General features: G+C 38.4%; 2 pseudogenes; both read right to left on the bottom strand.

The window, feature by feature from the left end:
* Positions 1 to 67,153: 67,153 nt before the first annotated feature.
* On the bottom strand, positions 67,154 to 67,675 carry LOC149207315 (UDP-glucuronic acid decarboxylase 2 pseudogene; annotated as a pseudogene).
* LOC149207314 (UDP-glucuronic acid decarboxylase 2 pseudogene) lies at positions 67,676 to 125,709 on the bottom strand (annotated as a pseudogene).
* Positions 125,710 to 144,179: the final 18,470 nt, after the last annotated feature.

Below are 144,179 nucleotides of genomic sequence, written 5' to 3'. Positions count from 1 at the left end.
ATGACGAGACCTCAATATATTTTAGACGTCAGATTTCACGTGCAAAAATTTTCACCAACTGTAAAATACATGCTGAAACTTAAAATACGTCTTGTAAGACGTCAATTTCCAGGCCTGATCAAAATTCAATGTCACTTTTTGTTGAAATCTTCTTTGTTTTGCAACATCAAATGTTCTATAAATGCATTTATTTGGGAATGTCGATTTTTCTTGGTGAACCATGTTGTTAGCTTTTCTTCTTAAATTTATTCATCACATCCATTAATAGTTGTTTATCATAGATGGTATGGTTACATATCTTTCTAATCTCTTTCCGTGCATTTTCTTTATTATGCTATCACTATGAATCTACTTACTTTTAATCTACTTAATTTTAGCCCATGAATTGAACTGGATCCAACATTGTAGCCACTGTGACACCATATGATCCAGATCATTGGGGGAGGCCACCAAGGTCAGAAAAATTGAAATGCTAGAAAAGGATAAGAACTAAGAAACTTTTTATTAAAATGAGTCAGAAACATTGAATTGCCAGAAAAGGATGAGAACTAACAAACTTTCTATTAAAATGGAGAATAACTGTAAAAGCTACATTATGGTGGACAATTTGTCCTTTTAAAAAATGTGACTTGTTACTTATAGCTATGTTTTAGTCATAATACGACAATTAAATTCCATGGGTGAGTAAATATCATGGGTGAATGAATACCATGAGTGAGTGTCACTTACAATACCATGTGTAAGTTCCATGGGTGGATGCCACTTACAATACCATGGATAAATACCATGGGTGAATGAACATCATGGGTGGACGCCACTTACAATACCATTGGTGCATAAATAATATGGGTGGATAAATACCATGGGTGGATGTCGCTTTCCATTTAGATCATTATTCCTTCATTAAGAAGCAATGGTCCCCATTGCGTGAAGTTCCCTCCTGAGAAGCCTTTGTTGAATATGAAGAGCCACTGAAGGGGGGCCATTGTGTTATTAACTCATAACCGTGATGAATGAAGATACGAGGATAGATATACCCTATAATGCTTATGACCAACTGTAATGCTAACAATGTGCATCCTAGCAAATAGACTTCGATGAAGCATGAGTTTGTGGATGACCCATAATCATGAAAAATGATTTTATGAAGATAGAGATACATTTTAATCCTTGTGACCAACTGTGATACTAACAGTATGAGGCCTGACAAATAGACTTCAATGACAAGGGTGTTGTGCGGTTCACTCATAACCTTGGCTTTGTGGGTGGTCCATAACCATGATGTTTGTCAATCTGCTTAGTAAAAGTATGGTGGCTTGTATAATATATTATCCTATCAAATGAGATGTTGTAAAGGCTTCTTTCACATTATTTTGTTTGTTTTTGAGTTATAAATCTCTTACTGCAACTTTGCTGATAACTTATGCTACATGTGATCAAATGAAATTATGTCAAAGTCCTATTTGAGGTATTGAAGATATATTTCCATTGATATAAGACACTTGAACTTTGATGACCTGTGGAGTGAGAGAAAGATTCCTAAAACTCATACTATGCACGTTTGTGCAACAATACAGACATATGTAACTTCAATTGCTCATATCTCTCAAGCCGGGAAACAAAATCATTTTCTAAAAAAAACCATTTAAGCTAACAGAAAATCTTTTCAAACGAGCTATTTTTTTACCTTTTGAAATTATATGTGGAGGTCGTAGGACTTGTATGAAGTTTGTTGAAGATTGTTGCTTTGTGTTTCATCCATCATTGCACTTCAAACCCTCATTCCCATGGAGCCATAACCTTCCCTAATACCATTGACTCGGATCATGGGGCCAAGCCCCCAAGTTCTAAAAAATTGAATTGCTATAAAAAGATGAGAAAAAACCACCAAGAAACTTTTTATTAAAATACAAAATAATTATAAAAACACCATTATGGTGGACAATATTTCTTTTTACAAAATGTGACTTGTTACTTATAGTTATTTTCTAGTTACAATACCACATGTAAATTCCATGGGTGGGTAAATACCATGGGTGAATGAATACCATGGGTGGATGCCACTTACAATACCACGGGTGGATGCCACTTAAAATACCATAGGTAAATTCTATAGGTGAATGAATACCATGGGTAAACTCTATAGGTGGATAAATACCATAATTTGATTACAATACCATGGGTGGATAAACACCATGGGTGGATGCCACTTTCAATTCATATCACCATGCAATATGTCAACTGACAATTTGGTGATGAGTGGAAATGTATTATTTTCCTTGGGTTTCCCACATGGGGCATTCCCTTCCTTTCCCCTTTTCTTCTTTTAATAATAGTTGGATAGTTAAAAAATCCATTTATGAACTAAAATCTCTCACACACAACCATCTCCACAGAATGTCATCGTTGACACAACCACATTCGGACCCAACAATTCCCTTCCATTAGCCATTGACATTTGAAACTAATATTATAAATGTGGGTCCCATATATCATGGACACTAAGCATTTGTTCAGAAATAAATGTTGGAAAAAATACTACCTTCGGAAAACATTTTCCATTGTGTGCAAAAGGTTCTCGAGCTTTCATTGTATGCACTTCCGCATTCCACAAAATCTATTAATAACAAAATAAGAATTCTCTTGTGCACAATATACTAATATCAAAATGCAGTACAATTAAAATATCCCTCTACACTTCCCTCATTCCACACCAATTTTGCACATGCATTTGTATTTCTTGTTAATGTAGGTTACAATTTATATTTGATATGGTTTTCCATTAGACAGGCTTGAACAAATGCAAAATTTCAATATTTTCAAGTGTCTTTGTCCAAAACTTAAACCCGTCAACTAAGTCTAGAAAACTAAAAAGAGTATTTGGATCTTGGGCTTTAGAAAATTGATACAAACAAAAATAATGCATGAAACTTAACAAAAAAAATATTGGGGAGGTAGAATGAAAATCAAAACCTTCTACTGGGATGGTATCCTTGTTGTCTATGGGAGAGAAACCTAGGTCTAAGGGGATGCCCTAAACCTAACTTTTAATTTTATTTTTTTAACATTTTAATTTTATTTCAGCTTTTTAATTTGATAATTTATTTCATATATTTTTTCTATATCTAATATTTCCACCAAATATAAGAAACTAAGCAAATAAATTACCCTAAACCAATAGTAATATTTCATATATTTTTTTTATATCTAATACTTCCTTCAAATATAAGAAACTAAAATTGTCATGCAAATAAACTCACGTAAACCAGTAGTAACAGAAACTAAAATTATATGTAAACTAGTAGTAAATGCGATGAATGGGGCAATAAAATTGCTTTCTATCTTAAAGATATCTAAAAGTAACAAATATGCGGAGAGAAAGTGAATGTGAAAATAAAAAGAAACTGTAGTTAAACAACACCACATATCACTATCTATGACCTACGTGGCGACTAAAGAGAGGTAGACTAAGCATCTCACTGGAGTGCTGACTTCTCCCGCATTGCGTGGAACTAAAGTGATCGGAGAGGAGAAACTACGGACATCAAGAAACTCCTGCTACCTAAGAAAAGCCCGGGACATGGAGAATCGTAAAAATTCATCCCAACTGTTGTTGTGCTCTACTCAGAAACAGGATTTGGTTTTGGTTTGAAGGCGCTGCAACTATGCACGCAAGAGATGATGAGATGATCACTAAATATTGTGTTCATCATTTCCATCTTCTACGACTTCAATTTTCATTGACACAGAAGATGGAAATGATGATCACATTATTTGCATCGCATATTATCCACCTGAAAATTAAAAAAACTAGTGCCAGGAATCTCAGATTTAGATATCAAGAATCGCACAATTCATCCCAAACTGTTACTGTGCTTTACTCTGAGTTAATTACCACTCACTTGGCTCCGCTAAATGATTTAACTTCAGCCGATTGATTGTGTTTTCTAAATTACAATACAACCAGATTGATTGTCTCTAAGTATATTATTAAAAATATTATTATTGTGATCATTATAATATTTCTTATTAATTGAATTTTGCTTTTTTTAACCATTAGAGCATATCGTCGAGACTATTTATTTGCGTTCTCTACGAAAAGAATTAAGGCTTTTATAGCCCGGGCAACCTCAGCACCTCCAGTTCTGGTAGGCTAATGGCCATTTTTCATTAGTTTTTATCTGAAGATCAAGATTTTGGTATTTATTTTTAATTGCTCTGTAAATCAAGATTTTTTAATTTTTTATTTCTTATGTATTTGTATATATCAAATTTATTATTTTATATATATATATATATATATATATATATATATATCCACAAGTCTGAGGACATGGTTAACGACATGGTGTTAACCGTGGCAATGGTCGTGGGAGATTCTCGCGTCTAGATGCTCGCCGCCGACCAAATTCTCCCATACACGAGAATCTCCCATACACGACCATTGCCACGGTTAACCAAAAATATTATTAAAAACCAAAAATACCTAGCAATTAATTACTTATGTTCCATTCGCATCGAAGCAATAATAAGCACAAAACATTCTATTTTCAGTATTTTCCTGTGCATGCAATGTCAATTTTTATAACTATTGAAGGTGATAAAAGTAATTAGGTCTGGAACCACTCACACAGATTGAGGGTGAATCTAACTGTGCATGCAATGCAATGCAAACTAGGTCACGCCTATTCTTTCACTAATCGAAATCTCATAGAACGAACAAAGGAAAGCCTCTGCATGTTTTTCTTTTTGCACGCACGCCATTTCCGTACGGCTGCATACATTCGCCCTCAGCGCAAATTGATTTCACATGTCTATAATAGTGAGATCGTCTTCCAGGGATACCAAGGATACCATGCTCGAACTCAACCTTCAGGGTTCCTTAAGGAAGACCTCGACAGTCCTGCAGTTGGCAGATCGCTCCACTGTGACTCCCGAAGGGATTGTGGAGGATGTCTTGGTCTCTGTTGACTCTTGGGAGTATCCTGCGGACTTCTTGGTTCTTCATCCAAAGGCAAAGCTTACCAGATACCCACTTATTTTGGGAAGACCTTGGCTAGCCACTGTGGATGCTTACATAAGCTACCGAGCAGGGAACATGACCATCAAAAATGGTCCTATGTCTAAGCAGCTAGTCCTATACCCTCCCGCCCAACCTCTATTAGAGCATGACTTACCACTTTGGTTGGAAGAAGGAGAAGAGGATGAGGTGTGCTCTGCACCCTTGTGCACCTTAGAGACCACCAGGGGATGTCCCCAAACTGAGGATGATTTGATTGAGACCTTGATTCAGAATCCGCCTCCCAGTGCATTGTCCTTGGAGAAATTGGTGGAAGATACTCAAGCTAACACCTTAGTGGACCTTTGTGTGACTGATCCACTCTCTCCTAGGGTCAAAAATGTGGATTTTGGCCCCGAGAGATCGTTAAAGATCAGCTCCTCCCTATCTCCTTCCCAGGAAAAGGAGCTATATAGTCTGTTGGCCAGTCATCTAGATGCTTTTGTTTGGAGCTATAAGGAGATGAAAGGAGTCCACCCTTCGGTCTGTACCCATCACATCTACATCAAAGAAGATTGTAAACCGGTCAGGCAACCTCAGAGGAGAATGAATCTAGCCCTTAAGGACATTGTCAAAGAAGAACTGCAAAAACTATTGGATGCAGGATTCATCTACCACATCTCGGATAGCGAGTGGGTGTCCCCTCTAGTGTTGGTACCCAAGAAAAATGGAAAGTGGAAAATTTGCGTGGACTACCGAGAACTGAACAAAGCCACCAAGAAAGACCACTTTCCTCTGCCTTTCATAGATCAAGTGTTGGATGGACTAGCAGGGAAGAAGTTTTTCTCTTTCCTAGATGGGTTCAGCGGGTATAACCAGATCCAAATCAGCCCGGAAGACCAAGATAAGACCACCTTCACTTGTCCTTGGGGTACCTTTGCTTACCGAGTCCTTCCCTTTGGGCTATGCAATGCTCCTGCTACTTTCCAAAGAGCAGTATTGAGCATCTTCTCTGAGCTGGTCCATGATTCGGTGGAAATCTATATGGATGACTTCACTCCCTATGGGTCCAACTTCAAAGAAGCATTGTCCAATCTAGGAAAAGTCCTAACCAAGTGCATTGAGATGAACCTATCCCTTAGTCCGGAAAAATGTGAATTCTTGATGACTGAAGGGACTGTGCTAGGACATACCATTTCTCGCCAGGGATTGCAGGTGGATCCTGATAAAATTTCTCTCATCAAAAAAGTTCCACCTCCTCAGAAAGTAAGAGATGTTCGGAGTTTCCTAGGCTTAGCAGGATATTATAGAAGGTTTATTAAAGATTTCAGTAAGCTAGCCTTGCCACTGTCTGGCCTCTTAGCAAAAGATGTTGAGTTCAAATGGACGGACTACTGTCAAAGGGCTCTGAATGAATTAAAGGATAAGTTGGTGTCTGCCCCGATATTAAGAGGTCCAAACTGGGCCCTACCTTTCCACATCCACACTAATGCCTCGAACGAAGCCATAGGGGCAGCCTTAGGACAGGTTGAACAAAAAATCCCATATGTCATATACTTTGTCAGTAAAAACTTATCCAAGGAAGAACTGAACTATACTGTAACTGAGAAAGAGTTCCTGGCTGTGGTCCATGCCCTGAACAAGTTTCGACACTACATCACTGGCTATCAAACATTTGTACATACTGATCATGCTGCAATTAGATATTTAATGAATAAACCAGATGTGAATGCTCATATTATTAGATGGTTACTTCTGTTGCAGCAATTTGATTTGACTATCGTTGACAAACCAGGTAAAGAAAATGTTGTTGCTGACTTCTTGTCTAGATTGGATTTACCAGCAGGTGAAGATGGAATAGTGGACGACCAGATGCCAGATGAACATCTGTTTGCTATCTCAGTACTCTCCCCATGGTTTGCTGATATAGCAAACTATCTGGTCTCAACACAATTCCCTCCGCATCTATCTTCCAAGGAGAAAAGCAAAATTGTAAGGAAGAGTGCCTCGTTCACTTGGATCGGGGGCAACCTGTTTAAACTTGGCCCCAATCAGATCTTAAGGCGTTGTGTAAGGGAGGAGGAAGTCTTTGACATCCTCCTAAACTGTCATGACGGGCCTTGTGGAGGACATTTTGCAGCCAAGAGGACTGCCTTCAAAACTCTACAGGCAGGCTACTATTGGCCCACGCTTCATCAAGATGTCAAGAGATATATCAGCCAATGTGACCGATGCCAAAGGATGGGGAAGCCAACCCCAAGGGACGAAATGCCTCTCCAACCTCAAGTGACTCTTGAACTATTCGAGAAGTGGGGCATGGATTTTGTGGGTCCTATCAATCCTCCTTGAAGGCAAAGGTCTTACATCATTATGTGCATAGACTATCTGACCAAGTGGGCAGAAACGAAGGCAATCAAAACAGTGATGGAAGAAAAGGTGGTTGAGTTTTTAAGAGAAAACATCTTCTACAAATTTGGCTACCCAAGAGAGCTAGTCACCGATCACGGAAGCCAGTTCACCTCCAACTTAATTGAAGATTTGCTTGCTCATCACAAGATCAAGCATAGGACTTCCACCCCCTATCATCCTCAAGCAAATAGGCAGGTGGAAGTCACCAATAAAGCATTAGAAGGGATTTTGACTAAGGTGGTGAGCAGTAGCAGAAAGGATTGGGCAGATTGCCTGGTTGAGGCCACTTGGGCTTACAACACCACTTGGAAGACCACAACCATTTTCAGACCTTACGAACTGGTCTATGGGAAGAGAGCTTTGTTGTCAATTGAGTTCGAATACAACACATTGAGGATGGCAGCTTAGCTGGACCTAGATCTCAGCCACGCCCAACAAGAAAGGTTATTGCAGCTGAATGGGCTAGATGAACACAGAATGCAGGCCCTTCTCCACTCAGAAGTGGTTCAACTTCAGAGGAAGATATGGCATGACCGACACCTCAATGATAAGCAATTCCAACCGGGAGATTGGGCACTGTTGTATGATTCCAAACACAAGGATTTCAAGGGGAAGCTAAGGACAAGATGGTTAGGGCCATATGCAGTGGAGAAGTGTAATGATAATGGGTCTTTTCTTATCCGTACCATCGATGAGGAAGCCATCCCCATGCTCGTCAATGGGCATCGACTAAAGATCTACATGAAACCTCTTTCGAGGCAAGAATTCATCAAAACTGTGGAAAAATTAGTACTGGTCATAGAGAAGGGTTCTGCCTCTGTTTTGGGCATACCTTGAGCATCCAAAAAAAAAAAATCATAATAAAAAGATCCTTGGGTGAAAACCTTTCTGAGGCTCCCAAGGCAGATGGTAGGGGTGAAAACCTCATTGAGGCGCCCCTGCTGTCTCTCTGAAAAATTGGAATAAAAACAAAAAAATATCCTTGGGTGAAAACCTCTCTGAGGCGCCCAAGGCAGATGGTAGGGGTGAAAACCTCATTGAGGCACCCCTGTTGTCTCCTCAAAAAAAAAAAAAAAAAGAGAGAGAAAAAAGAGGCAGTAACAGAAAACAGGCTCAAGCTTTGGAAATTAATGGAGGTTGCAGGTATTCCATGCAGAAAAGGAGGCCTCTCAACTCAAGGATAAGGGTCCCTACCAAGCTACCAGGTGACCTCACCAGCACTCCCTTCAGAAGCACTCATCTCTTCAAAGGTTTGGGCACAGTCTGGTCATAGTGTAGCCTCCTACAGGAAGCTACAGGACTTTCTACAGGAAGTTCTGTATTTCTACAGGAAAATTCCTGTAGAATCTTGGAACGGGCCAGGACCGTCTGTGTAAGAAAATTTGAAGCCTGAAGTCCAATAAGGAGGCATGCAACCAATGTTTTTCTCCAGCACCCACTGTTGTCGCCTCCTTCCACCACCATGGTTGCCATACGATTGAAATACTTGCGCAGTCAAACCAGAATGTTGGACTTTCAGAAGAAATCATTTTCAAATGAAAAAAAAATCATGCAGAGGCCACTGCGCTACCTGTCAAAGCAATTCGAAGACCCTGCAATCGTGAACATGACTCCACCGTTTTAGCATGCACCTGAGAAGGAGAAACGGCTACAGGATGTCCTACAGGAATCCTGTAGCAGTTGATCCGGCTAAAGCGCATGTTATGGAGATACCTGAAACTCGTGAGCCAGCGCATGCACTATCCACAGCCGAGCAACCGGTCTCGTAACCAGCAGCAGTCAGCAAACCGGAGCTCCCGTGCCTGTGCACGAAGCGGCAGCAAGCGGATCCGTCACCCTCGGCCTGAAGCGTGAGAAAAATAACGTCACAGCCGCACAGGTAAGTGCCTCACCCTGTTTCGTCAAATCACATGAATAATACTTTAAAATGTGTGTAAATATGAAAATGAATGGGTTGAGCAAGTCGGGTAGCCATTCAACTCGCCACCACAACCAGCTCGACGGCCTCGTCCGATCCGAAAAGCTTTGGGGGCGTCGACAAGGCAGGAAATGGACACGTGGGAAGAGTCCCGTCGGAGAGAAGCGGCGATCTAACAGGAGTGGCGGAGGTAGATATGAAGGGAATGATGCGGCGGTCAGGCAGACATTCAGTGGAATGATCACAGGTGACGTCGGCCAACGGGCCGACGGGGACAGCTCACCCCTGCGCCACGAGTTCCGCAGAGATTCAAATCTACTGGCTAGATCGCGTATGGCACACTACACTCATTTATTCCAACCACTTTGCAGCCGAGTACGCATACGCAATTTCCTGAAGGTTGATACTCCGAGTTCTCGGCCTGCTCAGCGTCCTGTTGTTGCACAGAAGGCCCAGAACCGCTGAAGCGCTCCCCAGAACCCGTGCACGACTCCTACAGGAAGTTGTGCTACAGGAAGCTCAATCTCACGGAAAAATCAAACTGTTCACGTCAAAGGTGGCAAGTCTGGAACGAGGTAAGCCTGAACATAGTCCTCTCATGCAATTGGTTAGAAAGGTGGTGAAGTCGACATACAAAAGGGGTAGAAAACCGTAAATTTCAGTCTGTGCATGAATTTACAAGTGTCTTCTTATTTCTGCATGAGAATTGTCGTCATCGTGTATATGCGGGATTTTCTACAGGGTTTGGTTCATAATTGAGCCACTGTCAAGGCTCACCTGTAGACAGTCGTAAATTTATAAACTGTGTGCATGATAGAGGCGTAACTCTGCACTCTATCTGAGGAAATCCCAAAGGTCCATCTTTGTATACGCGCCAGCCAGCTCAGGCCACCACAGCAAGCTTTTACTATGCCGGGTGGGTTCATCAGGAAAGAGCCTACAGACTCAAAGAAACTACGGGAAACCCCTGAGGTGGTAGACCTGTTTTCTCGTGCTCGGTGGATGTCATTGTGTGACAAGCTTCAAGGTCACGACGATGAGGTTGCAGAGGAATTCTTGCAATCCTTGCAACCAAAGTCCAAAACGTTGGCTGTTGTCAACTTCAGAGGTTTGACCCTCAGGCTTACCCCACAGTTCATTAGCAGGGTCACTGATCTACCGATGGGGGTACCTTGGGATAAGGAGGAGAGAAAACTAGGCCAGAAGGCTAAGAAGGAATTCTTTTTGCTGGAGGATCAATTCTCAGAAGACAAGAATGGAGTGCGAAGAACCAGCCTACAGCTGTTCTGGAGTGAGGTCAGCCTCCAAATTATGAAGTATATCACGTGCGAGGGGCGATTCAGCATCATGTATGGATACCATTTTCGCCTACTCACCAAACTTAGACACCAAATGGACCTACCCTCAGAGAAAAAGTTGAGCATCCCTTACTTCCTCCTGTAGTCCATGACCGAGTGTGCCACTAAGCTGAAAAAGGGGACGCCAGATCAGATAGCCCATCATGGGCTCATTAAGCTCCTCGTGGAAGACGGACTTCACACGCATACTGTCCCTTTCTCCTGGGAAACCTTCCGAAATTTGACTAAGGATGATGACATCCGAGTGTTGGCTGAGGAGCTCACCTCCTCCAGCAGCGAGGAGAAGGAACCAATTCAAACAGAAAAGAGGGAGAAAGGTCGAGAAAACATGGCCAGAGCACCAAAGAAAGAGAAAAAGGGAAAGCATGAGGAAAAAAAAGATCCCAAGGGAAAACAAGAGGAAAAACAAGCTGCCAAAACAGAGGGTGACAAAACCACATTAACCCCCAGGGAGAAACGGCTACATAGGTGTTACTGCAGTCCACCTAATTCTACGAATGCTTCTATACACTCCACTGATGAGCCCCAAATTTGGTAACATTTTGGGCTCATTTGGCCTAACTACCCTTGTTCAATCCTTCATTTTTCATAACTTATGCATTATTTTCTAGTATGTTTATGTCATTTGCACGAATAAGGGTAGTCACTATTCCTAGGTGGCTAACACGTGCTCATTGTAGGATTTTTTGACACATGTTGAAGCAAAACCGAGCAGACATGGGCTAGGAGACAGCCAAGCTTGGGTTGAGGATTCATAGGGGGTTTTTCTATGCCATTAAATAACCTCCCTCGGGATCTTCACCCCCAACTCCGAGCTCCAAAGGCCACCAAAATTATCGATTATCCAATGAATGAGGGTTGTACTAATTGGCCATTGATTAATAAATATTTTAATTAAGGTATTTTATTTTAGGTTTTGAAGTTATATGGACATCATTGAAATTAACCTAAAAATTTTGTGTACTTCATTATGTTTCAATAGAAAATATTCTTATAACTGAAAATTTAGAGAGCTCCGAGATGTGTTGCAAATATTTGATTTTGACCACATTACATCGTTTCAGAAAAGATGCAATAGTGTCCCTCAAGGGATGAGGGAATAAAAGTGGGAATATACTTTTATAATGATTTTATAATGTTTTAGACTAAATATCTATCTCATTTTGGGTGAGAACACTTTTTTTATCACTTATTTTTAATTCGAAATGGACTCTGGTTCTTGGAAATTGATATGCATGAAACATTACTCAAACCAATAAAATTGTGATTGTGGTTAATATTGAGAAAGGGAGGGGTGACTTTCATTTTTTCCAATTTTAATTTTCATGATAATACCATATATTTATCAAACAAATATTTGAATTTATTCCAAAATTCTCATGCTTTCTTGACTCATTTGATTATTCGTCTTATACTTCAACATATAAGCACAAGCCTCACTTGTTTTGATCACTCATTTTTATTGTGGATGGACTATTAAAGCTATATAGTTATTGGAAATTCATCTGCATGGAACAATACTCAAAACAATACTCAAGGCAAAAAAACAGAGTTGTGGCTATAATTGAGGGAGTGAGAGGTAACTATACTTTTTGCTAATTTTAATTTTCATTGTCTTACTATATATATAGATAACGAGATAACGAGATTGATAAGAGAAAGTATATTTGAATATATTCAAAAGCCTTCATTATTCCCTTACTCATCGGATTATTCATGTCATGCCTCAACTTCTAAACATGACCCTTAGTGGTTTCCACAACATTGGCCATGGTTTTCTACGCCTCATTTCGATAATACTTTTTAACTTTTTCTACACAAATTTTATATAGACAACTTATATTTTTAGATATTTTAGCCATTAATCTTACATTTTACTTATTGATATGCATAGAATTTCTTTTTGAGCTGGTAAATTTCAGGCTTTAAGCATAACTCCATGTTTTCTAGACACCCATGCTCTCACCTTGACATGGAAGGTGTGCACCGACTGCTTAAATTTTTTTAATCAAAATGGTGTATTCAAAGATGATGCCTGTGTGCAAGAAGACTAAATGTGTTTCATTATTCTGAGCACTAGATTTTCAAGCTTGAAAATGTCACATAGGATGACAGAGTTAAAGATGATTTTAAGTTGCCGGGTTGTGAACCAGGGTCTATTGGATTCCATTCAACTGGTTTTGTCTTCCTGAATGGTGAGCTGTTTTTCCTTCCCCACCATCATGTCATGCATGCTTGCTGTTTTGTATGATATGAAACTGACTTTTGATTTGACTGAGCATGAAATTAGTTTGGCTTCTGCTTCCCCGGAACTGAAAATTCTAGTTTAAAATTTGTATTATTTGATAGCCATGGTGCTTCTATCTTCTGCAAAAAAATAACAGAAGCCAGTTTACTTGAAACTACTTTCTAAAAGTACGCAATTCCTCATGTTTTCAAATCCCATATAACTTTATGTGCCTAGAGAAAAATATGCCCAATATGAAAATCCAGTCATGATATTGCATTAGTGCGCAATTGAACCTGTGAATTCTTAAATCATGTCTTTCCCATCTATTGCATGCATTCATTTTTGTTGGGAGCTTCAGGAAACATGCCTCAAAAGGTTGCACTGCAAAAAAAACTGAATTTCTTTGGAAGGCAGGTTTGAAGGTATCCATTTAGCTTAAGTCAAAAGAGCTTTACACTCGGCCTTGTCTCTTTGTAAACTCAACTCACTCCTTAAGAGTGGGGGCAGACCCAGCGGGGATGGGACCTTGGCAGCTGGCTTGTCGCTTGACTTCACAAATGAAACAATGCCCTGTTAGCAAATACAGGAATTTGAAAATAATTAATTTCAGCAGCTGGAAATTACAAATTCTATTAATCTTAAAATTTTACTGTGAGAGAATACCATTATAATCAGGGTGAGTGGTTCCGTAGATTAATTCGGTGCATTTTGAACTCTTTGCATTGCTCTAATGTGTCTCAAATACTGGGATTTTTAAATTTTTTTTTTTGCTTAAATAAGAAGGGAACTTGTGTCTTGGAAGGAAAATTTTTTTGAGATATTTTAGCCATTAATCTTACATTTTACTTATTGATATGCATAGACTTTCTTTTTGAGCTGGTAAATTTCAGGCTTTAAGCATAACTCCATGTTTTCTAGACACCCATGCTCTCACCCTGACATGGAAGGTGTGCACCGATTGCTTAAATTTTTTTAATCACAATGGTGTATTCAAAGATGATGCCTGTGTGCAAGAAGACTAAATGTGTTTTATTATTCTGAGCACTAGATTTTCAAGCTTGAAAATGTCACATAGGATGACACAGGAGTTTAGCATGCTCTTTCTTAACTGTAACTGGCAAATGCTTAAAAACAGAGTTCCCTTGCTCTAGCTTTGAACAGCTAGCATGCAGGAGTGGACTGATTTTCTTCACGGTGGTATTTTTTTATTCTCTCTGAGGTCTGATGCACTCCTCTCATTAAATGAATTCTTTTCTGGCTGGAAAATGTAAATGAATCAGATCTTTACCTGGAGGCAAATGCTCTCATCAAGGTTTTTTTCCATGATCTTGCTGGCTTGGTTTGGACCACCACTGCACAACAAGTTTCGAGCAGTGTTGTGAGACCTGGTTAAGATCCCTGAGACTTTCTATGTGTCTCCAGCTCAATCCTGAAATGGGTAATCAGAGTAAGCTGTATTTGCTTCTTACAAGGTCATTCCCATTAAGATCTGGTATGCATGGCAGTAGTTGAAACTTGAAAATCCCCAACGCAGGGACTAGCTGCGATGCAACCTCCCTTGTTATATATAGATAACGAGATTGATAAGAGAAAGTATATTTGAATATATTCAAAAGCCTTCATTATTCCCTTACTCATCGGATTATTCATGTCATGCCTCAACTTCTAAACATGACCCTTCGTGGTTTCCACAACATTGGTCATGGTTTTCTACGCCTCATTTCGATAATACTTTTTAACTTTTTCTACACAAATTTTATATAGACAACTTATATTTTTGAAAAGGAAGAAGGTTATTCCATTGTTTAAGTTCATTACATAACACTATTTATAATTACAATAATGAGAGGAGTGGAAAAAAACTCAGAAATTATGAAAATTGAATGCCCACCCACCTACTTGTGGGATCCCCTCACGTATTTACAATATTCATATTAGCCATCATAGCCATGGGTAACCTAACACCACTCACCTAAATTCAAACCTCAAACAAACTAAAACATACATATAATTACAATCTTTTAGAGATATTAGCTACATGATTTAGTTTTTTTTGGTCAATTCAATATATATATATATATATATATATATATATATATATATATATATATATAGTGAAATATATTTATAAGTAATTGTAATATTTAAAAATTGTAATATAATAAGAAATATGTACTTAGTATTTTGAAATGTAAAAATGGGTTTAATAAAAATGATTTTTTCCTTATTATTAAATGATGATAATTAACGTTCATTAAAAATTAGATTTAGTTTATTTACTGATGATTATGATGATAATTATTATCTATTACAGTTTTAGTTTATTGAATTTAAAGAAAATAAATATTCAAATTAATTAATATAAACCAATTCTAGTTTACTTAATGATGATGACAACAACGATTATCATTCATTTGGAAACCAGTGAACCAAACATTCAAATTAATCAATATGTTATGAATTCCACATTTTCAGTATCTCAAAAATGTAATAAGTTAAAAGTGGATGATTTTTTAATTTCAAATGAAGATTCTTCCCAAATCTACCATGAATTTTGTTAGAAGTTATAGTTCCAACGTACACCATGTTGATAGGAGTTTTGACCATGGAACATCTCGTTTATGGGAATCATAATTACAACAAGTGGACCTTCTCTAAATAATAATGATAATAATTTAATTTTAATATTATGTAATTTCACATATCATATCAAATTGATACATGAGAACTCCTTATTTAGAGTTATGTTTTTATATATTTTTAGTGTTCACATAAAAATTCTCTAAAAATAGTTTTAATGAAGGACCACAATCACAAGGAGTCGTAGAGATAATTTATAGTGCTGACTTTTTAATGGTTACATAGGTTATGTAATAGGGAAATTAGGGTTGTTAGGATTAATATAAATAGGATTCATATGGATTAGCTATCATGGATTCATTCCATGATAAAATATACATACATATACTAGGGATTAAGGATTTTAATGGACAAGTTATAGAGTAAAGTGATTTGAGGTTACAAGCATTAAAGGATATACACATTACATGTTTAAAAAGAAAATAATGAATAGGGTTACCTTTCAAGTCTAAGGAGTTTAAGGGGATGTATTAGTTTATCATGGAAATGAGTTATGCATTGAGTGGTTAGTGGCTATAAATTTTATAGGATAAATAAATTTGTGTCTATGTGGGCTAGGAGTTAAATGTGTCATTATGAGTTATACAAAAAGAGAGTTAAAATTATTAGGGGTTAAAGGGACTAACTAATTCATATAGGCACTAGTGGTAATAGGCATTAAGGGTTATAAGTGCATGTAGGCACAAATTTATAGGGTTTTGGGGTTAGTTGAAAAAATTTGGAGTTATAAGGATTAAGAATTGATGCTTCAAATAAAAATGTGATATAGCTATAAAACTCATAAATTTAAATGTTGGTGTTTATAATGGATTGGGTTTGGGGTACAATTTTCCCACATACAATAGTTAATTGGTATTTAATCAATGTTAAATATATTGGTAAATTGAAAACATAATTAATCATTATCAATTAATTTTTTTGGTGAAGTTAAAATTTGTATTTCTTGTTAATGTAGGTTAAAATTTATATTTGATATGGTTTTCCATTAGACGGGCTTGAACAAATGCAAAATTTCAATTTTTTCAACCGTCTTTGTCCAAAACTTAAACCGGTCAACTAAGTATAGAAAACTAAAAAGAGTATTTGGATCTTGGGCTTTAGAAAATTGATACAAACAAAAATAATGCATGAAACTTAACAAAAAAATATTCGGGAGGTAGAGTGAAAATGAAAACCTTCTACTGGAATGGTATCCTTGTTGTCTCCGGGAGAGAAACCTAGGTCTAAGGGGCTGCCCTAGACCTAACTTTTAATTTTATTTCTTTAACATTTTAATTTTATTTCAACTTTTTTACTTTGATAATTTATTTCATATATTTTTTCTATATCTAATATTTCCACCAAATATAAAAAAACTAAGCAAATCAACTAGCGTAAAAAAAAAAGTAATATTTTATATATTTTTTCTATATCTAATACTTCCTCCAAATATAAGAAACTAAAAACTCACGTAAACCAGTAGTAACAGAAACTAAAATTATTTATTATGCATATAAATTATATGTAAACTAGTAGTAAATGCGATGAATGGGGCAATAAAATTGCTTTCTATCTTAAAGATATCTAAAAGTAACAAATATGCGGAGAGGAGAGAAAGTGAAGTAACAAATATGCGGAGAGGAGAGAAAGTGAATGTGAAACTAAAAAAGAAACTGTAGTTAAACAACACCATATCACTATCTATGACCTACGTGGCGACTAAAGAGAGGTAGACTAAGCATCTCACTGGAGTGCTGACTTCTCCCGCATTGCGTGGAACTAAAGTGCTCGGAGAGGAGAACCTTCCACAACAGGAAACTGCGGACATCAAGAAACTCCTGCTACGCGGGTAAACTCTATTTAGGTAGCCCGGGACATGGAGAATCGTATAAATTCATCCCAACTCTTGTTGTGCTCTACTCAGAAACAGGATTTGGATTTGGTTTGAAGGCGCTGCAACTATGCACGCACGCAAGAGATGATCACGAAAAGCGCAGCACTAAATATTGTGTTCATCATTTCCATCTTCTACGACTTCAATTTTCATTGACACAGAAGATGGAAATGATGATCACATTATTTGCATCGCATATTATCCACCTGAAAAACTAGTGCCAGGAATCTCAGATTTAGATATCAAGAATCGCACAATATATCTCCACAAGTCTGAGGACATGGTGTTAACCGTGGCAATCGTCGTGTATGGGAGATTCTTGCGTCTAGAATCGCACAATTCATCCCAAACTGTTACTGTTTGGGATGATTTAACTTCAGATCTCTGGTAGGCTAATGGCTATTTTTCATTAGTAGTTTTTAGCGCTCCCTTTTATTAGTTTTTATTTATTTGAAAATCAAGATTTTTGTATTTATTTTTAATTGCTCTGTAAATCAAGATTTTTTAATTTCTGAGGACATGGAGTTAACCGTGGCAATGGTCGTGTATGGGAGATTCTTGCGTCTAGATGCTCGCCGCCCACCTGTTTCTTCATCTCTTTCGACAATAATTGTAGCGTTACGGTTCTGGAACCCTTTTGCAACTGTCCCGTTTTTTTAACTCTTTTTCACTTTCTTTAATTCTACTTTTTATTACCATTTCGGTAAGTCAGAAAAACAGATCGTCTAAATGGTAGAAAACAAGTGTTTTTTTTTTCCGGCTTTTGAAATATTAATGTGTTTTATACTTATTAAAAAAATTATTATATTATTTTTAAGATTTAAAATTATTAAAATTAGTATGGTACGTGATAAAAGGATTTTTAAAATAAAAAAAAAATTATAAAATATTAATTAAATATATTAAATATATATATATATATATATATATATATATATATATATATATATTTTAAATTCTAAAAGAAAGTATTAAGATTTTTTTTTTAATTAGTTTAAGTATATAAGTTAAATGATTGATAAATAACTATGTATATTAAAAATATATTTTATGTTAATAATTTTTTTTATAAAAATGAATTAAATTATAATTTTATTTTTTAGATGTAATTAATTATTTTAATCTTAATAGACAATGGTCATTCTCCTCTTCCATATCAATATTAGTTAACTTAAGCATCATATATTAAACTAATAAATTACATTTTTCAAAACATATTTAAATTTTACAATCTTAATTTCCACAACAGAATTTTAAAAATTATAATTTATGCATTAGATCTCTATATATTAATCATTGGAAAATTTCTTGTCACCTTTTCACTAGAAAATTGATTTCAACCTTTCACTAATAATGTATATAGTTATATTAATATATTAACTAGCACAACCACATTAATATTTATGTGCTTGATATAAGCTAAAAACTTCATTTGTATATACCATTAATGAATATATAAAAATAGAAATAATATTTTAAAAAAACTATTACAATAAAACTATTATTATTATTAATATAACTAATAATAAGTATTAATTATTATACAATCTTAATTTCCATAACAGAATTTTTGGTTTTTTGATTAAGCCGATGGGATGTAGCTTAATTAGTAATATCCCTGTTATAAAGTAATAGGTAAAGTATGAAATTCAAAGTTCTAATTCACATGAATTAGATCAACAACCCAAAAAAAACATCGTATTGTTTTGATTAAATATATTTAAAAAATTATAATTTATGCATTAGATCTCGTATATATTAATCATTGGAAAATTGTTTGCCACCCTTTCACTGTAAAATTTGCTTTCAACCATTCACCAATGATATATATAGTTATACAAATATATTAAGTAGCATAACCACATTAAAAATATTAATGTGGTTAATATAAGTTGAAGGCTTCATTTGTGTATATCATTAATAAATATATAATAATAGCAATAATATTTAAAAGAATTATTACAATAAAAATATTATTATTATCAATATAACTAATAATAAGTATTAATTATTATACAATCTTAATTTCCACAACAAAATTTTCCGTTCTTTTGATTAAGTTTGTGGGATGTTGCTTAATTAGTAATAGCCCCGTTATAAAGTAATAGATAAAGCATGAAATTAAAAATTCTAATTCACATAAATTAGATTAACAACCCAAAAAAATAAACATCCTATTGTTTTGATTAAAGATATTTTAAAAATTATAATTTATGCATTAGATCTTGCATACATTAATCATTGGAAAATTGCTTATCACCTTTTCCCTTGAAATTTACTTTCAATCTTTCACTAAACTATTACAATTAAAATATTATTATTATCAATATAACTACTAATAATAATAATAAGAAGTAGTAATTATTATTTAATATTAAATATTATTATTATCAATATAATTAATAATGAGTATTAATTATTATTTAATATTAAATATCATTTAATATTTATGTAATATCAATTACATAATTTTAAAAGTATCTTATATTATTAATTCAATAATAATATTTATTTGATAATAGTAGTAATATTAATACACAATAATCTTAATAAGGAGGAATGTATCAATATTCACAGGAATCTGTTAATCTCAACCATGAGAACATTAACATAATTAATCTCAGGGGGTTTCGAAGCAAGGAACTAGGTGGGTGTAGGGGCAGGAAGGCTTAGAGGTGGAGGCCATGAGGCTTGGACAAGGACATGGGCGAGTACAGGAGGCAGACTGTCACGCCCCCAATTCTTTTTTCGTTAAATTGGTCGGGTGCGGCACAGCCTAAGTTATTAAGATGTTCCATCATTAATAAACTTTACGAACTACGCCTTAACAATTCATAATACACATGAATTCATATTATTAATGTGCGGAAACCATTAACAATATACAATAATAAAATCAACTCGGCAATAATAATAATAATCAATCTTTTTATTATATATGCGAAGTTACATGACCGGGAGCCGCGCTCAACCGACGTTCCATAAACGGGAGGGCGCCCGCCCGTGCAAGAGCGCACGATGGTCTGCCAAGACTCCACCACAATACAAGTTAATTATATAACATACACCTCTCGTGTCATTGGGCGGGCAGGCACACCCGTGCACGAACCCACCGCCAACACACAACAAGATATAATAATACAAGACCACACAACTCGGCGTTGGGCGGGCGGGCGCACCCGTGCATGACCCTTGCCGACGCCACAACCCAATCCAAGTGCGATACCCGTATGTGCCACCGGTACCTCTACACGACCCTCGCCTGGCTCGGCGGGCTCATCCACCCGAGCTGCGGTAAACTGCGCCTCCTCCAAGTGCGCACTACCTTGTGCGACGAAGAGCGATGTTCGATCGGTTGATGCTCCAAATGAACCGCAGGTCGCCATGTTTATACGCAGGTCGCCATGTTTATACGCAGGTCTCCATGTTTATATTCACAAGTCTGAGGACATGGAGTTAACCAAGGCAATGGTCATGTATGGGAGATTCTTGCGTCTAGATGCTCGCCGCCCAGGGTTGGAATTTGGATGTCTCTTTACCCATCATATAATATTTTTTTGACGTTTTGGGTTCTTATGCTCCCCGTCAAGAAACGTTATGTTTAAAATTTTGCCCTTCAAGAGTAATGTTCTTACAATAAATTAACCCTTCACCAATAAATGTTTGATTATAAAATTACTTTTCAATAACATAATTATGTTAAATTTTCACATATTTATCATAAGGAAAAAAAAAATGGCCATAACACACAAATGATTTATTAAATCTCAAATCTTGGTTTGAAATTGCATGGAACCTTCACAATAAAGTCTTTGGAACTTGAAATCAATTTTCCTTGCCCCAGACATGCCATAGCATTTGTATATATGAGATATGACTAAGGATATCTTATAGGACATATAAGATGACCAACATAGTAAAACTATTGAATGTTATCAATAACTCAAAAGTAGATTAATTAATATGGTTTATGTTATTATTTAGCATTGTTTTGGATAATGAGATATACAATAATGTTAACAACAATTAATGTATAGTATTTGAACCTTTTAAAAATTAAAAGACAAAAACTATAATAAATGGACAATGTAGATCTCTTAACATCATGTTATAGGATTATGTTATGATTTCCTCCACTATTACATTTTTAGAGAACAAACACTTATAATATTAAATGTGATAAAAGCATGCTCTCATCAAATCCTTCCTTCTATTTATCATCAAATTGTAGTAAAATCAATATATATAAACAAAAGCCATTGTGTATTAAAGTAACATTAAATAAAATCATAAAAAACTCACTCTAATTAACTAGTTCGTTTATTTTTTAGACAAAATAACTTATTTGAAAATTCAAAATAATTTTCACCTTGGTGTATTATTTAGAGACTATACCCTTTAATATAACTTGTAGACATATCAACTAAAAATTAAATATATTTAAATTATAATACTTTGACAACTACAATTGTGGAGATTTCAACAAAAAAATATTGAACATTTGAAACATGTTTATTTTTCTTATTGAAAGTATATAATCAATCCTAGGTAGAGTACTTGATGGTTATCCATTGCATATATTTCAAGTGTCATTTAAAAGCAACAATTTATATTATATCACCAGAAAGTTTCGATTCCCAATAAGACTAAGTTTCATGCAAATTAGGAGATAATTTTTTACATTATCTAATATAAGATTTGATACAAAACATAAGTATATGACACCCTAAAAGGGGACAAGAACATAGCACCAACATCCAGTTTTCATATCCATCTAATAAGAGAAATTTATTTTACAACAAATTATTAGTTGTTTCAAAGTGATGTCACAACATACAAGTTTCCAAATTTCATTGCTCCAATGATAATGTAAGCAAATAAATGAGTCAAGATGCATGGAAGCTATTCATTAAATCCAAATATAGATGGAAATTGGATATATGTGCAAAAGACTTTCCTCATATTTAAATGCATCTTGAGAAACATAAAGGGAAAGATGCTATGCCATAGTAGAAAAATGCTCCAATCTAAATGTGTCACATCTTTTACTGCATTTTTAAAAATGTTGTTAAGATGTGGGAAACCTAGGTATATGAAATGCAAATAGACAAAAAATATAATAAACATCTCATTCTCCAATATGTAGTGTAGTGGGGCCTTCAATATTATAGAACTTTATTCTTTTAAGATTAATTTGACATACAAATGCAATACTTTGACCTTAATTATACTCCATAAAAATATATCATGTTGGAGTTCAATTTTGTTTTTTCTTAAACATGTTTATGCTTTGGATTCTTTATATTTTTAATTCTTATCTATGTTTAATAGGTTTGCGATTAAAATAAATATATCCAAATAATAAGTAATTATTGTTTTTATAATTAAATGATCTTCCTTTCAAATATTTTAGTAAGGGATTTTTAAGATTTGATCTTTCTGGCCACTTGGTAGATACACATTTAAGATGGATCTAAGTTGGTTTAATTATTAATTATAATTATTAACTTTGATTTTTGATTTTTAATTTTATTTATTTATTTTTCTAATTTTATTTTGACCAAGTCAAATGTTATAAAAGAGATTACAACATCTCTACCATATTGGAGAGCAGTTTGCTCACAAATATTTAAGAAAAGAAGGAAATCCTCATTGTCTTAAAATATACACTCTAACAAAAAAAATAGTATTTACATCAAAACAAATTTATTAAATGAAAAAGTCATACTCAAATATAATATTAAAAAAATATCCCAATTCATTGTTGTATGTTTTTTATTAATTATTTAATTTAGAGAAGTATATCTAAATATATTAGGATCAGTATGATTACTAGTAAGCCCCGATTCATTACAGCAGAGGAAAGATTTCTTCAAACCCGTCACTTGTACTATCGTTGGTAGTGCATTGCCTCTTGGAATTCACTTCCCATAAAGTTGAAAATGAATCCAGAGGGTGGTTACTTCTGGCTGTCTCCACAAAACAAACCAATATAATCCCTTTAAATGTGCAAGTGATCCACTAAATTAACCGACGGCAGCAAATCATTTATTTGGTTCAACTCTGAGTTTACACCCTAAAAAATGGCAGAGAATCTGCAACCAAACATCCACCAAAAGTCCGTTCAGGGATTTGGCTAACAAAATAATGTGCAGAATCAAAAATAAAAGCAAGGCCGGATTTACTTTAGGTTTTCCTGGATGCGTTTCCCAGGATTTCAAAATTACATTGTTGTGAACTTAATTTGAAGCATGGGATGGATGTAAAATTATCACTTACAACAGTAATATGACAAAAACATACCAACGTTCCTAGAGACAGGATGGCTTGCTGGAGGCCGGACAAGTGGCCATATCGAGGAGAACAAGCGCCTGGCATACTTTCCAAGTGGCCATATCGAGGAGAACAAGCACCTGGCATACTTTCGCTTCTGCTTTCTTGAATGGGTATTAATCACGTTTTCAGAAAAATATTAACCGTCAAAAATACGTTTTTGAATGGTTCCAAACACGTCTTAAGAAACGGTCTTCAAAATTTTCCAACCATCAAATACGTTCAAAAGGCCTTATGACGGGCAAAATGCCCGTCAAATTCCATCCTTGTCGCCGCCCACCTGTTTCTTCATCTCCGTCGACAATAATTGTAGCGTTACGGTTCTGGGAACGCTTTCGCAACTGTCTCGTTTTTAACTCTTTTTCACTTTCTTTTAATTCTACTTTTTATTACCATTTCAGTAGTCAGAAAAACAGATCGTCTAAATGGTACAAAACATGTTTTTTTTTTTCCGGCTTTTGAAATATTAATGTGTTTTGTATTTATTAAAAAAATTATTATATCGTTTTTAAAATTTAAAATTATTAAAATTAATATGGTATGGGATAAAAGGATTTTTAAAATAAAAAAAATTAAAAAATATTAATTAAATATATTTAAAAAAAAAAAAAATTCTAAAAGAAAGTATTAAGATTTTTTTTTAATTAGTTTAATTATATAAGTTAAATGATTGGTAAATAAATATGCATATTAAAAATATATTTTATGTTAATAATTTTTTTCCTAAAAATCAATTAAATTATAATTTTATTTTAAATTATTTTTATTTTTTAGATGTAATTAACTATTTTAATTTTAATAGACATTGGTCATTCTCCTCTTCCATATCAATATTTATTAACTTACTCATCATATATTAAACTAATAAATAACATTTTTCAAAACATATTTAAATTTTACAATCTTAATTTCCACAACAGAATTTTAAAAATTATAATTTATACATTAGATCTCTATATATTAATCATTGGAAAATTTCTTGTCACCTTTTCACTAGAAGATTGATTTCAATCTTTCACTAATAATGTATATAGTTATACTAATATATTAAATAGCACAACCACATTAATATTTATGTGATTGATATAAGCTAAAAGCTTCATTTGTATATACCATTAATGAATATATAATAATAGAAATAGTATTTTAAAAAAACTATAACAATAAAACTATTATGATTATTAATATAACTAATAATAAGTATTAATTATGATACAATCTTAATTTCCAGAACAAAATTTTTGGTTCTTTTGATTAAGTCGATGGGATGTAGCTTAATTAATAATATCCCTGTTATAAAGTAATAGGTAAAGTATGAAATTCAAAGTTCTAATTCATATGAATTAGATCAACAATCCAAAAAAAACATCGTATTGTTTTGATTAAAGATATTTTAAAAATTATAATTTATGCATTAGATCTCGTCTATATTAATCATTGGAAAATTGTTTGCCATCCTTTTACTCAAATTTTGCTTTCAACCTTTCACCAATGATATATATAGCTATATAAATATATTAAGTAGCACAACCACATTAAAAATATTAATGTGGTTAATATAAGTTGAAGGCTTCATTTGTATATATTATTAATAAATATATAATAATAGAAATAATATTTAAAAAGCTATTACAATAAAAATATTATTATTATCAATATAACTAATAATAAGTATTAATTATTATATAATCTTAGTTTCCACAATAGAATTTTCCGTTCTTTTGATTAAGTTTGTGGGATGTTGCTTAATTACTAATAGCCCTGTTATAAAGTAATAGATAAAGCATGAAATTCAAAGTTCTAATTCACTTTAATTAGATCAATAATCCAAAAAAAAACATCATATTGTTTTGATTAAAGATATTTTAAAAATTATAATTTATGCATTAGATCTTGCATACATTAATCATTGGAAAATTGCTTACCACCTTTTCCCTCGAAATTTACTTTTAATCTTTCACTAAACTATTACAAGTAAAAATATTATTATTATCAATATAACTAATAATAAGTAGTAATTATTATTTAATATTAAATATTATTATTATCAATATAATTAATAATTAATAATAAGTATTAATTATTATTTAATATTAAATGTAATTTAATATTTATGTAATATCAATTACATAATTTAAAAAAGTATCTTATATTATTAATTCAATAATAATATTTATTTGATAATAGTAGTAATATTAATAAACAATAAAAATCTTAATAAGGAGGAAAGTATCAATAGTCCCAGGGATCTGTTAATCTCAACCATGAGAACACTAACATAATTAATCTCAGGGGGTTTCGAAGCAAGGAACTAGGCGGGTGTAGGGGCAGGAAGGCCTGTAGGTGGAGGCCATGAGGATTGGACAAGGACAGGGGTGAGTTCAGGAGGTAGACGACTGGATGCTGCACGAGAAGGGACATCAGAGCAGGGCACGAGGAAGGAGACAACTGGAAAAGGACAGCGGATGAGCCCAACCCGAAACACAGAAAAAAATCCATGTGCGGCGCAAGGAAATAGACATGGGCACCAAAACGAGGTTAACCAGCAAAGTTAGCAGCGCTGCCGCTCTCAGCCTGCAGCACACAAATGGTGGAAGTTTAAACAAAGGCAAATTTTATGGCCAACAGTTACCAAGGAGTAGCCGAGAGGAGGATGGTCAACCCGAACAACACTGTTGATCTGGACCTCGAACCTCGCGACATCCTGACGGTCTGGGGTCTAGAGGTCACAGATCATAACATAGAATGGTATATTCATCCAGCTGGAAGTTTTGGGAAGGAAACGTGAGGTTCGGAGGAGGTTTGGGATTTGAAGGGAACCCTAGGGCAGCTAGAGGACAACCTAGGCCTATCATTCCTAAACAGTCGAAAGGAATTCCCTTTCATCCAAGAGGTGCAGACTCAGGAAGAATCGATCGCAGTGGCAGCAAAAAACCCGCAAGTAAGTCAAGCAAACCCCCATCCACTCAGCCTATTCTTTTCTGGAGGGATATAAGACGTCGTGATAAGCTGTGGGTTGGGAGGCATTGAAGGAAATAGATCAACCCTGAAGCCAGAAGTGGACCAGGTAATAAATGGACAGTCGACTTGGAGCCCAGATTAGGCCGCGAAACCCCAAAACACATCTAGCTGCAGGCAAACGAAAAAACAATTTCCGAGCCTGAGGTCTAGCTTTGCGGGGATCCTAAACCTAGCAGATGGGGTGAAGGAAGAGGAGAAGACAACGGAGGGGGATCTAAAGCAAGGGGAGGAAGTAACACTCGGAGGGGCAGAGGGAAGAAGTGAAAAGGGACAAGAAGAAGGCAGTAGAAAAGACGGAAGAGGGTTCACCGAGGAAGAGAGGAGAACTAGCATGCTCCAGGTAGAAGTGGCAGATGTGGAAACGATCGCTCAGGACAGGGAGGAAGGGTCATGACAAAGGCAGATAGGGGAGAAGAGGAAAAATCCCAAGCTAATTAAGAGAATAGAATCAGTTGCAAACCTGATCCTGGGAATGAATGTGTCAATAGACGAAGCCATAGAAGTTGCGGATTTGACACTGGTTGGAAGGGCAAGAGGGAAAAAGCACTCAACAAATTTCATCCAGGAGTGGGCTTCCCATCATTGGAAGGAAGCCCCGGACTTAGCCTTCCAAGTTTCAACACTCGCAAAGGGATGGTTTATGGTTAAATTTACAAAAAAAGAAGTGGTGGACTGGGTATTGGGCAGGAATTGGGCTTTCAGAAGGAACCTAATCCTATTCAAATGATGGAATCCTTTGTTTGACGCCCAGAGGGAAAGAGTCGACGAGTTACCAGTTTGGGTCCGCTTGCCAGGGCTCCTGCCATTCCTCTGCCTTGAATCAGTCTTCAGGTCCATCGGGAACCATCTATGGAAATACATGGAAATGGACATGTCCTTCTTACAAACCAGGGATCTGGGGATGGCTCGCATATTGGTAAGCCTCACCCCTCAGGCAATTTTGGCCAAAGAAATCCAGCTACATTACAAAGAGTTCAAATACCTACAACAACTCGACTATGAACACCTGCCATTTCAATGCCACGGGTGACACATCTATGGACACCTGGAAAAAGAATTCGCGATGGCTTATAGACGTAGATGAAAGAAAAAGAAGGCGGAGATAGGGGGATCAGCATTGGAAATGCACAGAACCAACCCATTGGAAGGAAACAAGGGGGAAGAGAAAATGGACATGGACACGGATGGACCCTAGAAGAATTCAAATGGGAAAAAAAAAGGGTAGCAAAAGGCCACCCAAGAGCAGCAGCCTCCCATCTAGCTCGAAGGGAATGCAACGATCCAGGACTCTCAAGCTCACATTGAAGGAAGCCACACTATCGCTAAAGAGGGTATGGGTCTAGCCTTAAACCCACCTTCTGTTTCTCCTGTAAATTATTTAAATATAGATGAATCAGTGTCTAGTCCCTCCAGGCATCAAAACATTGTTGCTCCTATTTTTCACTCAGAAAACATGCAAATTAAGAGTATAATTACCTTCATCCCCAACATAGATCTGAATCATGAATATGCTCTAACCAATGCTGATGTTCTGAGAGAAGAAACCCTCCCTACCTCCAATCCTTATAGACTTAGACCCCGAGAGAGAAAACCTCCCCTATGGGGAACTTTGGAGGTAGTAGGAGGAATTGACATGCAATCCTCCCAGCCAGAAGAAGGAAGACAAGAGGGAGAAAAACAAACCTATCCAAGGCTGAGCTAAGAGCCAAGATAGACATTGTAGATGGCAAGAAAATGTCCATTTTTGAGGCGCTTAGAGCAGCAAAACCCCTTCTAGAGGTTAACCAATGATCATTCTCTCTTGGAATTGCAGAGGTTTAGCCAGCAACCCAAAAAAGCTGGCCTTAAAAGAAGTAATCCAGAACTACAATCCAGATATACTTCTCCTTCAAGAAACCCTGGGAGCAGGCAAAGAGGTCTCCAAATCATTATCAAAAATTCTGCCAAGCTAGATTATCCAGGTCTTAGACGCTAAAGGCCATTCTAGGGGCCTAGCCATGGCATATAAGCAAGAGAAATTTAAAGCCCTAAACTCCTGGGGGATGGACCAGGTTATGGGGATGGAAGTCTACTCTCAAGAACTCTACACCACTCTGTTGATAGTAAACATTTATGGGCCCTCCCAGGGAAGATCCCTCTTCTGGAAGACCCTCCTCTCCAAATCCTCTATGAACAACCCCAACTTGGTAATCGAGGGAGACTTAAACTTCTCCAGAGGCTCCTCCGAAACCTGGGGCCCCTCAGCCAGAGAAGATCAACTATCAGACTTTTTCACCAACCTTTTCAGAGACAAAAAATTATTGGACATTAACTTGCTGAAGGTAAGACCTACCTGGAGAAATAGAAGAGCAGGGGAAGGCCGTGTAGCAAAAAGATTGGACTGTTTTTTCCTTCATGAGGAAGCAGCAGCAAAAATTCCAGCTTTTCGTCATTAGGTGGGTGAAGGCGGGAACTCGGATCATATGCCAGTCTTGATAGAACTATCCAAGCTCCCTAAAAAACCAGCAACGCCCTTCAAATTCAACCCCACCTAGCTTCAAGAGGATTCCTTCAACTCCCTCTTTGAGTCCACTTGGATACCTGCAAGGACCAGTGACGCTGATAATAAATCCTTCCTCTTTATGGAGAAGCTGAAACGCCTTAAGAAAGCCACAGTGAATTGGGCCAAGGAAAAGAAACTGAAAGAAGATGAAGACCTCATCCAAATAGGAAGGAATCTCCAATGGCTTGAAAGCCCTGAAGCCGATGGCTATGAAACCCAAGATAAAAAGGAAAAAATCATGCATCAAGAAGGCCAAAGGAATAAAATTCTCTTGGCAAGAGAAGAACAATGGCGAATGAAAATCAAAGCCATTTGGCTAAAGGCAGGGGATGAAAATACCAAATTCTTCCAAAACTATGCTAGAGGAAGGAAGAACACAAACACCATTTGGCACCTAAAAGAAGAAGGAGGCAAAGAGGCCCAATCCTTTGGGGATCTATCCCAGATGGGCATAGGACACTTTCAGAACCTGTTCTCCGACCAATGCGAAATTTCCTTGGCAGAAGTAATCCAAACAACGTAGACTTTTCCACATTATGTGGAAGAAGAGGATTCACTGGAGCTAATGGGAGAAGTCACCAGGGGGGAGGTGGAAGGAATAGTAAAAGCAATGCCAAAAGAAAAAAGCCCTGGCCCAGACGGCAGGACAGTGGAATTGTTCCAACATTTCTTCGAGCAATTAGGGCAAGATCTTACCGAAGTTGTTGAATAATATAGAAGGAAAGGGGTAATCTACCCGCCCTTCAACTCAACCTTCATAGACCTCATTACGAAAAAAGAAGACCCTTCCATTTTCAAGGACTTCTGACCAATCTCCCTCTGCAACTGTATCTATAAAATCATAGCAAAGGTGATAGACCTCCAGGTTAAACCAATTTTATCCAAGAACATGTCAAGAGAACAGTTCAGATTTCTGAATGGGAGGTAGATCCATGAAGCTATTGGAGTAGCCTAGGAATCCATTACAATATCATCCAAAAAAAATCTAAGGAGCAGTAGTGAAAATTGACTTATCTAAAGCATTTGACAGGGTCAATTAGATGTACATTCGAATGCTTCTCATGCACCTTGGGTTCCACATAGACTTCATAAACTGGGTAATGGGATGCTTAACCAGTGTAACCTTTGCAATTCTCATCAACGGAGTAGCCACCTCATTTTTCGAAAGGCGGAGAGGATTACGACAAGGATGTCCCATCTCTCCTCTCCTCCTCCTTCTGGCAGTAGAAGGCCTTAGTTAATTGATAATTGATGCCCAAAGAAAAGGAAATATCCAAGGGTTGGAAGTGGCAGTCAATCTAAAAATAACCTATCTCCTATTCGTGGATGACATCCTGCTATTCTGTAATGGAAGAAGATCCGAAACCCATGAATTAAAAAGGATACTAAATCTCTTCTTAAAGGCAACAGGCCTTCAAGTTAACAAAGATAAATCATATCTTCTACTGGAAGGATTCAACTGGCCCGAAGTAATCCAAATCAAAGAGGACTTGCCCTTCGAGGATATGAGGCTCCAAGACTACTTCATATATCTTGGGTTCTACCTAAAACCTTGCTCATACAGGAAGCAACATTGGCACTGGATAATAGCAAAAATCGAATCAAGAGTCACCCACTAGAGCTTCAAATAGCTATCTAGAGATGGCAGACTGACACTAATCAAATCAGTCCTCCTGGCTATACCGATCTACTGGGCTGCATTAAACTGGGTTTCGAAAGGGACTCTGGAGAAAATTAGAAGAGTCTACAACAAATTCTTATGGGCAGGATCACAGGAAGACTCGGTACTCCCATGGGTGGCCTTGGAAAAGGTGGCAAGGCCAAAGGATTGGGGAGGATGGGGAATTAAAGATTTAACTGCATTCAGACCATCGCTGGCAGCAAAGTTGGGATGGAGGATTATCAAAATGGAGAACCTCTAGACTACGATGGTTAAACGAAAATATATTGACCCAATGCCATTAGAAGACTAGATCAGAAGCCCAACCAAAAAAAAGGGAGTGTCTCAGTGGTGTGGAAAGAAACATTAGAAGGCTTTAAGATCATAGAACAAGGTCTATCCTAGCAGGTAGGGAATAGCAAACATGTCCGAATAGGGAAGGGTCCTTGGGTAGGATGCAACGAAGATTTCACACTATCCCTGAGCCTCATCAACCATATTAACACAAGAGGCATTAATAACCTTAGTCAGATTGAGAACCATGGCCACTCCTCCATATGGGGCCAAGCATGGGTTACAGGACCAGACCTAAATCTCAACCCTCATTGGAGAGGGGAGTGGATCACTTTCACCTCAGAGCTATCTAGATCAAATGTTCGACTAACAGATAGATTAGATCAGTTAGTATGGGCCCATGCAGACTCAAGAAAATACTCTCCAAAACAAGGTTACAAGTACCTAATGACAAAGAAAGGCTGGGGAAATCAGGACTGGTGGGTAACCTCAATCTGGAAAATGTAATGCCTGGCAAAAGCCCGAATGTTCTTCTGGTGCATCCTAAAGGAGAAGGTTCCTACCTGGGACATCCTACAAAAAATATACAAGTCAGGACTAGGGAGATGTGCCCTTTGCAAAATGGCCTCTGAGTCAATTTTTCATCTCTTCATAGATTGTTCCTTCTCCAAAGCAGTCTGGCAAGCTATCGGGGAACTAATCCACAAAAGAGTTTCATGGAATGGGCAGACGATAGAAGAAGCCTGGAAATCTTGGTGGACCCATCATCCTGAAGGAAATCTGAGGAACCTTCCCCTTATCATCTCCTGGGGGTTATGGCTCGCAAGGAATAAAAGTATTTTTCAAGATCAAATTCCCTTGGTGGAGAGCACAACTATCGGAAGTGTGTCTATCTTCACAAGCATCCCTGAACCCATCCACAAGGATTTACCTCGCCCGATCAAAGAAGAGAATATCAAGGAAGGGATTCCATGGGCATATTTCGATGGGGCATCTAGCCAAGACAACAACTGCAGTGCTGGGCTAATCATTCACCTATATCCCCAAAGATGCCTCAAAGCCTCGGTGGGCTTAGGGGTTGGAACTAAAACTCCTTTGTTGGCTCACCCAACTAGGCATATCCACGATTCAGATCTTCAGGGACTCTCTGAATATTGTCAAATGGTTCAATAGAGCAAGCATATGTCAGAACTACATTTTCTCTACATTACTAGAAGAAACCATGCATTTAAAATCTCATTTCAACATCATCTCTCTATTTCATATATACAGGGAACACAATGACTCTGCAGACTAGCTTTCTAAAGTGGGTTTGCAACAAAATATGGGCAGTTGACTAATAGAGGACACAGAGATGGACGAGATCCATGTGTCGGATCGTCCACCCTATGCACAAAATCAATCTCTCTAAAGCCACAGCTAGGGTTGTGGCATTTTCCTTCCTTTGCATTTTTTTGTCTTTTTTCTTTCAGTTTAGAACAACAACTACTGGCACTCTTTAAACTCCTCGAAAATAAAAAAAACTCAAAAATTTTCAGCTGACTCATTCCTGTTTGGGTTGTTTTCCATTCTGAGGAGACCTGGGAATGATTCATCCATAACAGTTAATTTTTACAACTGAAAACAGAGACCAGTGATGTGGTTATGATGCACAGGAAACTGATCAACAGGGGGTTCTCCTCTCTGAGGAGGCCTTGGGTTCAAAATTGATCAACGAATCAGAATCAGACATTTGAGATGGCAGAAGGGGGCATCCCTCAAGCAACATCTCAGCAACTCTATGACTAAAAATCATACAATCACCTGAATGCCTAACAACATATACAATGTAACTTTTTGTTTTATGTAATTTACATAAGAATCGTATCATTGGAAAGAAAGATGGCAATAGCATAGGTTGGTGCTCACAATGTGGTACTTGTTGTGCTTACTAAAATAGCCAAAAGGAATAATTTAAACTAACAGTTCATTGTTGCTTTTTCGTTCATTATTAAATAAATTTCCTAAAATATTAAATTTTTAAAACATTTTTATTAGAAACCATTTAAACTAGCAGTGAATTGCTGTTTCTTTTATTATTAAATAAATGTTAGATACGACTAGAAATGACTTAAACTAATTATTTGGTTTTTTTATTATTAAATAAATTTTAAATATAATTTAGATTTGTTTAATATTAATATTTTCTAAAAATATTGCCTAAAAATATTGTGATTTAAAATAATTTGAACTAACAATTAACTCTCTTACTAATTTCTTAAAAACATTTTAATTTAAAATAATTTGAACTAACAATTAACTCTCACTATTTAAATAAAAGATATTCTTTTCCTAAGAGATTTAGTTACAACAGAAAATTTCTTTAAACATAAACATCCTCTTCATTAACTGAAAATTTCTTTAACCATCAACATCCTCTTAATTGTCCACGTGATTCGAAGCTGGGGTTGCGGGCAGCTTTGAGAACCTAGCGTTGGAGTTGAAGATAGGGTTTTGGACTCATGGTTCCATGGTGGGGAGCACAGGGGAAAGTGCTACTCCCTCCTATAGTCAAGCAGTCACAGAAGGAAGTAAGGACGCAGGAAAGAAGCATTTCAAGAAACCTCTGGAGAAGATTTTAGAAGCACGAAGCCAGGGGACATCTAGAAGAAGCGAGCCTCAAGATCAGGAAGGGAACCAATAGGAAACAAGTAAAGAAAAGGAGAATGGAGGGAGTAGTTAAAGACCCGCTTCCATAAGAACAACTGGGTTCTGCAAACCCAAGTGAGGCATTATTCCCAGGGTTGTATTGAGCGGCCCAGCGATACAAGCACATAGGGATCATATGACGGAACATGCAATCATATGCAAGTTTATGGGGGTATGGCCGACGAAGAGGGCATTACACGTCTGGATAAGAAGCCATTGGAAGCCAAAGGGAGAAATACATTTACATCTAGGTTCTAAGGGCTTTTTCACAATAATGTTCACAAGCCTAGAGGACAAAGACAGAGTGTTTGAAGGGGGTCCCTATTTCTATGTTGCGGCAGGACTCTACATGCGGCCATGGATGTTGAACTTTGTCCCAGAACATGAAACATTTACATCAGTACCGGTGTGGATTGGAATATACTCCCTTCCTCTGGATTATTGGCTACCAGAAACTTTGAAAACCATAGGCAACAAGCTGGGCATTTTCTAAAGATCTCAGAGGCAACTCTAAAAGGAAGATATACCTCCTTATCCCAAATATGTGTGGAAATGGATCTATCTGGAGCCCTTCCGGAAGCGATAATTTTAGAAGTATATGATGAAGAATGGGTGCAGACTGTGGACTATGAGCACATACCATTTAGGTGCTGCAAATGCCATGAACATGGGCATCTATATAGAGACTGCCCCACAATCAATAGGGAAGGTAACCAAAAATCCACTGGGGAGAGAGATCACGAGGGTTTCACCAAGGTCGAGAGCAAAAGGAAAGGGGGAAAACGTCCACACAAGAAGGTAAATGAGGACAGACATACAATACACAATAGCTACAAGATCCTGGGGGAAGAAGAGGGGAATAAGGAGACAATCCAGGACATGGAGAACGTAACAAAGGAGCTGGATAAGATCACTGACATGGAGGAAATCACAGTAAACAACTAGCAAAAGGATGATGATACACCAAGTTTGATGGAGATCAGTAGGGACCAAGAGATGACTCTAAGTGAAGTAGGAACAGAGGACCACGAGCTACAAGAGATTCTAGATAAGGAAAATCTAGATCTAGAGAAATTTCTGGAACAAGGAAAAAAACATAGGTGTGGACTCCCTGCCAAAAGAGGATTATGACAGGGTACAACAACTCTTTCTATGGAGGTCACAAGTGAAGGAAGCTAGAGTCAAAAGAAATCATGAAAGCGAGGAGCCAAGTGGGGTCAAGATGATGGAGAATTTACAGGCACAATCTCCAAAGAACTTAGGTAGGAAAAGAGGAAGAAAGAGACAAAATGAGCTACTAAATGAATGTGGAAAAATATTAATTAACTCAGGTAAGATGAAATATCTTACGATTTATTCCTTTACTAACCTTTCTTAACGAAGCTTACAACCTGGAACATTAGAGGCATTGGGAATAGAAGGAAACAAAGAAATATTAGTAACAGAATGAAAGAAGAAAAACCAAACATGGTTTTTATTCATGAGACAAAATGTTCAATGGAAAAGATAAGGAATATTCACAATAATTGGTTAATCAAATATGTGTATTTAGAGGTTAAGGCTAATAGCTCGTCGGGGGGGATTCTCACGTTGTGGGATCCATAGAAATTTGGAATCTTGGATGTTGAAGCATCCAGGAACTACCTCTCCTTGATATTTCAACCTATAGGGGATAAGGAGATATACATGATTACAAATGTCTATGGACCTCAAAAGTAAGCAGACAAACTCAAGCTTCTCACCTCCTTGGAGGATTTAAGAGCAAGACATCCCATTCTGCCCTGAATCGTTGCAGGAGATTTCAATATGATAAGATCTCTTTCAGAAAAAAAAGGAGGCACTAGACAGCTAGGCAGAGACTCCATGGCCTTTCAGAACTTCATTATGAACATGGGACTAGTGGACACTGAAACAATTAATGGAACCTTCACTTGGAACAACAAAAGGGGAGGGGCTTCTCAAGTTGCTTCCAAACTTGATAGATTTATTATTTCAGAGGACCTCCTTCTCACTGGACCCACCATGATAGCCTCCATTCTGCCCTTTGGAGGATCGGATCATTGGCCTGTATAGTTGGAAGCCACCTTCATGGGCACACCGAGAAATAGACCTTTCAGGTTTGAAAATGCCTGGCTCTCACACCCTAAATTCACTAGTAACATTGATAAATGGTGGAGAGACGAGCTAAATATTCAGGGTACAAAAATGTTCATGCTCCAATAGAAAGTTAAACATATCAAATCTCGTCTTAAATCTTGGAACAAAAAGGAATTTGGAGATATCTTCAAAGTCAAAAGAGAAACTGAGCAGAAGCTTTAGGAGATCAATCAGATCAACATCACAGAGGGCTTCACCGAAGAGTGCCAAAAACTAACTAACTCTCTACAGGAAGAATGGGAGGATCGATGCTTACAAGAGGAAATTTTTTGGAGGCAAAAATCGAGGAAACAATGGATTAGAGAGGGAGAAAGAAATACAAAATTCTTCCACAAATCCACTATGGCTCATAGGGCACACAATAGAATCACTAAGATCAAATATTCTCAAGGTATAGAGCTTGTATCTCACAATGATATGGAATCGGTCCTGGTACAACACTTCTGCAATATTGCAAAGGAGCCACTGGAGGATATATCTAAGTTCATTGACCATTTTATTCAGTATATCCCTCGGCTGGTTACCAGAGAGCACAACCATAATCTCAACAGGCCAGTATTGGAAGAGGAGGTTAGTGAAGTGATTAATGAAATGCAGAATGGCAAAGCACTAGGCCCGGATGGATTCAATGTAGACTTCTTCAAAGCCTGCTGGGAAACTGTCAAACATGACATCCTCAAGGTTGTGGAAGACTCAAGAAGATCCCAAAAGGCACTAAAGGCTCTGAATCCATCCTTCATAGCTCTTATCCCAAAGGAGGAAAATGCCATGACTCCAGAGGCTTTTCGGCCCATAGCCTTATGTAATGTGGTGTATAAAATTATTTCCAAAGTAATAGCCAATCGATTTAAACCACTTCTACCCTTTCTCATCTCAGAGTTGCAAATAAGCTATGTGGAGGGAAGACAATCCTCAACAATATCATCCAAGCTCATGAGGTGGTACACTCTCTCAAAAGCACCAAACAAGCTGGTATGATCATTTAATTGGACCTAGCGAAAGCCTACGACAAATTAAGTTGGTCTTACATAAGAGCAATTCTAAAAGCCTATGGTTTTGACCAGAATTGCATAAGGTGGGTGATGGCATTAGTTACCACGACCAGTTTTTCCATATTTCTCAATGGAGCTCCATCTAGGACCTTCACATCCTCCAGAGGACTCAGACAAGGCGATCCACTCTCACAATTCCTATTCATCCTCATGATGGAAGGGCTAGGTAGAGCGTTCAAAATGGAAAACGCTAAAGGACAAATTTAGGGTATCAAACTTACCGCGAATGGAGAGGAAAACACTCATCAACAATTTGTGGATGATACAATGTTGCAGGGCATACCCACAGTCAGGGAAGCTAGAGCAATCAAAAACATCTTAAATGACTTTGTTATGGCAGCATGCACAAAGGTAAGCCTCAACAAGTCCAAAGTTTTTTTCTTCAACACTAATATTGCTATTCAGAGAAACATTACCAGAATTCTTGGATTTCAAAGGGAACAACTACCATCCAAATATCTTAGCTCTCCTCTTACTGAAAAACCTCTAAGAAAGAAAGTGTGGGAGCCAATACTAAATAAACGTCAGGACAAGATCAGAAAATGGACATGTAGGTCACTAAATTTGGCAGGGCGCCTTGTGCTCACACAGGTGGTCTTGCAAGCCATTCCCATTTTCATGTTTTCAGCTCTTCCTGCTCCTCAAGGTATTAAGCAACAGATAAGAAACATACAAAGGGACTTTCTGTGGGGCAGAGGGGAAGAGAAAAAGAAGTGGGCTTTAGTAGCCTGGGACAAGCTCTGCAAGCCAAGAGCCATGGTGGATTGGGGCTTCATGATCCTGAGACCCTCAGTAAAGTTTCGGGAGCCAAGCTTTGGTGGAGATGGATTAAGGAACCGAATGCCCCGTGGGCTAAGCTGTGGAAAAAAAAGTATGCCAAGTACTGGCAGGAGAAGGATCACATTAGAATGTGCTCCTTAGTTGTGCTCTACTCAGAAACAGGATTTGGATTTGGTTTGAAGGCGCTGCAACTATGCACGCAAGAGATGATGAGATGATCACTAAATATTGTGTTCATCATTTCCATCTTCTACGACTTCAATTTAAATATCAAGAATCGCACGCACGCAAGAGATGATGAGATGATCACGAAAAGCGCAGCACTAAATATTGTGTTCATCATTTCCATCTTCTACGACTTCAATTTTCATTGACACAGAAGATGGAAATGATAGATCACATTATTTGCATCGCATATTATCCACCTGAAGATTTAAATATCAAGAATCGCACAATTCATCCCAAACTGTTACTGTGCTTCACTCTGAGTTAATTACCACTCACTTGTCTTAACCTCAGCCGATTGATTGTGTTTTGTAGATTACAATACAACCAGATTACCATTTCGGTAGTCAGGAAAACAGATCGTCTCAATGGTACAAAACATGTTTTTTTTTCAGGCTTTTGAAATATTAATGTGTTTTATATTTATTAAAAAAATTATTATATCATTTTTAAAATTTAAAATTATTTAAATTAATATGGTATGTGATAAAAGGATTTTTAGAATAAAAAATTATAAAATATTAATTAAATATATTTAAAAATATATATATTTTAAATTCTAAAAAGAAGTATTAAGTTTTTTTTTTTAATTAGTTTAATTATATAAGTTAAATGATTGGTAAATATTATGTATATTAAAAATATATTTTATGTTAATAATTTTTTTTTATAAAAATAAATTAAATTATAATTTTATTTTAAACTATTTTTACTTTTTTAAAGTTGTAATTAACTATTGTAATCTTAATAGACATTGGTCATTCTCCTCTTCCATATCAATATTTATTAACTTAATCATCATATAACTAATAAATAACATTTTTCAAAACATATTTAAATTTTACAATCTTAATTTCCACAACAGAATTTTAAAAATTATAATTTATGCATTAGATCTCTATATATTAATCATTGGAAAAATTCTTGTCACCAGAAAATTGATTTCAACCTTTCACTAATAATGTATATAATTATACTAATATATTAACTAGCACAACCACATTAATATTTATCTGGTTGATATAAGCTAAAAGCTTCATTTGTATATACCATTAATGAATATATAATAATAGAAATAATCTTTTAAAAAAACTATTACAATAAAACTATTATTATTATTTTTTTTTCTGCGTAAATACTAATTTTATTAAAAAAGAGAAAAATATGTACACGGAGGTCGAAACCTCAGAGGGGGCAGAGGCGAGCCCTCAGCCAGAGATTCTGAGACATACATATCATGCTATCTGCCCTTTCAGGATTAAAAGACTTCAAAACATCATTTGTCAGACCCTGACACACAAAAAAATAATTCTGTTCTGAGTCTAACACAGCATTACTATCGCCTGCAATGGCTTTACTGGTAAACATTCTGTCATACCCGCCCTGGACAAAAATGAGGCAAAACAAAACTCGCCAAACCAAGAGGTTTTGCTGCAGATCAAGAACAGGTTGGCTCGCACCGATGCAAAACGAGAACTGAGAACAGACCCATAACCAGAGACCCAAAACATAGACACATAGCATAAAATAAAACAGAGCAAAGGCAAGAGTGCCACCCATCGACAATGAACCATCATCATTCGGCATGTTGTGGAGAGTCGGGCGCATCCTTGTCCACCTGGCTAGACGAGGCAATCCAAGTGATGAATCCATTGTCTTCATTCCCTTCGATACCACCTTTTGGAGGAATTACCAGATTTAGGATGCTGCCTGCATGATGAACCGGTCCACAAGCAAGAACCTCGCGCTGAGTCGAATCTGCCAGATGCGGAGTCGCCTAAGGAATAGTGCTATCTTCCTGCATGTTGTCTTCATTAAACACGACCCCAGCCATCTCCCCTTGAAGGACACTGTCATCCTCAGATTGAGAGGTGGTGGTGTGGGCTGAGCCGCTGGGATTATCCTCCTCCTTAGCAAGAATAACAGTGATACTAGCAGACAATACTGGCCTGTTGAGCCTGCTATGGAAGGTGAAGCGGGTTGTTTGAAAGGAATTGTGCGGGAGGGGCCCAACATGGCCAGAGGGCGGAGAGGACGGGGAGGGCGCAACAATGGGGATTATGTTCTGAGGAGCAGAATGAGAGGCTCTGCCTCTATTACCAGTATTGCCTCCTCGGCTAGAGACTCCTCGACGGCGAGGCATCCTCGAATTGACTGAACAACCAAGAAAGGGAAAATGGCAAAAACTATTATTATTATTAATATAACTAATAATAAGTATTAATTATTATACAATCTTAATTTCCACAACATAATTTTTTGTTCTTTTGATTAAGCCGATGGGATGTAGCTTAATTAGTAATATCCCTGTTATAAAGTAATAGGTAAAGTATGAAATTCAAAGTTCTAATTCACATGAATTAGATCAACAACCCAAAAAAACATCATATTGTTTTGATTAAAGATATTTTAAAAATTATAATTTATGCATTAAATCTCGTATATATTAATCGTATATATTAATCATTGGAAAATTGTTTGCCACCCTTTCACTCTAAATTTTGCTTTCAACCATTCACCAATGATATATATAGTTATACAAATATATTAAGTAGCACAACCACATTAAAAATATTAATGTGGTTAATATAAGTTGAAGGCTTCATTTGTATATATCATTAATAAATATATAATAATAACAATAATATTTAAAAATATTATTACAATAAAAATATTATTATTATCAATATAACTAATAATAAGTATTAATTATTATACAATCTTAATTTCCACAACAGAATTTTCCTTTCTTTTGATTAAGTTTGTGGGATGTTGCTTAATTAGTAATAGCCTTGTTATAAAGTAATAGATAAAGCATGAAATTAAAAATTCTAATTCACATAAATTAGATTAACAACTCAAAAAAATAAACATCCTATTGTTTTGATTAAAGATATTTTAAAAATTATAGTTTATGCATTAGATCTTGCATACATTAATCATTGGAAAATTGCTTACCACCTTTTCCCTTGAAATTTACTTTCAATCTTTCACTAAACTATTACAATTAAAATATTATTATTATCAATATAACTAATAATAAGTAGTAACTATTGTTTAATATTAAATATTATTATTATCAATATAATTAATACTTTGCAACTTTGCAAGTTGGCCATGTTCTTCCCTACACCAAAGTTCCCTACAACCATGGAGGTGTGAGCCTCTCTAATCAGTTGTAATTCCTCAACTTTTGGACCACATAACTTATCCAGCATTTAGAGTAGCCCATCCTGGAGATGGTAGTCAAGTCTGTTGTCACGATTATGCACATGTCATAAGTATTAATTATTATTTAATATTAAATATAACTAATAATAAGTATTAATTATTATTTAATATTAAATGTAATTTAGTATTTGTGTAATATCAATTACATAATTTAAAGAATATCTTACATTATTAATTCAATAATAATATTTATTTGATAATAGTAGTAATATTAATAAACAATAAAAATCTTAATAAGGAGAAAAGTATCAATAGTCACAGGGATCTGTTAATCTCAACGATGAGAACACTAGCATAATTAATCTCAGGGGGTTTCGAAGCAAGGAGCTAGGTGGGTGTAGGGGCAGGAAGGCCTGCAGGTGGAGGCCATGAGGCTTGGACAAGGATAGGGGTGAGTACGGGAGGCAGACGGCTGGATGTTGCACGAGAAGGGACATTAGAGCAGGGCACGAGGAAGGAGACAACTGGAAAAGGACAGCGGATGAGCCTAACCCAAAACAGAGAAAAAAAATCCATGCGCGGTGCAAGGAAACGGACATGGGCACCAAAACAGGGTTAACCAACCAAGCTAGCAGCGCTGCCGCTCTCAGCCCGCAGCACGCAAATGGTGGAAGTTCGAACAGAGGCAAATTTTATGGCCAGTAGTTACCAAGGTGCAACCAACAGTTACCAAGGAGCAGCCGAGAGGAGGATGGTCAACCGGAACGACACCATTGATCTGGACCCTGAACCTAGCGACATCCTGATGGTCTGGGGTTTGGAGGTCACGGATCATAACATAGAATGGTATATTCGTCGAATTGGAAGTTTTGGGAAGGAAACGTGAGGTTTGGAGGAGGTTTGGGATTTGAAAGGAACCCTAGCGCAGCTGGAGGACAACCTAGGCCTGTCATTCCTAAACAGTCGAAAGGAATTCCCTTTCATCCAAGAGGCGCAGAATCAGGAAGACTCGATCATAGTGGCAACAAAAAACCCGCAAGTAAGTCAAGCAAACCCCCATCCCCTTGGCCTATTCTTTTCCGGAGGGTTATAAGACGTCGTGATAAGCTGTGGGTTGGGAGGCATTGAAGGAAATAGCTCAGCTCTGAAGCCGGAAGTGACCCAAGTAAGAAATGGACAGTCGAGTTGGAGCCTAGATTAGGCCGCGAAACCCCAAAATACATCCAGCTGCAGGCAGACGAAATAACAAGTTCTGAGCCTGAGGTTTGGCTTTGCGGGGATCCTAAACCTAGCGGATGGGGTGTAGGAAGAGGAGAAGACAATGAAGGGGGGTCTAAAGCAAGGGGAGGAATTAACACTCGAAGGGGCATAGGGAAGAAGTGAAAAGGGACAAACAGAAGGCAGTGCAAAAGACGGAAGAGGGTTCACCCAGGAACAGAGAAGAACTAGCACGCTCCAAGTAGAAGTTGCAGATGTGGAAACGACCACTCAGGGCAGGGAGGAAGGGTCATGACAAAGGCAGATGGGGGAGAAGAGGAAAAACCCCAAGCTAATTAAGAGAAAAGAATCAGTTGCAAACCTGATCCTGGGAATGAATGTGTCAATAGACGAAGCCATAGAAGTTGTGGATCTGACACTGGTTGGAAGGGTAAGAGGGAAAAATTAGTCAACAAATTTCATCCAGAAGAGGGCTTCCCATCACTGGAAGCAAGCGACAGACTCAACCTTCCAAGTTTCGACACTCACAAAGGGATGGTTTATGGTTAAATTTGAAAAAAAAGAAGCGGTGGACTCGGTATTGGGCAGGAATTCGGCTTTTAGAAGGAACCCAATCCTATTCAAACGATGGAATCCTTTGTTTGACACCCAGAGGAAAAGAGCTGATGAGTTACTAGCTTGGGTCCACTTTCCAGGGCTCCTGCCATTCCTCTACGTTGAATCAGTCTTCAGGTCCATCGGGAACCATCTATGGAAATACATGGAAACGGACATGTCCTTACAAACCAGGGATCTGGGGTTGGCTCGCATATTGGTAAGCCTCACCGCTCGAGCAGGATTGGCCGAAGAAATCTAGCTAAATTACAAAGAGTTCAAATACCTACAACAAATCGACTATGAACACCTTCCATTTCGATGCCACGAGTGACACATCTACGGACACTTCGCAAAAGAATGCACGATGGCTTACAGATGTAGAGGAAAGAAAAAGAAGGCGGAGACATGGGGATCAGCATTGGAAATGCACCGAACCAACCCATCGGAAGGAAACAAGGGTAAGAGCCGATGGACATGGACATGGAAAAACCCCAGAAGAATTCAGATGGGAAAAAAGGAGAGCAGCAAAAGGCCACCCAGGAGTAGCAACCTCCCATCCAGATCAAAGGGAATGCAACGATCCAGGACTCTCAAGCTCACATTGAAGGAAGCCACACTATCACTAAAGAGGGTATGGGTCTAGCCTTAAACCCACCTTCTGTTTCTCCTGTAAATTATTTAAATATATATGAATCAGTGTCTAGTCCCTCCATGCATCAGAACATTGTTGCTCCTATTTTTCACTAAAAAAACATGCAAATTAAGAGTATAATTACCTCCATCCCCAACATAGATCTGAATCGTGAATATGCTCTAAACAATGCCGATGTTCTGAGAGAAGAAACCCTCCCTACCTCCAATCCTTGTAAACTTAGACCCCGAGAGAGAAAACCTCCCCTGTGGGGAACTTTGGAGGTAGTAGGAGAAATTGACATGCAATCCTCCTAGCTAGAAGATAGGAAGACAAGAGGGAGAAAAACAAACCTATCCAAGGTTGAGCTAAGAGCCAAGATAGACATTGTAGATAGCAAGCAAATGTCCATTTTTGAGGCGCTTAGAGCAGCAAAACCCCTTCCGGAGGTTAACCAATGATCATTCTCTCCTGGAATTGCAAAGGTTTAGCGAGCAACCCAAAAAGTTGGCCTTAAAAGAAGTAATCGAGAACTACAATCCAGATATACTTCTCCTTCAACAAACCCTGGGAGCAGGCAAAGAGGTCTCCAAATCATTATAAAAAATTCTACCAAGCTAGATTATCCAGGTCCTAGACGCCAAAGGCCATTCTAAGGGCCTATCCATGGCATATAAGTAAGAGAAATTTAAAGCCCTAAACTCCTAGGGGATGGACCAGGTTATGGGGATGGAAGTATACTCTCAAGAACTCTGCACCAATCTATTGACAATAAACATTTATGGGCCTTGCTAGGGAAGAGCCCTCTTCTGGAAGACCCTCCTCTCTAAATCCTCTATGAATAACCCCAACTTGGTAATCGAGGGAGACTTAAACTTCTCCATAGGCTCCTCCAAAACCTGGGGCCCCTTGGCCAGAGAAGATCAACTATCAGACTCTTTCACCAACCTTTTTAGAGACAACAAATTACTGGAGATTAACTTGCTGAAGGTAAGACCTACCTGGAGAAATAGAAGAGCAGGGGAAGGTCGTGTGGCAAAAAGATTGGATTGTTTTCTCCTTCAGGAGGAAGCATCAGCAAAAATTATAGCTTTTCGTCAGTGGGTGGGTGAAGGCGGGAAATCAGATCATATGCCAGTCTTGCTAGAACCATCCAAGCTCCCAAAAAAACCAGCAAGCCCCTTCAAATTCAACCCCGCCTGGCTTCAAGAGGATTCCTTCAACTCCCTCTTCCAGTCTGCTTGGAGCCCTGCAAGGACCAGTGACGATGATAATAAACACTTCCTTTTTATGGAGAACCTAAAACGCCTTAAAAAAGCCATAGTGAATTGGGCCAAGGAAGAGAAACTGAAAGAAGATGAAGACCTCATCCAAATAGGAAGGAATCTCCAATGGCTTGAAAGCCCTGAAGCCGATGGCTATGAAACCCAAGATAAAAAGGACAAAATCATGCAGCAGGAAGGCCAGAGGAATACAATTCTCTTGGCAAGAGAAGAACAATGTCGAACGAAAAGCAAAGCCATTTGGCTAAAGGCAGGGGATGAAAATACCAAATTATTCTAAAACTATGCTAGAGGAAGGAAGAACATAAACACCATCTGGCAGCTAAAAGAAGAAGGAGGCAAAGAGGCCCAATCCTTCGAGGATCTATCCCAGATGGGCATAGGACACTTTTAGAACCTTTTCTCTTACCAGCATGAAATTTCCTTGGCAAAAGTAATCCAAACAACCTAGAATTTTCCTCGTTATATGGAGGAAGAGGATTCACTAGAGCTAATGGGAGAAGTCACTAGGTAGGAGGTGGAAGGAATAGTAAAAGCAATGCCAAAAGACAAAAGCCCTGGCCTAGACGGCTGGACAGTGGAACTGTTCCAACATTTCTTCGAGCAATTAGGGCAAGATCTTACTGAATTTGTTGAAGAATCTAGAAGGAAAGGGGTAATCTACCCACCCTTCAACTCAACCTTCATAGACCTCATTCCGAAAAAAGAAGACCCTTCCTATTTTGAGGACTACCAATTGATCTCCCTCTGTAACTGTATCTATAAAATCATAGCAAAGGTGATAGCCCTCTGGGTTAAACCAATTTTATCTAGGAACATGTCAAGAGAATAGTTCAGCTTTCTGAATGGGAGGCAGATCCATGAAGCTATTGGAGTAGCCCAGGAATACATTCACAGTATCATCCAAAAAAAAAATTGGAGCAATAGTGAAAATTGACTTATCTAAAGCATTTGACAGTGTCAGTTGGATGTACATTCAGATGCTTCTCACGCACCTGGGGTTCCATATAGACTTCATAAACTGGGTAATGGGATTGTTAACAAGTGTAAGCTTTGCAATTCTCATCAACGGAGCAGCCACCTCATTTTTTGAAAGGTAGAGAGGATTACGACAAGGATGTCCCATCTCTCCTCTCCTCTTCCTTCTGGCAGTTGAAGGCCTCAGTCAATTGATCATTGATGCCCAAAGGAAAGGAAATATCCAAGGGTTGGAAGTGGTAGTCAATCTAAAAATAACCTATCTCGTATTCGTGGATGACATCCTGCTATTCTCTAATGGAAGAAGATCTAAAACCCATGAATTAAAAAGGATACTAAATCTCTTCTTAAAGGAAACAGGCCTTCAAGTTAACAAAGGTAAATCACAGCTTTTGCTAGAAGGATTCAACTGGCATGAGGTATTCCAAATCAAAGAGGACTTGCCCTTCGAGGATATGAGGCTCCAAGACTACTTCATATATTTTGGGTTCTACCTAATGCCTTGCTCATATAGGAAGTAGGATTAGCACTGGATAATAGAAAAAATTGAATCAAGAGTCGCCCACTAGAGCTTCAAATGGCTATCTAGAGTTGGCAGACTGACACTAATCAAATCAGTCCTCCTGGCTATACCGGTCTACTGGGTTGCATTAACCTGGGTTTCGAAAGGGACTCTAGAGAAAATTAGAAGAGTCTGCAACAAATTCTTATGGGCAGGATCATAGGAAGACTCGGTACTCCCATGGGTGGCCTAGGAAAAGGTGGCAAAGCCAAAGGATTGGGGAGGATGGGGAATTAAAGATTTAACTGCCTTCGGATCATCGCTGGCAGCAAAGTTGGGATGGAGGATTATCAAAATGGAGAACCTCTAGATTACGGTGGTTAAACGAAAATATATTGACCCAATGTCGTTAGAAGACTAGATCAAAAGCCCAACCAAAAAAAAGGGGAGTGTCTCAGTGGTGTGGAAAGCAACATTAGAAGGCTTTAAGATAAGAGAGCAAGGTCTATCCTAGCAGGTAGGGAATGGCGAACATGTCCGAATAGGGAAGGGTCCTTGGGTAGGATGCAATGAAGATTTCACACTATCCCTGAGCCTCATCAACCATCTTAACACAAGAGGCATTAATAACCTTAGTTAGATTGAGAACCATGGCCACTCCTCCATATGGGGCCAAGCATGGCTTATAGGATCAAACCTAAATCTCAGCCCTCGATGGAGAGGGGAGTGGATCACTTTCACCTCAGAGCTATCTAGATCAAATGTTCGACTAAGAGATAGACCAGATCAGGTAGTATGGGTCCATGCAGACTCAAGAAAATACTCCCCAAAACAAGGTTACAAGTACCTAATGGAAAAGAAAGGCTGGGGAAATCAGGACTGGTGGGTAACCTCAATCTGGAAAATGCAATGCTTGGAAAAAGCCTGAATCTTCTTCTGGTGCATCCTAAAGGAGAAGGTTCCTACCTGGGACATCGTACAGAAAAGATACAAGTCAGGACTAGGGAGATGCACCCTTTGCAAAATGGCCTCTGAGTCAATTTTTCATCTCTTCATAGATTGTTCCTTCTCCAAAGCAGTATGGCAAGCTGTCAGGGAACTGATCCACAAAAGAGTTTCATGGAATGGGCGGACGATAGAAGAAGCCTCGAAATCTTGGTGGACCCATCATCCTTAAGGAAATCTGAGAACCTTCCCCTTATCATCTCCTGGGGGTTATGGCTCGCAAGGAATATAAGTATTTTTCAAGATCAAATTCCCTTGGTGGAGAGCACAACTATCGGAAGTGTGTCTATCTTCACAAGCATCCCTGAGCCCATCCATGAGGATTTACCTCGCCTGATCAAAGAAGAGAATATCAAGGAAGGGATTCCATGGGCATATTTCAATGGGTCCTCCAGCCAAGACAACAAATGCGGTGCTGGGCTAATCATTCACCTAAATCCCGAAAGATGCCTCAAAGCCTCAGTGGGCTTAGGGTTTGGAACTAATAACTTCGTCAAGCTGACAGCCTTAAAACTCCTTTGCTGGCTCACCCAACTGGGCATAATTTGAACTAACAATTAATTAACTGTCTTACTAATTTCTTAAAAACATTTTGATTTAAAATAATTTGAACTAACAATTAACTCTTACTATTTAAATAAAAAATATTCTTTTCCTAAGAGATTTAGTTACAACAGAAAAGTTCTTTAAACATCCACATCCTCTTAATTAATTGAAAATTTCTTTAACCATCAACATCCTCTTAATTGTCCATGTGATTCAAAGTTGGGGTTGCGGGCAGCTCTAAGAAGGTAGGGTTGGAGTTGAAGATAGGGTTTTGGACTCAGGGTTCCATGGTGGGGAGCACAAGGGGGAGTGTTGCTCCCTCCTATAATCAAGCAGTCATAGAAGGAAGTAAGGACGTGGGAAAGAAGCATTTCAAGAAACCTTTGGAGAAGATTTCACAAGCACGAAGCCAGGGGACATCTGGAAGAAGCGAACTTCAGGATCAGAAAGGGAACCAACAGGAAACAAGTAAAGAAAAGGAGAATGGAAGGAGCAGCGAAAGACCTGCTTCCATAAGAACAACTGGATTCTGCAAACCCAAGTCAGACATTATTCCCAGGGTTGTATTGAACGACCCAACGATACAAGCACATAGGGATCATATGACGGAACATGCAATCATATGCAAGTTTATGGGGGTATGGCCGACAGAGAGGGCGTTACACGTTTAGATAAGGAGCCATTGGAAGCCGAAGGGAGAAATACATTTACATCTGGGTTCTAAAGGCTTTTTCACAGTAGTGTTCACAAGCCTAGGGGACAAAGAAAAAATGTTTGAAGGGGGGCCCTATTTCTATGCTGTGGCAGGACTCTACATGCGACCATGGATGATGAAATTTGTCCCGGAACGTGAAACATTTACATCAGTACCGGTGTGGATCAGACTATACTCCCTTCCTCTAGATTATTGGCTACCAGAATCTTTGAAAACCATAGGCAACAAGCTGGGGCATTCTCTAAAGATCTCAGTGCCAACTCTGAAAGGAAGATATACCTCCTTTGCCTGAATATTTGCGGAAATGGATCTACCTGGAGCCCTTCCGGAAGCGATAATTTTAGAACTATATGATTAAGAATGGGTGCAGACTGTGGACCATGAGCACATACCATTTAGGTGCTGCAAATGCCATGAACATGGGCATCTATATAGAGACTGCCCCACAATCAATAGGGAAAGTAACCAGAAATCCACTAGGGAGAGAGATCACGAAGGCTTCACCAAGGTCAGGAGCAAAATGAAAGGGGGAAAACGTCCACACAAGAAGGTAATTGAGGATATACATACAAGACACGACAACTTCAAGATCCTGGAGGAAGAAGAGGGGAACAAGGTGACAGTCCAAGACATGGAGAATGTAACGAAGGAGATGGATAAGGTAACTGACATGGAGGAAATCACAGTAAACAACCAGCAAAAGGAAGATGATACACCAAGTTTGATGGAGATTAGTAGGGACCAGGAGATGACTCCAAGTGAAGTGGGAACAGAGGACCACGAGCTATGGGAGATTCTGGATAAGAAAAATCTAGATCTAGAGAAATTTTCGGAACAAGGGAAAAACATAGGTGTGGACTCCCTGCCAAAAGAGGATTATGACAGGGTACAACAGCTCTTTCTATGGAGGTCACAAGTAAAGGGAGCTAGATTCAAAATAAATCATGAAGGCCAGGAGCCAACTGGGATCAAGATGATGGAGAACTTACAGGCACAATCTCCAAAGAACTTAGGTAGGAAAAGAGGAAGAAAGAGACATAATGAGCTGCTGAACGAATCTGGAAAACTATTGATTAACTCAGGTAAGATGAAAGATATTACCATTTATTCCTTTACTAACCTTTCTTAATTAACCTTACAAGCTAGAACATTAGAGGCATTGGGAATAGAAGGAAACAAAGAAATCTTAGTAACAGAATGAAAGAAGAAAAACCATACATGGCTTTTATTCAGGAGACAAAATGTTTGATGGAAAAGATAAGGAATATTCACAATAAGTGGTTAATAAAATGTGAGTATTTAGAGGTTAAGGCTAATAACTCGGCGCGGGGAATTCTCACGTTGTGGGATCCATAGAAATTTGGAATCTTGGACGCTGAAGCATCCAGGAGCTACCTCTCCTTGATATTTCAACCTATAGGGGATAAGGAGAAATACATGATTACAAATGTCTATGGACCTCAAAAGAAAGCAGAAAAACTCAAGCTTCTCACCTCCCTGGAGGATTTAAGAGCAAGACATCCCATCCTGCCCTGGATCATTGCAGGAGATTTTGATATGATAAGATCTCTTTTAGAAAAAAAAGGAGGCACTAGAAAACTAGGTAGAGACTCCATGGCCTTTCAGAACTTCATTAAGAACATGGGACTAGTGGACACTGAAACAATTAATGGAACCTTCACTTGGAACAACAAAATGCGAGGGGATTCTCAAGTTGATTCCAAACTTGATAGATTTATTATTTCAGAGGACCTCCTTCTCACAGGACCCACCATGACAACCTCCATTATGCCCTTTGGAGGATCATATCATTGGCCTGTACAGCTGGAAGCCACCTTCATGGGCACACCAAGAAACAGACCTTTCAGGTTTGAAAATGCCTGGCTCTCACACCCTAAATTCACTAGTAACATTGATAAATGGTGGAGAGAGGAGCTGAATATTCAGGGTACAAAAATGTTCATTCTCCAACAGAAACTTAAACATCTCAAATCTCGTCTTAAAGCTTGGAACAAAAAGGAATTTGGAGATATCCTCAAAGCCAAAAGAGAAACTGAGCAGAAGCTCCAGGAGATCAATCAGATCAACATCACAGAGGGCTTCATTGAAGAGCGGCAAAAACTAACTAACTCTCTTGCAAGAAGAATGGGAGGATTGATTCTTACAAGAGGAAAATTTCGAAAGGCAGAAATCAAGGATACAATGGATTAGAGAGGGAGAAAGAAATACAAAATTCTTCCACAAATCCACTATGGCTCATAGGGCACACAATAGAATCACAAAGATCAAAGATTCTCAAGGTATAGAGCTTGTATCTCACAATGATATGGAATCGATCCTGGTACAACACTTTTGCAATATTGCAAAGGAGCCACTGGAGGACAGATCTAGGTTCATTGACCATTTTATTAAGTATATCCCTCAGCTGGTTACCAGAGAGGACAACCATAATCTCAACAAGCCAATATTGGAAGAGGAGGTTAGTGAAGTGATTAATGAAATGCAGAATGCCAAAGCACCAGGCCGGGATGGATTCAATGTAGACTTCTTCAAAGCCTGCTGGGAAACTGTCAAACATGACATCCTCGAGGTTGTGGAAGACTCAAGAAGATCCCAAAAGGTATTGAAGGCTCTGAATGCATCCTTCATAGCTCTTATCCCAAAGCAAGAAAATTCCATGACTCCAAAGGGTTTTTGGCCCATAGCCTTATGTAATGTGGTGTATAAAATTATTTCTAAAGTAATAGCCAACCAATTCAAACCACTTCTACCCTTTCTCATCTAAGAGGAGCAAATAGGCAATGTGGAGGGAAGACAAATCCTCAACAATATCATCCAAGCTCATGAGGTTGTACACTCTCTCAATAGCAACAAACAAGCTGGTATGATCATTTAATTGGACCTAGCGAAAACCTACGATAAATTAAGCTGGTCTTACATAAGAGCAATTCTAAAAGCCTATGGTTTTGACCAGAATTGCAAAAGGTGGGTGATGGCATTAGTTACCACAACCAGTTTTTACATACTGCTCAATGGAGCTCCATCTAGGACCTTCACACCCTCCAGAGGACTCAGACAAGGCGATCCGCTCTCACCATTCCTCTTCATCCTCATGATGGAAGGGCTAGGTAGAGCGTTCAAAATGGAAAATGTTGAAGGACGAATTCAGGGTATCAAACTTACCGCGGATGGAGAGGTAAACACTCATCAACAATTTGTGGATAATACAATGTTGCAGGGTATACCCATAGTCAGGGAAGCCATAGCAATCAAAAACATCTTAAATGACTTTGTTATGGCAGCAGGCACAGAGGTAAGCCTCAACAAGTCCAAAGATTTTTTCTTTAACACTAATATTACTATTCAGAGAAACATTACCAGAATTCTTGTATTTCAAAGGGAACAGCTACCATCCAAATATATTGGCATTCCTCTTACTGACAAAGCTCTAAGCAAGAAAGTGTGGGAGCCAATACTAAATAAACTTGAGGACAAGGTCAGAAAATGGACATGCAGGTCACTAAATTTGGCAGGGCGCCTTGTGCTCACACAGGCAGTCTTGTAGCCCATTCCCATTTTCATGTTTTCAGCTCTTCCTGCTCCTCAAGTTATTAAGCAATAGATAAGAAACATACAAAGGGACATTTTGTGGGGCAGAGGGGAAGAGAAAATGAAGTGGGCTTTAGTAGTCTGGGACAAGCTCTGCAAGCCAAGAGCCATGGTGGATTACGGCTTCATGATCTTGAGACCCTCAGCAGAGTTTCGGGAGCCAAGCTTTGGTGGAGATGGATTAAGGAACCGAATGCCCCCTGGGCTAAGCTGTGCGAAAAAATTTATGCCAAGTACTGTAGAAGAAGGATCACATTAAAATGTCAGGGCAAATTAGGGGCTCCAATATTTGGAACCTTGCCTCGGATAATAAAACTATTGTTCAACAACATTGTTTCTAGGAAATTCGAGCAGGGGACCTTGCTCGATTTTGGGAGGACAACTTGCAACAAGAACCCAACCTTTATAGGGATAAACTTACAGCTCTCAAAATTGACACAGATAGCAAAAGTATGGCTTTGGTAAAAGACTTTTGGGAACAAGGAAGGAATAAGGGAAAATGGAGGAAGTGGAAGGATCTAGGATACAGTGATGAAAACCCATTGAAGACCAAGGCAGAAGCTCTCAACCAGGATCTAGAGGATAGAAGGATTCTGGTATCTTCCTCACCAGATCAATTAAGATGGGGAAAGAATACCGAAGAAAACTTTAACCTCAAAGAGGCTAAAGAGGAAGTCACAGGATTTAACTTTGTGAATCCTGATCAAGGCTCGAAGAAACTTTGGCAAAGTCCACATTGGATGAAAATAAAGTTATTCATCTGGCTAGTGCATCAAAGGAAGATCTTAACTTGGGAGAATCTCCTTAAGAAAGGCTTCATTTGGCCTTCCAAATGTCACCTATGTGGTGCTCATGAGGAGATGATTGAACACCTTCTCAACCTCTGTCCTTTCACTTCAAAGGTGTGGGATTGGGTGGCCTACATTTTTAGACAAACTGATAGGGATAGTCTCAGCATATCCAACACTCTGAAAAACTGGAGGAAAAACTTCTCAGGGAATGAGATTGTTAATAAAGCTTGGATTCTGGTTGCAGGCTTTGTCATCTGGAATATTTGGAAGGAGCGCAAGAGTCTGATCTTCAAAAACAAAACAAGCATGCCCCAACTCATAATTGATCAAATTCTAAGGCGGCTTAAAGGCACAATAAGAAGCTTGTTGAGGACCCCTCCTAAAGATCCCGCTCTGCCCCAAGAGGAGAGAATTATACTTCACTTGGGCCTCTAGTCTATCAGTCCTTTGGGAATAATGAAGGATGTAAGCCTAATAAATAAAGGTAGGGTTGGAGTTGAAGATAGGGTTTTGGACTCAAGGTTCCATGGTGGGGAGTGCACGGGGGAGTGCTGCTCCCTTCTACAGTCAAGCAATCACAGAAGGATGTAAGGATGTGGGAAAGAAGCATTTCAAGAGACCTCTGGAGAAGATTTCAGAAGCACAAAGCCAGGGGACATCTGGAAGAAGTGAACATCAGGATCAAGAAGAGAACCAACAGGAAGCAAGTAAAGAAAAGGAGAATGGAGGGAGTAGTGAAAGACCTGCTTCCATAAGAACAACTGGGTTCTGCAAACCCAAGTCAGGCATTATTCCCAGGGTTGTATTGAGGGACCCAGCGATACAAGCACATAGGGATCATATGATAGAACATGCAATCATATGCAAGTTTATGGGGATATGGCCGACGGAGAGGGCATTACACGTCTAGATAAGGAGCCATTGGAAGCCAAAGGGAGAAATACATTTACATCTGGGTTATAAGGGCTTTTTCACAGTAGTGTTCACAAGCCTAGAGGACAAAGACAAAGTGTTTGAAGGGGGGCCCTATTTCTATGCTGCGGCGGGACTCTACATGCGGTCGTGGATGACGAACTTTGTCCTAGAACGTGAAACATTTACATCGGTACTGCTGTGGATCAGACTATAATCCCTTCCTCTGGATTATTGGCTACCAGAATCTTTGAAAACCATAGGCAACAAGTTGGGGCATTTTCTAAAGATCTCAGAGGCAACTCTGAAAGGAAGATATACCTCCTTTGCCCGAATATGTGTGGAAATGAATCTATCTGGAGCCCTTTCGGAAGCGATAATTTTAGAAGTATATGATGAAAAATCAGTGCAGACTATGGACTATGAGCACATACCATTTAGGTGTTGCAAATTCCATGAATATGGGCATCTATATAGAGACTGCACCACAATCAATAGGGAAGGTAACCAGAAATCCACTAGAGAGAGAGATCACAAGGGTTTCACCAAGGTTGGGAGCAAAAGGAAAGGGGGAAAACGTCCACACAAGAAGGTAAATGAGGACAGAAATACAAGACATAACAGCTTCAAGATCCTGGAGGAAGAAGAGGGGAACAAGGAGAAAATCCAGGACATGGAGAATGTAACAAAGGAGGTGGATAAGGTAACTGACATGGAGGAAATCACAGTAAACAACCAGAAAAAGGATGATGATACACTAAGTTTGATGGAGATCAGTAGGGACCAGGAGATGACTCCAATTTAAGTGAGAACAGAGGACCACGAGCTACAAGAGATTCTGGATAAGGAAAATCTAGATCTAGAGAAATTTCTGGAACAAGGAAAAAACATAGGTGTGGACTCTCTGCCAAAAGAGGATTATGACAGGGTACAACAGCTCTTTCTATGGAGGTCACAAGCAAAGGGAGCTAGAGTCAAAATAAATCATGAAAGCCAGGAGCCAACTAGGGTCAAGATGATGGAGAATTTACAGGCACAATCTCCAAAGAACTTAGGTAGGAAAAGAGGAAGAAAGAGACAGAATGAGTTGCTAAACGAATGTGGAAAATTACTGATTAACTCAGGTAAGATGAAAGATCTTACCAGTTATTCCTTTACTAACCTTTCTTAATGAAGCTTACAACCTGGAACATTAGAGGCATTGGGAATAGAAGGAAACAAAGAAATCTTTGTAACAGAATGAAAGAAGAAAAACCAGACATGGTTTTTATTCAGGAGACAAAATGTTCGATGGACAAGATAAGGAATATTCACAATAAGTGGTTAATCAAATATGAGTATTTAGAGGTTAAGGCTGATAACTCGGCAGGGGGAATTCTCACGTTGTGGGATCCATAGAAATTTGGAATCTTGGATGCTGAAGCATCCAAGAACTACCTCTCCTTGATATTTCAACCTATAGGGGATAAGGAGATATACATGATTACAAATGTCTATGGACCTCAAAAGCAAGTAGAAAAACTCAAGATTCTCACCTCCCTGGAGGATTTAAGAGCAAGACATCCCATTTTTCCCTGGATCGTTGCAGGAGATTTCAATATGATAAGATCTATTTCAGAAAAAAAAGGAGGCACTAGATAGCTAGGCAGAGACTCCATGGCCTTTCAGAACTTCATTATGAACATGGGACTAGTGGACACTGAAACAATTAATGGAACCTTCACTTGGAACAACAAAAGGGGAGGGGCTTCTCAAGTTGCTTCCAAACTTGATAGATTTATTATTTCAGAGGACCTCCTTCTCACAAAACCCACCATGACAACCTCCATTCTGCCCTTTGGAGGATCGGATCATTGGCTTGTACAGCTGGAAACCACCTTCATGGGCACACTAAGAAACAGACCTTTCAGGTTTGAAAATGCCTGGCTCTCACACCCTAAATTCACTAGTAACATTGATAAATGGTGGAGAGAGGAGCTGAATATTCAGGGTACAAAAATGTTCATGCTCCAACAGAAACTTAAACATATCAAATCTCGTCTTAAAGCTTGGAACAAAAAGGAATTTGGAGATATCTTCAAAGCCAAAAGAGAAACTGAGCAGAAGCTCCAGGAGATCAATCAGATCAACATCACAGAGGGCTTCACCTAAGAGCGGCAAAAACTAACTGACTCTCTGCAGGAAGAATGGGAGGATCGATGCTTACAAGAGGAATTTTTTGGAGGCAGAAATCAAGGATACAATGGATTAGAGAGGGAGAAAGAAATACAAAATTCTTCCACAAATCCACTATGGCTCACAGGGCACACAATAGAATCACTAAGATCAAAGATTCTCAAGGTATAGAGCTTGTATCTCACAATGATATGGAATCGGTCCTGTGACAGCACTTCTGCAATATTGCAAAGGAGCCATTGGCGGATAGATCTAGGTTCATTGACCATTTTATTCAGTATATCCCTCAGCTGGTTACCAGAGAAGACAACCATAATCTCAACAAGCCAGTATTGGAAGAGGAGGATAGTGAAGTGATTAATGAAATGCAGAATGGCAAAGCACCAGGCCCGGATGGATTCAATGTAAACTTCTTCAAAGCCTGCTGGGAAACTGTCAAACATGACATCCTCGAGGTTGTGGAAGACTCAAGAAGATCCCAAAAGGTACTGAAGGCTCTGACTGCATCCTTCATAGCTCTTATCCCAAAGGAGGAAAATGCCATGAATCCAGAGGGTTTTCGGCCCATAGCCTTATGTAATGTGGTGTATAAAATTATTTCCAAAGTAATAGCCAATCGATTCAAACCACTTCTACCCTTTCTCATCCCAGAGGAGCAAAAAGGCTATGTGGAGGGAAGACAGATCCTCAACAATATCATCCAAGCTCATGAGGTGGTACACTCTCTCAAAAGTAAAAAACAAGCTGGTATGATCATTTAATTGGACCAAGCGAAAGCCTACGACAAATTAAGCTGGTCTTACATAAGAGCAATTCTAAAAGCCTATGGTTTTGACCAGAATTGCATAAGGTGGGTGATGGCATTAGTTACCACGACCAATTTTTCCATACTACTCAATGGAGCTCCATCTAGGACCTTCACACCCTCCAGAGGACTCAGACAAGGCGATCTGCTCTCACCGTTCCTCTTCGTCCTCATGATGGAAGGGCTAGGTAGAGTGTTCAAAATGGCAAATGTTGAAGGATGAATTCAAGGTATCAAACTTACCACGGATGGAGAGGCAAACACTCATCAACAATTTGTGGATGATACAATGTTGCAGGGCATACCCACAGTTAGGGAAGCTAGAGCAATCAAAAACATCTTAAATGACTTTGTTATGGCAACAGGCACAGAGGTAAGCCTCAACAAGTCCAAAGATTTTTTCTTTAACACTAATATTGCTATTCAGAGAAACATTACCAGAATTCTTGGATTTCAAAGGGAACAGCTACCATCCAAATATCTTGGCATTCCTCTTACTGACAAAGCTCTAAGCAAGAAAGTGTGGGAGCCAATACTAAATAAACTTCAGGACAAGGTCAAAAAATGGACATTCAGGTCACTGAATTTGACAGGGCACCTTGTGCTCACACAGGCGGTCTTGCAGGCCATTCCCATTTTCATGTTTTTAGCTCTTCCTGCTCCTCAAGGTATTAAGGAACAGATAAGAAACATACAAAGGGACTTTCTGTGGGGTGGAGGGGAAGAGAAAAAGAAGTGGGCTTTAGTAGCCTGGGACAAGCTCTGCAAACCAAGAGCCATGGTGGATTGGGGCTTCATGATCCTGAGACCCTCAACGAAGTTTCGGGAGCCAAGCTTTGGTGGAGATGGATTAAGGAACCAAATGCCCCCTAGGCTAAGCTGTGGAAAAAAAAGTATGCCAAGTACTGGCAGGAGAAGGATCACGTTAGAATGTCTGGGAAAATCAGGGGCTCCCATATTTGGAACCTTGCCTGGGATAATAAAAGTATTGTTCAGCAACATTGTTTTTGGGAAATTCGAGCAGGGGACCTTGCTCCATTTTGGGAGGACAACTGGCAACAAGAACCCAACCTTTATAGGGATGAACTTGCAGCTCTCAAAAGTGACACAAATAGCAAAAGTATGGCTTTGGTAAAAGACTTCTGGGACCAGGGAAGGAATAAGGGAAAATGGAGGAAGTGGAAGGATCTAGGATATAGTGATGAAAACCCACTGAAGACCAAGGCAGAAGCTCTCACCCAGGATCTAGATCATAGAAGGATTCTGATATCTTCCTCACCAGATCAATTAAGATGGGGAAAGAATACCGAAGGTAACTTTAACCTCAAAGAGGCTAAACAGGAAGTCACAGGATTTAACTTTGTGAATCCTGATCAAGGCTGGAAGAAAATTTGGCAAAGTCCACATTGGATGAAAATAAAGTTATTCATCTGGCTAGTGCATCAAAGGAAGATCTTAACTTGGGATAATCTCCTTAAGAAAGGCTTCATTGGGCCTTCCAAATGTCACCTATGTGGCGCTCATGAGGAGATGATTGAACACCTTCTCAACCTTTGTCCTTTCACTTCAACGGTGTGGGATTGGGTGGCCTACATTTTTAGACAAACTGATAGGGATAGTCTCAGCATATCCAACACTCTGAAGAACTGGAGGAAAAACTTCTCAGGGAATGAGATTGTTAATAAAGCCTGGATTTTGGTTCCAGGCTTTGTCATCCAGAATATTTGGAAGGAGCGCAACAGTTGGATCTTCAAAGAAAAAAACAAGCATGCCCCAACTCATAATTGATCAAATTCTAAGGCAGCTCAAAGACACAATAAGAAGCTTGTTGAGGACCCTTCCTAAAGATCATGCTCTGCCCAAAGAGGAGAGAATTATACTTCACTTGGGTCTCTAGTCTATCAGTCCTCTGGGAATAATAAAGAAAGTAAGCCTAATAAATAAAGGTGTTAACATCTGGAAGCCCCCTCGTTATGGTTTCTTAAAGGTTAATATTGATGGAGCAGCTAAGGGCAACCCGGGATTAGCGGGCTTTGGGATGCCATAAGAGATGATCAAGGACAAATACATAAAATCTTCCATGCCCACTTGGGGAAGGCCACTAATAACATGGCTGAGCTCATGGCATAAGAGCAATTCTTCAAAATCCTGGTGGATTCAAGTTCACACAATGTTATAATTGAAGTGGATTTGGAATTAATTATTAGAGCGGCTAAGAAAATCAGCAATGGAGCCTCTCCACATAAAGTGTCGAAGCACTGGAAGCTTCTGCGGGTTTTTTACCGCATCTACTCTCACCTCCTTAAAACTGTCAGATTTATTCATGTGAAAATGAAAGCTAATATGTTAGCGGATCGTTTGGCAAATGAAGGAGTCACCAATCGGGACAGTGGATTCTAGGTATGCTTGGGACTTGTTACCTCCAGGAAAATTATGGGAGGACTGTCTCAGTCAGGAAACCCAGGATATGGAACTATGGACTAACAGGATAGATCAAAGGGACTCAGAAGACCAGCGGGTGGATGGAGAACCCCACACGGTCTAACCCACCTTGGTTCGACTGTTGCCCATAGTCTGGAATTCTTTTGATTGAATGATGAAAGGACTGATTCGGATAGCACCACAGGATGAGGTTTCCATTTTTGTTTTGCTTAGTTGGTGTTTGACTGAGAATTTAGGTGGACGGGATTGTCTCAAGATCTGCTCACGGGACGGAATTGAAGGACAACACGTGGCAAAAGGAAGTGTTTGGTTTTTCCGCGCAACAACCATTCCAAAACCAAAAGTGGTATATCGGGTGGGGTCCGAATGGTTTATGGTATTTTTGAGATTGGATCTGATTCCACGCGTGGCAGGGTGAGGTGAGAGAAAACTGCCCTCATCGGGCAGTTAACTCTCGCGCTTCTCGACCTCCCGATATTCACGAAGACCGTTGGATCTTAGTCAGTTAATCAACGGCAGGGATTTGTTTATGCTAGTTGGTCAGACCCAAAAAAATATTAGAGTGGTATGCTTTTAATTTTCGTCGAGTCCAATTGATAGTTTTCAGCTTAGCATGTGGTGAGACCTCTTGTGGACCCACGGCGAGTCATTTGTGGCCTTTTGTGACCTCCGGTTCGATGGACTGGTTCTCCAAGGATTTCTAGTTTCATTTGTTGCACAACAGCACTACAAGATGGCCTTGTGCCTTAACTGTCTGGCGGTTCTCCTCGGTTTTCCTGTTTAGGTTTCTCTTGGTTTTGGGTAATTGGTTTGGTTCAGCCTGCCCTGCTGACTGTTGAACTCTCACAGAGCGGGTGCGGTTTCTTGTAAATTATGTATTTTAGCTAAGCTTAATAGAAGGTCCTACTCTTACCTGATAAAAAAAACATCCTCTTAATTGAATTGGGAGGGAGCTCAGGAAATTCTATTTAGGTAGCATGGAGAATTGCATAAATTCATCGCTTAACTGACTGAATGGCCAAGAAATATATATTTTCATTACCTAAATTATTGGTAATGATACTTTAACAAGAATAAAATTGTTTTGTTTAATTAAAAGAAACGGTTACCAAGAAATAGTTACCCTTTGCCTGGAAAGAAAAATATAGAGAGGGGAAGAGGAGCTACTGACTGTAACTGGATATAATCCAGTGTGAAATATAGAAAGTGCTCGAGGGAGAGTCTGGACGTGACTTTTAGACTCGTGGCTGGGATGAGAGACTTTCCGAAATATATTTTAATTGCAGGTTAACAGATAAGTAAGATAGAAAGCTTCTAAAGATTTAATACTGGACTGTAGATATTATTATTGACTTGCAGGTTAAACAAATAAGCAGGATAGAAGGCTTAATTCTGAACTAATAACCATGGAGCTTATGCTAATGCTTAATTGATAATGGATTAATTGAATGGTTACAACATAATTATTTGTTTTATAGAGTAGAAATAGGAATATGCTAATATAAATCCTAGAAAGTATCATTGCAAATATAACTTATCATTAAAATAAAGGGAATTATAAATATCCTTTCTGGAAAACTTCATATTAACCATAAATATTAGTAGAACAGAAGATTAAAGTTCATCCAAATATTAAACAATTCCCTATTCTGAGTTAAGCAAAACAGCTAACCATAACATGGCAGTGAAACCTTTGGTAGAGCTTATCATCAAAGGTTATACGTAATGAATAAACACTATATAATGAATAGTAGGTAACGCTACAAGATTTTTTGGCAATAAACTATCACAACTGATTAAGTACAGTTTACATAACATAAATGTTGCATAACTGAAGCAGGATATCGATCCACAAGGAAATTGAGAACAATGTATTTACTTCATATTAACACAGTAATAAACTGAAAGCGTGTATTCCTAAACTAGGAGCAATCGATGAAGTGGTTGATGCTATCAGAAAAGCCAAATATAGGCATTCTTGGCCTCTCCTTCAAATAATTAAGAAAGTTATTATAATCCATCCTTCAAATCAAAATGGAAACAGTTTCATAGTCCTTCTTAATCAAACTACCGACAATTGCCAAGTATAAATATTCAACTCACATAGCTTTACATTTCAAAAAAAGGAACTATTGACAGTTGGAGCTTGTCATATGACCAGACAAAGCAAAAGAAACTAGTATATATATTAATAACTTAAACCCGTTTATAAGGAGAAAACCCTCCAAAGAAACCCTTAAACAATTAAGCCCAGAACAGTAACAACAAAAGATTTAGCTCCAACGTGTAAATCAACCGGGACACTGTGAGCTATTAAGGGTTTAATGGCCATGGTCTTGAACTTCAAACCTTTCGAGAATTAGCGTACCTATAATAGAGGTCGAAAATCAGTAGATACAAATTGAGCTAGAACCTTTCATTCATATACATAAGCAGAATGATACTCTAGGAGGGTTCTTACCTGATTTAAGTACATATCCTCGGTGAATCGCCTACTTGTAGACCAACGATTGGACTCAGCTACGAATTAAAAAGCTTAGAGAAAAAAAATGGATTAGAAGAAAAACCTTATCTAAATAGAGACTGGAATGAAAACTGTTGCTATGAAATTTCGCTGCGAAAGGGTTACCTTTTTCAAATGGTTCATGGTGCTTTTTGTCTCCCATGACCTCCAGAACCTCTTGGGCCATCTATATATAATGGTGATGGACCTTTAGAACAAGTTTAAGGCAGAAACCCCAAACAAATGTCAAACCCTCAAAACTGAGCAAATGAAACTCACTATCTACCAACCTCTATGGCATACCTGCGCCAGTAGGTTCAACTGTCTCTATTGTTTCAAACCACAAATTCAACTGTCTCTATTATTTCAAACCATAGAGAACGCAGCATACTGTTGATGGCTTTTGACAGACCTGGCCATCGCAGAGCAGTGCGAGACACAGGAGCAATCGTAACAATTAAACATCCAAGGCTTGGGTGCGAAGAGTTGGTTAGAGGACCAAACCCTACCCTTACTTCGTCGTCAGATTGCCAGGGCTCTGTGAGACACAGGAGCAACCGTAACAATTAAACCTCCAAGGCTTGAGTGCGAAAAATTGGTTAGAGGACCAAACACTACCCTTACGTTGTTGTCAGATTTCCAGGTTAAGATCAACGGTGGTAGAACGAAATAGATGGCGAGATCGAACACGAGTATTGTCCCAGGGTCCAACTGCTCATTGCATGTTACCACGTACAAGAGCCAATACAACATAATATGCCCTGAATAAATGTGCACAATTAAGGAGGAGGGTCTCCATCTAGATTTCCTCACCTGTTCATTTAATTTAACATATATTGACATATAAGACTATCCAGATTCCATAAGTAAATTTAAATGATATTTATGTGTATCCGTTTGTTACCAGCGGTCATTACATAATGCCTAATAGTTGTATGTTAATGTAACTAATTTTTTTTATTGATGTATTTTGTAAATCTTTTTTATAAAATTGTCATATAATTGCTACATTTGCTCTACTCAAAGACACGATTTGGTTTGAAGGTGCTGAAACTATGCATGCAAGAAACGTTGTGATGATCATGAAAAGTGCAGCAATAGTAAATATTGTGTTCATCATTTCCATCTTCTATGACTTCAATTTTGATGGAAACAGAAGATGGAAATGATGTTCGCATTATTTGCTTTGCATATTATCCCACGGAAAATTAAAAAAAACTAGTGTCAGGACTCTCAGCTTCAAATATCAAGAATCGCATAAATATCAAGAATGGCATAATTCATCCCAACCGTTGTTGTACTCTACATTGATATTTAAGTTCAGTGGATTGATTGTATTTGTAAATTGCAATACAACTAGATTGATTGTCGCTATGCGTACATATTATTATGTGAGCTTTTATGAAAAAAAAATTATTATGTTGGTTATTTTTGTTTTTTTTCAATTAAAGTAATTTTGTTTGGAGTCGCTCTCAATTATATATAGTCTTGTTTATAGACCATAAAATTTGTAAAGGCAAAATATCCCCACTTAACTATTACACCACATCTTATTTATTCATGTTATTTACTGGAATAGTCAAATCGTTTACAGCTTAAACAACCTAAGCAACTCCAAGTTTGGTAGGCTAATGGCTCTTTTTCATTAGTAATTTTTAGGGCTCCCTTTCATTAGTTTTTATTTATCTGTAAATCAAGAATAAATTTTACATTTCTCAATATATTTATATATATCAAATTTACTTTTTGATATATAAACATAGTTTTATTATAAACATGCTATATATATATAAACACGTTTTCTTTCTTTTCTTTTTATTATATGTCCACAAGTCTGATGGACATGCTGTTACTCGTGGCAATGATTTTCCATGGGAGATTCTCGCATTTGACGGGAATTTTGCCCATCATAGGGCATTTTTTTCCGTATTTGACGTTCATAATTTTTTAATGACCGTTTCTCTCGTTTGTAGCGGTGCAAAACATATAAATGACGGTTGATATTTTTATCAAAACGTCATTTATACCCTTTCCAAAACATATTCCCCTGCATATTCCAAACATGCTTCTCCAAGATTTTGTAAGTTTTTAAAAGATTTATTGCCATCAGTTGACATGGACGATATGATCATCTCCCATGAGGATTTTTAATCCATTGGCGAGTTGGTGTTGTGGATACCATATATGAAGATCATGAAGAAACCATTGTTCATCAAACTCTTTAGGGGATGCGATGAATAACACAGGCCACAATGGCAAGAATCTGGCTTTCCCCAATGGTGGCGCCTACATTTTACTCAAAAACGACCATTATGACACTTCATATGAAGTTAGTCAAGATATTCTACGACGAAGCGTCTGGTCATGGGGTGAAACCACAGGGTTTCCAATAATTGTTATAGTGTACGATAAAGGCCACAGTTTCAAGATTCACAAGTTTATTTTCAGCTCAAAATGGATTGAATTTCAATTTCATTAAGTTGTTCTGAACACTAACTTTTTGTAATGCTGGAAACAAAATATTTTAACGTCCTTATCTTTTGTTATTGTTTTGAATGGCTAGTTTCCCTTGGTTTCAAGAAGCAATTCCTTGAAGCGGCAACTAATAGAAGGGAATGAGATTTATCTCCCACAAGCCTTCCCCAGCGGGGCGAAATTTTTTGAAAACGATAGAAGCTTACTGTTATGGTTCCTCGATCCTCATGAATCCTTTCAGCATTGCTACTCTAAGATGCGCAGCTGAGTTTTTGGATATGACAAAAGAGTATTGCAGAGGTTATCTTTGCAAACAAAGTGAGTTTTATTTCAATCAAGTAATACTAAAAAAATCCAAGAAGACGAGCTTGAAGTTCTCTGAAATTATAAAAAAATTCATCCCTTGTCTGAAGAGATGCGTACTGTAACTGCATTGAGGCAATTTCTATGAGGATACTAATGGGTCTTTTTGAAACAAGATATCAGCTAAATGAAGGCATTTTTGTGGAAAGCTGTGAGGCCTCGTGGATAAATGATCTGTGGACACTGCTGTTTGATTATTTTGGATAGATAATCGCCTTTATTCAAAGGTTGCGAATGAAGAGAAATTCATTGGTCGAGCGCTATTGTTTTACGTAGAGATAAAAATCAGACTTGAATTGAAAAAGAAGGAGTTGCAGCTCACAGGTGAGTATTGCACCTGGAGACTGCACTCAAACAAAGAGAACTCTCTCCGTACACTCTACATCCATCAAATGAGAAATTACATCATTAAGTACATTACTAGAGATCAGGAAGTTGCAACCAAACTCCTAAACTCTAGGAACAAATCCTAAATTAAGGAGATACGTTACAACTGGTGTAACCATTTCTCCATTAATACAAAATAATATTAATTATTTTCAACTCCCCCCCTTAATGGAGAAAGGATTATCCTAAACTCCTAACATCCCTCTAAACAATTCAAACTTTACACGCCCAAGAAGCTTAGTAAAAATATCAGCCATGTTATCACAACTTTTACAATATTCAACACATATCTCTTTTGACAGTAGTTTCTCTCGATGAAGCAGAGCTACAGTGCTCTGCTTTTTGCTGCTCCATGCTATGACCCTGGATCCAATGCTGAATGCATAACCTGTGATAGATCTTCGATCATCCAAGTTACCTACCTAATCGGAATCTGAAAAAACCTGCTAGAATAACATCAGAAGTGTCAGTGTACAAAATGCCATAATTACTAGTACCACTAAGATACCTCAACACACTTTTTGCTGCGACCCAGTGACTTTCGAGTGGTTTTGACATGAACTGGCTCAACACATTAACAGAATATGCCAAATCTGATCTAGTTGTAGTCAAATATATCAAACTGCCAACTAGGTGTCTGTACATGGTTGCATCCACCTCTTTAGTACCGTCGTCACTGCTCAACTTTAAGTTCTGCTGTAATGGTGTTGTTGTTTATCTGCACTGCTCCATTCCGAACCTTTCCAGCAAGCTTCTGGCATACTTCCCTTGAGTAAGAAAGGTTTGTCCAGAGTCTTTCCATACCTCCAATCCCAAGCAATAATGAAGGTTTCCGAGGTCTTTCCATCTCATACACTTGTGACATCTGATTTCTTTGATCAGAATGTTAGCATTACCTGTTATGATCATATCATCTACATACAAAGAAATCAAAATAATTTTCCTTTGTTTATTAAACTTGGTATACAGATTTGGATCATTCAAGCTCCTATAAAAGCCATGCTGTACAAAAAATGAGTCAATTTTCTCATACCACAACCTGGGTGCCTGTTTTAAACCATAAAGTACCTTTTTCAATTTACACACAAGATGTTCCTGCTCCTTTTTCACAAAAACTTCAGGCTGTACTAAATAAATTTCTTCCTTCAAGTCACCATTCAGAAATGCAGACTTAACATCTAGCTGGTGTAGCTTCCATTTGTGTTTTGTTGCTAAGGAAATTAGCATTCTAATGGTGTTTAATTTGGCTACAGGAGAAAAGGTGTCATCGAAATCTATTCCCTCTTTCTGTGAGTAACCCTTTGCTACCAGTCTAGCTTTAAGTTTCTCTATACTCCCATCTGCATTTATTTTTGGTTTATACAGCCATTTGCATCCTATGGGGGTTTTACCTTCAGGCAATTCAACCAAATCCCAAGTATGGTTTCTGTTTATTGATTATATTTCCTCATACATTGCAGCCCTCCATGCATCAGATTTACTTGCTTCCTCATAATTTGCAGGTTCTACAATGTTTAAAAACTTTGACATTAATGCTTTCAATTTAGAAGGTAACCGAGTATTCCTACTTGATCTCCTTGGTAGGGGACTTACCTCAAATCTGTCTATTTCAGCCTTTTCTGGGCTTGCATTATTGATTACATTTCCTGTTACTTCTTCTTCTTGTTTCTGCTCCTGCTCTTCATCTTCCTTACTGTTTTCTTCCATTAGCAATGGAATGTCCCAATCACTGTTAGAGTCATCCTTTCTTTCTTCAACTTGTTCTAGTTCTAACATTGTAAATTCCCCAGGATTCCCAAGATTGAAAGGACCAACATGTTCGCCCTCCATAAGTCACATAAGGCCTTCAACCAGATCAGAAACGAACTAGAAGCTTCGTGTTTGTTCCCCATTTCCATAGACTGTCAAAGGCTCCTTGCGCCAAGCATGAGCAACAAAATTACTTGCAACCCGACCATCATCACGGCACATTCGCGGACCATATGTATTGAAAATTCGAGCAATCCAAACCTCAACATTTGCCCCAACACGCTTGGCAAGTTTGGATATGTTCAAGATTCCCACATCATTAGTTTTGATATTCTTCACAGGATTGTGTTTGTAATGCACAGGGGAAGCGGGGCAAGCCAAATGGTAGATCTGGTCAACCTCCAACAATAAGGGTTCCACAACATCATGCCTTATCCATTCAAACCTCGGATTGCCAAAATGATGCAAAACATTCTCCTTCCTTCCTGTGAAGAAATTGTCAACAACAATAACACTGTCACCCCTTGCCATGAGCCTGTCATGTAGATGACTGCCAACAAAGCCAGCTCCAAGCGTCACGACAACTCGCAGGGACTTTCTCTTCAAACCTAGGGGCACTTTAGCCCCCGAATTCACCATCTAACCTGAATGATACTGTGCAAATCGAGAAACAGGCGTCTCATAAACAACCCGATGAGGTTTTTCGGGCACAAACCTTCCATTTTCATTAACATTAGAAGCCAAAAAACTAGGCTGAAGGATAAAGAAAGTCGATGCGATGGCGATTCCTATCAAAATAAACAGCATCCGCTGCTCCCTGAGCAAATAATCTACTGGCCTGATAATAGACCACGTCTTTTCTGGCTTAAGAGAGTATTCATCACTGTTATTCATATTGGACTGATAAAATTTCTGATCCTCTAATGAATAAGTCTGCAATGAGCCACCACTGGGAAAGTCTGATCTGCTACTACCAAACAGATCAGGAACTCCAATGCGCCACCACCGGGCAAATCCGATCTGCTACCACCGAACAGATTAGGAACTCCAATGCGCCACCACCGGGCAAATCCGATCTGCTACCACCAAACAGATCAGGAACTCCAATGCGCCACCACCGGGAAAATCCGATCTGCTACCACCGAAAAGATCAGGAACTCCAATGCGCCACCACCGGGTAAATCCGATCTGCTGCCACCGAGTAGATCAGGAACTCCAATGCACCACCACTGGGAAAATCCGATCTACTGCCACCGAGTAGATCAGGAACTCCAATGCGCTACCACCAGGCAAATCCGATCTGCTACCACCGAATAGATCAGGAACTCCAATGTGCCACCACTGGGCAAATCTGATCTGCTGCCACCGAACAGATCAGGAACTCCAATGCGCCACCACCAGGCAAAATCGATCTGCAAAAAAATTACAGATTTTCCAAAGAGAAAGAGGCTGGCGCTTCTCGACGGCGAAATACCTGCCCGAAAAAAAAAGCGATGCGTCTTACGAAATTGGAGCGATTAAGGCTTGATTTTCCACGCCAATAGCACTTTCTGGCGCGCTTGCGTGACTATATCTCTCAAAACCGCGCCAAATGGCACTATTGTTTCTTAATAAATTGTGCCAACCCTTCGTTCTGGTCAAAAATGGCGCGACTGTTCACGACGAAACCGCGCCAACCCTATTTTCCGCTCAGAGATGATCAGTCATCTGAGACCTGTCTTCAGGTGTTACTGCAGTCCACCTGATTCTACGAATGCTTCTATACACTCCACCGCCACTACAGTGCTGTAATCAATGATGCATCCTAAAAAAAAATTAAGGCTATCCCTACTCTGTGCTCTGATACCAAGATAAAAATCAGACTTGAATTGAAAAAGGAGTTGTAGCTCAGAGGTGAGTACTGCACCTGGAGACTGCACTCAAACAAAGAGAACTCTCTCCGTACACTGTACATCCATCAAATGAGCAATTACATCATTAAGTACATTACTAGAGATCAGGAAGTTGCAACCAAACTCCTAAACTCTAGGAACAAATCCTAAATTAAGGAGATACGTTACAACTGGTGTAACCATTTCTCCATTAATACAAAATAATATTAATTATTTTCAACTCGTAGATAGCTGGATCGTAGACATTTTGAGGGTCGGTGATTACAATAGTAATCTTCATGAAAAGTCTTTGGATTGCGGAGATCAGGTGTTTTCAAGATCTGAAAGGAAAGGCGTTATTGAGTCCATCGTCAGGGTTCAACCAGCAGACAATGATGTTCTTCCTATCAGCTTCTTATTTGTGATTATTCGTTGTGCGCTCGCTTGGACCTCCAGCTTCGGGTGCCGTGCTCAGCTGGGAAAAAGAATAGTTACACAATTGGAACAAGCTACAATCAAAAGAATAGTTACGCAATTGGAACAAGCTACAATCACTTATTTCCTGCTTCCATTAAAAACATACTAAGAATAAGTTTTTGCTTTCAGGTCCGAAATTAACAGTATGCAACATACTGTTTCTCATTATACAGCTAGTTGACAGCAATCAAATATCAAAACATGCAGCACGAATTCCTACGTTTAATAGAGAAACAATTTAGAAGATTCTTTCTTCAAAGAAGGGATCAAAGGCAGCCTCTGCAGCACGAATCCCTACGTTTCTGTCATCGCAAATATCTGGGATGAATACCTCGCCGAAATCACCTTTGATCCTATGCTTTATCCATTTATATTTTTGAACCTTATTCAGACTGTATCGTCATCAACTCGCCTTTCGCATGATCGACCTCCATTTAAAAAAAAATTCAAAATTTCACCTCCATTTAAAAAAAATCAAATTTCTTTTCACTTTACTTTCTTTATTTTGTTTTCGTGGTTAGATCTTTCACTGTCAAGATTCTTTTACTTGAAGATTTTAGAACAAGATGTTTTGTTTTTTTTTTCTTTAGCGTTTTCTTGTCTTAGTGGAAGCTCCAATATTTGAAGTTCAAAATCTTAAAATCTATATTAAAGCTAATGCCATTGACAAATAGTTTTATAGTTTCTGCAATGCTCAAAAATGTCTTTTTGCATGGGTTTATCAAGCTCACAGAAAGTGAGATTCCCTGGAAGAGTTGTGTAAGATTCTATAATATTCCTCAACTACGCAATTTTCTGCGGGTAATGAATATCAATTCCGATTTCTCTTCTCTGATCGAGCTTCATAATGGAGGTGTGAAGCTCTAATTATTTCTGGCAATCAGCACAAACAAAGAATAAACTATATAGGGATTTTCCTTTTGCAGCGCTTGTCATCCACAATCATACCACACGCTTTATTTTTCTATTTTCAACGTATATCTCAAAGTTCCTTTTATGGACTTGGCTACGAAAGCATCCGACTGGTCATATATATATATATATATATATATATATATATATATATATATATATATATATATATATATACTTGAATTTTTATACTTATTTTTTTTCTCTACTTTTGACATACATCTCAATGTTATTTTTATCCACAATAGTCCATTCAAACCAATCGCTTCTATTTCTTTTATATACAGAGTTATACGGGGAAATTATATATATATATATATATATATATATATATATATTTGAATGTTTTAACATGTTTGGCATTGTAGTGTTTCCATTAATGTTAACAAATCTATGAGTTTTATGCTTTGTATGATGTTTACAGTTTTATGGTTATGAAGATGAGCTACAAATGGAGTTAAAGAAACACTTACATGTGGTGACTCTCATGATTGGTTGAGGAAGGTTTACAGAGGATAGGGAGGTGTTATTGAGACTTTTCAAGGATTGGATAAGTTCGGTAGGATTGGATAAGTTCGGTAGGTGTTGGAGAAGGTGTGTTAGATGTTTGGAGCAGATTCACTAGGGTTTGATTGAGTTTTGGGCTGAAAAATAGGGTAACTCACAATAGAGAAACCTTTGTTATAACTCACTTTGCCAATGGACAACTTACGTTACTCCTATATTGAATTACCTCGATTCTATGCACACTCTAGTGAATTCCAAGGGCATTTACTATGGTTTTTGCCCATGTCATTTGGTAGATAAATTTGACTTGAGTTAATCTTCATTCTTGAAGGTGATCAAGTCAAATATGATGAGGAGTATTATTGAGTATTGATTTCATCTTCCATTACTGATAGAGAGTGTGCAATACAGGGGTTGGATTGAGAGAGAATGTTAGCTATAGTATTACAGAGATAATGCGCATATCAGAGCTCAAATTTGAAGCATATTTTAGAGGATGATGGAGTTATTGTATTTCTATGTGCTTAACATTTTTGTGATGTATATTATATTGCTCCCAATATTATGTTGTTGATATAGAGAGGAGGATATTGTTGTAGTTGCTTTAGTAGAGACTTTGGATCAGAGTTCAGATTACTAATATGTGTGTGTTGCACTGGTTCCATTCGAGATTTTATTATTGTATTGTCTTTGGATATGTATTGTGTTTCTGCTAGAGTATGGTAGTGATGGCTGAGTGTGAAGTTTAGATTATTATTGTATGTTTTTATGGTGTTTGAGTTCCAGAGGAGATTGACTGTGTTGAGGTGATGTATTGATTGTGGCTGAGATTGTGTTCCATAGTTTTGTATGCAGATTGGTTGTTGTATTATAGATTTCATTCGATTGTATGAGCATAGTGGTTAATGTGAGTCTAGTATGAAAATTTATGAAATGAACCTCAGAAGTGTTTGAATGAAGAAATTGTGGATCCAGTATGAAACGTTGTGAAACATGGTCAATGAAAGAGCTTGAAGGTTAGGGTCTTGAGTGAACAAGTGGTGTCTTGCATATAAAGGGTGTAGCAACATCCTTCACGTAGTATCCTAAGAACTTGGGAGTGGTGGCTTCCATTCAGTGGTGGTTGGGTAACACTTATTGGGAGTGGTGGGTTCCGATAAGTGGTTTCTTGCAAAGTTGAGGGAGTCATGGCTTACTGCTGGTGGTGGCCTGCAAAGTCCATACAGGTTGTTTCCTAGAGTGAGTAACATCTCACATGTTTGACAAGTTCTGCTTGCGCACTAGTGCTTCCCGATGACTATGTAAAAGAAGAATTTTATAATAATAGAAGAGCAAAGGAAAGCATTGGATGATGGTTTTCTCCCTTTGGGTTTCCACCTTACATCTGGTGCCCCTTATGTGTGATATTTTTTATGGTTGTTATTATGGTTACTTGCTTTGATGTTCTCATGGTTATGTGCTTAGATCTTTTGTTTATGGTTCATAGTTATGCATAGATCTTGTTATCTGTTATGCTGCTAATGAATGCATGAATCAAGGTTTGTGATAAAAAATACAAAAAAATGGTAAAATTTGTCATAAGTCACAATAATGATTCATGACCTTCCCTGCCACACTTTGCCCCCTCCCTCTCTCAATATTGTTCAAGGTTTCCAACAATACTTAGGTATGGTTTTCAAGAATTTTTATTTTATATATATATATATGAATGGTTTGGACTTAATAGTTTGTGAATATTTCTATTAGTATACACAATCTAACTTATGAAATTAAAAGTTTCCAAACACTTTTTCTATTCCAAAACTTATGTGGTGTTTGAGATCTCCACTCTCAACATTACATAAATTAAACTGTTATTGATAAATTAAATAGCACATAACCGTTTCTAATGACTATTAATATTTATTAATGAATTAATTTATATAACTATACTAGTTTTAAATATTTAAAACTATATTTAAAATTAATTATTAAATAATTTTTATATGTATTACTAAGGTACAAAATTTCTTCGCACTAATAACGAAAAGTTACCAACAATGATAATGAATACACATATATCATTTTAACTAATCCTATTTTAAAATGTAAAAAGCATTTTCAATCCTAAATAATAAATTTTACAAAAATTACAACATATCCCTTTATAATAGCTTTATTATTTACCACCTTTAATGAGGAATGAATGCTTAATTTTCGAGATTATTCTAAAAATGAATAATCCCTAACCAATACAAGTGAAATTCATTATTATGATTATCAAGCAAATATTTTATATAATCGCACACATTTTTCATTTTTCTGTAATATTTTATGTAGTTTTACCATAACAACACATCTGCAACAATGTACAGAGGACAAAATGTTTAAACATTTGTCAACCCGGAAACATTATTTTTAGCATATTTTGGTCTATAAGTATATACATTTGTCCAGCTGGAAACATTATTTTTAACTTATTCTAGTCTATACATATATTATATATGAAATTTTTCAATCTCCCCTCACTAAAATACTCGAATTCTATTTTTATTACAATTTCTAGATCCAAAAAAATAGAATGAGTTTGATTAAAATTAAAAAGAAATATTTGTTTTCCATTTTTTTAACTTAAGTAAATAAAAATAAAAATACAATTGACATTAGTTAGTTTTCAAACTAGTTTTATTATAATTTCCAGATCCAAAAAAATAAGATGCTTCACTAAAAATAGAAAACAAATATTTGGTTTTCATTTTTTAACTTAATTAAATAAAAATAAAAATACAACACAACAATTAGTTTTTAATCAATCATGAGGATTTTAGGAGAAGTCATTTATTGTTGTGCACCTCACTACCATACTCAAACAAATGTAGCATTATAGAAGTCAACAAACAAAATAAATAGATTTAACATACCATGAATTTGGATATATTACTAAGTGTTGGGCAGGCTCCTTAGTTATGAAGTTCCTTATTTAACAAGGTTGTCAACCTAAAAATCTTCTTAAAACAATTGCGAGAACATCATGCAAAAAATTGGAGAGAAACCAAAGAAAATGTTTTTAAAATTTTGATTCATAAATAAATCTAATATCTTAGAAACCTTTTATCTATTCTAATTTTGAAAATTCAAAATCTTCAACTTTCCATTCTAGAAAACTACCAAATAACATTAAACCTGTTTTGATCTATCCACTGCAATTTTGAAAATTCAAAATCCTCAACTTCCGAAAATTACCAAATAACATAAAACTACAAAACACATAATAGATTAGCTGCTCGCCAAGCTGGTTGGAAGAAATCACGCCTTAATTTACCTCAAAATTTCTTTGGGGGCTCCCTAAGCTGGTTGGAAGAAATCACGCCTTAATTTACCTCAAAAAAAAATTTTGGGCTCCCTAAGTTGGTTGGAAAAAATCACGCCTTAATTTACTTCAAAATTTCGTGAAGGGTTGTATACCATATCAAAATTTACTTATAACTTGTAAGTATTTTTCAAGTTTACAATAACTAACTACATAAGTAAATAAAGCAACCACGCCTTAACTTACTTCAAAATTTCCTGAGGGACTGTATACCATATCAAATTTGACATAACTTGTATGTATTTTTTAGGTTTTACAATAAATAAAGAGTACATACCTCATAGGTTGATACCACTAGTATCACCAATTTAGTAGTTTTGAACGAGAAATCATGTCATATTCAGAGGCTAACAAATTCAACACTGCAGTAGGGTAAAAATAAATTCAAAAGAAACCACACCTTAATTTACTTGGGGTAAAAACGAATTCAAAAGCAACCACACCTAAATTTACTTCAAAATTTCCTGAGGGGTTGTATACCATATCAAATTTTACAAAAATTGTAAGTATTTTTCAGGTTTTACAATAAACTAATGACATCAATAAATAAAGAGTACATACCACGAGTCTAGCAGTTTTGAACAAGAAAGCATGCCATATTCAGAGGCTAACAAATTCAACACTGCAGGATAAAAACAAAATCAAAACAACCACACCATAATTTACTTCAAAATTTCCCGAGGGTTGTATACCATATCAAATTTTACATAACTTGTAAGCATTTTTCAAGTTTTACAATAAACTAACGATAATTTACTTCAAAATTTCCCAGGGCTGTATAGCATATCAAATTTTACATAACTTGTAAGCATTTTTGAGGTTTTACAATAAACTAACGGCATAAGTAAATAAAGAGTACATACCTCAGGCTGATACCACCAGTCTAGCAGTTTTTAAGCATGCAATATTCAGAGGCTAAGAAATTCAACACACACTGCAATAGTGTAAAAACAAATTCAGCAGTAGTGTAAATTAAAAGATTGCAGCTTTTCCCAATTAGCAAGAAAGAGCAATCACAGAGGAAAATGTAAGACCATAAAACACATAATTCATCAAACCACATATGGTTAGATGCCAAAGGCTAAAGTGGTAACTGGACCCTCGTAAATTCTAATGGCGAAAGTGGTAACTAGACCCTGGTAAATTCAAAAATTCTTTCGCAAGAGAGTGAAATCCAATGCTAGTAAATAGGTCATTAAATTATGTCATCAACAATCAGATCTTGAAAGAATAGAGCACCCTATCCAGTTGTGCAGCGTGCCATAGCCCTGTAGTCCCCATTGCCCAATGCCCATAATTTTCCATTAATTCTCAACAACCAGATCTTCAAAGAATGCCCATAATGTTCCATTATTTCTCAACAACCAAATCTTGAAAGAATATAGCACGCTAGCCATAGCCCTGTCATAGCCCTCTAGTCCAGACTCCGTAGGTACAGAGCAATCCAATTGGATCACCCATGATTAGATTTTTGTAAACTCAACCTTAGTTATAATCAATAATTTTGGGGACTAGTAAATTCCGGTACAATAGATTTTTACGGTTTGTATTTTTAATTAAACGTCAGAATGACGAGACCTCAATATATTTTAGACGTCAGATTTCACGTGCAAAAATTTTCACCAATTGTAAAATACGTGCTGAAACTTAAAATACGTCTTGTAAGACGTCAATTTCCAGGCCTGATCAAAATTCAATGTCACTTTTTGTTGAAATCTTCTTTGTTTTGCAACATCAAATGTTCTATAAATGCATTTATTTGGGAATGTGGATTTTTCTTGGTGAACCATGTTGCTAGCTTTTCCTCTTAAATTTATTCATCACATCCATTGATAGTTGTTTATCATAGATGGTATGGTTACATATCTTTCTAATCTCTTTCCATGCATTTTCTTTATTATGCTATCACTATGAATCTACTTACTTTTAATCTACTTAATTTTAGCCCATGAATTGAACTAGGATCCAACATTGTAGCCACTGTGACACCATGTGATCCGGATCATTGGGGGAGGCCACCAAGGTCAGAAAAATTGAAATGCTAGAAAAGGATAAGAACTAAGAAACTTTTTATTAAAATGAGTTAGAAAAATTGAAATGCCAGAAAAGGATGAGAACTAACAAACTTTCTATTAAAATGGAGAATAACTGTAAAAGCTACATTATGGTGGACAATTTTTCCTTTTAAAAAATGTGACATTTTACTTATAGCTATGTTTTAGTCATAATACCACAATTAAATTCCATGGGTGAGTAAATATCATGGGTGAATGAATACCATGAGTGAGTGTCACTTACAATAACATGTGTAAATTCCATGGGTGGATGCCACTTACAATACCATGGATAAATACCATGGGTGAATGAACATCATGGGTGGACGCCACTTACAATACCATTGGTGCATAAATAATATGGGTGGATAAATACCATGGGTGGATGTCGCTTTCCATTTAGATCATTATTCCCTCATTAAGAAGCAATGGTCCCCATTGCGTGAAGTTCCCTCCTGAGAAGCCTTTGTTGAATATGAAGAGCCACTGAAGGGGGGCCATTGTGTTATTAACTCATAACCGTGATGAATGAAGATACGATGATAGAGATACCCTAAAATGCTTATGACCAACTGTAATGCTAACAATGTGCATCCTAGCAAATAGACTTCGATGAAGCATGAGTTTGTGGATGACCGATAATCGTGATAAATGATCTTATGAAAATAGAGATACATTGTAATCCTTGTGACCAACTGTGATACTAACAGTATGAGGCCTAACAAATGGACTTCAATGACAAGGGTGTTGGGTGGTTCACTCATAACCTTGGCTTTGTGGGTGGTCCATAACCATGATGTTTGTCAATCTGCTTAGTAAAAGTATGGTGGCTTGTATAATATATTATCCTATCCAATGAGATGTTGTAATGGCTTATTTCACATTATTTTGTTTGTTTTTGAGTTATAAATCTCTTACTGCAACTTTGCTGATAACTTATGCTACATGTGATCAAAAGAAATTCTGTCAAAGTCCTATTTGAGGTATTGAAGATATATTTCCATTGATATAAGACACTTGAACTTTGATGACCTGTGGAGTGAGAGAAAGATTCCTAAAACTCATACTATGCACGTTTGTGCAACAATACAGACATATGTAACTTCAATTGCTCATATCTCTCAAGCCGGGAAACAAAATCATTTTCTAAAAAAAACCATTTAAGCTAACAAAAAATCTTTTCAAACGAGCTATTTTTTTTACCTTCTGAAATTATATGTGGAGGTCGTAGGACTTGTATGAAGTTTGTTGAAGATTGTTGCTTTGTGTTTCATCCATCATTGCACTTCAAACCCTCATTCCCATGGAGCCATAACCTTCCCTAATACCATTGACTCGAATCATGGGGCCAAGCCCCCAAGTTCTAAAAAATTGAATTGCTATAAAAAGATGAGAAAAAACCACCAAGAAACTTTTTATTAAAATACAAAAGAATTATAAAAACACCATTATGGTGGACAATATTTCTTTTTACAAAATGTGACTTGTTACTTATAGTTATTTTCTAGTTACAATACCACATGTAAATTTCATGGGTGGGTAAATACCATGGGTGAATGAATACCATGGGTGGATGCCACTTACAATACCACGGGTGGATGCCACTTAAAATACCATGGGTAAATTCTATAGGTGAATGAATACCATGGGTAAACTCTATAGGTGGATAAATACCATAATTTGATTACAATACCATGGGTGGATAAACACTATGGGTGGATGCCACTTTCAATTCATATCACCATGCAATATGTCAACTGACAATTTGGTGATGAGTGGAAATGTATTATTTTCCTTGGGTTTCCCACATGGGGCATTCCCTTCCTTTCCCCTTTTCTTCTTTTAATAATAGTTGGATAGTTAAAAAATCCATTTATGAACTAAAATCTCTCACACACAACCTTCTCCACACAACATCATCATTGACACAACCACTTTCGGACCCAACAATGCCCTTCCATTAGCCATTGACATTTGAAAATAATATTAATAAATGTGGGTCCCATATATCATGGGCACTAAGCATTTGTTGAGAAATAAATGTTGGAGAAAATGCTACCTTCGGAAAACATTTTCCATTGTGTGCAAAAGGCTCTCAAGCTTTCATTGTATGCACTTCCGCATTCCACAAAATCTGTTAATAACAAAATAAGAACTTCTCTTGTGCACAATATACTAATATCAAAATGCAATACAATTAAAATATCCCTCTACACTTCCCTCATTCCACACCAATTTTGCACATACATTTATTCTCCGCACAGCTTCTGCACATAGAAAACCACCTCTACACAATTACTACCACACTTAGTAATGCCCTCAGTCATTGATATTCAAAATTGATATTAAATACGTCCCTAAATAAAAATTAAAATAAGGATTTTTGTATTTATTATTTTAAAATTAAAAAAAGGATTTGTGTATTTATTATTTTAATAACTTTGCGCGAAGCTTTTACATAACATCCACACAAGCACAACCACCTCCGCACAACTTTGTCTGCAAAAGTACTTCCACACTCAATAATTCTCTTTGATCATTCATTTACATTCAAAGCTTCACACATGCTACCTCTGAACAACTAGCTTTGCACATCCACCTTCACGCAACTACTTCTCTAGTTGCAAAAAACCTATTTTAATAAACCTTCCATAAATCCTTCCACAATTTTTCTTGAGTGAACAATGCTTTGCCTTCATAGGGATTGGAAAAAAAAATATTTAGCACCCCCTTCTATGCAAAAGAACCCCAGTTTTCCCACACATACTCCTTAATAATATCAATAGCATAATTGTTCAATGTGATGCAAAAAAACCTTCAACCGCATCAATTCTCGCATCATTGACTAGAGCACTAACATACAAGCCCCCTCTACACCCCGTCAGTTCCATAGCACCCTCGTATATGCAAAAGACCCAAATTCTACGGTGCATACTCCTTCCTCTGCATAGTAAATGTTTAACATAATGAAACCGTACCAATTACCTCATCGTTCATAGTATCACAACACAACATTATAATATTAATTCAGCATTGTTCACCTCCCCCACCCCCTGTGGCCTATGCAAACAACTTGCAAGTGCATCAATTATCGCATCATTGAACAAAGCACTACCATAAAGGTGTCCTACAACTGCATCCATCCTTGCACCATTGAATATAGTGCTAAGATAACAGTGATAATGTCAAAGCAGTCACGAACGCAATGACCACTCACAAAATTACTTTTATTTTATTTTTAAAATGAATTGTCAGGTATTGGAAAAAACAAAAATAAAAGACCCTACACTAGGGGAATTATTTCCCATTATAGCTTCCTCATCCAATCAGAAATTACAAATAACATTTACTAAAAATATGAAAATTATTTTTGAATATGAAAATTATTTTTGAATTTATGCAAAAATATAAATATTAAGCGTTTTCCCGAAGATTTGGTTAAAATTGCAAAAACGTAGCCATGAAGTGAATAGTATAGTCCATGACGACGCAAAGGCTAATAAATAAAATACTCATTCATAATGTTAAATATAAACAACTATATGATAATATGAAACACCTTCATTATAACCTTCCAATACATTATTCTATGAAATAAAACTAGAGCTTTGAAAATATTACACCCTGGAGTTGAGTATGATTTCATGGCGACTAACTTAAAATCAAGAATGCATAATTAATATATCTCATCTTAGAATCATGAATCATTTCCTATCATCAACATTTTCAAAATAAACAATAAAACCCTTGGAATAACAAGGCCAACTCTCTTTCCAATTATCGATTATCCAATGAATGAGCGTTGTACTAATTGGCCATTGATTAATAAATATTTTAATTAAGGTATTTTATTTCAGGTTTTGAAGATATATCGGACATCATTGAAATTAACCTAAAAATTTTGAGTATTTCATTATGTTTCAATAGAAAATATTCTTATAACTGAAAATTTAGAGAGCTCCGAGATGTGTTGCAAATATTTGATTTTGACCACATTACATCGTTTCCGAAAAGATGCGATAGTCTCCCTCAAGGGAGGAGGGAATAAAAGTGGGAATATACTTTTATAATGATTTTATAATGTTTTAGACTAAATATCTATCTCATTTTGGGTGAGAACACTTTTTTTTATCACTTATTAGTCCCTGCAATCTGGAAATGGCCAGGGACTATAGTAATCTGAATGGGTTGATTTAGCATTAACTTGAAGTGCTATTTTGGAGAATGCGGTGGTTAGAGCAAAGTTTTAAAATCCTCCATGCCAGGATGACCAAAGTCTTTTAGTTTGTCATCTTATTTGGCCTCTTCCCGAGGCGGGAGAGGCTGTAGCTTAGGCTATTTTCCTTTGCCCGTGTTTATTATTGCTGACCATCAGAGGATTTCGTATATTAATGTCAGCATTACTTAACATTAGTTTGGATTGTTTGCAGGTTGAATTATTTGCAGTTCTAGTTTGGGCGTATTGGCAGGCAGGTGTTCTGCATGCAGGTGCTGCAGTTGTCCGTGCATGGCGGAGCCGAATCGACTGAGACCAGGTTTTGAGCTGTCGATCTGAAAGGATGTCGGGATAAATTGCTTAATCTGGACCAGGTACCCACTTTTGCTCTCGCTTTCTGCCTGCTTCACTCAACCCGCCTATTTCCCTCCTTCGATTGCCCTACCAGCAGGCCCTTCTGATTCAAAGAGATTCGAGTGCAGCTGGTTCTGGTTCAACTGGATCTACTCGACCAAGAAACACTTGTGCTACTGTGCCTCATGGATGCAGATTCAGCACTCTTGCCGACGCCATGTTTTCAAGGAGCACAAGGGCTTCAATTCCCTTGATTCCTTGGAATTCTCTAAATCCCGTTTTCAGTGCCATGCAAATCGGAAACACGACTCTGGTTGTAGGCCTTTCCGGGCTATCTTCTTTCTCCTCATTCTTGGAACTTGCTTTAGGACTGTGTTTGTAATCCTCTATTCCCTCTGTTTGGATTCCACCTTGTTCTCATCATCATCCATTCTCCTTGTGTTGAGGTCGTCTTTAAAACACTTACTAAAGCACGCTTCTGTAATACCTTTTCCTATTCCTGAGCTATCATGAGTTTAGAATCTTAATTAAGCTTTATCCACTTCAATAAGGTATTACACTAGACTTACCAGCTACGTTGGAGGAGACGTTCTAGCCGCTTCCACCCTTGCCTATCTTCCTGCTCTGCACTGCAAGTAGACCTGCTTGCAAACCATCCTTCCCGGTTAGTAGCCCCTTTGAATACCTGGAAATCGAAGATGCAGAGAATACGCTCTTGACTATACGGAGGATAAGGAATTAGGCAGGACTTATTTCCTTTCTTATCTTATTGTTGAGACAGGAAAGCAGTCAAGCGGGTCAGTGCATCTATTTGTAGTAGGAGTAGGACGTAGCGCATAAAAGGGTCCAAGGAATTCATCTAGATGCCCGGAAGAGGATGCTATCGAGGCCATTGCTTTGCTTCAGATGAGATTGGGTATTGAACGAGAAAGGGTTTTAAAGGTTACAGAGAATATTATCACAACATATCAGGTTGGTTCGTTGAAGGATAGGATAATAGGCCGTAAATAGACGTGTCATACATGCAGGTGGGTCACACATATGGCACTGGTGCATGGTGATCATGGCGACAAGTAAAATGGGGCCCACAACAAGTGGAATGTTAATACCTTGTTCTCATCGTCATCCATTCTCCTTGTGTTGGGGTCGTCTTTAGAACACTTACTAAAGCACGCTTCTGTAATACCTTTTCCTATTCCTGAGCTATCATGAGTTTAGAATCTTAATTAAGCTTTATCCGCTTCAATAAGGTATTACACTAGCCTTACCAGCTAAATTGGAGGAGAAGTTCTAGCTGCTTCCACCCTTGCCTATCTTCCTGCTCTACACTACAAGTAGACCTCCTTGCAAACCATCCTTCCCGGTTAGTCTTCGTAAGAACAAAGCGTATGCTTTTGTAATCATGCTATTGGTTTGGGCAAGTTCCCTATCTTCATTGCTCAGGGTGAAACTATGCTTTAACAATAGACTCAGGTTGGAGGATTTCTTTCTTTCTGGCTGTGTAGCCCCTTTGAATACTAGGAAATCAAAGATGCAGAGAATACGCTCTTAACTATACGGAGGATAAGGAATTAGCTAGGACTTATTTCCTTTCTTATCTTATTGTTGAGAGAGGAAAGCATTCAAGCGGGTCGGTGCATCTATTTGCAGTAGGAGTAGGACGTAGCACATAAGAGGGTCTTAGGAATCGATCTAGATGCCCAGAAGAGGATGCTATCAAGGCCATTGCTTTGCTTCAGATGAGATTGGGTATTGAACGAGAAAGGGTTTTAAATTTTATAGAGAATATTATCACAACATATCAGGTTGGTTCGTTGAAGGATAGGATAATAGGCCGTGAATAGACGTGTCATAAATGCAGGTGGGTCACACATATAGCACTGGTGCATGGTGATCATGAAGACAAGTAAAATCGGGCCCGCGACAAGTGGAATGTTAAACTAATGATCATGGCGACAAGTAAAATGGGGCCCGCGACAAGTGGAATGGTAAACTAAATACCCCATTACAATACATATATGATTACTGCTTTTGGCGCTTTACTCGAGCGATAGTTTTATCCTTGGGAATTTTGGTGATTACTTCTATCTCTTGGGACTTTTGTGATTTGTAAATATGAAGCTGATGGTCATATCGAACATCTTCTGTATTTCCCCATATTCGACTACACTCTGTTTTTCTGTGGGAAGACGATACCTTCAAAGCCCAAATTCTCAGATCACGGAGCACACATAGCTTCTACAGGGGCAGTCTACAAGTGTAGTTGTAGAGGTTCGAACTTCTGACATGCTGAGAGCTAGGAATGTCCAACCCACTAAAACTGAAGAACAGGTCATAACATTAAGGCAATTTAACCCAGAGGTGAGAATCATGTGGTTTCAATGTTCATTTATGTCCACTTTGGTATTAATCATATGTTTTCATAGGTCTGCTTATCAATTCTGTGAAATCATAGAATATATCATACACACACTTTTGTTAAGTCAGAGTATGCAATCATTGTATATATGCTCTTTATGATTTTTGCATATATTATCTTCTTTTGTGTTGTGCAGGTGGTGGTGTTGAGAGTCTCATTGCACTGCGCTCGTTGTGCCAGAAATGTCAGTAAACACATATCAAAAATGGAAGGTGACACTTTTTCAGCCTGCTTGCTTAATATTGTATGTCTGTCTGTCAATAGATACCCCAACATCATATATGTAAGCAATTTTTGTGACGGAATACACAAATCCTGGTGTCCAACTGTGTGAGTTGTGACAACATTTGCTATAGATCTCGAGAAAAAGGAGGTCACAGTGATGGGTAACATATCACCCATTGGAGTTTTGGAAAGTGTTTGAAAAGTAAAAAATGCTGAGTTCTGGCCTAAGGAGAAGTTAAGCTAAAAGGCTGCAACAACATTTCTGTAATCTAATAGTCTCTATAACTACAATTTTGTACTAAAACTGAAGAACAGATCATAACATTAAGGAAAAACCCAGAGGTGAGAATCATGTGGTTTCAATGTTCATTTATGTCCACTTTGGCATTAATCATATGTTTTCATAGGTCTATGGTAGAACACATTTTTTCTCTTTCAGTTCTGTTGTTTCTAGCTCTCCATTTGAAACCCATGCTACAATTATATCCCAACTTGAAAGTGGATCTATGATCAAATGCAGCTTTCTCATAAACGTGTTCTTGTGTTTGTTTTGTTAATCCCCAGCTTCTTGCTAGTTGAATCCCATGCTGCAATTACATCTCCACTTGAAAGTATGCATGATTGAGCATATTTCTCTCTCTATATTTTTTAGTTACGCTATTAGTGTGTTAATCCGTAGCTCTCGAGTTGCAAGCCTTTGTCACAATTATATCCCAACTTAAAGGTGTGTATGATTGAGCTCAGTTGTCTCCCTCTCTCTCTTTCTCTCAGTTGCTTTGTTATGCTTCTAGCTTTGTTCATCTCTAGCTATCCAGTTGAAGCCCATGCCACAATTATATTCCAAATCGTTATTTTGTATGATTGAACTGTGACATTAAATATACTATCAATGACAGTACAATCTAATGATGTAGAGTTTAGTGGTTTGAGGACTGAATACTTTTTTGACCTTGTTTGAATGTTATTAGATCATTTGGTTTAGTTATAAGATCAGCGTCATAGTTGTCAATTGAAATAGTTGGAATGCACACTTTTGCACTTATTTTTGTTCTGGTATCTGTTATGTCTTTATAAACATATGATATCAGAGGGTTCATCGAGAAATCTTTGTTAGTTCTATGATATTTATTTCACTGCTTATATGAAGCTGCAATTGATGGGCTTGAGTTCTTAATATTATGTGTTTGTTGCAGACTCTTTACTTGGAGGACTTGAATAGCCTTGGCAACTTACTTAGCTGAAAAGTTGCTTTAGCCATGTTAACTAGGGAAAGAAGGTAACATTTAATTTGTTTGATTTCACCTTGTTCACATTCATTTATTTCTGCAATGACTCTTTCAGGGTTGTTTGGTTTAATTTTGAATTGCTTGATTTTATGTTTAGTTTTTTTGCATAGTTCCCAATTTCTGTCTATTTTTTGTTGTTTGTTCATACGTTGAGGCTGCCCTGCCTGTTTTGCTTCTTTTACTATTGTTTGTCTCTGTAAGTTCTATTTTGTTTACACTTTTCTTGCGCTAATTTAATTTAGCTAAAGATATCCAGGCTTTAAAAAATGTCTTATAAGACAATCTAATGATGTAGAGTTTTGCGGCTCAGATATAAATGAATGCAAAGAAAAGGTAGCTTGGCAATGCTCAGAGTGCAGTTGCAAAAATACATGGGTCAGCTATGACTATAGCTACAAAGGTGACCTTCTGTATATTAGAGACCATGATACCTGCATAAGTAAGTAGTTCAGTCATCTGCATCCTATGTTTAACAATCTATTCATATGACTACTATGTTATTCAGGGTTTTATATTGATTAGTTTGCATTTTTTTTGAAGCTGAAGGTAAAGTAGGAAATAAAGTATAGCTTTCCAGTTAACCAGGGCTGAAGTACACTGGAATAAGTTGGTCATGTATTGTTCCATCCATAGCATAGGCCTCCCTGATTTTATATCACCTATGTCTCTTGTTTTGTCAACATTGGCTATCGGTTCTTTTATTGTTACAAAAAGAATGAAAGAAGAAGTCTTGTTGTTTCTGCAAGCTCTAGTAGGGGCTGTACATCATCATCAAATCGGAAGTTGTGAATAATTATATGAAAAGAAGGCAATGACCATAATTTGGTCCTATATTTTCCTCAAGGTAATCCTCACGCTGATCTGTGTATAAGCTAAATTGAAGCAAAAATGCTTTCTGTGAACCCTCTCATTTTGTGATTTTGCACTGTGATTCTGGTAGAGTGACATGAGGGCAATCTGAATCCTATCTGGAGCCACCAACCTAATGCAACCTATCAAATAAAAATTACCTAGGCAAACATTATCCACCATGCAGACTCACCTAGTTTGGCTGCTTAGAGTTTCTAAACATCTGTAAATCTCTGCTATATTGTACTATAAAATACAACTATAATGTGCATTAGTGAATTATTGATCTAAATCTTTATCTAGCCCTATCTGAATAAAATTTTAATTTGATCTGCAGCTATTTCAACGCTGCAATGTATATCAATGTTCTAATCTTTGCTATTGGCGTGGTGGCTTGGATCGCAAATCAGCCAACTTGTTAACGGTGCCCTTCTTATATGAAAAGAAGGAAATGACCATAATTTGGTTCTATATTTGCCTGAAGGTAATCCTCATGCTAATCTGTGTATAAGCTAAATTGAAGAGGGGAGAGGGAACACCGCTATTCTATTTCAGTGGTGCCAAAAATGTTTTCTGTGAACCCTCTCATTTTGTGACTTTGCACTGTGATTCTTGTAGAGTGACATGATGGCAATCTGAATCCTATATGGAGCCCCAAACCTAATGCAACCTATCAAATAAAAGTTATCTAGGCAAACACTATCCACCCTGCAGACTCACCTAGTTTGGCTGCTTCGAGTTTCTAAACATCTATAAATCTCTGCTATACTGTACTATAAAATACAGCTATACTCTGACTTAATTACCACTCACTTGGCTCCGCTAAATGACATAACTTCAGCCGATTGATTATGTTTTCTAAATTACAATACAACCAGATTGATTGTCTCTAAGTACATTATTAAAAATATTATTATTGTGATGCACCTTCAATTCTGGTAGGCTAATGGCTATTTTTCATTAGTAGTTTTTAGCGCTCTCTTTTATTAGTTTTTATTTATCTGAAAATCAAGATTTTTGTATTTATTTTTAATTGCTCTGTAAATCAAGATTTTTTATTTTTTAATTTCTCATGTACTTGTATATATCAGATTTATTATTATTATTATATATATATATATATATATATATATATATATATATATATATATATATATATATATCCACAAGTCTGAGGACAAGGTCGTGTATGGGAGATTCTGGGAACGCTTTTGCAACTATCCCGTTTTTAACTCTTTTTCACTTTCTTTTAATTCTACTTTTTATTACCATTTCGGTAGTCAGAAAAACAGATCGTCTAAATGGCAGAAAACGTGTGTTTTTTTTTCGGCTTTTGGAATATTAATGTGTTTTATATTTATTAAAAAAATTATTATATCATTTTTAAAATTTAAAATTATCGAAATTAATATGGTATGGGATAAAAGGATTTAAAAAAAAAAAAATTATAAAATATTAATTAAATATATTTAAAAAAAAAAAAAAATTCTAAAAGAAAGTATTAAGATTTTTTTTAATTAGTTTAATTATATAAGTTATATGATTGGTAAATAACTATGTATATTAAAAATATATTTTATGATAATAAATTTTTCCATAAAAATAAATTAAATTATAATTTTACTTTAAACTATTTTTATTTTTTAGATGTAATTAACTATTTTAATCTTAATAGAGATTGATCATTCTCCTCTTCCATATCGATATTTATTAACTTAATCATCATATATTAAACTAATAAATTTATTAACTTAATCATCATGTAATTTAATATTTATGTAATATCAATTATCTTATATTATTAATTCAATAATAATACTTATTTGATAATAGTAGTAATATTAATAAACAATAAAAATCTTAATAAGGAGGAAAGTATCAACAGTCACAGGGATCTGTTAATCTCAACCATGAGAACACTAACATAATTAATCTCAGGGGGTTTTGAAGCAAGGAACTAGGTGGGTGTAGGGGCAGGAAGGCCCGCAGGTGGAGGCCATGACGCTTGGACAAGGACAGGGGTGAGTACAGGAGGCAGACGGTTGGATGCTGCACGAGAAGGGACGTCAGAGAAGGGCACGAGGAAGGAGACAGTTGGAAAATGACAGCGGATGAGCCCAACCCAAAACAAAGAAAAAAATCCATCTGCGGCGCAAGGAAACGTACATGGGCACCAAAACGAGGTTAACTAGCCAAGCTAGCAGCGCTGCTGCGCTCAGCCCACAGCATGCAAATGATGGAAGTTCGAACAGAGGTGAATTTTACAGCCAGTAGTTACCAAGGTGCAGCCAGCAGTTACCAAGGAGTAGCCGAGAGGAGGATGGTCAACCCGAACGACACCATTGATCTGGACCCCGAACATGGCGACATCCTAATGGTCTAGGGTCTAGAGGACACAGATCATAACATAGAATGGTATATGCGTCCAGCTGGAAGTTTTGGGAAGGAAGCGCGAGGTTCAGAGGAGGTCTGGGATTTGAAGGGAACGTTAGGGCGGCTGGAAGACAACCTAGGCTTGTCATTCCTAAACAGTCAAAAGGAATTCCCTGTCATCCAAGAGGCATAGAATCAGGAAGAATCGATCTTAGTGGCAGCAAAAAACCCGCAAGTAAGTCAAGCAAACACCCATCCCCTTAGCCTATTCTTTTCCGAAGGGTTAGAAGACGTCGTGATACGCTGTGGGTTGGGAGGCATTGAAGGAAATAGCTCAGCCCTGAAGTCAAAAGTGGCCCAAATAAGAAATGGACAGTCGACTTGGAGCCTAGATTAGGCCGCGAAACCCCTAAATACATCCAGCTGCAGGCGGACGAAACAATAATTTGAGAGCCTGAGGTCTGGCTTTGCAGGGATCCTAAACCTAGCGGACGGGGTGGAGGAAGAGGATAAGACAACGGAGGGGGGTCTAAAGCAAGGGGAGGAAGTAACACTCGGAGGGGCAGAGGAAAGAAGTGAAAAGGGACAAGCAGAAGGCAGCGGAAAAGATGGAAGAGGGTTCACCCAGGAAGAGAGGAGAACTAACACTGTTACACAGTAATTTGTCACCATCCCTGTTACTCCTCTTGTTGTACCTTGGAGGACTCATCCCGGGAGTTATAAGAAGTGACAAAGTCTAAAAACACTTGCATTATGTCCCCCTGAGTATGTACTCCATGTTCCCTGAAGACACCTTCCGCAGATTATCCCTGAAAAGTGCTCTTTTTCCATTGGCGCAAGTCCACAGTATCTTACCCGCGCCAATCATGGGGATCCTCAAAAGAGGGCGCGACCATTGGCGCTCTGCCTTAGAACAACAGTCGCGCCAACCAAATTTAGTCATGCTTTTTGCCTTAACGCACGTCCGACGGTTTTTTCCTTCATTACATGGAGCTTTTCTGAGGATAAAAAATCAGTCTTTTGTCGAGCTTTATCCATCTTTATGGCTTTTGAGGATAATGCTAATCCGCAAAAGGTGTCATGGTTCATCGTATCCTCCTCCCTTCTTCATCTATATAAGCTTGTCATTATGCATTGGACAAGCTAGTGTTAGAGTGTTTAGTGCTAGTGATTTAGTGATTGAGTGATAGTAGTGATGATTATTGGTCATGGAGTGTTAGATGTTGAGTTCTTGAGTTCTTGGAGGAATGCTAGTGAGTGCTAGAGAGGTTATGCTGCCGGAGAGGAGATGCATGGCAAGACACATATAGTTATTTGCCCAGCCAGGAGAAGGGTCGACGTCAGAACAATGGTTGTAACTTTTCCTGTTTATTAATTGATAAGCGACTGCTATTATAGTTCCAATCTCATTATCTATCATGGTGATGTGTTGATTTATTTCCTTTCTGACTGAAATATAGTTGTGCCTTGGTAGTTTTTATGTTGGTATCTGTCTCTTCCTTTGCATGTGCAGGTGCTCGTTTGTGATCTGTTGGAGCAAGGGAGCGAGGATATCAACTCTGCTTCAATCATAGCGTTGGACTCCAGGTTAGTCTTCTTGATTCACCTTTGATGCATAACTAGGAACTTGCGTAGTAGCGTGGTTTGTTTGTGGCTAGTTCTGTTATAGGCTAGTGGGATCGCCTCTGTCCGCAGAGGGGATTTACCTGACCAACAAATTGGCGAGTCCACTGGGGATGATTTTTGTCTTGCATGTTAATTTTCTTCTGCTTGCTTGAGTGAAAGAGCTTCCTGAGTCAGTTTTGAGATTATTCTTTACCGTTTGACCCATCTGAGCACTGTCAACCCGACCTGAGGTCGTGTCATTTATTTTTATAGTTGGCAAGCTTAATTGGCGCGGTTATTTCTCTGACAGTCGCGCCAGTTGGCGCATGTTGCTCAAAAGCGACTCGCGCCAATCCTGTAGTAGCGCAAGTTGCAGGCTGACAGTCGCGCCAGCTCTGTAAATTTTGCCTGTGTGTGGGTGGAAAGCTCTTTCAGTCTCTTTATATATCTCTCTCAGCCTCTCGAACTGTGTTGAACCTCTGCTTGACTGGTCTTAGCCTGTATCCCTCAGCTGTTTGCTCATTTCTATTGATTTTTGTCTCAGCCCTAGGATATCTAGGGGCTTTGCATGACTAGCCTTCTGTGGGAAGTTTCGATCTCTTGATTATCCAGTCAACTTGTTGGTTGTTTTCTGCACCTATCCAGTGCTTTGTTAAAGCTTGATCTTCTATACTCTGAATACTTCACTTCTAGCCTCTTTGAAGTTCACTAGTCTTTGTGTTTTTCCTTGCTTACATGGTTCATTTTAGTGTTTCAGAATTGGTTCTATTTCATTAACTGAACTTGGATTGTGCATATCTCTTAGAATTTGTTTACATCCATCATGCCATCTTAAAGGAAAGAAAAATAAAAAATCTCTTGCATCATAGTAGTTAGCATTAATTGTTATTTGTTGCTATTAAAAAGAAAAAGACAAAATTTCGTTTCTTGTTATTAGCTGCATTAGGGTCTTTGTTGTTTGTTGAAGTGATCGTTTCGTTTGTGAAAAGATCTCAACCCCCCTGTAGATAGAATTCATCGAATCAAATGATTTAACTTTGGCATATAGTTTGCATGTAAAAAGTTTTTGAGATATCACATACGGTAGGACCAAAAAACTGAAACATAATCAAAGATAAACTTTAAAATGAACTCAATAAACATAACAACGCATTGGAACATAACGCAAACACTCTAGAGGTCTAGGTTAGAGACGTGTTCCGGCGTCTTTAAACCTGGTAGTTTATCGTCGAGTGGTTGGGTGATTCCTCCACGGTGAAAAGATAGATGCCAATACGGACTGTGCTCCCGCGTACCGTCGAGTATATATTGGGAGACCCCTATAGGAATAAAGCCTTTATCCATAGGAAGCCGTGTCAACCGCCCTACGATTCGCAATGCAGTGAACACAGCATTCACGAAGATCGACCACCCGTACCCTAAAAAGTATTCTGTGGTTTTGCGAAAAGTTTGGCATACCCTCTACCTAGAATTCCAGAGTAGTCACTTTTGATCCTTTTTGGACTCCCTAAACGAAAAGGTGCCTGTGAGCGTCTTGTCACTTCGTGCTCATTAAATATTCGAAGGAGACTAGAGTCATCTTTTATCCTTTTCTCGACTCTTAAAAAATGAAAAGGTTAAGTTCAGTGTCTTAAAATTTATTGGCCACGATAACATCTACCCAATTAGATTTTTGTTTGCGTTAGCTTGAGTAGGGTTATTTCTCGTTCAATGGTAGCCTTTCCGGTGCCCACCGGCCAAGGTGTTCCTCCTGATGGGTACCCTCGCCCATTTCCTTCTGTTGGAAATGTTGGTGTTCAGTATATCGCAACATTGTCTTTGCCTGGGTTGACCATTGGTTTACCCGTATGGTTGTTTTCAAACTCGGTGGTCTCAAGTGTGATGACTTCTGTCCCACCACCACCTCCTCCACCTGAACAACACCATGTTGATTCTAAGGTGGACCCCTTTCCTTCTTCGCCTATTGCTGCGTCCTCATCTTCTACTTCGCCTGGTGAAACCTTAGATTTCACTAACCAGGTGGCTAAGAAGAAGAAGAAGAAGACCAAAAAGAAGAAGTCTCCTAAGGGAAAGGTCGTGTCTACCACGAAGCTATCAGAAGTGGAACCACCTTCTGCTCCTCCCCGGAGGCTAAGTCTCCTTGTCGGTTATGCAAGGAGGACCACTTTCTTTCTGATTGTCCTGGTATTCCCAGGATTCTCGATATATGGTCCCGTGACCCCACTCACTCCTTGTCGTCGCCAATCGACGATACCTTGTCAGTTGTTAAGGGAAAAGGGAAGATTTGAATCCCCTGTCGACTTTGTCCATTCATGGATAGAGCCTCTACTATATTGGAAAGTCTTATGGCTCCCTCAACTCAACTTCCTGCTGGTTATCGACGTTTCTCTGCAATTGCAGAACGTTCCCCTGCTGACCAAGAAATCAAGCCTGATTCCTCTTTGGTCCAGCTTTCTCTTCCCGAACCTGGCTTTGCTCAGCCTGTTCCAGACGAGTACCTAGTCGGAAAGAGTGTTGCTCAGCCTGTTCCAGACCAGTCCCTGGTCGGAAAGAGTGTTGCTTTACGGCCTGTTCCAGACCAGTCCCTGGTCAGAAAGAGTGTTAATTTTCAGCCTGTTCCAGACCAGTCCCTGGTCGGAAACGCTGTTGATTTACCCTCATCGTCTACACACCACTTTGTTCCGGGAACGTTTGTCATCAAAGATGAACCACCTGAATCCAAACCAGACGAAAGTCCAAAGGTCCAGATGACAAGTGACCCGATCTTTCAAAAGGTCCAGATGACAGTTGACCCGGTTTTGCCTTCAGAAATTCCATCCTCAGATGATATTATCACTGCAAGAAATGTCTCCACCCCCAGTCCTTCTTCCTGATGAGTGCGAGTAATTCGGAAGGATGTAACTGGAACCCAGGGGGCATGCATCCTGGTCTGCTTCGGGCAGAGAAAACTTTGGGTATAAAGTAGGTTTCCGCGAGAGAATATGACTAGTCCGTACCCCGTCCGTGATTGGAAGAGGGGTTGTTTTAGAATAAGATTCTTTTGTCAAAGTTATGTGTTTGACGGAACAGGGTCACTCACCTTTGTTTATCTCGGTAGACATCGCCAAAGAAGTGTGCTGTTTGCAACAGAACAATCTTTGGGTAACCTGTAAAAGGCAACCCTTCCTGATAAAACAAATGTTTTGTCAGCTCGAATAGAGGGAGACCTCGAAACTCTATTTTATGCCTAGGGGCATGCAAACCTTTTTGATTGCAAGCAAGGGGCGGCTATTTATTTTTTAAATTTTTAGGTCCTCCCTTTAAACCTGTAGCTCTAACCCTTTAAACTCGTAGGATTAGCCGTTTCCAAACTTGAATAAAGAAGGGATGTCGGAGCAATGCTTTGTAAGGCGCAAGCTCCATAAAAAATGGAATCTTACAGGAGACATTCTTATCATATGACTGGATAATCGAGCAGTTTTAGCACACAGTTCATGCTCGTTAAAAAATAAACGCAAGATCCGAGGACAGTTTTGATCTTGTGGTGACCTCGTTAAAAAATGAAACAAAGGTTATGAGGATAGTTCTTTTACTGTGTCAACCTCATTAAAAAATGAAACAAATCCCTTTCCAAATCGAGTCTTTTGATTAAGATCTCGTAAAATACAAGTCGAATCTTTCACAGATCTCGAGAGCGAACCTTCATTCCATCCATCTCGTTGAATGCAATGAAGCTTGGGGGGCATGTACCTCGATTTGCGTTATCATGCTGGGGGCATGCAAATTTATATCAAGCATAGTTTTTCGTTTCAAGCTTGTGTAAACATGAAACCGAATCCAAGCAAAGTTCTCCATGGTTCAAGCTTGTGTAAAAATGAACCCATACCTGATTTACATCCCGTGATTGCCTTTTAGCTGCTAAATTCTGCTAGATGAGCCTTGGTTGTTTCACTCCATCGCCACCATCTTTTTGGCCGATCATATGCTTTCACTTGGTTGTTTCTCCTTTCCTGAGGAACCGCAGCGATGAATGGTTTTATTAGCCAGCCTCTTAACCTTTACATGTTTTAAGTGAGTTCCACCATTACCGGAACCAGTTACTATCCCTTATACCACTCATTCCTTCAGGACGAGTCGCCTTTACGCTCTTTTTTGACTCGTAAAATATGAAAAGATTGCCGAGTATTTTTCCCTTTTTGACTCGTTAAAGAAAATAAAAATGGAGGTCCGCTTTCAGCTCTTTTCTGACCATTTAAAGAGGAAAAGATTGCCGAGTTGCTCCTCTTGACTCATTAAATGGTGATAAGGGGCGGTCGTTTTAAGTTCTTTTTGTCGACCGTTAAAACATAAAAAGATTACCGGGTTTTTGTCGTTTCAAACCCGTTAGTGGTTACGAAACGACGTGGTTTTGACCGCTTTTTTACTTTTTCAGGTCGAAGTCACTAATTATGAAAAGTACTCCTCGATCGTAATGATCGGGCGGTTCTTTCGGGTATTATTTTATACTTTTTCGGGCCCGAGAGACACAACTTTACGAAAAAGGACCTCCCTGGAGTTTCCTTTTCTGCTGTCTTTTCAAACTCTCTAAACATGAAAAGACGTCGAGTTCTTCCTTTGTCAGACTCGTTAAAACTTAATGACATCGGATTTTGTCACAACACAAGCATATGCTATCCCCATCAAGCTTGTTAAAAATAACTGGGGTACTCGCCAGAAATGGCGGGGGGAAAAGAAAATTTTTGAACCATAATTATTACCATAATGGCAGTATGTCGCTCTTGAACATGGCACTTTTGCTTTCGTGTCCGGGGTGGGGATATCTCATCTCATATCTTTCACTTGCTTCCATGGACTTGGGTACCCTATTTGACCTCTCATTCACTCATTGCCTCGTCATCATGACCTTTGATACATTGATGTCAAATACTGCCAATTCCGTTAATGTGCTGCCGATATGTTCAAGAGAAGTTGACCTCTGCAAAACAACCTCCCTCTGATAGTTCGCACAATCTTGATTCACAACTTCATCTCTCTGTCTCGTGTCGATGATGTGGGAAACATTATGGCCCACCTTCGATCAAGGTCACTCCCTGTCGACTTCAACTCATTATCCAGGAAGTTGATCTAGAGACTCCTTTCCGGTGCCTTGGAGCCTGCATGCCTCAATGGCAGGTTCTTCGTGTTCGACGTGAGGTTTTCATCATTGGCCTCCGATTGAATGATTCTACGGGTGTTCGACTTCAGATCATTGATTCACACGCCGTAGATTGTACCTATAGTACCTTGAGGGCCATTGTCATTATTGGTGGTACCTCTCGCGTCTGTTAACAGTTTCCATTATTGACTGGTAATCAGACGATGTTCATGCATGTTCGACTTCAGCTCATATATTCACATGCTTGGACTTGTACTCTTGTTCGGGTCGAGTTGGAGCGCAAGACCCTGGATTGTGTCTGTTGTAATCCAGGCGTGATTCTTGATACTTGACTCATTCACTGGATGGCTGCGACCATACCTAAGTCAGTTTATTGATCCTAACTAGATGGTTGCGTCCATACTATGGATCCAGATTATTTATGTACTCTCTTATGGATGGCTGCGACCATACCAAGTACATCATGTAATTGAACTATCAGTCATGTCTCTTAATACAGCTCCTCGGCGGCAGTAACTATATGTGCTCTTATGTGTTCTTGTGTGTTCTTGTAAAGCATTTCACCCCTCTCCACCTCTCGGACTTCATGCTTTAGGGGGCATCTGTTACACAATAATTTGTCACCATCCCTGTTACTCCTCTTGTCGTACCTTGGAGGACTCATCCCGGGAGTTATAAGAAGTGACAAAGTCTAAAAACACTTGCATTATGTTCCCCTGAGTATGTACTCCATGTTCCCTGAAGACACCTTCCGCAGATTATCCCTGAAAAGTGCTCTTTTTCCATTGGCGCAAGTCCACAGTACCTTACCCGCGCCAATCATGGGGATTCTCAAAAGAGGGTGTGACCATTGGCGCTCTGCCTTAGAACAACAGTTGCGCCAACCAAATTTAGTCGTGCTTTTTGCCTTAACGCACGTCCGACGGTTTTTTCCTTCATTACATGGAGCTTTTCTGAGGATAAAAAATCAGTCTTTTGTCGAGCTTTATCCATCTTTATGGCTTTTGAGGATAATGCTAATCCGCAAAAGGTGTCCCGGTTCACTGTATCCTCCTCCCTTCTTCATCTATATAAGCTTGTCATTATGCATTGGACAAGCTAGTGTTAGAGTGTTTAGTGCTAGTGATTTAGTGATTGAGTGATAGTAGTGATGATTATTGGTCATGGAGTGTTAGATGTTGAGTTCTTGAGTTCTTGGAGGAATTCTAGTGAGTGCTAGAGAGGTTATGCTGCCGGAGAGGAGATGCATGGCAAGACACATATAGTTATTCGCCCAGCCAGGAGAAGGGTCGACGTCAGAACAATGGTTGTAACTTTTCCTGTTTATTAATTGATAAGCGACTGCTATTATAGTTCCAATCTCATTATCTATCATGGTGATGTGTTGATTTATTTCCTTTCTGACTGAAATATAGTTGTGCCTTGGTAGTTTTTATGTTGGTATCTGTCTCTTCCTTTGCATGTGCAGGTGCTCGTTTGTGATCTGTTGGAGCAAGGGAGCGAGGATATCAACTTTTCTTCAATCATAGCATTGGACTCCAGGTTAGTCTTCTTGATTCACCTTTGATGCATAACTAGGAACTTGCGTAGCAGCGTGGTTTGTTTGTGGCTAGTACTGTTATAGGCTAGTGGGATCGCCTCTATCCGCAGAGGGGATTTACTTGACCAACAAGCACGCTCAAAGTAGAAGTGGCAGATGTGGAAATGACCGCTCAAGGTAGGGAGGAAGGGTCATGACAAAGGCAGACGGGGGAGAAGAGGAAAAAGCCCAAGCTAATTAAGAGAAAAGAATCAGTTGCAAACCTGATCCTGGGAATGAATGTGTCAATAGACGAAGCCATAGAAGTCATGGATCTGACACTGGTTGGAAGGGAAAGAGGGAAAAAACACTCAACAAATTTCATCCAGGAGTGGGCCTCCCATCACTGGAAGGAAGCCCCAGACTCAGCCTTCCAAGTTTCAACATTCGCAAAGGGATGGTTTATGGTTAAATTTGCAAAAAAAGAAGCGGTGGATTGGGTATTGGGCAGGAATTGGGCTTTCAGAAGGAACCCAATCCTATTCAAACGATGGAATCCTTTGTTTGACGCCCAGAGGGAAAGAGTCAACGAGTTACCAGTTTGGGTCCGCTTGCCAGGGCTCCTGCCATTCCTCTGCGTTGAATCAGTCTTCAGGTCCATCGGGAACCATCTATGGAAATACATGGAAACGGACATGTCCTTCTTACAAACCAGGGATCTGGGGATGGCTCGCATATTGGTAAGCCTCACCCCTCGGGTAGGTTTGGCCGAAGAAATCCTGCTGCATTACAAAGAGTTCAAATACCTACAACAACTCGACTATGAACACCTGCCATTTCGATGCCACGGGTGACACATCTATGCACACTTGACAAAAGAATGCATGATGGCTTACAGACGTAGAGGAAAGAAACAGAAGACAGAGCCAGGGGGATCAGCATTGGAAATGCACAGAACCAACCCACCGGAAGGAAACAAGGGGGAAGAGCTGATGGACATGGACACGGGTGGACCCCAGAAGAATTCAAATGGGAAAAAAGAAGAGCAGCAAAAGGCCACCCAGGAGTAGTAGCCTCCCATCCAACTCGAAGGGAATGCAACGATCCAGGACTCTCAAGCTCACATTGAAGGAAGCCACACTATCGCTAAAGAGTGTATGGGTCAAGCCTTAAACCCACCTTATGTTTCTCTTGTAAATTATTTAAATATAGATGAATCAGTGTCTAGTCCCTCCATGCATCAAAACATTGTTGCTCCTATTTTTCACTAAGAAAACATGCAAATTAAGAGTATAATTACCTCCATCCCCAACATAGATCTGAATCGTGAATATGCTCTAAACAATGCTGATGCTCTGAGAGAAGAAACCCTCCCTACCTCCAATCCTTGTAAACTTAGACCCCGAGAGAGAAAACCTCCCTTGTGGGGAACTTTGGAGGTAGTAGGAGAAATTGACATGCAATCCTCCCAGTTAGAAGATAGGAAGACAAGAGGGAGAAAAACAAACCTATCCAAGGTTGAGCTAAGAGCCAAGATAGACATTGCAGATAGCAAGAAAATGTCCATTTTTGAGGCGCTTAGAACAGCAAAACCCCTTCCGGAGGTTAACCAATAATCATTCTCTCCTGGAATTGGAGAGGTTTAGCCAGCAACCCAAAAAAGTTGGCCTTAAAAGAAGTAATCCAAAACTACAATCCGGATATACTTCTCCTTCAAAAAACCCTGGGAGCAGGCAAAGAGGTCTCCAAATCATTATAAAAAATTCTACCAAGCTAGATTATCCAGGTCCTAGATGCCAAAGGCCATTCTAGGGGCCTAGCCATGGCATATAAGCAAGAGAAATTTAAAGCCCTAAACTCCTAGGGGATGGACCAGGTTATGGGGATGGAAGTCTACTCTCAAGAACTCTGCACCAATCTATTGACAGTAAACATTTATGGGCCCTGCTAGGGAAGAGCCCTCTTCTGGAAGACCCTCCTCTCTAAATCCTCTATGAACAACCCCAACTTGGTAATCGAGGGAGACTTAAACTTCTCCGTAGGCTCCTCCAAAACCTGGGGCCCCTCGGCCAAAGAAGATCAACTATCAGACTCTTTCACCAACCTTTTCAGAGACAAAAAATTACTGGAGATTAACTTGCTGAAGGTAAGACCTACCTGGAGAAATAGAAGAGCAGGGGAAGGCCGTGTGGCAAAATGACTAGATTGTTTTCTCCTTCAGGAGGAAGGAGCAGCAAAGATTATAGCTTTTCGTCAGTGGGTGGGTGAAGGCGGGAACTCGGATCATATGCCAGTCTTGCTAGAACCATCCAAGCTCCCCAAAAAACCAGCAGGCCCCTTCAAATTCAACCCCGCCTGGCTTCAATAGGATTCCTTCAACTTCGTCTTTGAGTCCACTTGGAGACTTGCAAGGACCAGTGACGCTGATAATAAAGCCTTCCTCTTTATGGAGAACCTAAAACGCCTTAAAAAAGCCATAGTGAATTGGGCCAAGGAAAAGAAACCGAAAGAAGATGAAGACCTCATCCAAATAGGAAGGAATCTCCAATGGCTTGAAAGCCTTGAAGCCGATGGCTATGAAACCCAAGATAAAAAGGAAAAAATTATGCAGCAGGAAGGCCAAAGGAATAAAATTCTCTCGGCAAGAGAAGAACAATGTCGAATGAAAAGCAAAGACATTTGGCTAAAGGCAGGGAATGAAAATACCAAATTCTTCCAAAAGTATGCTAGAGGAAGGAAGAACATAAACACCATCTGGTAGCTAAAAGAAGAAGGAGGCAAAGAGGCCCAATCCTTTGAGGATCTATCCCGGATGGGCATAGGACACTTTTAGAACCTGTTCTCTTACCAGCACAAAATTTCCTTGGCAAAAGTAATCCAAACAACCTAGAATTTTCCTCGTTATGTGGAGGAAGAGGATTCACTAGAGCTAATGGGAGAAGTCACTAGGTGGGAGGTGGAAGGAATAGTAAAATCAATGCCAAAATACAAAAGCCCTGGCCCAGACGGCTGGACAGTGGAATTGTTCCAACATTTCTTCGAGCAATTAGGGCAAGATCTTACTGAAGTTGTTGAAGAATCTAGAAGGAAAGGGGTAATCTACCCACCCTTTAACTCAACCTTCATAGACCTCATTCCGAAAAAAGAAGACCCTTCCTATTTTGAGGACTTCCAATTGATCTCCCTCTGTAACTGTATCTATAAAATCATAGCAAAGGTGATAGCCCTCTGGGTTAAGCCAATTTTATCTAGGAACATGTCAAGAGAATAGTTCAGCTTTCTGAATGGGAGGCAGATCCATGAAGCTATTGGAGTAGCCCAAGAATACATTCACAGTATCATCCAAAAAAAAAATCTAAGGAGCAGTAGTGAAAATTGACTTATCTAAAGCATTTGACAGTGTCAGTTGGATGTACATTCAGATGCTTCTCATGCACCTGGGGTTCCATATAGACTTCATAAACTGGGTAATGGGATGCTAAACAAGCGTAAGCTTTGCAATTTTCATCAACGGAGCAGCCACCTCATTTTTTGAAAGGCAGAGAGGATTACGACAAGGATGTTCCATCTCTCCTCTCCTCTTCCTTCTGGCAGTAGAAGGCCTCAGTCAATTGATCATTGATGCCCAAAGGAAAGGAAATATCCAAGGGTTGTAAGTGGCAGTCAATCTAAAAATAACCTATCTCCTATTCGTGCATGACATCCTGCTATTCTCTAATGGAAGAAGATCTAAAACCCATGAATTAAAAAGGATACTAAATCTCTTCTTAAAGGAAACAGGCCTTCAAGTTAACAAAGGTGAATCACAGCTTCTGCTGTAAGGATTCAACTGGCATGAAGTATTCCAAATCAAAGAGGACTTGCCCTTTGAGGATATGAGGCTCCAAGACTACTTCATATATTTTGGGTTCTACCTAATGCCTTGCTCATACAGGAAGTAGGATTAGCACTGGATAATAGCAAAAATTGAATCAAGAGTCACCCACTGGAGCTTCAAATGGCTATCTAGAGTTGGCAGACTGACACTAATCAAATCAGTCCTCCTGGCTATATCGGTCTACTGGGTTGCATTAACCTGGGTTTCGAAAGGGACTCTAGAGAAAATCAGAAGAGTCTGCAGCAAATTCTTATGGGCAGGATCACAGGAAGACTCGGTACTCCCATGGGTGGCCTAGGAAAAGGTGGCAAAGCCAAAGGATTGGGGAGGATGGGGAATTAAAGATTTAACTGCCTTCGGATCATCGCTCGCAGCAAAGTTGGGATGGAGGATTATCAAAATGGAGAATCTCTAGACTACGGTGGTTAAACGAAAATATATTGACCCAATGTCGTTAGAAGGTTAGATCAGAAGTGCAACCAAAAAAAAGGGGAGTGTCTCAGTGGTGTGGAAAGCAACATTAGAAGGCTTTAAGATAATAGAGCAAGGTCTATCCTAGCAGGTAGGGAATGGCGAACATGTCTGAATATGGAAGGGTCCTTGGGTAGGATGCAACGAAGATTTCACACTATCCCTGAGCCTCATCAACCATCTTAACACAAGAGCCATTAATAACCTTAGTTACATTGAGAACCATGGCCACTCCTCCATATGGGGCCAAGCATGGCTTACAAGATCAAACCTAAATCTCAGCCCTCGATGGAGAGGCGAGTGGGTCACTTTCACCTTAGAGCTGTCTAGATCAAATGCTCGACTAAGAGATAGACCAGATCAGGTAGTATGGGTCCATGCAGACTCAAGAAAATACTCCCCAAAACAAGGTTACAAGTACCTAATGAAAAAGAAAGGCTGGGGAAATCAGGACTGGTGGGTAACCTCAATCTAGAAAATGCAATGCCTCGAAAAATCCTGAATGTTCTTCTGGTGCATCCTAAAGGAGAAGGTTCCTACCTGAGACATCCTACAGAAAATATACAAGTCAGGACTAGGGAGATGCACCCTTTGCAAAATGGCCTCTGAGTCAATTTTTCATCTCTTCATAGATTGTTCCTTCTCCAAAGCAGTCTGGCAAGCTGTCAGGGAACTGATCCACAAAAGAGTTTCATGGAACGGGGGGACGATAGAAGAAGCTTGGAAATCTTGGTGGACCCATCATCCTGAAGGAAATCTGAGAACCTTCCCCTTATCATCTCCTGGGGGTTATGGCTTGCAAGGAATAAAAGTATTTTTCAAGATCAAATTCCCTTGGTGGAGAGCAAAACTATCGGAAGTGTGTCTATCTTCACAAGCATCCCTGAACCCATCCATGAGGATTTGCCTCCCCCGATCAAAGAAGAGAATATCAAGGAAGGGATTCCATGGGCATATTTTGATGGGGCCTCTAGCCAAGACAACAAATGCGGTGCTGGGCTAATCATTCACCTAAATCCCCAAAGATGCCTCAAAGACTCAGTGGGCTTAGGGTTTGGAACTAATAACTTCGTCAAGCTGACAGCCTTAAAACTCCTTGTTGGCTCACCCAACTGGGCATATCCACGATTCAGATCTTCAGGGACTCTTTGAATATTATCAAATGGTTCAATGGAACAAGCAGATGTCAGAACTACATTTTCTCTACATTACCAGAAGAAACCATGCATTTAAAATCTCATTTGAACATCATCTCTCTATGTCATATATACAGGGAACACAATGACTATGTGGAACAACTTTCTAAAGCGGGTTTGCAACAAAATATGGGCAGTGAGTGAATAGAGGACACAGAGATAGACGAGATCCGTGTGTCGAATCATCCACCCTATGCACAAAATCAATCTCTCTAAAGCCACAGGTAGGGCTGTGGCATTTTCCTTCCTTTGCATTTTTTTTCTTTTTTCTTTCAATTTAGAACAACACCTACTGGCACTCTTTAAACTCCTCGAAAAAAAAAAAAAAAAAAACTCAAAAATTTTTAGCTGACTCATTCCTGTTTGGGTTGTTTTCCCTTCTGAGGAGACCTGGGAATGATTCAGCCATAACAGTTAATTTTTACGACTGAAAATAGAGACCAATGATGTGGTTATGATGCACAGGAAACTGATCAACAGCGGTTTCTCCTTTTTGAGGAGGCCTTGGGTTCAGAATTGATCAACAAATCAGAATCAGACATTTGAGATGGCAGAAGGGGGCATCTCTCAAGCAACATCTCCGCAAATCTATGACTAAAAATCATACAATCACCTGAATGCCTAACAACATATACAATGTAACTTTTTGTTTTCCAATGAAAGTTTCGATTTCTTTTCTCGGAAAAAAAGTAATAATCTTAATAAAATTAAATATTTTAAAAGGATTATAATAATATTTAATTCATTATAATAATGATTCTAATAATTTTTAAATTAATAATTTATTTATTTATTAATTATAATTTACTAATTTATTAATATTAATTATTAATTATCTTTAAATTAATAATTTATTATTTATAATTAATAATATAATAATTAATGATTTAATAAAAAATGTTATTTTTTATATTATTAATTATAAATAATAAATTTATTTTGGAATATGGTTGGCCATAAGTGATTTTCATATTGAAACAAAATTTGCCACAATGGGACAAAGGTTGATTTTCATATTGGAGAATGGTTGACCATGATTTATTTTAATGTCAAGACAATATTTGTCAAAATGTGATGTTGGACCATGGTTGACCATGGTTAATATTCATATTGAGGCTATTTGTCACAATGCCACATTGGACCATGGTTGAGCATGATTGATATAGGCCACAACCACAAGCACATTAGTAAATGTAGATTACTTATAAACCTAATTGATTAATTCTAAAACCCCAAGGTATTATAAACCAAGAGAATAATATTAAACCTATTATAAACCAAGGTATATAAACCCTAAGATAAAAAAATTTAACCCAAGGGAGAAATATTATAAACCCAAGGTGTATAAACCCTAAATAAGCATGGTTTCCCATGGTTGACAAGGGTAAAGGACCATGAACTTGCGAGGAGAATCCTAGAGTTGGAGTTGTTTCCATATTGACACTGTGAGTTGAGAGAGGGAGGAAAGAATTAGTATATGTGGATGTCTCCTTCCAAACTCTAGCTTCAAAAGTGATGGAGCTAAGAATGAGTGAGCGAGGTTTCAAGGTTCTACCAAATAATCCTAACAAAACAAGCCTAGTGCCAATTCCCTGACAAAGAGGAGGCAAGTACATATTATCCTCTAGCTACCAACCCTTAAAACCATAGTCCTAGAGTGTCTCTACTAGAATGGAAATCATAGAGTCGAGGAACCACTTCTTGGAGGGCTAATGAAATGAAAAGAACATTCTAGAGCCCCTCTAAAAACCAAGATAGAATAAAGGCTTCGAGCATTGTCACCATGCTAAATATTGTGCTGAGCCCAAAAAGGAAAATACCATTAATAAGCTGAGAAATGTGACTTGTTTCTAGGTCGAGCAGGTTGAGCAAAGGTTCATAGTGGATACAACATCGATTGAGTAAGTACATGTATCTAGCATGCATATTGAACTTTAATGGCATTGCATGGCATACCAAGTGCCTTGGTGGGATGGTGGCAATCCACCTCCACGTTGTTGCTTATCTAACATCCCATCTTAGGAATAGTTATCTATTTTTAAAGAACTAACTCTCATGTTAAAAAATATTGAAATTATATATTAATAAATTGAATATATGCATTAATAATTCATGACAAAATTATATACAAATTAGAAAATACATAGTTACATAATTGGAAAATTTAATGTATACTTGAAAAAATTTATGATACATTAAGAAAATTTAAATGTTAAAAAAAATTAAATTCTATTTTAAATATTTGGTTTATATCATAAATATTTATTTGTTAAAATTGTGTATGTTAGTGATAAAATTACATAAAAACTAAAAGAAATGTTATGCTTAGGAGTATTTATTTATTTTATAAAAGCCAATAAAGCTAGATTTCTAATTAAATCTTGCATGTAATGGTGAATCTATTGATATAAAATATCCACGGAAGATTTGTTAGAATTTAACATAAATGAACTAGGAATTTAATATAAATTAACTAATCAGCCCGAGTTGATTATATTTTCTTATAGGTAGATGTTACATTAGCATATTATCATAAAATTTTAAATGATTTTTTTTATTAGTTCAAGAATATACCCAAATACAAGTGCTTATTGTGTATTTGATATTGATGCATTATTCATTTTGTCAATTAATAATTAGATTTGATTACTAAAACTATTTTATCATTTCTTCTAACTTATGTCGATGTTATTATTCTTATCTAATTTTAAGGTCAAGACCAATCGAGACACCAAATTGGTATATGAATTATTGCTAAGTCTACGAAAGCATACTTGTAGATTTCATGTTATAAATTAATATCTCTTTAAGTATTTTTTTCAATTAAATAGTAAAAATGCATTATACTTAAAGCTTACAAATATTAATATAAATCCCAAATTATCATATTCTAATTTTTAAATATGGTTTAATATAATTTTTTAAATTCTTTATGATCAACTCATATACAACTTTTAAGATAATAAATAATATAAATGATATACATAATAAATTGATAAAAGTCAATATAATGAATAATTTACTCAAAAAAGAAAATTAATTTGTTTCCACATATCAAAGCATAAAAATTGGAAGATGAAAAACCTAGTCTAAATTACAAAATTAAAATATTGATAAATTTAGAACTAAAAATATATATATTAAAAATCAATTTTATTTATAATTAATATTAATTGATATTAACAAATTCACGTAAAGTAGAATAGATATGGGGGCAATAAAGTAGTAAATGCAATGATATGGGGGCAATAAAGTTGCAATAAAGTTGCAATAAAATATCTAAAAGTAACAAATGAGTACAAGATTTGACTACAAGTCATCAACTATCTAGGAAAATTTATCGCACTGATACAATTCTGCAACATAATTTACATAAGGAAATAAAGCTTCATAAACAGAGCATAGGATGGTGCTCACAATGTGGTACTTGATGTGCTTACTAAAATAGCCAAAAGGAATAATTTAAACTGACAGTTCATTGTTTGTTTTTCATTAATTATTAAATAAATTTCCTAAAATATTAAATTTTTAAAACATTTTTATTAGAAACCATTTAAACTAGCAGTTAATTGTTGTTTCTTTTATTATTAAATAAATGTTAGATACGACTAGAAATGACTAAACTAATTATTTGGTTTTTTATTATTAAATAAATTTTAAATATAATTTAGATTTGTTTAATATTAATATTGCCTAAAAATATTGTGATTTAAAATAATTTGAACTAACAATTAATTAACTGTTTTACTAATTTTTTAAAAACATTTTGATTTAAAATAATTTGAACTAACAATTAACTCTTACTATTTAAATAAAAAATATTCTTTTCCTAAGAGATTTAGTTACAACAGAAAAGTTCTTTAAACATCAACATCCTCTTAATTAATTGAAAATTTCTTTAATCATCAACATCCTCTTAATTGTCCATGTGATTCAAAGTTGGGGTTGCGGGCAGCTCTAAGAAGGTAGGGTTGGAGTTGAAGATAGGGTTTTGGACTCAGGGTTCCATGGTGGGGAGCACAGGGGGGAGTGGTGCTCCCTCCTACAGTCAAGCAGTCATAGAAGGAAGTAAGGACGTGGGAAAGAAGCATTTCAAGAAACCTCTGGAGAAGATTTCACAAGCACGAAGCCAGGGGGCATCTGGAAGAAGTGAACTTCAGGATCAGAAAGGGAACCAACAGGAAACAAGTAAAGAAAAGGAGAATGGAAGGAGCAGTGAAAGACCTGCTTCCATAAGAACAACTGGATTCTGCAAACCCAAGTCAGACATTATTCCCAGGGTTGTATTGAACGACCCAGCGATACAAGCACGTAGGGATCATATGATAGAACATGCAATCATATGCAAGTTTATGGGGGTATGGCCGACAGAGAGGGCATTACACGTCTATATAAGGAGCCATTGGAAGCCAAAGGGAGAAATACATTTACATCTGGGTTCTAAGGGCTTTTTGACAGTAGTGTTCACAAGCCTAGAGGACAAAGACAAAGTGTTTGAAGGGGGGCCCTATTTCTATGCTGCGGTAGGACTCTACATGTGGCCATGGATGATGAACTTTGTCCCAGAACGTGAAACATTTACATCAGTACCGGTGTGGATCAACCTATACTCCCTTCCTCTAGATTATTGGCTACCAGAATCTTTGAAAACCATAGGCAACAAGCTGGGGCATTCTCTAAAGATCTCAGTGGCAACTCTGAAAGGAAGATATACCTCCTTTGCCTGAATATTTGCGGGAATGGATCTATCTAGAGCCCTTCCGGAAGCGATAATTTCAGAACTATATGATTAAGTATGGGTGCAGACTGTGGACCATGAGCACATACCATTTAGGTGCTGCAAATGCCATGAACATGGGCATCTATATAGAGACTGCCCCACAATCAATAGGGAAGGTAGCCAGAAATCCACTAGGGAGAGAGATCACGAAGGTTTCACCAAGGTCGGGAGCAAAAGGAAAGGGGGAAAACGTCCATGCAAGAAGGTAAATGAGGATAGACATACAAGACACGACAACTTCAAGATCCTAGAGGAAGAAGAGGGGAACAAGGAGATAGTCCAAGACATGGAGAATGTAACGAAGGAGCTGGATAAGGTAACTGACATGGAGGAAATCACAGCAAACAACCAGCAAAAGGATGATGATACACCAAGTTTGATGGAGATTAGTAAGGACCAGGAGATGACTCCAAGTGAAGTGGGAACAGAGGACCACGAGCTACGGGAGATTCTGGATAAGAAAAATCTAGATCTAGAGAAATTTTCGGAACAAGGAAAAAACATAGGTGTGGACTCCCCTCGAAAAGAGGATGATGAAAGGGTACAACAGCTCTTTCTATGGAGTTCACAAGCGAAGGGAGCTAGATTCAAAAGAAATCATGAAATCCAGGAGCCAACTGGGGTCAAGATGATGGAGAATTTACAGGCACAATCTCCAAAGAACTTAAGTAGGAAAAGAGGAAGAAAGAGACAGAATGAGCTGCTGAACGAATGTGGAAAACTATTGATTAACTCAAGTAAGATGAAAGATCTTACCATTTATTCCTTTACTAACCTTTCTTAATTAAGCTTACAAGCTAGAACATTAGAGGCATTGGGAATAGAAGGAAACAAAGAAATCTTAGTAACAGAATGAAAGAAGAAAAACCAGACATGGTTTTTATTTAGGAGACAAAATGTTCGATGGACAAGATAAGTAATATTCACAATAAGTGGTTAATAAAATATGAGTATTTAGAGTTTAAGGCTAATAACTCGGCGGGGGGAATTCTCACGTTGTGGGATCCATTTAAATTTGGAATCTTGGACGCTGAAGCATCCAGGAGCTACCTCTCCTTGATATTTCAACCTATAGGGGATAAGGAGAAATACATGATTACAAATGTCTGTGGACCTCAAAAGCAAGCAGACCAACTCAGGCTTCTCACCTCCCTGGAGGATTTAAGAGCAAGACATCCCATTCTGCCCTGGATCGTTGCAGGAGATTTTGATATTATAAGATGTCTTTCAGAAAAAAAAGGAGGCAATAGACAACTAGGCAGAGACTCCATGGCCTTTCAAAACTTCATTATGAACATGGGACTAGTGGACACTGAAACAATTAATGGAACCTTCACTTGGAACAACAAAAGGGGAGGGGCTTCTCAAGTTGCTTCCAAACTTGATAGATTTATTATTTCAGAGGACCTCCTTCTCATAGGACCCACCATGACAACCTCCATTATGCCCTTTGGAGGATCATATCATTGGCCTGTACAGCTGGAAGCCACCTTCATGGGCACACCAAGAAATAGACCTTTCAGGTTTGAAAATGCCTGGCTCTCACACCCTAAATTCACTAGTAACATTGATAAATGGTGGAGAGAGGAGCTGAATATTCAGGGTACAAAAATGTTCATGCTCCAACAGAAACTTAAACATATCAAATCTCGTCTTAAAGCTTGGAACAAAAAGGAATTTGGAGATATCTTCAAAGCCAAAAGAGAAACTGAGCAGAAGCTCCAGGAGATCAATCAGATCAACATCACAGAGGGCTTCACTGAAGAGTAGCAAAACCTAACTGACTCTCTGCAAGAAGAATGGGAGGACTGATGCTTACAAGAGGAAATTTTCGAAAGGAAGAAATCAAGGATACAATGGATTAGAGAGGGAGAAAGAAATACAAAATTCTTCCACAAATCCACTATGGCTCACAGGGCACACAATAGAATCACTAAGATCAAAGATTATCAAGGTATAGAGCTTGTATCTCACAATGATATGGAATCGATCCTGGTACAACAATTCTGCAATATTGCAAACGAGCCACTGGAGTACAGATCTAGGTTCATTGACCATTTTATTCAGTATAACCCTTAGCTGGTTACTAGAGAGGACAACCATAATCTCAACAAGCCAGTATTGGAAGAGGAGGTTAGTGAAGTGATTAATGAAATGCAGAATGGCAAAGCACCAGGCCCGGATGGATTCAATGTAGACTTCTTCAAAGCCTGCTGGGAAACTGTCAAACATGATATCGTCAAGGTTGTGGAAGACTGAAGAAGATCCCAAAAGGTACTGGAGGCTCTGAATGCATCCTTCATAGTTCTTATCCGAAAGCAAGAAAATTCCATGACTCCAAAGGGTTTTTGGCCCATAGCCTTATGTATGTGGTGTATAAAATTATTTCTAAAGTAATAGCCACCCGATTCAAACCACTTCTACCCTTTCTCTTCTCAGAGGAGCAAATAGGCAATGTGGAGTGAAGACAAATCCTCAACAATATCATCTAAGCTCATTTGGTGGTACACTCTCTCAATAGCAACAAACGAGCTGGTATGATCATTTAATTGGACCTAGCGAAAGCCTACGACAAATTAAGCTAGTCTTACATAAGAGCAATTCTAAAAGCCTATGGTTTTGACCAGAATTGCATAATGTGGGTGATGGCATTAGTTACCACGACCAGTTTTTCCATACTACTCAATGGAGCTCCATCTAGGACCTTCACACCCTCCAGAGGACTCAGACAAGGTGATCCGCTCTCACCGTTCCTCTTCGTCCTCATGATGGAAGGGCTAGGTAGAGCGTTCAAAATGGAAAATGTTGAAGGATGAATTCAGGGTATCAAACTTACTGCGGATGGAGAGGTAAACATTCATCAACAATTTGTGGATGATACAATGTTGTAGGGCATACCCACAGTCAGGGAAGCGAGAGCAATCAAAAACATCTTAAATGACCTTTTTATGGCAGCAGGCACAGAGGTAAGCCTCAACAAGTCCAAATATTTTTTCTTTAACACTAATATTACTATTCAAAGAAACATTACCAGAATTCTTGGATTTCAAAGGGAACAGCCACCATCCAAATATCTTGGCATTCCTCTTACTAACAAACCTCTAAGCAAGAAAGTGTGGGAGCCAATACTAAATAAACTTCAGGACAAGGTCAGAAAATGGACATGCAGGTCACTAAATTTGGCAGGGCGGCTTGTGCTCACATAGGCGGTCTTGTAGGCCATTCCCATTTTCATGTTTTCAGCTCTTCCTGCTCCTCAAGGTATTAAGCAATAGATAAGAAACATACAAAGGGACTTTTTGTGGGGCAGAGAGGAAGAGAAAATGAAGTGGGCTTTAGTAGTCTGGGACAAGCTCTGCAAGCCAAGAGCCATGGTGGATTACGGCTTCATGATCTTGAACCCTCAGCAGAGTTTCGGGAGCCAAGCTTTGGTGGAGATGGATTAAGGAACCGAATGCCCCCTGGGCTAAGCTGTGGGAAAAAAATTATGCCAAGTACTGTAGGAGAAGGATCACATTCGAATGTTAGGGAAAATAAGGGGATCCCATATTTGGAACCTTGCCTGGGATAATAAACGTATTGTTCAGCAACATTGTTTTTGGGAAATTCGAGTAGGGGACCTTGCTCGATTTTGGGAGGACAACTTGCAACAAGAACCCGACCTTTATGGGGATGAACTTGCAGCTCTCAAAATTGACACAGATAGCAAAAGTATGGCTTTGGTAAAAGAATTTTGGGAACAAGGAAGGAATAAGGGACAATGGAGGAAGTGGAAGGATCTAGGATACAGTGATGAAAACCCATTGGAGACCAAGGCAGAAGCTCTCAACCAGGATCTAGAGGATAGAAGGATTCTGGTATCTTCCTCACCAGATCAATTAAGATGGGGAAAGAATACCGAAGAAAACTTTAACCTCAAAGAGGCTAAACAGGAAGTCACAGGATTTAACTTTGTGAATCCTGATCAAGGCTGGAAGAAACTTTGGCAAAGTCTACATTGGATGAAAATAAAGTTATTCATCTGGCTAGTGCATCAAAGGAAGATCTTAACTTGGGAGAATCTCCTTAAGAAAGGCTTCATTTGGCCTTCCAAATGTCACCTATGTGGTGCTCATGAGGAGATGATTGAACACCTTCTCAACCTCTGTCCTTTCACTTCAAAGGTGTGGGATTGGGTGGCCTACATTTTTAGACAAACTCATAGGGATAGTCTCAGCATATCCAACACTTTGAAGGACTAGAGGAAAAACTTCTCAGGGAATGAGATTGTTAATAAATCCTGGATTTTGGTTCCAGACTTTGTCATCCGGAATATTTGGAAGGAGCGCAACAGTGGGATCTTCAAAGAAAAAAACAAGCATGCCCCAACTCATAATTGATCAAATTCTAAGGCGGCTCAAAGACACAATAAGAAGCTTATTAAGGACCCTTCCTAAAGATCCTGCTCTGCCCCAAGAGGAGAGAATTATACTTCGCTTGGGTCTCTAGTCTATCAGTCCTCTGGGAATAATAAAGGAAGTAAGCCTAATAAATAAAGGTAGGGTTGGAGTTGAAGATAGTGTTTTGGACTCAAGGTTCCATGGCGGGGAACGCAGGGGGGAGTGCTACTCCCTCCTACAGTCAAGCAGTCACAGAAGGACGTAAGGACATGGGAAAGAAGCATTTCAAGAAACCTCTGGCGAAGATTTCAGAAGCACAAAGCCAAGGGACATCTGGAAGAAGTGAACCTCAGGATCAAGAAGGGAACCAACAGGAAGCAAGTAAAGAAAAGGAGAATGGAGGGAGTAGTGAAAGACCCACTTCCATAAGAACAACTGGGTTCTGCAAACCCAAGTCAGGCATTATTACTAGGGTTGTATAGAGCGACCCAGCAATACAAGCACATAGGGACCATATGATGGAACATGCAATCATATGCAAGTTTATGGGGGTATGGCCGATGGAGAGGGCGTTACATGTCTGGATAAGGAGCCATTGGAAGCCAAAGGGAGAAATACATTTACATCTGGATTCTAAGGGCTTTTTCACAGTAGTGTCCACAAGCCTAGAGGACAAAGACAGAGTGTTTGAAGGGGGTCCCTATTTCTATGCTGCGGCGGGACTCTACATGCGACCGTGGATGATGAAATTTATCCCAGAACGTGAAACACTTACATCAGTACCGCTGTGGATCAGACTATACTCCCTTCCTCTGGATTATTGGCTACCAGAATCTTTGAAAACCATAGGCAACAAGTTGGGGTATTTTCTAAAGATCTCAGAGGCAACTCTGAAAAAAAGATATACCTCCTTTGCTCGAATATGTGTGGAAATGAATCTATCTGGAGCCCTTCCGTAAGCGATAATTTTAGAAGTATATGATGAACAATGGGTGCGGACTGTGGACTATGAGCACATACCATTTAGGTGTTGCAAATTCCATGAATATGGGCATCTATATAGAGACTGCCCCACAATCAATAGGGAAGGTAACCAGAAATCCAGTGGGGAGAGAGATCACGAGGGTTTCACCAAGGTTGGGAGCAAAAGGAAAGGGGGAAAACGTCCACAGAGGAAGGTAAATGAGGACAGACATACAAGACACAACAACTTCAAGATCCCGGAGGAAGAAGAGGGGGATAAGGAGACAGTCCAGGACATGGAGAATGTAACAAAGGAGGTGGATAAGGTAACTGACACGCAGGAAATCAGAGTAAACAACCAGCAAAAGGATGATGATACACTAAGTTTGATGGAGATCAGTAGGGACCAGGAGATGACTCCAAGTTAAGCGAGAACAGAGGACCATGAGCTACAGGAGATTCTGAATAAGAAAAATCTAGATCTAGAGAAATTTCTGGAACAAGGAAAAAACATAGGTGTGGACTCTCTGCCAAAAGAGGATTATGACAGGGTACAACAACTCTTTCTATGGAGGTCACAAGCGAAGGGAGCTGGAGTCAAAATAAATCATGAAATCCAGGAGCCAACTGGGGTCAAGATGATGGAGAATTTACAGGCACAATCTCCAAATAACTTAGGTAGGAAAAGAGGAAGAAAGAGACAGAATGAGCTGCTAAACGAATGTGGAAAACTATTGATTAACTCAGGTAAGATGAAATATCTTACCAGTTATTCCTTTACTAACCTTTCTTAATGAAGCTTATAACCTGGAACATTAGAGGCATTGGGAATAGAAGGAAACAAAGAAATCTTAGTAACAGAATGAAAGAAGAAAAACCAGACATGGCTTTTATTCAGGAGACAAAATGTTCGATGGACAAGATAAGGAATATTCATAATAAGTAGTTAATCAAATATGAGTATTTAGAGGTTAAGGCTAATAACTCAGCGGGGGGAATTCTCACGTTGTGGGATCCATAGAAATTTGGAATCTTGGATGCTGAAGCATCCAAGAACTACCTCTTCTTGATATTTCAACCTATAGGGGATAAGGAGATATACATGATTACAAATGTCTATGAACCTCAAAAGCAAGTAGAAAAACTCAAGCTTCTCACCTCCATGGAGGATTTAAGAGCAAGAGATCCCATTTTGCCCTAGATCGTTGCAAGAGATTTCAATATGATAAGATCTCTTTTAGAAAAAAAGGAGGCACTAGATAGCTAGGCAGAGACTCCATGGCCTTTCAGAACTTCATTAGTAACATGGGACTAGTGGACACTGAAACAATTAATGGAACCTTCACTTGGAACAACAAAAGGGGAGGGGCTTCTCAAGTTGCTTCCAAACTTGATAGATTTATTATTTCAGAGGACCTCCTTCTCACAAGACCCACCATGACAACCTCCATTCTACCCTTTGGAGGATCGGATCATTGGCCTGTACAGCTAGAAGCCACCTTCATGGGCACACCAAGAAACAGACCTTTCAGGTTTGAAAATGCCTGGCTCTCACACCCTAAATTCACTGGTAACATTGATAAATGGTGGAGAGAGGAGCTGAATATTCAGGGTACAAAAATGTTCATGCTCCAATAGAAACTTAAACATATCAAATCTCGTCTTAAAGCTTTCAACAAAAAGGAATTTGGAGATATCTTTAAAACCAAAAGAGAAGCCAAGTAGAAGCTCCAGGAGATCAATCAGATCAACATCACAGAGGGCTTCACCTAAGAGCGGCAAAAACTAACTGACTCTCTGCAGGAAGAATGGGAGGATCGATGCTTACAAGAGGAAATTTTCTGGAGGCAGAAATCAAGGATACAATGGACTAGAGAGGGAGAAAGAAATACAAAATTCTTCCACAAATCCACTATGGCTCACAGGGCACACAATAGAATCACTAAGATCAAAGATTCTCAAGGTATAGTGCTTGTATGTCACAATGATATGGAATCGGTCCTGGTACAACACTTCTTCAATATTGAAAAGGAGCCATTGGAGGACAGATCTATGTTCATTGACCATTTTATTTAGTATATCCCTCAGTTGGTTACCAGAGATGACAACCATAATCTCAACAAGCCAATATTGGAAGAGGAGGTTAGTTAAGTGATTAATGAAATGAAGAATGGAAAAGCACCAGGCCTGGATGGATTCAATGTAAACTTCTTCAAATCCTGTTGGGAAATTGTCAAACATGACATCCTCGAGGTTGTGGAAGACTCAAGAAGATCCCAAAAGGTACTGAAGGCTCTGACTACATCCTTCATAGCTCTTATCCCAAAGGAGGAAAATGCCATGACTCCAGAGGGTTTTCGGCCCATAGCCTTATGTAATGTGGTGTATAAAATTATTTCCAAAGTAATAGCCAATCGATTCAAACCACTTCTACCCTTTCTCATCCCAGAGGAGAAAACAGGCTATGTGGAGGGAAGACAAATCCTCAACAATATCATCCAAGCTCATGAGGTGGTACACTCTCTCAAAAGAAACAAACAAGCTGGTATGATCATTTAATTGGACCTAGAGAAAGCCTACGACAAATTAAGCTGGTATTACATAAGAGAAATTCTAAAAGCCTATGGTTTTGACCAGAATTGCATAAGGTGGGTGATGGCATTAGTTACCACGACCAATTTTTCCATACTACTCAATGGAGCTCCATCTAGGACCTTCACACCCTCCAGAGGAATCAGACAAGGCGATCTGCTCTCACCGTTCCTCTTCGTCCTCATGATGGAAGGGCTAGATAGAGCTTTCAAAATGGAAAATGTTGAAGGACGAATTCAAGGTATCAAACTTACCACGGATGGAGATGCAAACACTCATCAACAATTTGTGGATGATACAATGTTGCAGGGCATACCCACAGTTAGGGAAGCTAGAGCAATCAAAAACATCTTAAATGACTTTGTTATGGAAACAGGCACAGAGGTAAGCCTCAACAAGTCCAAAGATTTTTTCTTTAACACTAATATTGTTATTCAGAGAAACATTACCAGAATTCTTGGATTTCAAAGGGAACAGCTACCATCCAAATATCTTGGCATTCCTCTTACTGACAAAGCTCTAAGCAAGAAAGTGTGGGAGCCAATACTAAATAAACTTCAGGACAAGGTCAGAAAATGGACATTCAGGTCACTGAATTTAACAAGGCACCTTGTGCTCACACAGGCGGTCTTGCAGGCCATTCCCATTTTCATGTTTTTAGCTTTTCCTACTCCTCAAGGGATTAAGGAACAGATAAGAAAGATACAAATGGACTTTCTGTGGGGTGGAGGGGAAGAGAAAAAGAAGTGGGCTTTAGTAGCTGGGACAAGCTCTGCAAACCAAGAGCCATGGTGGATTGGGGCTTCATGATCCTGAGACCCTCAACGAAGTTTCGGGAGCCAAGCTTTGGTGGAGATGGATTAAGGAACCGAATTCCCCCTAGGCTAAGCTGTGGAAAAAAAAGTATGCCAAGTACTGGCAGGAGAAGGATCACGTTAGAATGTCTGGGCAACTCAAGGGCTCCCATATTTGGAACCTTGCCTGGGATAATAAAAGTATTGTTCAGCAACATTGTTTTTGGGAAATTCAAGCAGGGGACCTTGCTCGATTTTGGGAGGACAACTGGCAACAAGAACCCAACCTTTATAGGGATGAACTTGCAGCTCTCAAAAGTGACACAAATAGCAAAAATATGGCTTTGGTAAAAGACTTCTGGGACCAAGGAAGGAATAAGGGAAAATGGAGGAAGTGGAAGGATCTAGGGTACAACGATGAAAAACCACTGAAGACCAAGGCAGAAGTTCTCACCCAGGATCTAGATCATAGAAGGATTCTGATATCTTCCTCACCAGATCGATTAAGATGGGGAAAGAATATCGAAGGTAACTTTAACCTCAAAGAGGCTAAACAGGAAGTCACAGGATTTAACTTTGTGAATCCTGATCAAGGCTGGAAGAAACTTTGGCAAAGTCCACATTGGATGAAAATAAAGTTATTCATCTGGCTAGTGCATCAAAGGAAGATCTTAAGTTGGGAGAATCTCCTTAAGAAAGGCTTCATTGGGCCTTCCAAATGTCACCTATGTGGCGCTCATGAGGAGATGATTGAACACCTTCTCAACCTTTTTCCTTTCACTTCAACGGTGTGGGATTTGGTGGCCTACATTTTTAGACAAACTCATAGGGATAGTCTCAGCATATCCAACACTCTGAAGAACTGGAGGAAAAACTTCTCAGGGAATGAGATTGTTAATAAAGCCTGGATTTCGGTTCCAGGCTTTGTCATCCGGAATATTTGGAAGGAGCGCAACAGTTGGATCTTCAAAGAAAAAAACAAGCATGCCCCAACTCATAATTGATCAAATTCTAAGGCAGCTCAAAGACACAATAAGAAGCTTGTTGAGACCCTTCCTAAAGATCCTGCTCTGCCCCAAGAGGAGAGAATTATACTTCACTTGGGTCTCTAGTCTATCAGTCCTATGGGAATAATAAAGAAAGTAAGCCTAATAAATAAAGGTGTTAACATCTGGAAGCCCCCTCGTTATGGTTTCTTAGAGGTTAATATTGATGGAGCAGCTAAGCGCAACCCGGGATTAGCGGGCTTTGGGATGCCATAAGAGATGATCAAGGACAAATACATGAAATCTTCCATGCCCACTTGGGGAAGGCCACTAATAACATGGCTGAGCTCGTGGCATAAGAGCAATTCTTCAAAATCCTGGTGGATTCAAGTTCACACAATGTTATAATTGAAGTGGATTTGGAATTAATTATTAGAGCGGCTAAGAAAATCAGCAATGGAGCCTCTCCAGATAAAGTGTCGAAGCACTGGAAGCTTCTGTAGGTTTTTTACCGCATCTAATCTCACCTCCTTAAAACTGTCAGATTTATTCATGTGAAAATGAAAGCTAATATGTTAGCGGATCGTTTGGCAAATGAAGGAGTCACCAATCGGGACAGGGATTCTAGGTATGCTTGGGACTTGTTACCTCTAGGCAAATTATGGGAGGACTGTCTCAGTCAGGCAACCCAGGATATGGAACTATGGACTAATAGGATAGATCAAAGGGACTCAGAAGACCAGCGGGTGGATGGAGAACCCCACACGGTCTAACCCGCCTTGGTTCGACTGTTGCCCATAGTCTGGAATTCTTTTGATTGAATGATGAAAGGACTGATTCGGATAGCACCACAGGATGAGGTTTCCATTTTTGTTTTGCTTAGTTGGTGTTTGACTGAGAATTTAGGTGGACGAGACTGGCTCAAGATCTGCTCGCAACAACCATTCCAAAACCAAAAGTGGTATATCGGGCGGGGTCCAAATGGTTTATGGTATTTTTGAGATTGGATTTGATTCCACGCGTGGCAGGGTGAGGTGAGAGAAAACTTCCCTCATCGGGCAGTTAACTCTCACGCTTCTCAACCTCCTGATATTCACGAAGACTGTTGGATCTTAGTCAGTTAATCAATGGCGGGGATTTGTTTATGCTAGTTGGTCAGACCCGAAAAAATATTAGAGTGGTATGCTTTTAATTTTCGTCGAGTCCATTTGATAGTTTTTAGCTTAGCATGTGGTGAGACCTCTTATGGACCCACGACGAGTCATTTGTGGCCTTTTGTGACCTCCGGTTCGATGGACTGGTTCTCCAAGGATTTCTAGTTTCATTTGTTGCAAAGTAGCACTACAAGATGGCCTTGTGCCTTAACTGTCTGGTGGTTCTCCTCGGTTTTCTTGTTTAGGTTTCTCTTGGTTTTGGGTAATTGGTTTGGTTCGGCCTGCCCTACTAACTGTTGAACTCTCACAGAGCGGGTGCGGTTTCTTGCAAATTATGTATTTTAGCTAAGCTTAATAGAAGGTCCTACTCTTAGATGATAAAAAAAAACATCCTCTTAATTGAATTGGGAGGGAGCTCAAGAAATTCTATTTATGTAGCATGGAGAATTTCATAAATTCATCGCTTAACTGACTGAGTGGCCAAGAAATATATATTGTCATTACCTAAATTATTGGTAATGATACTTTAACAAGAATAAAATTGTTTTGTTTAATTAAAAGAAACGGTTACCAAGAAATAGTTACCCTTTTCCTAGAAAAAAAAATATAGAGAGGGGAAGAGGAGCTACTGACTATAACTGGATATAATCCAGTGTGAAAGATAGAAAGTGCTCGAGGGAGAGTCTAGATGTGATTTTTAGACTCGTGGCTGGGATGAGAGACTTTCCGAAATATATTTTCATTGCAGGTTAACAGATAAGTAAGATAGAAAGCTTCTAAAGATTTAATATTGGACTATAGATATTATTATTGGCTTGTAGGTTAAACAAATAAGTAGGATAGAAGGCTTACTTCTGAACTAATAACCATGGAGCTTACGCTAATGCTTAACTGATAATGGATTAATTGAATGGTTACAACATAATTATTTGTTTTATAGAGTAGAAATAGGAATATGCTAATATAAATCCTAGAAAGTATCATTGCGAATATAACTTATCATTAAAATAAAGGGAATCGTAAATATCCTTTCTGGAAAACTTAATATTAACCATAAATATTAGTAGAACAGAAGATTAAAGTTCATCCAAATATTAAAAATTCCCTATTCTGAGTTAAGCAAAACAACTAACCATAACATGGCAGTGAAACCTTTGGTAGAGCTTATCATCAAAGGTTATACGTAATGAATAAACACTATATAATGAATAGTAGGTAACGCTACAAGAATTTTTGGCAATAAACTATCACAACTGATTAAGTACAGTTCACATAACATAAATGTTGCATAACTGTCGCAGGATATCGATCCACAAGGAAATTGAGAACAATGTATTTACTTCATATTAACACAGTAATAAACTGAAAGCGTGTATTCCTAAACTAGGAGCAATCGATGAAGCGGTCGATGCTATCAGAAAAGCCAAATATAGGCATTCTTGGCCTCTCCTTCAAATAATTAAGAAATTTATTACAATCCATCCTTCAAATCAAAATGGAAACAATTTCATAGTCCTTCTTAAACAAACTACCAACAATTGCCAAGTATAAATATTCAACTCACATAGCTTTACATTTCAAAAAAAGGAACTATTGACAGTTGGAGCTTTTCATATGACTAGACAAAGCAAAAGAAACTAGTATATATATTAATAACTTAAACCCGTTTATAAGGAGAAAACCCTCCAAAGAAACCCTTAAACAATTAAGCCCAGAACAGTAACAAAAAAAGATTTAGCTCCAACGTGTAAATCAACCAGGACACTGTGAGCTATTAAGGGTTTAATGGCCATGGTCTTGAACTTCAAACCTTCTGAGAATAAGCGTACCTGTAATAGAGGTCGAAAATCAGTAGATACAAATTGAGCTAGAACCTTTCATTCATATACATAAGCATAATGATACTCTAGGAGGGTTCTTACCTGATTTAAGGACATATCATCGGTGAATCGCCTACCTGTAGACCAACGATTGGACTCAGTTTAAAATTAAAAAGCTTAGTGAAAAAAAAATGGATTACCTCATCTAAATAGAGACTGGAATGAAAACTGTTGCTATGAAATTTCGCTGCGAAAGGGTTACCTTTTTCAAATGGTTCATGGTGATTTTTGTCTCCCATGACCTCCCGAACCTCTTGGGCCATCTATCTATAATAGTGATGGACCTTTAGAACAAGTTTAAGGAAGAAACCCCATACAAACGTCAAACCCTCAAAACTGAGCAAACAAAACTCACTGTCTACCAATCTCTATGGCATACCTGCGCCAGTAGGTTCAACTCTCTCTATTGTTTCAAACCACAAATTCAACTGTCTCTATTATTTCAAACCATAGAGAACGCAGCATACTGTTGGTGGCTTTTGACGGACCCGTCCATCGCAGAGCAGCACGAGACACAGGAGCAATCGTAACAATTAAACCTCCAAGGCTTGGGTGTGAAGAGTTGGTTAGAGGACCAAACCCTACCCTTACTTCGTCGTCAGATTGCCAGGGCTCTACGAGACACAGGAGCAACCGTAACAATTAAACCTCCAAGGCTTGAGTGCAAAAAATTGGTTAGAGGACCGAACCCTACCCTTACTTTGTTGTCAGATTTCCAGGTTAAGATGAACAGTTGTAGAATGAAATAGATGGCGAGATCGAACACGAGTATTGTCCCAAGGTCCAACTGCTCATTGCATGTTACCACGTACAAGAGCCAATACAACATAATATGCCCTGAATAAATGTGCACAATTAAGGAGGAGGGTCCGCATCTAGATTTCCTCACCTTTTCATTTAGTTTAACATATATTGACATATAAGACTATCCGGATTCCATAAGTAAATTTAAATGATATTTATGTGTATCCATTTGTTACCAGCGGTCATTACATAATGCCTAATAGTTGTATGTTAATGTAACTAATTTTTTTTTATTGATGTATTTTGTAAATCTTTTTTATAAAATTGTCATATAATTGTTACATGTGCTCTACTCAAAGACACGATTTGGTTTGAAGGTGTTGAAACTATGCATGCAAGAAACGTTGTGAGGATCATGAAAAGTGAAACAGTAGTAAATATTGTGTTCATCATTTCCATCTTCTATGACTTCAATTTTGATGGAAACAGAAGATGGAAATGATGTTCACATTATTTGCTTTGCATATTATCCCGCGGAAAATTAAAAAAAAACTAGTGTTAGGACTCTCAGCTTCAAATATCAAGAATCGCATAGATATCAAGAATGGCATAATTCATCCCAACCATTGCTGTGCTCTACATTGATATTCAAGTTCAGTGGATTGATTGTATTTGTAAATTACAATACAACTAGATTGATTGTCGCTATGCGTACATATTATTATGTGAGCTTTTATGAAAAAAAATTATTATGTTGGTTATTTTTGTATTTTTTATTATATATTTTTTTTTCAATTAAAGTAATTTTGTTTGGAGTCGCTCTCAAGTATATATAGTCTTGTTTATAGACCATAAAATTTGTAAAGGCAAAATATCCCCACTTAACTATTACACCACATCTTATTTATTCATGTTATTTACTCGAATAGTCAAATCGTTTACAGCTTAAACAACCTAAGCAACTCCAAGTTTGGTAGGCTAATGGATATTTTTCATTAGTAATTTTTAGGGCTCCCTTTCATTAGTTTTTATTTATCTGTAAATCAAGAATTTCTTTTTAATTTCTCAATATATTTATATATATCAAATTTTCTTTTTGATATATGAACATAGTTTATTATAAACATGCTATATATATATATATATATATATATATATATATATATATATATATATATAAACACGTTTTCTTTCTTTTCTTTTTATTATATGTCCACAAGTCTGATGGACATGCTGTTACTCGTGGAAATGATTGTCCATGGGAGATTTTCGCATTTGATGGGAATTTTTCCCATGATAGGGCATTTTTTCCGTATTTGACGTTCATAATTTTTTAATGACCGTTTCTCTCTACGTGTTTGTACTTGTGCAAAACATATTATTGACGGTTGATATTTTTATCAAAACGTCATTTATACCCTTTCCCATTAAACTAAGGAAATTTCCAATATATAGTCACAGTCGCAAATGTCAGCGAAGTCTAGCGGGTAGACTTGACCTGTCACGAATTTCGGGAGTTACTTAACTGCATATTCACCCACATAGCCTACATATGAATATCAGATACCTTGTAAATCTGGTTAATCTAGCTTTGCGTGCAAAAAAAAAGGTTAGGACTCAGAACAAGGGACCATGTATAAACAAGTGAAATAAAATCATTGCAGGGGAACGATATGACATTCAATAGGCGCACAAACGCCATAAATACATGATAATGAGAGGTGTGAGGGAGTGGCTCAATTCATTCATTTAACTCTGTTTTCCATGTCAATCCTGATGCAACCTACATGCAATCACAACCAACTAGAATAAGCTTCGAAATTGCTATGTGGCTGCATTCAGAGCAAAATAGGATTATAAGATTTTTTCCACCAAAACAAAATTCCAACGATGTGAAAGGACCCTGCATATTGCAACCATGCGTCTCCAAGATTTTGTACGTTTTTAAAAGATTTATTGCCATCAGTTGACATGGACGATATGATCATCTCCCATGAGGATTTTTAATCCATTGGCGAGTTGGTGTTGTGGATACCATATATGAAGATCATGAAGAAACCATTGTTCATCAAACTCTTTAGGGGATGCAATTAATAACATAGGCCACAATGGCAAGAATCTGGCTTTCCCCAATGGTGGCGCCTACATTTTACTCAAAAACGACCATTATGACACTTCATATGCAGTTAATCAAGATATTCTACGACGAAGCGTCTGGTCATGGGGTGAAACCACAGGGTTTCCAATAATTGTTATAGTGTATAATAAAGGCCATAGTTTCAAGATTCACAAGTTTATTTCAGCTCAAAATGGACTGAGTTTCAATTTCATTAAGTTGTTCTGAACACTAACTTTTTGTAATGCTGGAAACAAAAGATTTTAACGTCCTTATCATTTGTTATTGTTTTGAATGGCTAGTTTCCCTTGGTTTCAAGAAGCAATTCCTTGAAGTGGAAACTAATAGAAGGGAATGAGATTTATCTCCCACAAGCCTTCCCCGGCGGGGTGAAATTTTTTGAAACGATAGAAGCTTACTGTTATGGTTCCTCGATCCTCATGAATCCTTTCAGCATTGCTACTCTAAGATGCACATCTGAGTTTTTGGATATGACAAAAGAGTATTGTAGAGGTTATCTTTGCAAACAAAGTGAGTTTTATTTCAATCAGGTAATACTAAAAAAAACCAGGAAGACGAGCTTGAAGTTCTCTGAAACTATAAAAAAATTTATCCCTTGTCTAAAGAAATGCGTATTGTAAACAACTGCATTGAGGCTATTTCTATGAGGATACTAATGGGTCTTTTTGAAACAAGATATCAGCTAAACGAAGGCATTTCTGTGGAAAGCTATGAGGCCTCGTGGATAAACGATCTGTGGACACTGTTGTTTGATTATTTTGGATAGATAATCGCCTTTATTCGAAGGTTGCGAATGAAGAGAAATTCATTGGTCGAGCGCTATTGTTTTACGTAGAGATAAAAATCAGACTTGAATTGAAAAATGAGTTGCACCTCACAGGTGAGTATTGCACCTGGAGACTGCACTCAAACAAAGAGAACTCTCTCTGTACACTCTACATCCATCAAATGAGAAATTACATCATTAAGTACATTACTAGAGATCAGGAAGTTGCAACCAAACTCCTAAACTCTAGGAACAAATCCTAAATTAAGGAGATACGTTACAATTGGTGTAACCATTTCTCCATTAATACAAAATAATATTAATTATTTTCAACTCCCCCCATTAATGGAGAAAGGATTATCTTGAACTCCTAACATCCCTCTAAACAATTCAAACTTTACACGCCCAAGAGGCTTAGTAAAAATATCAGCCACGTTATCACAAGTTTTACAATATTCAACACATATCTCTTTTGACCGTAGTTTCTCTCGATGAAGCAGAGCTACAGTCCACTGCTTTTTGCTGCTCCATACTATGACCCTAGATCCAATGTTGAATGCATAACCTGTGATAGATCTTCGATCATCCAAGTTACCTACCTAATCAAAATCTGAAAAACCTGCTAGAATAACATCAGAAGTGTCAGTGTACAAAATGCCATAATTACTAGTACCACTAACATACCTCAACACAATTTTTGTTGCGACCTAGTGACTTTCGAGTCGTTTTGACATGAACTGGCTCAACACATTAACAGAATATGCCAAATATGGTCTAGTTGTAGTCAGATATATCAAACTGGCAACTGGCTGTCTGTACATGGTTGCATCCACCTCTTTAGTACTGTCGTCACTACTCAACTTTAAGTTCTGCTGTAATGGTGTTGTTGTTGATCTGCATTGCTCCATTCCGAACCTTTCCAGCAAGCTTCTGGCATACTTCCCTTGAGTAAGAAAAGTTTGTCCAGAGTCTTTCCATACCTCCAATCCCAAGAAATAATGAAGGTTTCCAAGGTCTTTCCATCTCATACACTTGTGACATCTGATTTCTTTGATCAGTTTGTTAGCATTACCTGTTATGATCATATCATCTACATACAAAGAAATCAAAATAATTTGCCTCTGTTTATTAAACTTGGTATACAGATTTGGATCATTCAAGCTCCTATGAAAGCCATGCTGTACAAAAAATGAGTCAATTTTCTCATAGCACAACCTGGGTGCCTGTTTTAAACCATAAAGTACCTTTTTCAATTTACACACAAGATGTTCCTGCTCCTTTTTCACAAAACCTTCAGGCTATACTAAATAAATTTCTTCCTTCAAGTCACCATTCAGAAATGCAGACTTAACGTCTAGCTAGTGTAGATGCCATTTGTGTTTTTTTGCTAAGGAAATTAGCATTCTAATGGTTTTTAATTTGGCTACAGGAGCAAAGGTGTCATCGAAATCTATTCCCTCTTGCTGTGAGTAACCCTTTGCTACCAATCTAGCTTTAAGTTTTTCTATACTCCCATCTGCATTTATTTTTGGTTTATACAGCCATTTGCATGCTATGGGGGTTTTACCTTCAAGCAATTCAACCAAATCCCAAGTATGGTTTCTATTTATTGATTCTATTTCCTCATACATTGCAGCCCTCCATGCATCAGATTTACTTGCTTCCTCATAATTTGCAGGTTTTAAAATGTTTAAAAACTTTGACATTAATGCATAGTCTTTCAATTTAAAAGGTAATCGAGTATTCCTACTTGATCTCCTTGGTAGGGGACTTACCTCAAATCTGTCTATTTCTGCCTTTCCTGGGCTTGCATTATTGATTACATTTACTGTTACTTCTTCTTCTTGTTTCTTCTCTTGCTCTTCATCTTCCTTACTGTTTTCTTCCATTAGCAATGGAATGTCCCAATCACTGTTAGAGTCATCCTTTCCTTCTTCAACTTGTTCTAGTTCTAACATTGTAAATTCCCCAGGAATCCCAAGATTGAAAGGACCAACATGTTCGCCCTCCATAAGTCGCATAAGGCCTTCAACCAGATCAGAAACGAACTGGAAGCTTCGTGTTTGTTCCCCATTTCCATAGACTGTCAAAGGCTCATCGTGCCAAGCATGAGCAACAAAATTACTTGCAAACCGACCATCATCACGGCACATTCGCGAACCATATGTATTGAAAATTTGAGCAATCCGAACCTTACCATTTGCCCCAACACGCTTGGCACATCTGGATATGTTCAAGATTCCCACATCATTAGTTTTGACATTCTTCACAGGATTGTGTTTGTAATGCACAGGGGAAGTGGGGCAAGCCTCCAACAATAAGGGTTCCACAACATCATGCCTTATCCGTTCAAACCTCGGATTGCCAAAATGATGCAAAACATTCTCCTTCCTTCCTGTGAAGAAATTGTCGACAACAATAACACTGTCGCCCCTTGCCATGAGCCTATCATGTAGATGACTGCCAACAAAGCCAGCTCCACACGTCACGAAAACTCGCAGGGACTTTCTCTTCAAACCTAGGGGCACTTTAGCCCCTGAATTCACCATCGAACCTGAATGATACTGCACAAACCGAGAAACAGGCATGTCATAAACAACCCGATGAGGTTTTTCGGGCACAAACCTTCCATTTTCATTAACATTAGAAGCCAAAAAACCAGGCTGAAGGATAAAGAAAGTCGATGCGATGGCGATTCCTATCAAAATAAACAGTAGCCGCTGCTCCCTAAGCAAATAATCTACTGGCCTGATAATAGACCACGTCTTTTCTGGCTTAAGAGAGTACTCATCACTGTTATTCATATTGGACTGATAAAATTTTTGATCCTTTAATGAATAAGTCTGCAATGAGCCACCACTGGGAAAGTTCGATCTGTTGCCACCAAACAGATCAGGAACTCCAATGCGCCACCACCGAGAAAATCCGATCTGCTACCACCGAACAGATGAGGAACTCCAATGCGCGGCCACTGTGCAAATCCGATCTGCTACCACCAAACAGACCAGGAACTCCAATGTGCCACCACCAGGCAAATCTGATCTATTGCCACCGAACAGATCAGGAACTCCAATGCGCCACCACCAGGCAAATCTGATCTGCTGCCACCGAGTAGATCAGGAACTCCAATGCACCACCATTGGGCAAATCTGATCTGCTGCCACCGAGTAGATCAGGAACTCCAATGCACTACCACTGGGCAACTCCAATCTGCTACCACCGAACAGATCATGAACTCCAATGCGCCACCACCGGGCAAATCCGATCTGCTACCACCGAACAGATCAGGAACTCCAATGCGCCACCACAGAGCAAAATCGATCTCCAAAAAAATTACAGATTTTCCAAAGAGAAAGAGGCTGGCGGTTCTCGACAGCGAAATACTCGCTCCGAAAAAAAAGCGATGCATCTTACGAAATTGGTGCGATTAAGACTTGATTTTCCGCGGCAATAGCACTTTCTAGCGCACTGGCGCAACTATATCTCTCAAAACCGCGCCAAATGGCACTATTGTTTCTTAATAAATCACACCAACCCTTCGTTCCGCTCAAAAATGGCGCGACTGTTCATGACGAAACCGCGCCAACCCTATTTTCCACTCAGAGATGATCAGTCATCTGAGACCTGTCTTCAGGTGTTACTACAGTCCACCTAATTCTATGAATGCTTCTATACACTCCACTGATGAGCCCCAAATTTGGTAACATTTTGGGCTCATTTGGCCTAACCACCCTTGTTCAATCCTTCATTTTTCATAACTTATGCATTATTTTCTAGTATGTTTATGTCATTTGTACAAATAAGTGTAGTCACTATTCTTAGGTGGCTAACACGTGCTCATTGTAGGATTTTTTGACACATGTTGAAGCAAAACCGAGCAGACATGGGCTAGGAGACAGCCAAGCTTGGGTTGAGGATTCGTAGGGTGTTTGTCTATGGCATTAAATAACCTCCCTCGCGATCTTCACCCCCAACTCCGAGCTCCAAAGGCCACCAAAACCGAATCTAGAAGGCAGCCAAGCAGATTTCTTGGAAGGAGCTGTTCACTCACAGTTTGGGCAGCCAAGTCCCATAAAATTAGGAGGCCAACCAGGGCCTCGTAGTGTATAAATGATAAGGCTCCAGCCTTCGAAAATGACTTTTGAAAAATTCTTGCACATTCTGCACTACGTGCTGCTAGCTCTGTTTTGTTCTTTTGTAGCCATTATTGGCATAACTCTTGACTTATGATTATTTTTTGATAATGGGAAGCAGTCAGATTTGATATCAGCTCTGAGGTTTTTATAGGAGCCATAGCTCTCAGGGTTGGGCCCAACCTGAGAGCCTAGGGCCTCCTTATTTGTATTGTTATCTTTCCTTTCCGCACTGTGATTTTCCTTTTATGCATCTGAACGAAGTTTGTTGAGCTAAGATTTAGTTGTGTTGGTTAAGTAGGATACTGTTGATGAATAGAATTACTTCGGACGTATAGAATAGATTGATAAGACAAAGATTAATAAAAGCTCCATAAAAGGGTTGCCTGCACTCTAAGTTTCACCTCTCCCTTATTGGATCAGGGGCTGGAATTGTGGAGCCAGTGCCGCTCAACAAAAACACTAGTTTGCTTGGCCATGCAATCATTGGTGTAATGTTTTTCATTTGTAGAAATTAGTCATGCGTTTAGAACTTTTTAGATGTTCCTTTGATTAAGTGTTGTACATGGTTTTCTTTGGGAATAAAGCTGTTGTTCATTCGTTTCATTGATAGTTCGAATAGATTAGCTAAGATTTCGGTTGTCTGCAGGATTTGGTTGATTTAGTTAAGTGCTCATCGTGCATGGCTTATCCATCTTTCTCTCATCCACCTAAGCTTCGTCCAAGCCAGCTGCTCCATCTCCTAGTCAGCTTCCTCGTCTCACAACTCCTCTTCTGTCCATGTAACCCTACCTTCTTACTCTTCCATTGCCTTAGTCTTCCTTAAGACAAGTTAGATCTCCACACCCTCTCATCACTTCATCCATCAGTTGCTGGGTCATCCCAGACCCCTACCCTACCTCCCTATCCATTCATGCACCTTACCTCACTCACCCATCCTCCAAAATCCAATTTTAAAATATCCTGTAGAAATTTCTAAACATCCTGTAGAAACTCCTGAAACATCCTGTAGAACCCCTATAGACTTCCTGTAGAAGCTCACAAACAAGGTTTTTTGGCAACCAAACTTTTTGAAACTCTCTGGAAGAGTGTTAGGGGCTCCTTACACCCTCTCTGTACCATCCCAACCTTTTCCAAGCATTTCTCCTCCTTGATCCACCCCTGCACAGTGAAAAGCCAGTTAAAAGCACAAGCATGATAATTCTAATAACTTAGTGAAAAATACAAAAAGATGTTTTCTTCAAATAGAGGTAGTCTAGACACATGTATTTTACCTTCATAGAAGTAATGGCATCTCTTTCAGTAGTTTGCATGCTCTCCTTTGCGACAGTAGGCCTAGCTGGTAGAATTAGGGTTTGCTAGGGTTTGCATCTCTTTTTTGGCTTTCAGTCCTTTCCACAAGTAGATTAGCTACCTTTGAGTTAGCTTCCATCCATCAGTTAAAAAGATTCTTCTAAGAGCTCATAGAAGTTATCTTGAGCCCCTAGCAGACTTGTCCCAGCTGACCAAGTGACAGCTGCGACAAGAGCTAGTACTTGTGCATACAGCACCGTCGCTTCCAAGTTTGTTACGAACTACCGAGTTGATAAAATTAAAGAAGGGAGTTCCAGGAGTTGTAGCATTATTGCTACAATACTGGGGCCCACCATCTTTTTGGCGCCGTTGCCGGGGAAGCGTCAGAGTATTGGTGATTTTTGCTTTTCTTCTATTTTTCCACACTCGCCCTCTGCCAAATAGTTCATTTCATTTCCATTCTGTAATTTCATTTCTACAAAAGTAAAATAGATATTTCCTGCTTTCATAGATTAGCAATTTCAATTCTGCAAGCATAGATTAGCAATTTCAATTCTACAAGCGTAGACTAGTAATTTCAATTCTGCAAGCATAAATTAGCATTTCAATTCTGCAAGCGTAGATTAGCATTTCATTCCTGCAATTTCATTTGAGAAAAATAGATTAGTCCTTTCCTACTTTCATTTCAATTCCGCATTTTCATGTTAGCAAGATAGTTAGTTGCAATTCAATCTATTTCAGTTTTGCAGGTACAAGCTGGAAGAAAGAAAACAAAAGCCTTTCCATTTCATGCCTCGTAGGAACAGAGATAAAACTGGCAAATTCCTACCCAACACCCCCACCACTTCACTGAGTCACCCTTCTCTCTTCTTTGGTGACAGTGATCCAGAAGAACTTATAGGCGAGCCTCCTGAGACATACGAAGATCCTATACCAGAAGAAGAGTTAGAAACCATCCCACCTGAAGCCATGGTTGAAGATGGAAGAGAAGATGAGAGAATAGAAGGTGCCTTTCCCATCCGAGAGACCAATGGAGACATGAAAATGAAAAACATAAGCCCCTCCGCTTTACCTCACTTCCATGGATTGACTACTGAAGACCCTGATACCTTCCTGTTTGAGTTTGTTGTCCTTTGTCGAACCTATGACTATACAAAAGATGAGCAAAAACTGAAACTCTTTCCCTCTACTCTCAAGGATGCAACATTACGCTGGTTCATGGGATTACCTGGAAACAGTATCACCACTTGGGCTCAGATGCAGCAAGCTTTCAATACCAAATACTGGGATTACTGTAGGTCCAAGGAAGCCAAGGGAGAGATCTTTTGGATGACCATGGGAAATGAGGAGTCTTTAGAAGATTATGAGGAAAGATTCCAACTTAGTTATTAAAGGGCCAGGTGCACACTTGACCCTGAATCTCTCAAGTTGGTCCTGCTCCGAGGAGTCCCTGAAGACCTCCTAGATACCCTTCACATGCTAGCTGGAGGAGACATCTACCAACTACCTTACGAGGATATAAAGACTTTGTTTAGAAATCACTCTAGGGCAGCCCGGAAAAGAGGTAGGGGAAGCCCCCTTTCAGCTAGTACTACTTTCTCCAAGCATGAGTTTGTTAATCAGCTGGAGGACCTCAAAAGTGAGGTGAGACAGACCATTGCCATGCAACTTGATACATTCCAGATCCAGCAAAAGAAAGAGGAAGATGATAGGGCTTTGGCCATCTTCTGTCCTAGGTGTACAAGGAAGCACCGTAAGAACGAGTGTCCCTTACACTCGGTAGAGGTATGCTTCGTTTGTGAGGAGAACCACCCCACAAACCAATGCCCAACCTTACCTGGGTTTAAGGCCATCTACCAAGAAACTGAGGCACCCACTGAACCTCTCTACCTCCTCAATCAAAGAAGGCCGCATGGACCTAGACCCTACCAGCAGGGTATGCAAGGGACATCCCAAGGTTATTATAGCCCCAACCAATCTGCTCCTATGCCCTCTTGGGGGCCCCCTACTCATCCTCCCTGGTTTGTGCCTCCTCCATGGTCTTACCCACCTCAATACCATACTTAGCCCACTACTCATTCATTTCACTCACATGTCCAGCCACAGCCTCATTAGAATGCACCTCAACTGGGGTGGAGGCCCCAGTACAACACTCCTCCCGCCATTTTGCCTCTACCACCAGCTCAACCACAACCATTACCTCCTGCTCCTCTGAGACAACCCCAAATGCCTGCTCAACCGAACCCGAACCCCAACAACCGACAGGCCCAGCAGGTATATACCGGGGAAACAACCTTCCCTACCTATGTTGTGGAGATCTAGGAGATCGGGTGACGTGCTCAGCTGGGAGAAAGAATAGTTACACAATTGGAACAAGCTACAATCAAAAGAATAGTTACACAATTGGAACAAGCTACAATCACTTATTTCCTGCTTCCATTAAAAACATACTAAGAATAAATTTTTTCTTCCAGGTCTCAAATTAACAGTATGCAACATACTGTTTCTCATTATACAGCTAGTTCACGGCAATCAAATATCAAAACATGTAGCACAAATTCCTATGTTTAATAGAGAAACAATTTAGAAGATTCTTTCTTCAAAGAAGGGATCAAAGGCAGCCTCTGCAGCACGAATCCCTACGTCTCTGTCATCGCAAATATCTGGGATGAATACCTCACCGAAATCACCTTTGATCCTATGCTTTATCCATTTATATTTTTTAACCTTATTCAGACTGTACCGTCATCAGCTCGCCTTTCGCATGATCGACCTCCATTTAAAAAAATTCAAAATTTCACCTCCATTTAAATAAAATCAAATTTCTTTTCACTTTACTTTCTTTATTTTGTTTTCGTGGTTAGATCTTTCACTGTCAAGATTCTTTTACTTGAAGATTTTAGAACAAGATGTTTTGTTTTTTTTTTTCTTTAGCGTTTTCTTGTCTTAGTGGAAGCTCCAATATTTGAAGTTCAAAATCTTAAAATCTATATTAAAGCTAATGCCATTGACAGATAGTTTTATAATTTCTGCAATGCTCAAAAATGTCTTTTTGCATGGGTTTATCAAATTCACAAAAAGTGAGATTCCCTGGAAGAGTTGTGTAAGATTCTATAATATTCCTCAACTGCGCAATTTTCTGCGGGTAATGAATATAAATTCTGGTCTGTCTTCTCTGATCGAGCTTCATAATGGAGCTGTGAAGCTCTAACTATTTCTGGCAATCAGCACAGACAAAGAATAAAGTATATATAGATTTTCCTTTTGCAGCGCTTGTCATCCACAATCGTACCACACGCTTTATTTTTCTATTTTCAACGTATATCTCAAAGTTCCTTTTATGGACTTGGCTACGAAAGCATCCGACTGGTCATCTATATATATATCTATATCTATATATATATATATATATATATATATCTATATCTATATATATATATATATATATATATATATATATATATATAGATATATATATATAGATATATATATATATATATACATGAATTTTTATACTTATTTTGTTTCTCTACTTTTGACATACATCTCAATGTTATTTTTATCCACAATAGTCCATTCAAACCAATCGCTTTTATTTCCTTTATATACAGAGTTATACGGGGAAATTATATATATATATATATATATATATTTGTCAATGTTTTAACACAATTGGCATTGTAGAGTTTCCATTAATGTTAATAAATGTATGAGTTTTATGCTTTGTATGATGTTTACAGTTTTATGGTTATGAAGCTAAGCTACAAATGGAGTTAAAGAAACACTTACATGTGGTGACTCTCATGATTGGTTGAGGAAGGTTTACAGAGAATAGGGAGGTGTTATTGAGACTTTTCAAGGATTGGATAAGTTTGGTAGGTGTTGGAGAAGGTGTGTTAGTTGTTTGGAGAAGATTCACTAGGGTTTGATTGAGCTTTGGGCTGAAAAATAGGGTAACTCACTTTGCCAATGGACAAATTGTGTTACTCCTAGATTGAATTTCCTCGATTCTATGCACACTCTAGTGAATTCCAAGGGCATTTACTATGGTTTTTGCCCATGTCATTTGGTAGATAAATTCGACTTGAGTTAATCTTCATTCTTGAAGGTGATCAAGTCAAATATGATGAGGAGTATTATTGAGTATTGATTTCATCTTCCATTACTGATAGAGAGTGTGCAATACAGGGGTTGGATTGAGATAGAATGTTAGCTATAGTATTACAGAGATAATGCGCATATCAGAGCTCAAATTTGAAGCATATTTGAGAGGATGATGGAGTTATTGTATTTCTATGTGCTTAACATGTTTGTGATGTAGATTATATTTCTCTGAATATTATGTTGTTGATATGGATAGGAGGATATTGTTGTAGTTGCTTTAGTAGAGACTTTGGATCAGAGTTCAGATTACTAATATGTTTGTGTTGCACTAGTTTCATTGGAGATTTTATTATTTTAGTGTCTTTGGATATGTATTATTTGTCTGCTAGAGTATGGCAGTGATGGCTGAGAGTGAAGTTTAGATTATTATTGTATGTTTCTGTGGTGTTTGAGTTCCATAGGAGATTGACTGTGTTGAGGTGATGTATTGATTGTGGCTGAGATTGTGTTCCATAGTTTTATATGCAGATTGGTTGTTGTATTATAGCTTTCATTCGATTGTATGAGCATAGTGGTTAATGTGAGTCTAGTATGAAAATTTATGAAATGAACCTCAGAAGTGTTTGAATGAAGAAATTGTGGATCAAGTATGAAATGTTGTGAAACATGGTCAATGAAAGAGCTTGAAGGTTAGGGTCTTGAGTGAACAAGTGGTGTCTTGCATATTAAGGGTGTAGCAACATCCTTCACGTAGTATCCTAAGAACTTGGGAGTGGTGGCTTCCATTCAGTGGTGGTTGGGTAACACTTATTGGGAGTGGTGGGTTCCGATAAGTGGTTTCTTGCAAAGTTGAGGGAGTCATGGCTTACTGCTGGTGGTGGCCTGCAAAGTCCATACAGGTTGTTTCCTAGAGTGAGTAACATCTCACATGTTTGACAAGTTCTAGCTTGCGCACTAGTGGTTCTGGATGACTATGTAAAAGAAGAATTTTATAATAATAGAAGAGCAAAGGAAAACATTGGATGATGGTTTTCTCCCTTTGGGTTTCCACCTTACATATGGTGCCCCTTATGTGTGATATTTTTTATGGTTGTTATTATGGTTACTTGCTTTGATGTTCTCATGGTTATGTGCTTAGATCTTTTGTTTATGGTTCATACTTATGCATAGATCTTGTTATCTGTTATGCCGCTAATAAATGCATGAATCAAGGTTTCTGATAAAAAATACAAAAAAATGGTAAAATAGGTCATAAGTCACAATAATGATTCATGACCTTCCCCGCCACACTCTACCCCCTCCCTCTCTCAATATTCTTCAAGGTTTCCAACAATACTTAGGTATGGTTTTCAAGAATTTTTATTTTATATATATATATATATATATATATATATATATATATATATATATATATATAGATATATGAATGGTTTGGACTTAATAGTTTGTGAATATTTCTATTAGTATACACATTCTAACTTATGAAATTAAAAGTTTCCAAACACTTTTTCTATTCCAAAACTTATGTGGTGTTTGAGATCTCCACTCTCAACATTACATAAATTAAACTGTTATTGATAAATTAAATAGCACATAACCATTTTTAATGACTATTAATATTTATTAATGAATTAATTTATATAACTGTACTAGTTTGAAATATTTAAACCTATATTTAAAATTAATTATTAAATAATTTTTATATGTATTACTAAGTTACAAAATTTCTTCGCACTAATAATGAAAAGTTACCAACAATGATAATGATAATGAATACACATATATCATTTTAACTAATCCTATTTTAAAATGTAAAAAGCATTTTCAATCCTAAATAATAAATTTTACAAAAATTACAACATATCCCTTTATAATAGCTTTATTATTTACCACCTTTAATGAGGAATGAATGCTTAATTTTCGAGATTATTCTAAAAATGAATAATCCCTAACCAATACAAGTGAAATTCATTATCATGATTATCAAGAAATATTTTTCTATGAGATCACATTAACAAATTTAACCATTAACAATTAACAAATTTTTCATTCTTGTGTAATATTTTATGTAATCGCGCACATTTTTCATTTTCCTGTAATATTTTATGTAGTTTTACCATAACAACACATCCGCAACAATGTACAGAGGACAAAATGTTCAAACATTTAACCCAAAAACATTATTTTTAGCATATTTTGGTCTATAAGTATATACATTTGTCCAGCTGGAAACATTATTTTTAACTTATTCTAGTCTATACATATATTATATATGAAATTTTTCAATCTCCCCTCACTAAAATACTCGAATTCTATTTTTATTACAATTTCTAGATCCAAAAAAATAGAATGAGTTTGATTAAAATTAAAAAGAAATATTTGTTTTCCATTTTTTTAACTTAAGTAAATAAAAATAAAAATACAACTGACATTAGTTAGTTTTAAAACTATTTTTATTATAATTTCCATATCCAAAAAAATAAGATGCCTCACTAAAAATAGAAAACAAATATTTGGTTTTCATTTTTTTAAATTAATTAAATAAAAATAAAAATACAACACAACAATTAGTTTTTAATCAATCATGAGGATTTTAGGAGAAGTCATTTATTGTTGTGCACCTCACTACTATACTCAAACAAATCTAACATTATAGAAGTCAACAAAAAAAATAAATAGATTTAACATACCATGAATTTGGATATATTACTAAGTCTCGGGCAGGCTCCTTAGTTATGAAGTTCCTTATTTAACAAGGTTGTAAACCTAAAAATCTTCTTAAAACAATTGAGAGAACATCATGCAAAAAATTTTGAGAGAAATCAAAGAAAATGTTTTTAAAATTTTGGTTCATAAATAAATCTAATATCTTAGAAACCTTTTATCTATTCTAATTTTGAAAATTCAAAATCTTCAACTTCCCATTCTAGAAAACTACCAAATAACATTAAACCTATTTTGATCTATCCACTACAATTTTGAAAATTCAAAATCCTCAACTTCCGAAAATTACCAAATAACATAAAACTACAAAACACATAATAGATTAGCTGCTCGCCAACCTGGTTGGAAGAAATCACGTCTTAATTTACCTCAAAATTTCCTTGGGGGCTCCCTAAGCTGGTTGGAAAAAATCATGCCTTAATTTACTTCAAAATTTCGTGAAGGGTTGTATACCATATCAAAATTTACGTATAACTTGTAAGTATTTTTCAAGTTTTACAATAACTAACTACATAAGTAAATAAAGCAACCATGCTTTAACTTACTTCAAAATTTCCTGAGGGACTGTATACCATATCAAATTTGACATAACTTGTATGTATTTTTTAGGTTTTACAATAAATAAAGAGTACATACCTCATAGGTTGATACCACTAGTATCACCAATTTAGTAGTTTTGAACGAGAAATCACGTCATATTCAGAGGCTAACAAATTCAACACTGTAGTAGAGTAAAAATAAATTCAAAAGAAACCACGCCTTAATTTACTTGGGGTAAAAACTAATTCAAAAGCAACCACACCTTAATTTACTTCAAAATTTCCTGAGGGGTTGTATACCATATCGAATTTTACATAAATTGTAAGTATTTTTCAGGTTTTACAATAAACTAATGACATCAATAAATAAAGAGTACATACCACGAGTCTAGCAATAAATAAAGAGTACATACCACGAGTCTAGCAATTTTGAACGAGAAAGCATGCCATATTCAGAGGCTCACAAATTCAACACTCCAGGATAAAAACAAAATCAAAACAACCACACCATAATTTACTTCAAAATTTCCCCAGGGCTGTATACCATATCAAATTTTACATAACTTGTAAGCATTTTTCAGGTTTTACAATAAACTAACGATAATTTACTTCAAAATTTCCCAGGGCTGTATACCATATCAAATTTTACATAACTTGTAAGCATTTTTGAGGTTTCAACACACACTACAATAGTGTAAAAACAAATTCAACAGTACAGTAGTGTAAATTAAAAGATTGCAGCTTTTCCCAATTAGCAAGAAAGAGCAATCACAGAGGAAAATGTAAGACCATAAAACACATAATTCATCAAACCACATATGGTTAGATGCCAAAGGCTAAAGTGGTAACTGGACCCTCGTAAATTCTAATGGAGAAAGTGGTAACTAGACCCTGGTAAATTCTAAAATTGTTTCGCAAGAGAGTGAAATCCAATGCTAGTAAATAGGTAATTAAATTATGTCATCAACAATCAGATCTTGAAAGAATAGAGCACCCTATCCAGTTGTACACCGTGCCATAGCCCTGTAGTCCCCATTGCCCAATGCCCATAATTTTCCATTAATTCTCAACAACCAGATCTTCAAAGAATGCCCATAATGTTCCATTATTTCTCAACAACCAAATCTTGAAAGAATATAGCACGCTAGCCATAGCCCTGTCATAGCCCTCTAGTCCAGACTCTGTAGGTACAGAGAAATCCAATTGGATCACCCATGATTATATTTTTGTAAACTCAACCTTAGTTATAATAAATAATTTTGGGGACTAGTATATTCCAGTACAATAGATTTTTATGGTTTGTATTTTTAATTAAACGTCAGAATGACGAGACCTCAATATATTTTAGACGCCAGATTTCACGTGCAAAAATTTTCACCAACTGTAAAATACATGCTGAAACTTAAAATACGTCTTGTAAGACATCAATTTCCAGGCCTGGTCAAAATTCAATGTCACTTTTTGTTGAAATCTTCTTTGTTTTGCAACATCAAATGTTCTATAAATGCATTTATTTGGGAATGTGGATTTTTCTTGGTGAACCATGTTGCTAGCTTTTCTTCTTAAATTTATTCATCACATCCATTAATAGTTGTTTATCATAGATGGTATGGTTACATATCTTTCTAATCTCTTTCCGTGCATTTTCTTTATTATGCTATCATTATGAATCTACTTACTTTTAATCTACTTAATTTTATCCCATGAATTGAACTGGATCCAACATTGTAGCCACTGTGACACCATGTGATCCAGATCATTGGGGGAGGCCACCAAGGTCAGAAAAATTGAAATGCTAGAAAAGGATAAGAACTAAGAAACTTTTTATTAAAATGAGTCAGAAAAATTGAAATGCCAAAAAAGGATGAGAACTAACAAACTTTCTATTAAAATGGAGAATAACTGTAAAAGCTGCATTATGTTGGACAATTTGTCCTTTTAAAAAATGTGACTTGTTACTTATAGCTATGTTTTAGTCATAATACAACAATTAAATTCCATGGGTGAGTAAATATCATGGGTGAATGAATACCATGAGTGAGTGTCACTTACAATACCATGTGTAAATTCCATGGGTGGATGCCACTTACAATACCATGGATAAATACCATGGGTAAATGAACATCATGGGTGGACGCCACTTTCAATACCATTGGTGCATAAATAATATGGGTGGATAAATACCATGGGTGGATGTCGCTTTCCATTTAGATCATTATTCCTTCATTAAGAAGCAATGGTCCCCATTGCGTGAAGTTCCCTCCTGAGAAGCTTTTGTTGAATATGAAGAGCCACTAAAGGGGGGCTGTGACGCCCTCGAGTCTCGGGCAGGCGTGCACGATGGGCGGGTGCCCTCGTGCACGACGGCGAACGCATTTTGGCACAACGACGAGCAGTGCGACGAGCGGATGGGCGAACCTCCGACACTTGGGCGACCCGTGCACGACGGGCGCGGGCGACCTGTGCACGACAGCCGACGGGCGTATGCGATGATGGCACGGTTGGGCGGAGTGCGGGCACAGTTCAGCAAACGGATGAGCGTGGGTGAACGCGAAGGTGGGGCAACCGGGGCAGGCGACCCGCATACGATGGGTGGGCGCCTTGCTGCACGACGGGCGAACGCCTTACGAAACGGTGAGCAGGCACCCTGCTACATGATGGGCGGGCGATTGCTGCATAAAGAGCACGCACCACACGATACGATGGGCACGGCATAACAACAGACGACGGGCGGCATAACGACAGGCGGAAGTGCGATGACGGACGGGCGAGTATGCGACGTGACAGCAAGCTATGGTGCGACGTTATTATGTGACAAAACAGATGTGCGACAAAAATATATGACGAAGACACTTAGGCGGAATGTGGCCAAGTGTCGAGCGTATATATTAAAAGCACATAAGACATATGTAATGGAGCTTATACGTATGTGCTGGAGGACATATAAATATAAGCGAATAATAAGAAGATTAAAATATAATATAAACATTTATACGTGGCCTTATATGCATAATGGGGTCGGCCATGAGTGATGCTCCCCATTAAAACATAAGAAGGACGTATATGCGATGGATAAAGTGAAGCCGACATGTAAAAGTATGTGTACATGGGCTTATATGGTGAAATAAGGGGTCAGCCTTAAGGCTAGACACCCTTCCATGATGACACGTTGGGAGCATATAAATAAGGCATGGATTGACTTCATTTGAGCCATCGAAGACTCGCTCTAAGATCTTCGCATAAGAGAAGTAAGTGCGCAGCAAAGGGTAGAGTTAATGCGCATTTCTCATGCACATTTAACTCAAGGAGTGCGCATTTTGGTCTCGGTTGAAGATTGGCATAAGTGCTGTGAACGAGTGAATAACGAAGAGCAGATTTGGTACACGGTTTGGTGCAGTATTGGATGAGTTTTTTGGTGACCCGGGTGGGTACCCGCTCACCATCAAAGGTGCATAATTGTGTATGTATAAGGCTGTCTTATGCCTTGTTGTAAACATTGTAAAAGATTCTAAGTGTTGGCCGAGGACTTTGCCCGGCACACTGATATATTATTGAAGGTTCATAATATATTGACTATTCGGGCGAACTTGTTCGGGAGTTGCCCCTCCCATTCTACACGGTTGTTTGCAATTGTTATTCGGTTTAATTGCACATGAATACGTTAAGAATGGTTTATGATGAATTATGAAGATTAATGCTTTCACATGGTTATAAGATAACGGTTAAGGTATGTTTATATCGGTTAAGGCGTAGTCCATATGTACAAGTATTAACGAAAAGAAAGTACACGGTGGTGCCGCACCCCGCCGGGCATGGAAAAAAAAAGTTACCATGGACTTGGGGGCGTGACAGGTGGTATCAGAGCTCGGTCGGAGCTGGTGAGCAAAGGTTGCTCGTGGCAGTTGACAGGTGAAGATAAGGTTATGGAGAACAACCAAGGTCTTGTAACCTTGAAGATTTGTGGCAAAGATGTTTAAGCGTTGGCAAACACAGATGGCTCATATAACCTTATATCGGCACGGTTAATAGAAGAAGTGGGGTTGATATCTACTATGGAGAACTGGGAGGTAACCTTGTGGAACTTGGCAGTAGGCATGATACGAGATGTACCTGTACAGTTGGAAAGATGTAGAGGTGAACTGGACTTCGTGGTGATAAATACAGATGGCATTGATGTGATGCTTGGACGAGAAGGACTTCTTCAAATCAGTCAGGCAATGGAACAAGATGAGGTTGCAGACTAGGAAGAGGAAGTCTTGATGGCCGAAGATGTTGAAGACTTAACGATGATGGAGGTTAGAATTGAAGATGATCAAGCTAAGCCCGAATCATGCAGCTCATGGGCATGGACCAACGAAGACACTCACATGGAAGAATCACATGATGACAAGGTACAAGGCATGGCAAGTTTGGGAGAAGGTGGAAGGAAGCTCTTACTTACCTTGGAAAGGTTGAAGAGGATGAAGGAAGAGAGACCCCGAATCCGTGAAGAACTTGAAGCCTTGGAAAAGGGTGTTGAGGACAAGCTTCTTCAACTTGGTTGGACAATGGAGCAAGGTGATGTTGCAGATGGTACTATCAAGGAAGAAGAAGCCGTAATAGATGAAGATGTTGTAGACATGACTACGATGGAGCATGAACTTGAGGATGACCAAGTTGACCCAGGATCGTGCAGTTTGTCAACATGTATGGATGAGGTCACTTACATGGAGAAGCCTCATGATGAAGATACTTGTGTTTCATTTGGGAATTTGGTAGATGGACCATGTGCAGTGAAGGGCAAAACCAGTTTGCCTATGCAAGGAAACATCTTGCCATGGATGACTATGGTGGAACCTTGTATGAAGAAGCAAGGATTGTTGACTATTGCGGGACTTGTTGGGGCTACTTGTGACCTTATGGTTGAAGGTGCAAGGGCTCGTGACAAGGGAGGAACTTGATGATCGTTGCGGATGATTGGGTCATGCTTTAGCCACTTTGGCTAAGTGCCCGGCATGACTCATGGACAGATTGAAGGGCACACCCTTGGGTGGACTTCTCATGGCCAAGACCAAGAGATAGTCTTGGTGGACCTTTGGTGGAGGAGCTCATGATGACATGAGATCGTTGTGACTTCGGAGACTTCATACATGGTGGACTTAGAGGATTTGAAGCATTGAGGAGCCGAGGTCGGAAGACTTTGATGTAGTATGGGATGCATACTTCCAAAGTACATGTATGGGCATGGCTTGGAAGGGTGACTTGATGTGGAGGATCGATATGAGACACTTTGGAGCGATGGAGTTACGATGATGAGGCCTTGGTGGCTACACTTGGACATGGGTTGAGCCGAGACTCAACTACTTTTCGCACACGATGATGTTGGGGATAGGTGTGGCTGATCACTTATGGCACATTGACACCAACACTTCGTGGACAGCATGTTGCAGATGTGATGGATGGAGTTTTCATGGACCTGAGCATGGATTATGGGTGTTGACACATGACCGGGATGTGTAGCACTTATACATGGGCAGTTTGCACATGGAGATGACTTGATGGAGACGAGGCCTTATATATGTTGCAGTGATGTTTGCCTTATATGGAGGGGTCTACATCATGGTCGATGCAGTCTTGGTGGAGAGCTACTGAGATGATATGTTGTCGAGGACGACAACGACTTCAGGTGGAGGAGAGTGTGACGCCCTCGAGTCTCGGGCAGGCGTGCACGATGGGCGGGCGCCCTCGTGCACGACGGCGGACGCATTTTGGCACGACGACGGGCAGTGCGACGAGCGGATGGGCGAACCTCCGACACTTGGGCGACCCGTGCACGACAGCCGGCGGGCGTATGCGATGATGGCACGGTTGGGCGGAGCGCGGGCACAGTTCAGCAAACGGACGAGCGTGGGTGAACGCGAAGGTGAGGCGACCCGGGCAGGCGACCCGCATACGATGGGCGGGCGCCTTGCTGCACAACGGGCGAACGCCTTACGAAACGGTGAGTGAGCGCCCTGCTGCACGATGGGCGGGCGCTTGCTGCATAAAGAGCGCGCACCGCACGATACGATGGGCACGACATAACAACGGACGACGGGCGGCATAACGACAGGCAGAAGTGCGACGACGGACGGGCGAGTATGCGACGTGACAGCAAGCTATGGTGCGACGTTATTATGCGACAAAACAGATGTGCGACAAAAATATATGACGAAGACACTTAGGCGGAATGTGGCCAAGTGTCGAGCGTATATATTAAATGCACATAAGACATATGTAATGGAGCTTATACGTATGTGTTGGAGGACATATAAATATAAGCGAATAATAAGAAGATTAAAATATAATATAAACATTTATACGTGGCCTTATATGCATAATGGGGTCGGCCATGAGTGATGCTCCCCATTAAAACATAAGAAGGACGTATATGTGATGGATAAAGTGAAGCCGACATGTAAAAGTATGTGTACGTGGGCTTATGTGGTGAAATAAAGGGGTCGGCCTTAAGGCTAGACACCCTTCCATGATGACACGTTGGGAGCATATAAATAAGGCATGGTTTGACTTCATTTGAGCCATCGAAGATTCGCTCTAAGATCTTCGCATAAGAGAAGTAAGTGCGCAGCAAAGGGTAGAGTTAATGCGCATTTCGCATGCGCATTTAACTCAAGGAGTGCGCATTTTGGTCTCGGTTGAAGATTGGCATAAGTGCTGTGAACGAGTGAATAACGAAGAGCAGATTTGGTACACGGTTTGGTGCAGTATTGGATGAGTGTTTTGGTGACCCGGGTGGGTACCCGCTCACCGTCAAAGGTGCATAATTGTGTATGTATAAGGCTGTCTTATGCCTTGTTGTAAACATTGTAAAATATTCTAAGTGTTGGCCGAGGACTTTGCCCGGCACACTTGTTGATGTATTATTGAAGGTTCATAATATATTGATTATTCGGGCGAACTTGTTCGGGAGTTGCCCCTCCCATTCTACACGGTTGTTTGCAATTGTTATTCGGTTTAATTGCACATGAATACGTTAAGAATGGTTTATGATGAATTATGAAGATTAATGCTTTCACATGGTTATAAGATAACGGTTAAGGTATGTTTATATTGGTTAAGGCGTAGTCCATATGTACAAGTATTAACGAAAAGAAAGTACACGGTGGTGCCGCACCCCGCCGGGCACGGAAAAAAAAAAGTTACCGTGGACTTGGGGGCGTGACAGGGGCCATTGTGTTATTAACTCATAACCATGATGAATAAGATACGAGGATAGAGATACACTATAATGCTTATGACCAACTGTAATGCTAACAATGTGCATCCTAGCAAATAGACTTCGATGAAGCATGAGTTTGTGGATGATCCATAATCGTGACAAATGATTTTATGAAGATAGAGATACATTGTAATCCTTGTGACCAACTGTGATACTAACAGTATGAGGCCTAAAAAATAGACTTCAATGACAAGGGTGTTGTGCGGTTCCCTCATAACCTTGGCTTTGTGGGTGGTCCATAACCATGATGTTTGTCAATCTGCTTAGTAAAAGTATGGTGGCTTGTATAATATATTATCCTATCCAATGAGATGTTGTAAAGGCTTCTTTCACATTATTTTGTTTGTTTTTTAGTTATAAATCTCTTACTGCAACTTTGCTGATAACTTATGCTACATGTGATCAAATGAAATTCTGTTAAAGTCCTATTTGAGGTATTGAAGATATATTTCCATTGATATAAGACACTTGAACTTTGATGACCTGTGGAGTGAGAGAAAGATTCCTAAAACTCATACTATGCACGTTTGCGCAACAATACAGACATATGTAACTTCAATTGCTCATATCTCTCAAGCCGGGAAACAAAATCATTTTCTAAAAAAAACCATTTAAGCTAACAGAAAATCTTTTCAAACGAGCTATTTTTTTTACCTTCTGAAATTATATGTGGAGGTCCTAGGACTTGTATGAAGTTTTTTGAAGATTGTTGCTTTGTGTTTCATCCATCATTGCACTTCAAACCCTCATTCCCATGGAGCCATAACCTTCCCTAATACCATTGACTCGGATCATGGGGCCAAGCCCCCAAGTTCTAAAAAAATGAATTTCTATAAAAAGATGAGAAAAAACCACCAAGAAACTTTTTATTAAAATACAAAATAATTATAAAAACACCATTATGGTGGACAATATTTATTTTTACAAAATGTGACTTGTTACTTATAGTTATTTTCTAGTTACAATACCACATGTAAATTCCATGGGTGGGTAAATACCATGGGTGAATGAATACCATGGGTGGATGCCACTTAAAATACCATGGGTAAATTCTATAGGTGAAGGAATACCATGGGTAAACTCTATAGGTGGATAAATACCATAATTTGATTACAATACCATGGGTGGATAAACACCATGGGTGGATGCCACTTTCAAGTCATATCACCATGCAATATGTCAACTGACAATTTGGTGATGAGTGGAAATGTATTATTTTCCTT

This window comes from Pinus tabuliformis, chromosome 1_2 (genome assembly GCF_031772625.1).
Source record: "Pinus tabuliformis cultivar Carrire ecotype Pingquan chromosome 1_2, CPIR1, whole genome shotgun sequence".
In the NCBI taxonomy this organism is placed as follows: Eukaryota; Viridiplantae; Streptophyta; class Pinopsida; order Pinales; family Pinaceae; genus Pinus; species Pinus tabuliformis.
This window is presented reverse-complemented; position numbering and strand designations above follow the sequence as displayed.